The 144,179-nt window shown below is 37.9% G+C and overlaps 1 protein-coding gene across 1 annotated transcript; it reads right to left on the bottom strand.

Moving 5' to 3' along the window:
- Nucleotides 1–24,633: 24,633 nt before the first annotated feature.
- Nucleotides 24,634–114,111, bottom strand: VWDE (von Willebrand factor D and EGF domains). The gene is made up of 29 exons (XM_055119792.1): nt 114,054–114,111; nt 106,669–106,853; nt 105,124–105,355; nt 92,225–92,287; nt 89,072–89,319; nt 88,426–88,515; nt 86,660–86,804; nt 85,246–85,463; nt 84,916–84,989; nt 77,177–77,447; nt 76,325–76,533; nt 75,208–76,169; nt 72,904–73,040; nt 66,269–66,424; nt 65,906–66,010; nt 62,663–62,777; nt 51,625–51,875; nt 50,011–50,230; nt 44,494–44,631; nt 39,167–39,262; nt 38,984–39,079; nt 37,949–38,044; nt 36,992–37,087; nt 35,326–35,421; nt 31,603–31,698; nt 31,417–31,512; nt 30,572–30,667; nt 26,270–26,373; nt 24,634–24,818 (listed from the first exon to the last, which is right to left on the bottom strand). The coding sequence occupies exons 1-29, from the start codon at nt 114,109–114,111 to the stop codon at nt 24,804–24,806; spliced, it is 4,764 nt and encodes a 1,587-aa protein (XP_054975767.1). The 3' UTR covers nt 24,634–24,803.
- Nucleotides 114,112–144,179: the final 30,068 nt, after the last annotated feature.

The following is a 144,179-nucleotide window of genomic DNA, read 5'->3' as shown; positions in this document are numbered from 1 at the left end:
GATTAGCTCTGTTATCTTTAATAAGTTTATTTAACATTTAAAGAAATAAGTTTTCTTATCTGAGAAGCTGGTATAGTTCTCCCACATAGAATTATAATAATCTTATGGTTAATAACATGATTTTTAGATGAAATTACAATCTGCAGACATTAAGAATACAAACCAGAGGCCAAAGAGATAACATAAAATCAAAGGTTATTGCTTGGATGGAGCTGGGAATCAGACCCAGTTGACTCTCGTCTAATCTCCAGCACTGCCTGGTCCACCAAGCAGTGTGAGCAGGCCCTCCTGACCACAAACGTGGGAGTAGTCCTAACCCAGTAGCGGTAGATATAGTACAGAGGTTAAGGCACTTGTAATCCCCAACTGTAGTTTAAAGCTCCTTGGCATCAGATGGTTCCCTGGTGATTTTCAGGTAGTCCTGGAGGCCCTTGAAGCACATCAGCTGTGGACCTGGAAGCCTTTGAGCATCACTTGGTAGCACTGTAACACTATCGTCCAGTTGTTTATGGATTTGCTCAAGCAGGCACCAGTAACGTCTCCATTGTGAGACTTGTTGTTACTGTTTTGGGCATATCAATACGCCACAGGTAGCTTGCCAGGCTCTGGCGTGTGGTTGAGATACTCTCAGTAGCTTGCTGGGCTCTCCAAGAGGGATGGAGGAATCGAACCCGGGTTGGCCGCATGCAAGGCAAATGCCCTACCCACTGTGCTATCGCTCCGGTCCTTGGAAAAAGGTGAAAAAGATTTGTGCTATCTGAAAAGAAACCAGAGTATGAGCATCACTTGGATGGCCCATGTAGTCTCTAGGAGTGGGGATTGGCAGGGAGTGGGGGTGGGGACAGTTCGGAGGGGAGGGTGGGGGTGGGGGAGGGAGAAGAATGCAAACCAAGAACCTGAAATGAGGTTCCTTGCTAAAGCAAATACTTCACATGTATAAGTCTATGGACTAATCAACACCACAAAAACATACACACAACAACCAGCACAACAAACATAATGCGTACCAAACCTTTAGAACACAATTGGAAAGAGAAGTTTCCCAGGCCATCACTGGAGGTATATAGAATGGCCAAACTAAACTCCTAGAATTATTATGCAAAAGGAAAATCCTCATGTATTAAATATCAATGACTATATTTGCTGTTGTCTTTAGCTGACATAAGAATAATGGCTTTAATATATACATATATTTTAATTTTGTTTGGGGGTCACACCCAGCTGAGCTCAGGACTACTCTCGGCTCTGTTCTTGGGGCATCATGCATTGCTGAAGATTCAACTGGCGGTGCCCATATGTAAAGCAAAAAACTCAGCCCCCTGAGCTTTCTCTCTGGCTCCATATATTTACACACAATTAAAATAAAAACTCCACTCTTTCCTTGATTCATTGAGTACACACAGAAAACATAGAGATCTTGTAAAAATGCAGATTCTGATGAATAGGACTTTGGTAAGTGCTTAAAGTGTGTGTTTATAATAAGCTCCAAGGTATAGGTGAGCATCACATTTGCTTTTATAATGTTGCTATTCAAAGAGTTTTCTTTCTCTACCACCTTTGTTAGAAATTTTGGAATTGGGAAAATATTTTATTCTGTTCTTCTAATGCAGATAGAAACCTATGGATGCTGGAATTCTCATTTTTAGTGGGAATTCCAAGAAGATATAGATATAACACCAATAGAATTTTATACAATGCACTATTCGCCACATGTAAAATTCACTTGTGTTAAAGATGCTTCCAGATGATGACATCACAATTAAAACAAATAGCAAGATGTTATGGTAGTTAGTGCATTTTCTATCGTTCTCCTACTCTAATATCTTTACTCTAGACCAGTTCTTAGCCAGCTCTAGGGTGAGTTGATGGCTTGCATTATTAAATAAACCAAAGGTCATTTCTCAAGTTCTGAGTTACAGTAATGTCATCAGCAATGGTTGACACCACCATACAATCGTGGTTATGATGGGAATATCTCAAAAGAGTCATTTAAAGTTTGGTCATACTCTTCCCTGTCCCTAATACTGGCAGCAATTTTCTCTCTTCATAATCAAAACCTCGTTCTTGTCTCAGTAACTTTTTTATCTGCTGGTCTTTGGTAACAGGAATAGAAAATGTCCAGATGGCAACAGTAAGTTTAGAAGCAACCCCTTCTGTGTCTCTGGAGAAAAAGTATCCCACATCTCTTACAAAACAGGTCTTTTCATCAAGCACTTATGGAAGAATTAAGTATTAATTCCCTCAACTGGTAAGTAGGAGTGATAATGAGAGAGTCTACCCTACTCACTCACTTCTTTGTCACAGCCCCATGAATTCTCTTTTGAGAAAATGACAGTATATAATGTATTTTGATTTATAAAATAGCTAAGAAATCATGGAATTCAAATAGATAAAGGAAACATTTAAAGTGAAGTTGGGAGGCTATTATGGGCTGGAACTCATTTATGTGTATCATGCTTGACCACTTGGTAACTTAGATTTACAGACATGTACATACCTCCCTCCTCCCCCGACACACAAACATTAAATCAGCATCCTGACACCTGCAATTTGGGGGGACTGAAACAAGGGCCCAGAATTCCCAGAGGAGTTAGACTCCTAAATAAGACATTTTATCAGTAAATTGACATGCAGACTTCCCCTTTCCTTTTTATATCTTTTTTGTATCCTATGAGGAATTTTATTACTTTACTAGTAAAAGGCACCTCTGTTTTATGCAAGCTACCTGTAAGCTATATTATTTTCTCATTTGTACAATTGCATAACTTGTCTAGGTATACAATTCTCAAATTGCAATCCTCCTAAGGTTTGCCAATAAATTCTTGCATTCACTTGCTGATGAAACTATGGCTTAGTGTTGGATTGCTTTTAAAAGGTTTAAAATATTTACTTCATCTTTAGGACCACATACTTAAACTGAAGCCTTAGCTAAATACTTAAATTTCATAAGCCTGAAACCACTGCAAATTTCATAAGCCTGAAGCTTTTTGGTGATGAATTAGTAGAAAGATGTTGGATGGGATGCAGGGGAATATTCAGTCCCATAGGTACATACACTTTGTTATATCCCCTATGGTATAAAATGGGTAGAATATTAGTCACAGGTCAATCTTATATCCAAGAGTCCTTGAAAAGTCTCAGTATAGCTTCTCCCTCCTGTGTGTGTGTTATTATACAGATACATGTCATAGGTTCCTCTATGGGCAGAGGGGGCTAATGCAAACTATACCTGTTGTGTTGAAGCAAGGTAGTTCCTATTAATGCAAGTGAACAAACAGTAGAAAACTATCTTGTTCTCTACATATATTTCTTCTACCAGCTCACTTCCTTTAGGCTTTTGCCTTTTCCCTAATACTATGTAATGTCTTCAAGCAGTTTGTGTTTAATGTTAAAATTAGATTCAAGAAATATCAAATATGTCCTCCAAGAAGATCCCTAAAATTGCCAGGTAGACTCAGAGACAAACCTCAGTGATATCTCAGAGCTTCACAGAGAACAGATCACTATCCCCTAAGGATTCATTAAATTTCTGATACTAACTGATGATCACAAGACCAGACTCCTCTCTTTCTGTGATCCACTTCCCATTTTTAAATTTTTATTTACTTTCCCAACCAGTGCTAATCAACTAGCCACAACCTTGAAAAAGTGTGATGAGTTTAAGACAAGTCTCACATCTTCTCTGATTGCTACTGACTGAATTAACCTCATTTACCTGGCACCAGTTGCATCTTGGTTTTGAGTATTGTGTGATGGATCCTGGGATTTGATAACAATAGCACTCAGCATCCTTTCAGTTGGGAATGAGAAGTGACTTTGCTCGAAAAACTAATTACTAGGGCAAGAGAAATATATCAGGTAGGGTGCTTTGCCTCACACAAAGACAACCCATGTTTGATGCACAGCACCGTATATGGTCCCCCAAGCACCATAATCCCCGAGTACAAAGCCAGGAGTGATCCCTGAGTGCAGAGCCGGGAGTAAGTCCTGAACACCCAAAACAAAATAATACAAAAATATTTTTTTCTTTTTTGATTTTTGGACCACGCTTGGCAATACTCAGGGGTAAACCTGACTCAGCATTCAGAAATTACTCCTGGTGGTGCTCAGGGGACCATATGGGATGCTAATCCAGAGCAGCCAGGTGTAAAACAAGCACCCTGCCTGATGTACTATCTCTTCATCCCACAATACAAAAAGTCAAAAGGATTAAAGCTAGTTACTAAATGATTATTCCATTGATATGGCAGCAGGGAAACATAACTTGCCAAGTATGAAACATACCACTTGGGCATAAAGATCATTTGATACTGGTTATTTTGGAAAAGAGCAGATATAGAAGGCACCCAGACACTTCTTTAAAACTGCCCTTCAGTAAGTCATTTATACATACACGAGAAATTTTTCATTAGCAAGATGACTCTCATACTGAAGTAAGCTTCTTTTCTACATCTTTTTTCTTTAACATCTTCTTTAATTGGTGAGTTAGGCTATTTCAGCAAATTGCTTTGTTGTGCTATTCTCTCCCACATATACACATGATATTAGATTTTAATTTTTCTCTAATCTAAAAATGGATTTTCCTGCCTTGCATAGTTGACATAGCGTAGCTTAACATTTTTGTTTAGAAAAGAAGAGCTCTTCTTAGTAGTGCTCTTACCATCCTATCTTGCTCCTAAAACCAATAAGTTATATTGTTCCTATTTTTAATAGCCAACATATCCATTTCTTTTCTATAAGAACCTTTTTGGGACCTCTAATTTGCCCAGGAAAATTGGAATGCCTAGAAATCAATGAGAGAGAGATCATTCAGTATTTGCCCTTTTCCCTCTGACTTATTTTGCTTCACTCGATACCCTTCAGTTCCATACATGTTGCAGCAAACTGCAAGATTTCACCTATTCTTACAGATGCATAGTATTCCACTGTGTATTAATACTACAACTATTTTTTGAAATTTTATTTTTATTAAATAACTGAATTGCAAAGTTACAAAGTCATTCACAATTGAGTTTCAGGCATACAGTGTTCCAGCACCAATCCCTTCACTAGAGTCCACTTCCCTCCACCAATGTCACTCGTTTCCCTGACACTCTCTCTCCCTTCCATGCTTCCATGGAAGGCATTTTTTTCTTTTCTCTTTTTCTTCCCTTTTAGGCATGGTAGTTTACAAAGTCAGTGACTCATTTAAATTTTACAGGTAGAAGGAATATTTGGATTATTTTATTACTGAGTTTTGGATATTTTTGTTTTGTCACAAAATTTACTGTGCTCTCCCCTGTCTTATATTTACTCATTAAATACCACCCAACGGCCATTAAAAAAATCTGTGTGTGCTGATGATACATGTCTCCTATAGAAAAATCTTGCTCTTAATTTGCATGTTTGAATACCACAACTTCTTTATCCATTCATTTGTCTTTGGATATTTAGGTTACTTTCATATTCTAGCTCACACTAAGCTGCAATAAACATAGTTATGTATTTATCTTTTCAAATTAATGATTTCATGTTTAGGGAAAAGCAACAAGAAGTAGAATCCTAAATCACACAGAAGGTTTGTTCTTATTTTTTTGAGAAATCTCTATACTGCTTTCCAGAGAGGCAAAAATCAGGTAATAACCCGACCAACAGTGAATGGGGGTTACATTTTCACCACATTTCCGCCAGCTCTGGTTGCTTCCACTCATTTTGATATACGCCATTCCCACTAATGTGAGGTGACATCTCATTGTCATTTTGATTTGACCATGAGATATAATGAACATTTTTTCATATGCCTATTTAGGTATATTGTTTATATTTTATCTCATATGAATGCTTTAATATATATACATTAAATTCTCTAACAAGATTTAACTTGAAGTATTTAATAACATTAGTTTAAATAATGCTGAAAAATTAGATTGTTTTCTCCTTGTCTTTTGTGCATTATCACAAATCTGCATTCATCATTTCCTCAGTTCACTGATGTTTAATTTATATTTACATATGGATTTTCTGGGCAGGAGTGATAGCACAGAGGGTAGAGCATTTGCCTTGCACTCAGCCGACCCAGTTTTATTCCTCTGGCCCTCTCAGAGAGAGCCCAACAAGCTACGGAGAGTATCCCACCCACACAGCAGAGCCTGGCAAGCTACCCATGGCATATTTGATATGCCAAAAAAAAAAAGAAAAAAACAGAAACAACAAGTCTCACAATGGAGACATTACTGGTGCCCGCTCGAGCAAATTGATGAGAAATGGGATGACAGTGATACATAAGATATGGATTTTGTATTTGTTAATCCAGTGTACATATAAAGAAACTAAATACTAAAACTTCAATCCATAGTAAGGAGAAATGTAAAGAAAAATAAAGCAATTATTCTGGCTTGAGATGTAAATGAAATTATGGGTAGAATAGAACACACAAAATAATTTTAAAAAGTCAAGAAAATTCTGTTTAGCTAGAAAACAATATTCAAAGAAAATAAGTCATAACTTTCAGAAACTTTAGTAGGACTTTGAAATTTAATTCATCATATGGGACTTAAAAATACAGAACTTTGTAAGTAAAGTAGAAATTTTTCCTGTCAATGAGAGGAACATCTGGGCAGAATCAGATGAAATGCCACAATCAGCTTATAATACAAGCCAATTCAAATGGAAAGAGATGATTCTCAAAAAGGAAAACCCATTTTGAGAATAAAGGAACATAGCCCAAACCTACAATTTATTTTTAATGATGCTTCATTTTTCATTTGCTTTATTGCAGCCTCTAGCCAAGGGGTAAAAGCTGACAGCGTATTCCTTGGCCCCTTAATTTTAGCTGTCCCCTAACTACAACTCTGGGGCTGGAATGCACAAATAGAACAATAAATCAGAAAAAAATGAAAAACCTTTAAAACTATATGGCAGAGGGACAAGGAGTGAAAGCTGAAGAATTCCCTTAATGTATCCTTAATAATTGATAAAAAATATCCAGTTTGCAGAGTTCAATTATATATTTTATATGACAGGTACATGTATTCATAGTTTAAACAACACAGAGAGCAATATTCACATTTTCTTGTTAATGCTTTACTCTATTTATTTAAAATTAGAATAAATTTGGTTTGGTTTTAGAAATATGCATACTTGTCATATCCCAGCACTTCCAAAACCTAGAAAGTACATCTTTGCTAGTTTTAGGCAAACCTACAAATAGACAGTATCTTTTATAAAGAAATATACAGCTGATTTAGTCAATAAGACTAAAATTTAGTGGTTTTCTTTAGATAAATATGAAAACTGTGAAACCAGCTCAATTTACCAATTCCAAAATATGAATATCAGTAATTCTTAACCTTTTAGTTATCAGTTGATCAGATGTTGTTACAAGTTTTCACTTTTTTATTGTGTTTTATAATTTAACCATTGAACTAGTTTCTATTTGTCAGTAACACGACATCTTAGACCTAACCAGAAACCTGTATATCAGGGAAAAACGTCAAAAAAGCATTCATTACTCTTTTATTTTGGTCACTATAGGATGATTAAGATAAAAATAGGTCAGAAAGAAGGTCAAGAATAAGAAGGTGTTAAGAAGTGCTTTGGAATGGACAAATTGATGCAGTTACTTCTTTCCTCAGAATACTGAAGGAACCACTGTGACAGGTTAGGATTGATGAAAATGATTGATGAGAAGAAAGGAGGAGTTAGTTAAGCCTTCCTGTTACTCAAAGTAGAGATGTTGAGTGAGCTGCTTTGCAACTGATATGGAATTCTGTTGCAATCTGCAGAAAAACTAAAAATCAGCCTGGATGATTCCATTTCCCTGCTCTGCTCTTATTAATGGAGGTGCAGAACCAGTCGATCGTATTCTTCATCGATGTTGCCACAATAGTGCCAAAGAGTTCCCAGTTGGTGGTCAATCTGGGAGTTCTCTTCTTAAACTTAAACTTTGCAGTCCTTTCTCCCCGCTCTGTGAAGTAGAATTTTGCACGAAGGAGACCATGGTCTGATCCCGTTTGGAATTTTGGGACAACAGTGACATCAGTCAGGCAAAACCTCTGATTGAATATGATGTGGTCAATTTCGTTGTGGAACTATCCACCGGGAGACTCCCATGTCCAAAGTTTAGATTCAGTCTTCTGGAACTGTGAGTAACCATGGATGGTCTTGGTCAACATGTTGAATTCAGACATTCTCTCACCCTGTTCATTCCATTCTAGGCCATGGGACCCAATGTGGAGTTCTTTGGGCGACCTTCTCAGTCCTATCTTGGCATTAAAATCACCAATAATGACTTGCAGAAGGTGTGGTCTTCTTTATAGAACTTCTCCAGCTCCATGTAGAACTTCTCAATTTCTTCTTCATTGTAGTTGGATGTTGGTGTGTAGACAATGAAGATAGAAACTGCCAGCAGTGAGCCACATCTGTTCAAGTGTAATCATCCAATTTGGGTTGTTAGGCCTGAATGAATCAGTGCTCATGGCCAAGTTCGTGTTGACAAGGACACCAACGCCACCAACGCTTATGTTGTCGCATGTTCCAAGGAACAGTTCTTCTCCAGTGTCGAAAATGCAGTGATGTGATTGATGTCTTCTCGTTTCAGTCAGACCAATGATGTCATACTTGATCTTCTGTGCCTGCACCATCAGGTCCTTGATGGATGCTTCCGATGCCAGTGTACGTGCGTTGAAAGTACAGAGAGTCATTTTAGTCTTTGTTCATTTGGGCAGTCTAGTTCGTTCCTGAGATTTTATCAGCCTCTCCTTGCTCATTCTTCTTAACGCTGCCGTATTGGAGGATCTTTCTTTGCCAGGCAAATGAGGCCCATTATTGTTGCTGTTTTGGGCATATCAAATACGTCACAGGTAGCTTGCCAGGCTCTGCTGTGCAGGTGGGGTACTCTCAGTAGCTTGCTGGGCTCTCTGAGAGGGAGGGAGACTTTTAGACCAGCCTCCAGTCGCCCTTACAGGTATTCCCATGTTCATACCATATTTTAAGCCCATCAAATATGGTGTTAAAGTTATGGAAAATGGGTATTAAGTGTCTTATGCAAAGCAGCCGCGCAGTCCGGACAGTGGCCTGGAGTTTGGCAGTGGCTGGGTTGTGGAGGAATACAATCGACTGGTTCAGCACCTCCATGATTGTGCGAAGAATGCTGAGAGTGGGAAAGCCACAAACAGACCCCTATTTTCAGAAATTCTCGAGTTAATTTACCGTGGTTTGGCATGCGCCTCAGGCAACCACAATCTAATGTCCGAGCTCGCAAAGCTGTGCAGAGAAGCGATAAAGAAAAACCTCAAAGAGAGAAGAGCAGCAGTGTTGGCTGATGTGGCAGAAGCCAGGAAAAGTATTCACAACGCTCACCTGTCCTTTGCCAACTACAAGACTAAAATGACTGCCCTCTGACGTCCTGATGGATCTATCACATCTTCCAAAAGGGCAGTAGAGAGGATTATTCACAACTTCTATTCGGATCTCCTTGACAGCCACGTCCACTTGCCCACATACCAAATTTTGCAGGATGGATATGTCATTCCCAACGTCCTCCCTTCCGAAATCCAACACGCCATTTCATCAGTAAAGACGCATACAGCACCCAGTCCAGACAAGGTCAGACCTGACCACCTGAAGAATCTGCTGCCAGTACTCATCAATACTCTGGCTCGGCTCTTCACACGCTACCTGTCTGTATGCAAGGTTTCGTCCCAATGGAAAATCAGCAGGACCGTTCTGTTGTACAAGAAGGGAGACATCCATGACATTGGCAACTATCACCCAATCTGCCTGTTGTCCATCATCTACAAGTTGTTCGCTCGAGTCATCTGGAATAGAATAGGCAGAACACTAGACGAAGTCAACCATGTGAGCAAGCCGGGTTCTGAAAAGGATTCAGCACGATCGACCATATCCACAAAGTGACCAAGCTCATTGAAGTTTCTCAAGAGTTCAAGATGCCGCTCTGTCTAGTGTTCACCAATTTAAAGAAAGCCTTCGATTTTGTTGAGATTGAAGCAATCATCAAAGTCCTAGCCAAACAGGGCATTCAAACTCAGTACATCAATACACCTCTGTGAGCTGTATTATGGATTCACCACCAGGATCTCACCTTTCTACAAGGAAGTGATCATTGATGTAAAGAGAGGGGATTGGCAGGATGATACCATTTCACTGAAACTTTTCAGTGCTACCCTCGAAAACATCATGTGACAAATGCAATGAGAAGGAATGGGAGTGAAGATAGACGGTCAGCAACTACACCACCTCCGCTTCATTGATGACATCTTTCTCATAATGCCAAACATTAGCCAAGTGACACAAATGCTGGCCGACTTCAACCAGGAGAGTGTGTGGAAAGGTCAGACTGCAGCTGAATCTCAGCAAAACGATGTTCACGAAAAACTAACTACTCCCTGATGTTCCATTTTCTCTCAATGGAACGAACACCTCCAAATGCAGCAGCTATGTGTACCTGGGTCAAGAACTCAACATGAGGAATGACTTGGCACCAGAACTGTGCAGGAGGAAGAGAACATTGTGGTACACCTTTTAGAGCGTCGAAGAAGTGGTTAAGAGGATGAAGAACCTCTGGCTCTGGGCACATCTTTTCGACTCCACCATTCTTCCTGCACTAACATACCCCTCAGAGATCTGGGCCCTACGCAAACAGGATGAGAACCCTATTAGGGTATCCCAAAGAAGAGTCGAAAGAACTATGCTAGGAGTATCATGTCTCACTCAAGTGAGAGAAGGAATCAGGAGTTCTGACCTCTGTCAACTGTCAAGAACCAGGGATGCTGTCTCGTTTGCCAAGGCATCAAAAATCATATGGGCCGGACACATAATGTGTGTCAGAGACAACTGCTAGACTAGAACTATTACCGACTGGATTCCACCAGACTTCAAAAGACCGCGTGGCTGCCCACCAACAAGATGGTCAGACTCCTTTGTCAAGACCCTGAATGAACGATTTGAGGCTCTTCCTATTCCTGGACTGAGCAGATATCATTGGGTTACACTAGCATGCGACAGGGACATATGGAGATGTTACCGGCACCCACTCGAGCAAATTGAAGATCAACATGATGACAAGTGATACAAGTGATACTCTTATTAAGCTTGGTCAGGTAAAGTTTGGAACATATAGAGGTAAAGAAGTTTTGTGCCAGTGCAGCAGTTTGTACTAATTACAGCATGTAGTTATTTCCTAATGTTAAAAAGAATTTCTTGTTGAGAAATAAACTGGTAGTCCTTCTATACCTCATGTATATCAATATTACAGTAATTACATAAAATAAGCAATAAAACTGTGCAGAAAAAGGTACAAAGCATTTTTGATTAGCATCTATCTTCTATGATAACAGAAAAAAATAACATGCTAGCTGATAAATTCAGTTTTCAGCTGTCTTTCTGTTTTGAAAGCTTTTGATCGCATTATACAAACCTCTAAACCTTTTCTTCTTTCTTTAAAAAATCAGATTCCCCATCTCATTCAACAATTCCCATTCTGTTACCAGATGTGCCACATCTAAAGGGAAATTCTCTGCCTCTTCCTTAGAGTGTAAGAAGATTTGCTTATTTATCTTCAACATTCTTGAAGCAATTTTACGCAAAATACTCAGCAATGATGGGCAAAATATTCAGGTGAAGCAAAAATAGTTTGTTTTTTCTGGCTTATCTGGGAATTGATCATGAGTCTAAAAAAGTCCAGTTCTCTGAGAAAAACACCCTGTATGTTTGCATCTTTCATATATCAAATAACAAATCGCAGCTTCACACAAAAGAGTAAAATGTTAAGTTAATTAGTGTATAGATGTTATCATGACAAAGGAAAAGTGAGGGCAATAAGAACTCTGACATCTCCCTCCTCACCAGGTTCATTGTTGATGATCTCTGTTGTCCTGGCCCCACAAGAAGCAGCAAGCCCAGGAAGTGTGTCAAGGCAACAATCAGGCAGGGAAAGGTAACCAGGTGGGATGAATAAAACCATAGATTGAACAAAGCAAATGTGATTTGTGAGTCAGGAGCTAGATCTGAAGAAATTACTCCGTAGCACAGACTTGGAATGGAAAGATTAGTTAACTGACATGAAGCTTGAAATGGACAAGCATTCTATAATTTAAGTGAGCATCTTAGAGAAAGGACTACATGGAGAATAGAGGTAGGAAAATAGTAAAGGTGTGATAAAAATGATCATTATTCAATTTCTGAAAAACATACGTGATGTAAACTATGTACATGAGGTGCTAGTCAGTGTTTGCAACTTACTAAGTTTACTCTTTTTTTTTTCTTTTTGGGTCACACCCAGCGATGCTCAGGGGTTACTCCTGGCTTTGCACTCAGGAATTACTCCTGGCGGTGCTTGGAGGACCGTATGGGATGCCGAGGATCGAACCCAGGTCGGCCGCGTGCAAGGCAAACGCCCTACCCGCCGTGCTATCTCTCCGGCCCCCTAAGTTTACTCTTGAAGCAATCATATGAGCTGGCAGTGCATGAATTCAGAGAGAGGGGAAACACAGTGAGCAGCGTAGATAGGAACATGAGGAACAGAGATGACAGAGGGGGAAAAGAGATGGAGGAGACAGAAGCTAGTTATTTCTTAACCTAATTTTGGAAGTGACAGCTATTAGTTCTGTCATATTTGATTTGTTAGATGTAAATCACAACCCCTAGCCTATGTTAAAGGAAGAGAATCAAGCAACTGTAAGCAAGAGTATGAAAACCAGTGATGGTCACTAGGGACCATTTTAGAGGAAACTGTAGACTGTGTAATAAACACAGAACACAGGACAGTAATTTGGGATCAAATATGCTTGACTACAAGGGGACAAGTAGTAAGTATAATCAAATTAGCACCAGCATATTTCTAAACTGGATGACTGAACTGTGGATATCCACTCTGATATGGTTTACATCATTAGAAATGGACTATTATTTTTTTATGCCAAAAAATAATCACATGTACAAAAGGGTTGGGAGATAGTGCAGCAGGTAAGGCACTTGCCTAGTACCTAGCTGACTGGGATTAAATCCCTGGAAGTCCCTCTGGGTCCCCAGAAAACTGCATTTGGTCCCAGGAGCACTGACAGGAGTGAGTACAGAGCACAGGTCTCTGAACACATAGCCAGGAGTAAGCTCAGAGCACTGCTGGGTGGGACCCAAAAAACAAAATCCAAAGAAATAAACATAAAAAAGGATAGTGGCTATCTTCTAAAACAAATCTCTACCCAAGACTGACCCTTAAACCTTTAATAATTTGTTTCCACTAACAATTCACCATTTATATGTGAGTTCTTAGGAATGTCATTTTAATCCTTCCTAATTCAGATTACATATAAAGTAAATAGTGCATTTCAACTCTATCTTTAAAGTAAAATCTTTATTAATTGATTTAAAATTATCATCAACTAATTCTTTAATGTTCCAAAATGTTCTTATAAGAGGCACTCTAAAATGTCAATGTAAAAAATATTATTTTGTGTCATATGGCTCTCATAAATTTATGCAAACATGAGTTGCTGCTTGAAATATTTACATAATAAGCTCAACTCTTTGTTTCAAACCTGACCTCTCTAAGTATTAGAACTAAGGCAAATAAAAGAACTTGAGCTCATAATTTTGATAATAGTATTCTTTCTTCCCTTCACCTCTTTGCCTGGAAATATCAGAAATATAGTTTGATAACATGAATCAAGCTAATAACATTAGCTTATGACTGATTACCTGTCCAACTTGGCCTCATATGAAATTCTGTGCAATTAATTTTAATCATATGATAACACTCATGGGACTGTAAACCATTCTCTTTAATTTAAACACAACAGTTTCCAACTTAAATATATATGCAGTAATAAACTAGCTAAAGTTTTAGTCTAAAAAGAGTACAAGTAATCAATTAATTATTTGTTCAAATAACATGAAGATTTTAATCATTTTTATCGCTCCTTTTCATTTAAGAAAACTGCAGCGTTTCTATAATTTTTCAGCTTATTATACTGAATGTCTTGACTGATACTTTAAGAAAGATATATGGAGGCTAATGGAGATTCTGCAAAAATATATCATATAAAATAATTTATGATATTATAAAAAGCTTATCAGCATAAATATAAATTAACTAGCAATTAAAATTCACCTAAATCATCTCATAGCTATTAACTACAATTCTTTGAAATAATGTAAAATTTTGTGTTTTTATACAAATATTCTGATATTACAAAAACATGCACAACCATACATATAAAACACATACACATTTTAAAATAAAAATTATCTGCTGTAGCCTTTTCAACCATTTTATTTAATATGGCATATGCAGTTTTACAAGATACAAGAAGTGATCATTCATTGATGACTGTTACTGGCTGAGTAGAAATTCAATAGCTAGTTATAAGATATTAGTTGTCCTATTGTAATTTAAAATATATCATCTGTCAATTTTTATTTTTTACCATGTTAAGTATGCCCGAAGAGGCATCTTTCAGTGGAATTATTATTCTAATACATGAAACAACATATTACAAGAGTATACTAGAAGAAATTAACAGTTTTTTGTATTTTCATATGTGGTCATCTCTCAAAATTCTGACTGACAGTGCCCATTTAATAGCCCAGCCTTTAACAGTTGATATGAAAATTCTTTAAATTTAGATATCAAAAAAGTTTACAGATCTTTATTTTAATTTTTATTTGTTAACTGTTTCATCATTACATATAAGCAAAAATATTCTTAATACCAATTTCAACTCAAATAAACAGTTTAAAAACAGTTCATCTTAAATATTTATCAATTTCCATATAAAACTATAATGTAGTAATCTAAGTGTTTTTTCTGGAAATTTTGCAGATATTCTAAAGAATTTGCTTTCTAAAAAACTGAGGAGCAATCACTATAATTAATTGCAATGTAACTTTTATAAAGAAGTTGGGGCCTAATTAGTTAAGATTTCACATGTGTATTTTCAGAATGAGTGGTCTGATTAATCATTTTGGTTTCAAGCTTGCTTGTCATTTTAGTTTTTCTGGGAGTGGGAACCTACCAACTTTCTCTTTCTAGCAAGCTGTCTCATGAATGCTTCGTTATCGGGACTGACAGAGCCTATAATCTGCTTGACTACACAGATTGGTAAAGGATTTTGTCTTTAGTGGAAACTCAATATTTGCTCACTTTGAAGACTATAATGGTGCTCAAAACAATTAGAAATGGGGAGTTTCTCTTAATTGTTTGGTTTAACATTGCTGGAAAATTAGTTGAAGTAAGCGAGATGATATGGGCTGTTTGCTCTGTCTGGGAACTTGTTCTCTCAATTCAGGAGGAAAGTTACTTGGTTACAAGCATCCTCCTCTTAACATGAATTTAAGATTTGAAACTTTTTAGAACATATCAGGCATCAGGTCTTTATCAGAAACTGTAAACTGCAATCTGCCCGCTCTAGCCCACTGCCCTTCTTGATTCAACCATATGGCTCTAGAAAAACCCTACTCTGCTTTGCAAAGACAGGCATGCAGCCAATTGCTCAGAATGAGCAATTGGGGTTTTATGTTCTGGTAACACAAATTTTCATTTTCTATAGCTATTTCTCTTTTTTTATCATAGAGAGAACACAAAATCCCAAATAATTTTCCAAAATATTTGTAATTCATGTGAAATATGACTTAGTATGAAGGGGTATTTTTTTCCCAATTTCATCATTTTTTGAATCATTCTTTATGCAGTCCACTGTATTGCTCAGACAACACATATCACACACAAACTGACCCCTGGGATGCAGCAGCAGGTATTGCTCCTGGCAATACACTGAAAGAACTTGGTTCTTTCACTTTGGAGAAAAGGTTGCAGGTCAAGTCTAAAGAAAGAATCAACAATAATTGCAAGAAGGAAATTGAAAAACAAAATCCTACTCTCTCTACAGTCTTAAGATTGCCAGTCAACAGTCTGAATACACTGGCAAAGACTGCTGGTGCAGCCTAGAACAATCAGTCCAGGGGATTAGCCATCCTGCACCCAACAGCCCATAAATATGGGGAATCACTGACAAGACTTGATTCCATAAGACAGAGTTGGGTCATGGATTAAGAAAACCCTAAGAATGTCTTTTGTCTTGCTTGGGGCTGACTCTGGTTCCTGGTAGCATACCTGTGCACCACCAGCAGAGATCCTTGAGCATCAACTCAGGAGTAATTCCTGAGAACAACCAATGTGTGGTTCCAACCTCTCACAAAAGAATTTTTTTGATCAGTAATCAGAGTCCCCATCTAAGGCAGGAGTAACTTTTATTATAAGAGACACTAAAGGAAATGCAGATAATAATCCTAAAGACTAGAATGAGAGCCATAACTGTAGCTCTTGGCCAAATTAACAAGGATTTCTTTGATGGGGAAAATTAGGACATCAAAATTGAATCTATAATACATTTTATCTCTATCTTATTTGAGAAATTTATCTCAGAAGTTATTGATCTAGTTTGAACTCAAGTTCTAGGGTTTCAGAATCATCAGAGAGAATTTTCTACAATTCATGGAAATCCTTATCCTTTGCAAAGACTTCTCTGTCTAGAGAGCTATATGTTGATTGCTTTTCAATGACAGGAAAGAATGTTTTGAAATATCTGAAACTTCTGGCTATTTTAATCACCTGAATTTTCCAAGTGCAAGATACACCAGGGTGTGGCCTGGGGGGAGAATTCTGCTAATCCTGATAACACTCTCAACAATTTAAATGCCATAAAATTTACCAAGTCACCAAATCTTCAAATGAAATATCCTTTACTAGCACAATGGGGAATTGTTAACTGCACCCAGCCAAGTGGCTATAATTACCGAGTAATCACATGAAACAAGGATTTTAATACTCAAAGGAAAAACTGATGCTGAGTTAATGTAGAATTTACTTTTCAAAATGTCATGTATGTATTAAATATTTAATATGTTTTCTTACCAAGTGGTTTTTACATTTTTGATGTTACCAGGGGACTGAGGAGCTAGCACCATCTGCAGGTTGAGCCTGCTAATTTCATCTGGTAAACAGGATTTTACAAAGCTTTCGCAACTCAAGTTAAATTATTCCATGGAAAAGAAAAAAATTATTCTTAAATTTTTTAATTAGAATGTCATAATTTGACTTTTCTGTCTAGATTATCTGAGCACATTTACAGAGGATATTTAAAAAGCGGCCGCGCGATCTCTTATTGTCTAACTCTCCCTCTCAGAGAAACCGGCAAGCTACCGAGAGTATCCTGCCCACACAGCAAAGCCTGGCAACCTCCCTGTGATGTATTTGATATGCCAAAAACAGTAACAATGATGGGTCTCGTTCCCCTGACCCTGAAAGAGCCTCCGATGAGGCTCCGTTGGGAAGGACGAGTAAAGAGAGGTTGCTAAAATCTCAGGGCTAGGATCAATGGAGATGTTACTGGCACCCGCTAGGGTGAATCAATGAACAGGATGACAGTGCTACAGTGCTTCAGTGCAGTATAGTGCTGAATACATTTTGGTTTCTTTCCTCTAATTAAGTGATAATTTTGTGACCTCATAGCTAATCTTCCAATCAAGAAAACACATAATTCAAACCTGAATTTACAACAGCTTCCTAGAATTATAATTTCTTAAAATGAGAAAAACATTCTGACACAATTAATTACCCCAATTAATTTCACAAAAGTTCTGTAAACCATGGCATACCAGGCCTTCCATTATTCAGATATAGTAAATGCTTTACTAAGAACATACCCTTCCTCATACTGTAATACACAAATCACCCCACTGACCACATGCTCCATAGGTCCTGATCATGGCTGTTTGTCTAGTGGCAGACACTGAAGTCCACCCAACCCACTGACAGTTACCCTCTGAGATTTTTCTCACAGGATATTTGAATTAAACTTGTTTTCTAACCAATGTGTGTGGCAATTACATGACCTTGACATTTACATCAGATTCTGAAGAAGATCAATGAAAGATGGTATTGGCAGAGAGAACAAAAGCCCTCGAGAAACTAGGAAGAACCTAAGGAGCTCCATAAATAGAAAAAAAGGAACTCTCTCTTGTTGGTTTCTGGGTTTTCAGAAAGTCCAGCTTCACACCACCTCTCCCTTGGAGCTATGGGAGAATTCTCTGGATCCTTTTAATAAACTACCAGTCTCACTGAGTTGAATCAAACTTCAATTTCAACTGATGGCTTTCATCTGAGAAATGGTCTTCACTGAAGTGAGAATTAGGATAGAAAACACAGTCCTCTGAAAGCAGTTATACATAACATCAGAGAGAGTTTTCACTAGGACAAGACAAACTCCAGATCAAGTCAGGCCATTGTAAACAAGAGGATTCAGGAATGGAGAACAGGGATGGGGAACTATTTGATTCTGCCAAGGACTAAGGATATTTAGAATGTCATTCGAGGCCTTGTAATAGTCAGACAGGCCATAGGCAGCAAGCAAAATCATACCTGTCTGGCCCAGCCTCTAGCAGGACAAATTACATAATTTCTCAGGCTTCTGAGCATTCCCCACCCCTGATGTAGAGTGTTAAGGATTCTGCCCACTGTTTCCCACACTGAGAAAGTTATATGAGGAGGGATTTGTAAGGAAAACTGAAGATCAACAAAGGATGGCACTGGCAGAAATAATAAAAGAATCTAGGTAGCTCCATACAGAGAAAAAAGTAACTCTCTTCTTGGTTTCAGAAATCCCAGGAAAAGAAAAACTGAAAAAAGTATTTGAAGGTAAAACAGACCTCATAACAGTTGCAACCCGTTTTTAGAGGTTAAGGTCTTAATTCTACAAAATAGGGAAAGTATCTAAGAATAAGCTTTAAAAATATTATTCAGCATTAAACTCAACTTTTTTGTTTTTCTTTTTAAAAATGTGGGTCTCCCCAGTCGTGTGCTAGTTCAGCGTTGAGTGCGTGCATGGAAATGCTGCCAGGTGTTGTAAACTTAATGGTTTAGTGGGTCAGTGGGTCAGTCAAAGAACTCCAGGATGTGCTGGGGTGCCAGACCATGTCAGTAATCAAGCTCAAGGCCACAGGTGTTAGGCATATGCTCTACTATTTGCCTATCTCCATGTCCTTCACAACTTGTTTAACCACTGTCTACATGTCTACTATTTGAGCCACATTATCAGAAAAGAAAAATATGGGCATAAGACTTGTGCAATTTTAAGACTGTATTTTTCCCCTGCTTTGAAATGACTTGATATTTTGAGTATCTGCTGTAGTGATTGAAAACGTCAGCTACACACTTTTCAATGCCCATTGAAAAACTTGGATAAATTTTTTCCACTTAGATTAGACTCACTTTACTTTCTATGAACAAGTGACTGTGTTTCTTTTTTTAAAGGCACTGTTGAAATGAGTCAGAAGGAGATGGACGGACATAGAATTACTGCACTCATTTATGGAATATAAAATAATATACTATGAGACTAACATCCAAGGACAGTAGAGACAAGGTCCAGGAGGATTGGTCCACAGTTCGAATCCTGGTTTAAGTGATGGGGTAAAAGGCAGTTGGGATAGAGAAGGAACCACTATGTCGATGATGGTTGGAGGGATCACTCAGAATGCGATATGTGTGCTGAAAGTAGACATAAGACCAAACACAATGATTTCTCAGTATCTGTGTTGCAAAACATAATGCCCACAAGTAAGGAGAGTAAGAAGGAAAGTGCCTGTCATAAAGGCAGTGGGTGGATTATTGTGGTGTGGGTGGTGGGAGGGATACTGGGGACATTAGTGGTGAGAAATGTACACTGGTGGAGGGAGGGTTTTTGATCATTGTATGACTGAAACTGAACCATGAAAGCTTTGTAATTATAGCTCATGGTGATACAATAAAAAAAATTTTAAGGCAGTATCTTAAAAATTCTGATTATTTACTTAATTAAACTTCATAATATTATAGATGTTATCTGGTCTTTCTTCATTTAGATTTTCTGTATTTCTTGTGCTAGTCCCTCTATCATGCTTATAGTTCACTAGGTCTCATTTCAGAAGTAACTAGCATGCATATATCAAAGAATAAATTATTAAGGGCCCTAAATACAATAATATATTGTATCACTGTCATCCTGTTATTCATCAATTTACTCGAGCAGGTACCAGTAATGTATCCATTTGTCCCAGCCCTGAGATTTTATCAGCCTCTCTTTCCTGGTCTTTCCCAATGATTGGAGGCTCTTTCAGGGTCAGGAGAATGAGACCTGTTATTGTTACTGTTTTTGGCATATCGAAGCCATAGGGAGCTTGCCAGGCTCTGCTGTGCAGGCGGGATACTCTCGTAGCTTGTCGGTCTCTCCGAGAGACATGTATATATATATATATATATATATATATATATTATATATATATATATATGTGTGTGTGTGTGTGTGTGTATACATATACACATATATATTTTCCTCTATGATTTTATGGAGAAGGGTAGGAAGTGTCTACTGATGTTCAAGAATATGTTCACTCATGCGTGAGGCTCGGCCTGAGTGTGTGGAAAGAGGCTGGAGCATGGCGGCAGTTGGGTAGTGGAGATCGGCTGTCAGGGCTGGGTCCTCACCCGACCCCTCTGGGGTGCCTCAAGTGGAAACAGCCTCTAGTGTGGAGTCCAGTGGAATAGTTATGGAAGTCTAAATTTATGCTTCCTTCTGGGATAAGCAGCCATGAGTTCTGGAGGGTAGCCAATGAGGAGATTATCTGGCGCTGGCAGGAGGTGGCTTATGGGTGTGACTCCTAGGTGGCCGGAGACTGGAGAAACAGGCAGAGGATCTCTGCTCCCGAGTCCCATTGAGCCCAGAGTCCAAGATCACAAAGTTCCACGTTACCTGGGTTCCATGGGACTTTGCTCATATATGAGGCTCAGTCTGAGCATGTGGAAAGCGGCCTTATATTAGATTAATATATTAATTAATATATTAATTTAAATTCTTGGCTCATGCTTATTATATAGCTATAATCACTGTATTATTGTCATCCCGTTGCTCATCAATTTGCTCAAACGGGCACCAGTAACGTCTCCATATGAAACTTGTTACTGTTTTTGGCATATTGAATACGCCACGGATAGCTATCCAGGCTCTACTGTGCGGGCGGGATACTCTCAGTAGCTTGCTGGGCTCTCCGAGAGGGGCAAAGGAATGGAACCTGGGTCATCCACATGCAAGGCAAACGCCCTACCCATCATGCTATTGCAGAAAACATACTAAACAAAATCTAAAATCTGAACTGATGTTTGGAAAATGGTTCATAAGGTAATCATAAGTTATGATTCATAATGTCTCATAAGGTTCATAAGGTAATCATAAGTTAAACCTTTTAAAGAATCTTTGATTAAATTCTTCCTGGGGGCCCCAAGCCTTCTCTACAGCACCAATTGATTAAATTCTTGAACTTAATTTCTTTTGTGGGGTAGGGGGCTGGTGGGGATCTTCAGCTGATGCTCAGAAGCAAATTCTTGTTTTCTGCCTGCGAATTACTACCATTAGTGCTCAGGGGAGCATGTGGTGCCAGGGATTGAATCCAGGTATTTTGCTTGCAAATCATATAGTCCAGCACAAATTGCTATCTCTCTGGCACCTCAAATTAATTTTCTCCAAAGTGTTTTTCAAGTAGAAGTTGGATATAACTTTTTGAATTTAATGGATATGAAAGTATCACCAAGAAATAAGGAAAAATTAAGTTTCTTCTCCATAAATTTATCAAATTACTTGCTTTTCTAAACACATATTATATTTCTAAAACATTAGTCTCATTTGCATGAGTCATTAGCTTTTATAAGAAGTGCTTATATATAAAATCTATAAACCATAACATTTCTTCATTAGTAGCATATACAGGTCCATTAAATCTATTATAAATGGATAGTCTACTGATTAATATTTTAATTGTTGCTTGGGATTCTTGCTGTGAATCTAGGAAATGTTTATGAAAAAATGTAATGTACTATTTAGATCTTTCAGAATAAATCCTTGAGCAGTTATAACCTTTTAACTATGCAAAGTATACATTGAGTGCAAATTTAATAAGGATGCTAATAAAATTGCTTTGCTGCATACAAAGCAAAGGTGATAAAGAGGCATGTAAAATTGTATCTACTTCAGAAGTGGGAATTTCAGCCAAACCCTCTCTCTTGAGACATGCTCTCTAGACACTCTCTCTCTGCACCTGCTTACTTCAGATTCATTCCTGTTGCACCTGCCCAGCAGACTGCAGCATAAGACATAGTCAAGAAGTGGGAATTTCACATCTTATTATTAACTTTAACAGGCGTTAATTTTCATTTAATTTTTTTTCTTTCTAGCATTCAGATTTTCACAGAAATTTAAAATTTTAAGCACACACACAAATTATCAGAGGTTTATTCTTCACTTAAATATCTGCATTTTTGATAATAAAATAAAATGCCTTGAAATATGCTTTCTTGGACAACTGAATATTTCTTTTCTTTTTAGTTTGAAGTGAAATTGTTTCATTGAGGGAGAATAGTAATTCCAAGGAGAATATGGGAGTTCCTAGGGAGAGAGAGAAATAAAGAATAAAGAAAATCCACCTGTGAAAGGAATTGGTGCTGTAGAGAAGGCTTGGGGCCCCCAGGAAGAAGCACTGTAAGGAGAGGTGGAGGGGACATGCAGAGAGCTGAAAGTGGCAGTCCCACAGTGGAGTGCTTCAAATAATTCTCGATGACTACTTCTTAATAATATCTCTATCACTGTCACTATCATCCCGTTGCTCATTGATTTACTTGAGTGGGCACCAGTATTGTCTCCATTCTGAGATTTGTTGTTACTGTTTTCGGCATATTGAATACACCACGGGTAGCTTGCCAGGCTCTGCCTTACAGGCGGGATACTCTCGGTAGCTTGCTAGGCTCTCCAAGAGGAATGGAGGAATCAAACTTGGGTTGGCCCTGTGCAAAGCAAACACCCTACCCACTGTGCTATTGCTCCAGCCCTACTTAATAATATAAAATGACAAAATCTCTTTTACTCTGATAGTGAATTCTTATTAAATTTAGCGATAACTATTTTATTTGTCTTTATCATTCATACACACACACAAACACATAATTTGTTTGTTTGTTTTTTGGGGGGGTCACATCTAGCAGTACTCAAGAGCTTACTCCTGACTCTGTGGTCAGGAGTCACTCTTGGCAGTCTTGGCAGATGCTAGGGATGGAACCTGGGTTGGCCACATGCAAAGCGAATGCCTTTTCTGCTATTGTTTCACTCCAGTCCATTATCTTGTATTTCACAGATGCCTTTAGAATGCTTGTGCTTTTACAAAATGAGTTTTGTGTACTCAATGTCTCAAATAAATCCGCTAAAATCAATTAATTTTCTATCTGAAAACATAAATGGAAACTTTAAGGTCAAATATCTGAAAGTAGAAAAAAGAAAGATTTGTTGCTCAGGTAAACCTACGGTTATTTGCATCCCTCAGGATATTTACTCAACGGTGTGTATATTTCCTGTTTACATACACCCCCAATTTGTCATTTATTTTTTCTCTTATTAACATTTAGTCTTTTAGAAGAATCTTATTGTATTATAATTTCTCTCTTGCTTCTCTACCAAAATAGATCTTAATACATAAAATAACAGGAAAGATAAAGCTGACATTTTCCGTTTCTTTTTATACATAAACACAAAGACCATGTATGCCTATTACAGTTTTTTAATATCACTATCTCTTCCTCCTTGTCCAGAAATAGCACAGGTCAGGGTAGTTGGAAGGCTGCAAGTGAAAAAAAACTGAAAAAATTAAATATGTTTTTAGCAACAGAAAGTGATGGTTTGTCTCTGGAATGCATCCCAATACAGTTAGATGCAAACATGTTAGGTGTTGAGTTTGCTCACTACAGATTGTCCCCTCGGCCCCACAGTCACTTCATTTTAAGGCTGGGAACTATGTTTTCCAAAACCCCCTTTCATTGTATTTCAAGATTATAGTTTGTCACAAGAAAGACTTTCAGATAGTTAGATAGAAATCAATATGAAACTATGGCTTGTTCAGAGGCATTTGTAGTTAAGTGTTTGGATAGATTAAATATTCCCAGTGGGGTTCCAGAAAATTTTTGACCATGTCCCATGATGTCTGTGTTGGCTGGTGATCGTTTTTGAAGATTTTTAAGTACTGCGACAATCATGGGAAGGCAGCTTCGGTATCGACCTTTCTGATAGTCACAGCAATTTTCCCCACTTTCATGCCTTCCCACCCCCTTAAGCCCATTTACTCTCTCAATATCCAACTTGGCTCTTCCAATATTCTGACAATTCCAAACTCTGCATTAAATAGACTTTCCCTTTTTTTTTTAAATTTGAGGGGTGGAAGTTAAATTCAAGGTTTCACACAAAGAAGCATGCACTTTGCCACTGAGTTCCATCCCTGGCCCTAAACTCTTTATGTCAGAAAAAATAAGGGATATGGCTTAGTGGAAGAAGGCAACTTTCACACATATGAGGTCTTGGGTATGATTTCTAGCAGTGCAAAAATGAACAAACAAAAACATCAGGGCCTTCTGTTAGGCTATTCTTGTTGATATATATACTGCTACATAAGGATTGGAAAATGATTTTATTTAATATTGTGATCATTTTGCATATCAGATACATTATCTCAATACATAAACACAAAATCATATTCCAAAATTAAAGTATTTAGGTTACCTGGATTTCTTCTAAGCTTTTCTCTAACAATGACAACAAAAACCATTCATATTTTGTTAGTCTTCAGTTGTTTTTAAGTTGTTTTTAAATAATGTCCAAATAAACGTTGTGCAGTTATCTTTGCCTTTTAAAAAAAATTGTTCTTCAGCACAAACTTATAATTTATATACAAGATGTTATTCAAAGGTGTCTTATCTGTAGTAGAAGAGAATCAAGTATCAGTGAATATCAGAAAACCATTTATTATTTACTCATTATTTACTTCTTCCTTCCCTCTGACATTATGCATGAAGCTTTTCTGGTTCTATTTGCTGTGGAGACCAAGTACTTCTTTTAAAACATTAAAAATCTAGGGGCTGGAGCAATAGTACAGTGGGTAGGGTGTTTGCCTTGCACATGGCCGACCCGGGTTCAATTCCCAGATTCCCAGCATCCCAAATAGTCCTCTGAGCACCACCAGGGGTGATTCCTGAGTGCAGAGCCAAGAGTAACCCCTATGCATTGCCAAGTGTGACCCAAAAAGAAAAAAAAATAAAATCTAATCAAGATCCTTTTTGTAAAGACCAAAGCAGGTGTTACTGAACAAAACTTGGATATTTATTGCATCTTGGCAAAAAAAAAAATCATTTGTAGGAATATCCATCCTCAACAAAATGATATTAATTTTCCTGCTATGTGTAAGGAAAACCACAGTTTCTATTCATAATGCACTGCTACATTTTTCTTTTCTCTTTCCCAATCCACTTTCATCCACATTTCCTTCTAATCTTTTATTAAATATACAATATTTAATTAATTTATTAATCAAAATAATTAATATTTTAATCAATCAAAGATTATAAAATCTAATTAGAATAATGGCACTTAAAGCAAGAGCAGTAAGCTAGAGTGAGTTAACTAAATTCTTAAGTTAAGAATTTAAGAAAGCAGGTCCTATAGAAAAAGGCATGCATTCCTGTGGCTAGTCTTTTTGACTTTTGCTTTCTTTTTCCTTTCCTATGACTTTATTCAATATGGTTCCAGATGCAATTCCAGTAGCGACATTCATGGAAGAAGGATTTAGATGATTTAAAAATATGGAAACAGAAAAACAATTTTAGTAGGGTCTAAAGAGTTTGAGACCATAAGACTTCCCATCTCATGAAAATCTCAAATAGAATAAAACAATGTGTATTTACATTATCTTCAAAACTAGAGCACTTAAGATTTTATTTTTATTGTTTTTAAACAATACTTAATTAAGTGTAGGTGATCAATATATTTTGATTTCTAATTTTCAAGCCTTATTACTTCTGTAGAGGACGGGGGAACCTTATGGGGTAGTGGGGATCGAACTTGGGTTCTCTACATACTAGGTAAGTCCCCAGCCTATGTACTATCTCTCCAGACTTCATACTTTTGGGGGAAAGGAGTATGGATGGTTTCTTAAGATAAAGTTTACAAAATATAAAATAGGTATGACTTAAGTCCATATTGGAATAACTTGCCATCTTTTAATTCCAGTGACATGAACTTACATTGCATTTGATTATTATAGCCTATAAAACTCCTTAAATGTATATTAAAAACATGCATGAGTTGAACATCTAAGTAGATACCAGATTTCAGTATCTAATATTCATTTTCTCTTTGAAGTTTAAAAATACCTGTATTTTCTTCTCACATCGGACTCCGGAATATCCAGTGCGGCAGGAACAGATATTGGGAGAAACACATCTGCCTCCATAAAGACACTTTTGATTGCATATTGCTGCAATACACAATTTTTCAAAATTATCATCTTTCCATATGAAAGCTTGTGACATATACTATGTGTTAGTGGCCTGAAGCTTATAGTAACTTCACCAAAAGAAAAAATAATAATCACAACATTCTAGAATGACACACTGAATTCCTAACTTGCTGCTCCCAAAGCATCCTCAAAAAACCAACAGCAAATCAAAACACTTAAAACTCTTAACACTTAACTTAAAAATTTAAGAGTTAATTTAGTACTAAACACTACAGGGACGAGTAGACTTTTTTTTATGGGGGGGTTTCTACTAATACAAATTTAATGTTGAAAAGTTCTCTCGAAAAGTTTTTAAAGATTTTTGTACTGTACTAGAAATCTCTACCTTAAAATCTCTTCCAATGAAATTTTAAAATACCTAACCATATCTTCTTGACTATTTATCTATTGATAAGAGCTGGAAAATATTCAACAAAGGGGCCTGGAGCAATAGTACAGCATGTAGGGCATTTGCCTTGCATGCAGGTGACCTGAGTTCAATCCCTGACATCCCATATGGTTCCCCCAGCACCTTCAGGAGTAATTCCTGAGTGCAGAGCCAGAAGTACCCCCTGAGTATCACTGGGTGTGATCCAAAAAGCAACATATATATGTATATATATGTTATACACGCATATCATATATATTCAAAAAGAATATATTTGTCAGATAAATATCAGTAAATGATAATACTTAATTATAAAACTTAATGAATTTAATTTCACTTTTGAGGACCCCAAAATACTTTTACTTAATGTTGAGCAAAATTAGGTATTATATAAGATTATATAAAAGTACTTTTCATGGATGAACTACTGGCTTCAATAGCATAATGTAAAAAATATTCCCCTTACTATAATGAAATACTGCATTTATTGAATGCAATATTGAAGAATTACATTTTTTCTGTTGTTTTGCAGGCATATCCAGTGACGCTCAGTGGTTACTCCTGTCTCTGCACTCAGGAATTGCTCCTGGCAGTGCTTGGGAGATCATATGAGGTGCCAGGAATCCAACCTAGGTCAGTTGCGTGCAAGGCAAATTACCCTGAACATGTATTATGGCTCTGGCCCTGCAGGATTACATTTTTATCTGAGTTGGTGTACATGGCTGGGTAATTGTGTCGTAAACAAAACTCCACAGTAAGGCTTCTATATACACAGTATGGACTCAACTCAGATACATTTATTTGAGTATTATAACAATTTCCAGCAGATGGCACTACCACATCTGCTCAACTAACATCAGTACTAATTTTCAAGACTACAGGAAACAAAGCATAAAAAGGACGAGCATAATGTGAACTTCTTTAAAATTGCTTTAATGTTCACATTAAAATTGCTGCAAGGTACAAACTCATAGTACCTATCTTTAGGCTGCTCAGAGGATACTCCACAATTACTGGAGCATAATTCTCTACTTTGACTTATTTTGATGATTTTTAACTGTTGAGAAATAGTCAATTTTTAAATGTTTCAATATTTTATATGAAGCTACTTATTAGGGAAACAATGATTCTGCAAAGAAGCTCGAGTGAAAAGAGATTTTGTGATTTCAGTTCAGCATAATGTGCTTTGAATATTTCATCTTTCTTTCTCATGGTCCACACAGTCTGTCTAGAATGAATATTCCAACTTGAGGTTGAATATCTATCTAAATTTCAACCTGAATTTTTTTTTTGCTTTTTGGGTCACACCCGGCGATGCATAGGGGTCACTCCTGGCTCTGCACTCAGGAATTACCCCTGGCGGTACTCCGGGGACCATATAGGATGCTGGGATTCGAACCCAGGTTGGCCGCGTGCAAGGTAAATGCCCTACCAGCTGTGCTATCGCTCCAGCCCCCTTAATCTGAATATTTTTGAAGTACTTTCTTTGTGTCTGTGTGTATTGTTAGAAATTGAATACACCATCTCATATAAGATATGAAGTATGCACCCTGTCACTCAGACATATCCATGCTTTTACATTTTTTTGTGAGATTTTTTGGTTTTGGGGTCATACGTGACTGTGCTCAGGGCTTACTTACGACCTTGTGCTCAGGGATCATTTCTAGTAGGGACTGGGGGACAATATGCATTTCAGGAGGTGAAACCTAGTTTGGCTGCATGCAAGGCAACTGCCTAACCCACCATAATATCACTCCCTACTAAAGTTTTTAAAACTTCTTTAAAAAATGGGCATTCTACCCAGCAATGCTGGATGGGGCATGTGGTACCAGGAATTGGACTAAAGACCTCATGCATACAAGACATGTGCTCCACACCTAGCTCTCTCTCTCCCTCCCCCCCTCTCTCTGACCACTACCTAGCTCTCTTATAGAAGCATAGCCTTTAATAAATTTTTAATATTTTTTTTGTAGACTAAGAAATGTAGATAGCAATTCCTAAGAAAATTGCATCTAAGGGGCTGGAGAGATAGCACAGCAGGTAGGGCGTTTGCCTTGCACGCGGCCGACCTGGGTTCAAATCCCAGCATCCCATATGGTCCCCTGAGCATGGCCAGGGGTAATTCCTGAGTGCAGAGCCAGGAGTAACCCCTGTGCATCGCCAGGTGTGACCCAAAAAGCAAAAAAAAAAAAATTGCATCTAAGAGTAGTGAAAATTATATGTAGAATTTGATACATGGAAACGTGGTTCATAAAACACTAAAAAGCAGTATAGATATTTCTAGTGAAATGATGTGGTCATTTCACAACTGTACCTTCAGTTTATAATAAACCTGGATGACCAATTTTAAAATGATGTAGTGATCAGTTGAAAATATGTTGGGAACATTCCCAGTTTTTTTCCTTAAGTTAATCTTTGTTAGTTTCTTGACATGTTATTTCAAATTTAAATATATTTCAAATTGCAACAACTTTTATTTGTGCCTAGAGATCCTATCCATGTAAATATTTATGATTAAACACATTTTTTTTTTTTTTTTTGCTTTTTGGGTCACACCTGGCGACGCACAGGGGTTACTCCTGGCTCTGTTCTCAGGAATTACCCCTGGCGGCGCTCAAGGGACCATATGGGATGCTGGGATTTGAACCCGGGTCGGCCGCGTGCAAGGCAAACGCCCTACCCACTGTGCTATCTCTCCAGCCCCATGATTAAACACATTTTAAAACTAAAAATCATCATGTTCCAAGTGGGGGAATATGGAATGACTGAATGTTTCCTATTTCTTACAATTTCCATTAGATGCATGTATTTATTTTAGGATACGATAATATTTAGGTGCTCTGGAGAGAGATTCATGGTTAGAGTGCATGCTTTGCATGCTCCAGGACTGAGTTTGAACCCCAATACTTCATGGCTTCCCTGAGAGCCACTATGTGTAGCCTTGGAGGTCACAGCACCATACAGTATCCACGGTAGGACCCAACAGAGCTGAGTCAGCGCAACTCCACATCCTCCGACCCTGGCATTATACTGGCGAGCCCAGTCAGCCCACTATGAAGGAATGAAGGAAGTCACTACAGAGCCCCCTGAACACTACTTAGGAGGCTCCTCCAAGAATATCTAGCTGTATGTTCAAATCTTCTTTAGTTCAGTTTCTTAACTGACAAACGACACTGACGAATTACAACTAAAATTTGGAACTGTCCATGTCTCTCACACACACACACACACACACACACACAAATTACTTTATACTGTCTTTTTTTTTCTTTCTGAGTCACACCCAACGATGCTCAGGGGTTACTCCTGGCTCTGCACTCAGGAATTACTCCTGAAGGTGCTCGGGGGACCATATGGGATGCTGGGAATCGTACCCGGGTTGGCCGCTCATAAGGCAAATGCCCTACCCACTGTGCTATCGCTCTAGCCCCTATACTGTCTTTTTTTTAAATGAGTGAAAAATATAGATGGTTTCCCTTTTACTCCTAAAACCATTCTAAATTGGGTCAGTGTGCTGGAATTTTTTCCTTATTGGTTTCTTTTAAAACTATATGCTTTAGGGACCAGAGCAATAGGACACTGGGTAGGGCACTTGCCTTGCATACAGCAGACCTGGGTTCCATTCCTGGTACCCAGAGCCTTGCCAGGGTTGATTCCTGAGCCCAGATCCAGTCCTAAGCACAGACATACATGGGCGCAGAACAAACAAACAAATAAAATCTATATGCTTTATCAACTATAATAGATTAGGTTCAGGATATTCAGTAGTAAACAAGTCATGTTGCTTACGTCTTTGACACTGCACTCCTTCCCACGTGGAAGGACAGTGACATATGCTGGGAGCAATACATTCACCACCGTTTTTACATTTGTGAAAGCAGATCGCTGCAAATAGAAATATAAAAAGTACTAAACAAGTTTTACCATAAACCACAAAGTTTTCATTAGAGAAAGATAAACAGTTCAAAGCCAATGACTGAAGTAACTTTCCTCTTAATATTTTGTCCAAAACATTGGCTGGTATCGCCATGTATTTTGGGGAACCTTGATTTGGATGGTTTTACAAGGTTTCTACTGATAGGATGCACTGCAATTTAACTTGCCCCCAATTGTTGTTGGATATATCTCCATTTTCCAATTTTATCAATGCATTGCAGCTAATTTTAGATGGCAATTATGTGAAAAGATAAAGATGTGACATTTGAATGAGAGCTGTCATGACCTTGAAAACTATCCGATTGGAGAGCACTGACTCCCCAACCTGAGAACCACTGAGCAGGCTGACAGAAGATGGGACCAAGGAATCAGGAATCTTTCTACTAAAACTTACTAAAATCTTCCTTGACCTCGACTGAAGATTCAGAGATATTGGGAATTAAGACTTGCCAGTTACTTTGGCAAGGGTAGAGGACACAGGAAAATAGAATGTATTCTTTTTTTCTCTTCTAACAACAACAAAAAGTTTAGCCGATTTGATGTTTTTCTCCTCCTAGTAAAAAGGTATCTCCTAAAGTAAAAACAAATAGGTAGGAAGTATAACAACAACAGAATTATAACAACAACTCTTTGTCTTAAGTTCTGCTTTTCGTTCCATTATGTATGTCAATTTTTGTATTTCAAGGGTTTTCTCTTACGCATGTTGCACCGTTTTCCTCTCCAGCCAGAAGGACAGGAGCAAATGTTTGGTCCCACACATTTTCCTCCATTCATGCACAGTGGGTCACAGATACCTTTGAGTAAAGAAGGAAATGGCTCTTAAGTAGCAGTTCTTTGGTGTTGGCCTTCCCGGTACGTGGAAAGTCCATTTACAGGTGACTCACTTTTTTGGCATCTCCTCCCAGTGTACCCTTCACGACAGGCACAAACATTATTTCTCATGCAGTGGCCACCATTCTTACAGGGAGGATGACAGAGAGCTGAAAAAACACATAGGGCAGCAACCCACAAATATTACATAGTCAATCATTGTATATTACATATTGCATCATCAAGTTATTATCTATGGGGCCATAAGGTAGAGAAATGTGCTATTAAAATAAAAGATCACAACTGAAAGTCATTAAAACTGTCCTTTCTAAATCATAAACTGTAGTGCTTATGGCTATAAGCTGCTAGTGAGTTAGCACAATTTGAAATGTATTGGTGAAATCTTTATAACAAATGGCTTATTCTGCACAATAATGCAGTTACTATAAACCTTATCTTATGCTTCACTATAATTTAAAGTAAGGAGAAAATTATCTTGAAAAAACTAGGTAAACAAGCCAAATCTAACTCAAATTAAGAATGTGTCTGTTTCAGTGTTGAGTGGAAATTACTAAAAATCTCAACAATCTATGACATGAGACTTAGAAATGTTCTTTATCATGAAGACAACGTTTTATTTGTGACTTATTTCTGAAAGTCCTTCTCGGAGAGCCTGGCAAGCTACGGAGAGTATTCCACCCGCATGGCAGAGCCTGGCAAGCTACCCATTTGATATGCCAAAAACAGTAATGACAAGTCTCGCAATGGAGACATTACTGGTGCCTGCTCAAGCAAATTGATAAAGGGATGACAGTGCTACAGACAGTGCTATTTCTGAACGTGACTGGTAAAAATATTCTTAATAATAAACCCTTAGTTTTATGAGGAATATGTACTGGATAATTCTGAATGTGATGCACTAGAATTTTCAGATAAATGATGGAATTTAGAGATTAGTAGTTTTTATCTATTATGAAAGCACCTTATTGTTTTGTGTTTCTTTCAGATAATGATTGATAAGTGCAGTCATTAAAAATAATATATAGGAAAACTTGCTTGGAAAGATTTTATTTACTTTCTCCACGATGATAATTAAATAATTTTAGTTTGTACTTAAAACAAATCCAAATTAACTGACTGTGCTATTGGCATTTTTTTAGACCTACTCCCAGTATGACATGGATCCATTTGTGATAACTGCTTTATTTCCAAACATAGTAAAGAAAATTCAACTGATCAGAAATTCTTTTCTTTCTTTTCTTTTGTTATCCCATTGCTCATCGATTTGTTTGAGCGGGCACCAGTAACATCTCTCATTGTGAGACTTTTTGTTACTGTTTTTGGCATATTGAATACATCACAGGTAGCTTGCCAGGCTCTGCCTTGGGGGGCGCGATACTCTCGGTAGCTTGCTAGGCTCTCTGACAGGGTGGAGGAATCAAATATGGGTTGGCCGCATGAAAGGCGAACGCCCTACCACTGTGCTATCACTCCAGCCCAATGAATGGTCTCAAGGTCAACCTAAATATTAATCACTGTAAAAAACTAAGGTACGCCGAAGGGCGTGTTCACTCGCAGGCTCTCCGGGTGGCTCTGTCTCACCGCCCGTGTTCGGTGCTCTGGAACCGTTGTGTTTGGCTGTTGGTCAAGGACAGGCGACAGTAGGAAGAAGGCCAAACTAGGTGCTCGATCAGTTTATTTCATTCTCTCTTTGTGCTTCTCTCCCGGTTCTGGATCTCTCCCTGGATCTGTGGATCTGGCCCTTCTCTGTTCTCCTGTGTCCTCTCATGTGTCTTTTTCTCTGTCTCTTCTGTCTTCTTCTTCTGTCTCCCCTGTCTTCTGTCTCCCCTCAGTGCCTCTACTGTCTTAGTTTATATAGAAAATTACATAGGGCAGTAGCAAAAAGGTGGGTTTAACATTAACAAATCAACAAAGAAGGGTGAGACTATTTCTTGAGGAGATTAACAAAATCTCATCTAAGGAGATCCACTCAAGGGTGGGGTCCAAACAAGAGTGTGTCAGGGTGTGAGCTAGCAATCTGCTTAAATGGTTATAGTAAATTTACTTCTAATATTTCTAGCAATGTTATTCGTTATGAGCACAGCAAGAGATATATTAGACTTAAAGTTTGGTTCTTCCTGAGGGCATCTCACTATATATTCCAGACTATAGTCCTCAGGCCAGGTTAGTCTTCCTAACGCCAGCAGGGTCCTAGTCTCGTCGTTACTTTTGGATCATGACAGCATTTGTCTATGACCATGCTGTCAACTTATAGTTGAGTATTGTGGCACTTTGGCCTGGCCCATTTCGATGCCAGGGTAGCTCACAGCTTGCCCTGGGTCCATTCCGTCCCTCGTCGGGACCTTGCTTTTGGGGTGTTAGGAACTAAGGACAACTGAGTTGAGAAAGCAGATGCCCGGGAGCAAATATTATTGGAGTCAATCAGCTCCCAAGTTACAAAGCATATTATTAACTGTCTTCCTGTGTCCATACAGAAAGGCCATTGCTCTAAGGAAAACTAAGTTCCCTAAGGCAAGGCTAAAAGGACAAACCCCATGTTATCCTACGTCACTGTCACTATCATCCTGTTGCTCATCGATTTGCTCGAGCGGGCACCAGTAATGTCTCTCATTGTGAGACTTATTGTTATTGTTTTTGGCATATTGAATGCATCATGGGGAGCTTTCCAGGCTCTGCCGTGGGGGGCGCGATACTCTCGGTAGCTTGCTGGGTTCTCTGAGAGGGGTGGAGAATTGAACACGGGTCAGCTTCGTGAAAGGAGAACACCCTACCGCTGTGTTATCACTCCAGCCCAAATAATAGTTATATTTAAAAAATTAGAGGTTTGTTCCTTTCCCAATTATTTGGCAGATCATTTTAAGAAATACCATTTCTTACTATAATTCACTACAAATGTCATGTAAAGTATAAGCTTTATTTCTCTAGTATTTCTACATAAACTCATACCAAAATTTTACTTAAGTATAAAATGTAAAGATAAGGAAAGTATAATTTAAATTTCATTTGTTGTTGTTGTTGTTGTTGTTTCACTTTTTGGGGGGGAGGGTCACACCCAGCAATGCACAGGGATTACTCCTGGCTCATGCACTCAGGAATTAACTCTTGGTGGTGCTGGGGGACCATATGGTATGCTGGGAATCGAACCAGTGTCGGCCACGTGCAAGGCAAACACCCTACCTGCTGTGCTGTTGCTCCAGCCCCAAATTTCATTTGTTGACATCAATTAATACCTACACTGTCAGTCTCAAGTCACACCTATCAATCTGAAAACAACTGCAGCATTAAGTATATGAAGGAAACTGTATAAATGAAACAACCAAGAAGGGAGAAAAAACAATGCATGCTTATATGCTTGTATTACATTACATAATGCCATGTGTAGCTAACTCTTAAATGCTTAATGAAGCAAAAGTCAAAAGAGATTGAAAGATAAAATGGTAGGTAGAAAGACTTACCATAAGTCAAACATTTTAATTGTGAGCAACAAAAATATCACCACTCATACAACAAGTTATAAAAAAACTTTGCTTATTTATTTCACATCTTAATCTGACAGAACTGCATCACCAAGATTTTGAGCCCAGTGTGTATTGAAAAAATCAAAATCACTTTTCATAATTATTCTGAAGTGTTTCTATAAACTGGCAATTTGGTGGGAAAAAGCTGTAGCAACACAAATAACAAAATAAAAAGAACATCTTCTCTTTTGAAACATTTTTTTCATTCAGAGCTCAGTGCTTAACTTTTCTTTGTATTTGTAAAGAAAGAATAATTACCATTCTGACATTGTGCACCAAAGAATCCATTTGGACAGAAGCAAGCATTTGGCTTATTACAGGAACCGCCATTGAGGCAAACAGGGTCACACAAAGCTAATGAACAGCAGGAGGGAGAGAGACCATAAACGTTTTTATTATTTTAAAAATGAAAGCTGCACCAAAGTCTAAAACTCAACATAATAAAATATTTTCTTTTTACTGCAAGTAAAACCCATAACCCATAATTAATTAGACTTTTCCAAACATAAGGGAATGAAATAACTGGATAATAGCTTTGAAAGTATGTTCATTAAGTTTACAAATAATACCAAGCTAAGAATGTGGAGGCTGTGATTAGAATTCAGAAAGTCATTAGTAAGTGGAGAAAAATTAAAGACAAAGAAGATGGAAAAAATGATTGGAAGCTAGAAGACATTACCACAGTGGTAACAGAATTACCCAGTTGAGCTGAATTATATGTGGCATTGAGTATATTGGCATATACTCTTTCAGTATCCTTCCTGATCCATACAGGAACACTGACTAGAACATTCAAAAAAATCTCTGTGTTTGGTCTACTTTTGCTCTGCATGAAAGACAGCCCAATTCTATTTTTAACCAGATTTTACCAACTCTACAGGGCTATCTTAAATATAATTTTCTTCCAAACATCATTACCAGAATCAATTTCTTTCTCCTCTGAACTGTGCACTTACTACTACATTACTTGTTATAATCTAACTTGTATCATAGACTTTTTAAATAATTGTTTCCCTAATGATATGCTACTTGAAATTGTTAAAAACTGAAATTAATTCTTTTTTTTTCTTCTTGAATTATGTTTTACACACAGTTGGCAAGCTATAAATGTTGAATTAAATTTATATTGGGAAAAAGTCATTATATTATAATGGGTTAAATTAAACATACATAATTGCAAACACTGTTACTGAAAGCAAGTCTGGTACTGTGATAAATAAATGGATAAAGTCATGTATCTGCTTAACTCAGAACTGCATGAATGCTTTATGAAATGGAATGCTAGTGTTCTGATTTAAAAAAATGGAAAGAAATGCAGTAGGTGTAACATAGACATGTTTTTCACTGAAGTCTGGGTGACAAAATAGGAAGGGGAAAAAATAGTTGGATACTCTAACAGTACAGCTGAAATACACTCTCACATGAAAAAGAATAAATATGAAATACAGAGTTTTAAAAAATACTCTTTAAATATTATTCATTTTGAACGTGATGCCTACTTAATACCTCTGTAGCAAACCACAAATCAAAAAGAGAGAGAGAGCAAAAGGGAGTGCCCTGCCACAGAGGCGGGGTGGGATGAAGGGGACAAGGTGCGGGTGGTGGGAGGGATACTGAGACCATTGGTGGTGAAAAATGGGCACTGGTGGAGGGATGGGTACTCGATCATTGTATGACTGAAATGTAAGCATGAAAATTTGTAAGTCTGTAACTTTACCCCACGGTGATTCACTAATAAAAATAAATAAATAAAAATGTATTCCTTTAAAAAAATTTAAAAAAAATAAATATTATTCATTTTACAGGGGTCCCACTTTGTGGTGCTCAGGGGCTGTCAGTGCTGCACTCAACAGTGCTTGGAGACTAGGGCATGAGTTTAACATTACTCTAATTGATGCATTCATTGAAGATATTCTGGTTTTACCTGTATTGCAGGTAGGTCCATACCAGCCAGGTTTGCACTGGCAGATATCTGGTGTAAGACATTCTCCTCCATTCTCACAGTGTCTGTTACAAACCACTGAGAGCACAGAATAGAAAAACAAAGGTAAACTGCACTTAGGATTGGTCATATAATTTGCTTGTTGCCTAGTTAATGTATAATTGTCAATCACAATGATATCACAGATACAATTAATTTATACTTTAGCTTTAAGAAGTCTAATTAATTCAGTTACTTTGTTGCTAAAAGAGATGGGGAAAGTAGAAAACCATGAAGCTCAATGTTAATTCAGAGTTGATTACTTGGGAACATTCTTTGTTCGTAATGCAAGTAAATAGATATGATAGATATGAGTTCAATTAGAAATTTATATATGAAGTAATAAATTAGAATTATTTATTACAAAAAAAGTGGTCATAGATAGGATCAAGAAGAGGATTGTTTTTACTAGTATCCAAAACAGATGAAAACACACACACACACACACACACACAATGAATCACTATGCAGCCGCAAGAAAACACAAAGTCACACAGTTCGTGACAACTTAAAAGGCATCAGAGAGTATCTTGCTATGTTAAATAAGCCAGAAGCAGAAGAAAAATATAGGAGTAGTAATAATAATTTTAAAAATAAGAAGAGGGTTGCTTCTTAAAACAAACCTCTTGATTTTAGTACTGGCACCCACTATTTCCAGTAATTGAGAAGTGTTGCTTTAAATAATGAATGCCTTTTAAAAATATTTTTTAAATTTTAGGCACTGTGATTTACAGTATTGTCAACATTAGCTTTTCATACATAAAACTATCCAGCACCCCAAATTATCTTTAAATACATGTTTTTTAAAATAGTGTTTGGGTTTACTGCAGTTAGCATTGAGGCATCAACTATCCAAAAGGTTAATTTAGCTATATTAGGTTACAAGAAAGTATTGCTTACTTGTTTCACATCTTGGTCCTACAAAACCATACGGACAAGTGCATAGATTTCCAGCCAGACATGTGCCGCCGTGTTGACAAGGTGGATGACAATGTTCTGTAGACATATATTATGTGATTAGGTCATGCCTTAATTTCAAAAAGCATCTTGTTTATGAAGTACAGATATAATAAAACATTTTTATAAAAGCAATTGATAATAATCTCTGTTCAATTAATACTGAACCATTACTATGGAATTCAACTTTGTGGGACTAACTATATTGGTTTATACTCTAAAAAAATATAGAAGTTATCATCAGGAAATATAGAAAATGATTTCTTCTTGGGCATCTTCTGAAAAGCGATATTTGTATCTAATTGTTCTTGTTCTACAAATAGAGCACCTCAATATTTCCTCAGGTTTTTTCACATACCAATGATATAAAAACATTTTGTTACTCCTCTCCAAATTCATTGTTAAACTGCATCTAGCCTTCTCATAAAAGTACTGTATTGTGGCTTTCTGTTCATTAAATATTTCATGTACTATTTAAAAATATATATGTGTAATTTAAAAAAAATAAATGTGTTCTTGAATATATTATCTGTATTAGGAATGCTATATAATAAATTTCTCTCTTTAGATTTTAATTAAAGTCATATAATGATATGGCAATAGATATATTTTAAAAATCACTTTTTACTTCTTTTAATTGGCAATTAATGCTCCCTTAGAACCATATTTAATAAGTCATTCAATAGTTAGATGTTTCTACTTGAAGCTAAACTACATGTAGGAATATGGAATCATCAAACTAAATCTTAAAAAATTACTGCCAGGTATTTCACAATGATGAATAGTTATTGGTATTTGCAGTTGATTTTAGATACTACATTTAAAAATTTTCCAATAAAAATGTTAAACATTAAAAACCTTGGACTTCCTCACAAATATTAATGGAGGTATATTAGCATATATAGAGAGAAATTAAATTATCTCTGAAAATACTATTCTTTAAAAATTTTTATATTGATTTTCAATTTGTATTATCACCTTCACTACATGTTGCTCCTCCATATCCCGGGGGGCATTCACAAGTATTTGGCTTAATACATTTGCCATGGTTTCTGCAATCAGGATGACATACAGCTGTGTAAAATAAAATTCATAACATATAAATGTCAATTATCAATTAAAGTGCATAAAGCAAACTAGAGGATGTTGTACCTTACCTACCTGTTTGGCAGTTAGAACCAGTATAACCAGGTTTACATTTACATATGTTAGGGGCAACACACTCCCTGCTTTTTCCACATGGGTGTCTACAAATGGCTGAAAAATTAAAAATAAAAAAGTAGCATTTTAATATAATATATAAAATATAATAAATGATAAAATATATTATTTTAATATATTTTAAATAATATATTTAAAATATAATAATATAATAAAATATGATATATATATTTTGCTCAGAAACTTAGTTAACTGTAGAAATGTCTCAGAAATTTTAAAATGTTGACAACGATTTAACAACAACCACTTCATTTATTTACCCAAAGTCTTTTTTCTCCTAGTTTTTGTATTGAGGGAGGGAAATGACTAGTTGCATAAAAAAGAAGTACCATATGTGCTAATTCTTTGTAGCAAAAACTGATGTTGGGATGATTGCCAACCATAAATGTGTTTATAGTCCTTTCAGAAGGCAATGCATTTTCAAATACTAAGATACAAGTAGCAAAATGACAGGGATTTACAGAATTTCAAAGAGCAAGATGCCAGGAAAACATCATGAATTTACAAGCGTATAAACCCCGAGTTTCTCTAATATATTCTATTTAGCATTTAACATTGATATACATGAAGAGTTTTTGTTATTTGTAAATAACAGATTATAAATACATTTGTGTTACAAATATACATATTAAAAGTTATGATTATTTCTCCAAAAGGGAGAAAAAGAAGTTTCTTGCAGGTAAAACTGAAAACAAAGAAATATTCCAAAGTTCAACTCAAATTCAAGTAAAACATGACAATAACAAAATAAAACAAAAACAGCTTCTATATTGTCAAAGCCAAAACTTTTCATTGCATCAGAGAAAACAAGTGGTAATAATTGCTAGAGAAGTAAACACACTTTTCAAAATTAAAATGATACTCAAATTGTTTTTTTTTCTTTTTTGGGGGGCACACACCCAACAGCGCTCAGGGATTACTCTCTTCTCTGTGCTCAGAGATCACTCATGGTAGGTTCAGGGGATCACATGGGCACTGGGAATCAAACCTGGATTGGCCAGGTGCAAGGCAAACGCCTTATCCTGTATACTATGGTTCCAGCCCCACAACTTGTTTTATTTTCAGGAGTTGTAAGACTTAAAGAGAAACCTAGCTTATGCAGATAAGCATATATAGCACAATGAGTAATTTAAAGAGCAAACCAAAAAGAATCCAGCCCATTCTGATTTTCATACTCTTATATTATCTTCATGGCTGTTAAACACCAGTGAAGTATGTGTTTTAGTCTCTGCTTTCTCATATATAAAATGGGGAAAATAACACCCACATGTCGGGGTCTTTGAGGATCCTATGACACAATTAATAGAGAATGCTTTCATATATAATACTCACTAATGAGACAAATGATACTAATTTAAATTGCTTATAATGCTGAATGTCATTTATATCATATTGTTATGGTACTTTTAAACTAACATTAAAAAATTTGAACACAACTATGTTTTTTTTAAATGTGAAAAAAATGTATGCAAGTAGTATAAATAAAATAGATATAATGAGGAAACTAAATGGAATAGAAATTAGTTAATAGAAAAACTTATCTTCTTAATTCCTTAAACTAGACTAGTTTACTTTGTTTCATCCGAAGAGTTTTCATATTACCTCTGCAATTAATCCCATCTCCATAATATCCAAAGGGACAGCGCCCACACTGGAAGTGACCATCTGCAGTTGGCACACAGGTAACGCCAAGGAAACAAGGGGAGGTATCACAAGTCCTTAAGACAGTAGGTGAGGGAGTTTCTGGCAAAGCAGCAGTTACTCTCGTGACTGATGATGCAAACTCATCCTCAGACAGTGTGTAAGCTTGACCAGATCCGTTAACTGGATAATTATAACTTCCTGTCTCTGTTTGAATGGTGCTCTGGATAACATCTTTTATTTCATGGTGGGAACTGTTTCGGTGAATGAGTAAAGAACTAATGTTGTGCACTGGAACTTCTAACTTCTTTAGACTGTGATTTGTATCAACAGTGTAATCTGCCTGTTCATAACCTGATATTTGATGGGAAGGAGGCTTCTCTGAATAATTTATTTCAGTCGAAATTGATTGTAGTGAGAAGTGTGAGTTGTTGCTTATGTCCAAGAACTTCTTGTTATTAACAGGGATGTGTGTAACACTTGTGTCAATTAGTGAATGTTCTGTTGACAGCAGCTGAAATTTGATATCTAAACAGCCAAAAAAGAAAAAGAAACAATAACATTAATTAATGTTTTGCTGTCTGCTGAAGTTGATATCACATAATCACATAATTTCCTCCTTCATTTAAGGTCTTAATACTTTTCTAGAATGAACATAATATTAGTAGGTAATACTATACCAGGAGCTATGTGCTAGTCAGAAGTTATCACATGGTCCATGCTTTCTAGGAACTTATCTCATCTGCTTAGATACAAAAGGTAGAACAGAATTTTAAATATTATAAAAGCTAAATAATGGCAGGTAATAATCTAATTAAAGTGTTAGACAAATAATCAACAATCGTTATTTGCCAATGCACACTGGGATCAAAGAAAAGTTCTATCCTCTACAAGCTCAATATTGTCAGGATATATACATATGAGAAACTCATAACAATCTGTCATCACTATAATAATCATGACAGTCATGAAACTTATAGGAACACAGAAAAGTGAACAACTGTTTTGCTCATTTGTGAAATTTTTCTTCGAGGGAGGAAGACAGAAACTGAACTCAGGAATGAAAATTGAGTGCTAAACTATATAAATTCTATTTTTCCTGAAAAGCAAAGAAGTAACACTCTAATTATTTTATCAGTGTTACAAACTGGGATTTTATATCCTTCAATGATTGCTAAGAATTAAAATATTTTTGTCTTCTTCTAAAAGGGATGCTATCAATTCTCCTCTTTCCTGGTGTATGTACTCAGCATTCCTTTTAGCTTTTATATCCTTTGGTATGAAAAAATTTAATTTATTATTTTTCTATTAGTGAATCACCGTGAGGGTACAGTTACAGATTTTACATATTTATGTGCTTGTGTTTCAGTCATACAATGCTTGAGTACCCATCCCTCCACCAGTGCCCATTCTCCACCACTGATGATCCCGTTATCCCTCCCCGCCCACCACATCCCTCCTCTCCCCACCCTGCCTCTGTGGCAGGGCATTTCCTTTTGTTCTCTCTCTCCTTTTGGGTGTTATAGTTTGCAGTACAGGCATTGAGTGGCCATCCTGTTCAATCTATAGTCTACTATGCAGCTGTTAGAAAAGATGAAGTCATGAACTTTGCACATAAGTGGATCAACATGGAAAGTATCATGCTAAGTGAAATGAGTCAGAAAAAGAGAGACAGACATAGAAAGATTGCATTCATCTGTGGAATATAAAATGAGAGAATGGGAGACTAACACCCAGCTATGAAAAAAAATTAATTCATTTAGGGTATAGACAAATTTTAAACAGTAATTAGACATGTTTTCCTTTGAAATGTTATATTGCATTATCTTCATTTATAACTCTTCTAGAATCCTTAAATATGATAAAAGAGAAAACAAAACCAACAGAAACAGAAAAAGAAGAAAATTTAAAAGCACAATTAAAAAATTTAACATTGTTGATAATAAAAACAAAGACAATTTTTTTTGTAAATTTTGAGAATTTCAGAAGACAGCAATTGAGTGATTTAGGATGATAAAGAATGAGTGTTTCAAATATAGCCAAAACATAAGTAATAGCAAAGCAGTACATGCAAGCGAGTGCCAACAAATACAAAGAATAAGAGCCTGGCCCCATGGCTGTTGGATGAGCAAGTAAGAGCCTTCCTTTAGTAAGTCAAGGCAAGTCAGCATCTCCTTCTCCAAGTCACTGAAGTCCCTCTTACCCCAAATCACTTAATCTATCTATGTGCTCATTTAACTCTAAAATAACAGTTACTGTGTATAGCTCTCATGGCAATACAGTAAGATAATACATAAAAGAATTCTGTCCTGTGCATGCACTTTATAAACATAGACAAAATCTCAGTTGCTATATGATAAGAATGCAAATTAGAGTAAGAAATAAACTATTTGCAAAATCTATTACTGTCTACTTATAGAATAAAAAAGAATTATGTAAAAATACTGTGAATAATGGTGTTTAGTGAGGCAAGTGGAAATGCATCAATAGAGCTAAAATTAAGATTGCTTTCCTATAACGCAATAATCAATAATGATATTTGCAGGATGAACAAGTGCAGTGATACCTTGCAAAGTAAATACCTAATATTACAGAACTCAAAGACATAAAGAAACCTGAAGTAAAATGTACTAGATCCATCTGAGGACAATCGCAGAATGGTAATGAATAAACCTATTATTTTAGAAAACGCATTACTGAAGGGAAAGTACTTGGGAAATAATTAACTTCTGGTTTTTATTTTTTTAATTTTTTTGGGGGGGGTCACACCTGGCGATGCACAGGGGTTACTCCTGGCTCTGCACTTAGGAATCACGCCTGTCAGTGTTCAAGGAACCATATGGGATGCTGGGAATCAAACCCGGGTCGGCCGCGTGCAAGGCAAATGCCCTATCCGCTGTGCTATCGCTCCAGCCCCTAACTTCTGGTTTTTAGAATTGAGTAGGTGTTGGATAACCAGGGACTTATTGAAAGTCACTTGAATCCATAAACATCTCTGAAACTTCACCATAAACAATAAAATTTATTCATTATATGACAGAAATAATTTCTCTTTGTCAGAAAATTCAAGAGAATAACAAGAACAAGAAAAGGATTAAGTTTTAAACTGCATTAGAGAGACAGAAAAAGAGAGGAATAAAAGTGCCTTCCATAGAGGCAGGCAGGGAATGGGGGGACAGGAGGGAAACTGGGGACAAAGGAGGTAAGAAATGAACAAGGATGAAGGGAAGGGTAATGGAACATTATATGATGAAATACAATCAAGAAAAACTTTGTAACTGTGTATTTCATTGCGATCCAATAAAAAATAAAATAAACTGCATTATAGAATTTTAAACGATTTTTCTAAAAATAAAAATGAATAAAGAAATTGGGGCTGGAGCAATAGCACAGCGGATAGGTCGTTTGCCTTGCACTCGGTCGACCCGGTTTCGATTCCCAGCATCCCATATGGTCCCCTGAGCACCGCCAGGAGTAATTCCTGAGTGCAGAACCAGGAGTAACCCCTGTGCATCGCCAGGTGTGACCCAAAAAGCAAAAAAAAGAAATAAACATCTCCATTTTTTTAAAAAAACAAATGATAATGTAGTACTTATTATTAGGTTCTAGAGAAGAGCATTACTTACTAGATTCATCTCCATTTGTTGATTTAATGTGCTCCTCACTCTGCATGGCGTTTTTATTATCTTTTTCCTTAGCTGTGCTGTTGTCAGATGCGAGAGCCAACACTGGTGTAGTAAATTCATTAAGAAACTCATTTTCAACTGTAAGTGTGTAAAATGTGTACAGTGAAAACAAAACACAGTTAAACTGTAATCAAAACCAATTTCTGGGATTAAGAATATACCAAAAAATGTTCCCTGGATCAAAACCTTTGCAAATCATATTAGAGAATAAGTTTAAAAGTCAAGTCTTAAATCCTTCTTCTTCTTCCTTTTTTTTTTTTTTGGACTGAATCATATTCTTCTAAAATCATATGTTGAAATTCTGTAGATACTGGATACAAGACAGCATTTGGACAGAGTACCTGAACAGAAGTAATTACTTTACCTCTATTTTAAAAGGTCCTAAGCAGGGCTTTTAGTGATAGTACAGCGAGTAGGGCGTTTGCCTCGCACGCTGGATTTGATTCCCACCATCCCACATGGTCTCCTGAGCACCGCAAAAAGTAATTCCTGAGTGCAGAGCCAGGAGTAACCCCTGAGCATCGCCAGGTATGACCCAAAAAGCAAAAAATAAATAAAAGGTCCTAAGCATGGAGCTAATCCCATAGCATTGATGTCCTTACAAGAAGAGTCACAGGGAAAGTGTGTGCATGTGAGAACAAAGAGACAGGGGGACCATGTGCAGGTTAAGGGGAAAAGCCAGAAATCCATCCTGCCGACATATTGCTCCTGAATTCCCATCTCCACAACTGTGACAAACCACATTTTTTGCTTGAGTCACTACTTAGCGGCAGCCTGTGCTGACTAATATATCTTCCTATGGTTCCTTTCACTATTCACCCACCCAATTTTATGTGCTCTCATAAACTTTGTCCTTCATGATATTAACTATTATGTATCTCTTGCCTCCACCCATTATCAACCCTCAAGAAGAAGAATTGCAGCTGGAGAGATAGCTCAGAGGGCTGAGGGCAAGCAGGAGGCTCCTTTTGCCCCTGCACAGTACGGTCCTAAACAGCCCAGGAACCTGCCAGGTGTGGCCAAACCTCCTCATCCCCCAAATAAGAATGAAGGCTGCACTGTATGATCTTTCACTCATCAGTTTTGCTCAGACACAGGTAGGCCTTAATCCCTGTATTCATTCTCTCTCTCCTCTCTCCTCCCCCCCCCCTCTCTTTCTCTCTCTGGCCCCAGGTTCTCTTTTTCATAGGAGCTGGGAGTGGAAAATAGGATGGAGAAAGAAGAAGGAAAGAGAGGAGAAGACACAGGAGGGAGACAGAGAGCCTAAAACAGAATGGAGAATGATAAGAGAATGTGTGTGTGTGTGTGTGTGTGTGTGTATGTGTGTGTGTGTGTGTGTGAGAGAGAGAGAGTACTAGTACTTACCATTATTATGACCTCATTTAACCTTAATTTCTTTTCCAAATACACACTTAGTGTTAGAGCTTCAACATATGAACTGTGGTAGTGAGAGACACACTCACACTTCAATTCATACACAGTGAATGCCAATTCTACTCCAATTCACCTCAACCAGGCCCCTGAAAAACTCTCACTCACCTCACTTAGCTCAGTCACTGACCAACTAGTCATTACCTCTGAGTATCTTAATAATTTTCTTACATGTTTGCAATATTGTATTAGCTCTTCTTTCTACCTTCAAACCTATACAGCTCTATACAGTTTCTCATCCACAACTGATACACATTTTCTTTATCTTTTTGGGGCGGTTTTGGGCTGGTGGTGCTCATGGATCACTATGAGCAATCCTAACTCTGTGCTCAGGGGTCTCTCCTGAGTGGTCCTTGTGGGAGCATGTGCAGTGCCAGGGATTGAATCTCGGTTGGCACATGCATGTGTAAGTGCCTTATCTACTATATGCTATTTCTACCTCCAAACTATTTCTTCAGTAGACTTTCTCAGAAATAAGCCTGTGTTTTTCAGTGATCTGGCCATTAGCTACTACTCTGGCTTTGATCTTGTAACAGCCTCCGTCATGGCAAGCATACAGGATCATTTACAGAATCTAAGGTGTGCTGTGATATTAAATGCAGCTACATCTTTGCTCATGCACTTTCCTCTGCTCCAAATGCATGCCCTTCTCCCCAAGCCCCTTAGTGGAATTAACATTTTAAAGCTTCTTATTATTCCTCTAGAGAGGCCCTGTGCAGTCTGCCTATAATTCTCTCTTGATACCGCTATCAAAATACAGAAAACATTTCATTGTTATGTATGATTACATGCCGTATTCCCTGCTATTATACCTAAAATGATGAAGTCAGAGAAAATACATTTTCATACCCTCTGCATCTAGCACAGTATATGATACCTCAACTGTACATATACAATTGCAAGTAAAAGATATAATCAATTAGTTTAAAACAACAAAGATATTCATCACCAAAAAAAAAAAAGACTTTTACCATGACATATTTTTCCATCACCATAAGACCCTTTTGGACATGATCCACAGTGATAGGAACCAAAAGTATTGAGACATTCCACCTCTGGAAAGCAAGGCTTGGATTCACACTCATCAATATCTTCCTGGCAGGTTTTGCCTAAAGAAAATATAGATGCAATTGTCAAATTCTCTAATCTGATAAACATTGTATGTCTAATTAAGATTGATTTATTTCTACGTTTTTGTATATTTTTCAAATATTCTCAAAGTTGTCATAATTAAAATACATGTACTTGGCTTAATATTTACTGCACAAATGGGGACCAGAGAGATGGTACTATGGATATGGCGCTTCATCCCCAATATCCCAGATGGTCTCCCAAGATAGTGAAGAGTAATTCCTAAGTGCAGAACTAGGAATAACCCCTGAGCTTCGCCAGGTTGACCAAAACAAACTGCATAACTAAATATAAATTCATTAATTTAATTATGTTTAACACCAAACCAGATTACTCACTCACTTAAATAAGATTTTTCCTTAAAATTAAGAATTAATAAGTCCATACTTTTTTTTTTTTTGGTTTTTGGGTCACACCCGGCGATGCACAGGGGTTACTCCTGTCTCTTCATTCAGGAATTACCCCTGGCGGTGCTCAGGGGACCATATGGGATGCTGGGATTAGAACCCGGGTCGGCCACATGCAAGGCAAATGCCCTACCCGCTGTGCTATTGCTCCAGCCCCCATACATATTTTAAAACAAGTGATCATATAAGAAGCAGTCACTTATACTTTGTTTGAAAATTTGGTGATTTAAAAAAAAAAAACTATTAAAGAGGCCGGAGCAATAGTACAGGGGGTAGGATTTTCTCTTGCACATGGCTGGCGTAAGTTTGATCCCCAGACTGCAAAATGGTTCCCCAAACCTACCAGGAATGATTCTTGAACAGAGCCTGTAGTGCTCCCTGAGCACTTCTGGGTCTGCCCTCCTTCACAAAGTTGTTAGAGTGGTTACCTATTTCGCTGAAGAACAACTTATTTGATTCAATTATTGAAGTGGCTGTGAAAATCTATGAAAATATTGCAGTGTGCTAGCAAAGTTGGCTTTGACATTTTATTGGTTTGGTTTTTGTCTTGTTGAGTTTCCCAATCAGTGCTCAGAGGTCCCAGGGATCACACCAAGGCTAGTTGGCCACTGTGTCAGGCAGTTCGATTACAAAGACCTGAGGGGGAAGAGCTGCTCAAGCCCTGAGGTACCAGGGAACCATGAAGGACACACCCAGTAATGCCCAGTTATGTCATCGGACAGCAAGCATGTGGTGCCAGGGTTCAAACTTGGGCACTTGCCTCTGACTGCTGGGCTGTATCTAGGCTCCCTTTAAAAAGTTTTTTAAGATGAAAAGTTTATTTTTTAAATATTTTAACACTTGAATAAATACATTAGGTCATTAGCAGATGGTAACTCCAATTAAAGATCCATGAGGCAATCAATATCTGAATTCTTTCTAAAGCAGTCTTTTATGCCTGAAACAACTATATTATGAGCAAATTTGTAAACCAAGGATGTTTTAATGAAAATAAATTCTTATAAAAGCAGCCTCCAGTACAACTAATAATAGCCTCCAAAGATAACATTTTTGTTTTAAATGCTGCAAAAAAATTAAGACACCCAAATATCCTGGTTAGTTCTATTATAATGTTAAAATATATGCTGTCAAAGAAATCATCAGTACTAAACTTACATATTTACTTATATCTAAAAATATTGTTGCGAACTTTTTAAAAATACCTTGGAAATAAAAGTTGTCAGTCATGCACTTATTTGAGATCTCAGAATCAGATATTTTGGGACAATATTTTTGTTAAAGAATATATGATGGCTTATTTAGACCGAACATGATGGCCACTCAATACCTCTATTGCAAACTACAACACCCAAAAGGAGAGAGAACAAAAGGGAATGTCCTGCCACAGAGGCAGGTAGGGTGGTGGGGAATGGGGTGAGGGTGGTAGGAGGGATACTGGGAACATTGGTGGAGGAGAATGGGCACTGGTGGAGGGAAGGGTAATCGATCACTGTGTGACTGAAATGCAAACTCTAAAGTTCATACATTTGTAACTGTACCTCACTAATATTTTTTTTAAAAAAAGATGACGTAAACGCTAACTTTATATCACAATGTTTTTAAAGTAAAAAATGATCAATGAGGGACCTGAGGTACAATGAGGTACAGTAGTTAAGTTATTGATTGAACATAGATGGCCCCAGTTAAATCTCTGGCATCACTTCTGATTCCCCCAAGAAGCTCTAGGTGTGATCCCTGAGCAGAGAACAAGAAGCACTGCTAAGTGTGGCCCTGAGCACTGTTAAGCGTGGCCCCAAAACAAACATCAAACAACAAACTATGTAATAGGCCAGGGATCCAGGAATGTATTCAGCAGCAGAGCATTTGCCTTGGTGTGTAAAGCCTTGGGTTTGATTATCAGCACCAAAAACAAAATTATAAATGAAATACTCAAATATTTCCCATGGCACATTTATTTGCTTTCCTGTATTTCAATAGTAACATATCAAACATATTTCTACCTATAATATACAGACTAACACTGTTAAAAATCTGCAGAATAGGGGCTGGAGTGGTGGCACACAGCGGGTAGGGCTTGCACTTGGCCAAACTGGGTTCGATTCTCAGAATCCCATATGGTCCCCTGAGCACCACCAGGAGTAATTCCTGAGTGCAGAGCCAGGAGTAACCCCTGTACAGTGCCAAGTGTGACCCAAAAAGAAAAAAAAAATCTGCAGAATATCGCTATAGAATATTGATACTAAAATTACAAACCTGGGAAAACTTAGAAGGCACTATGTAAGAAATTTTAAAAGGATATGGATTACATGTATCTTTGAAGACTTTTGCTAGGGTTTTTATTAGGATTTTTCAAGGTGTACTAAAATCTCTAGGACCAAAATTTGCTTGAGCCTCTTAGCTTAATGTTCTAAGTCTTCCTTATGACTCACATATTCATTCACATACATACGATCCACCGTTCAAGGAATCCTGAGAAACCAAAACTCACCTTTGAGTCCAGGTGGACAAACACAAGAAAAATTGTGAATATCAGCAACACATTTACCAAGGCCACAAGGGTTTGAATGGCATTCAGTGACATTCATTTCGCAAAGAATACCCTGAAAACCAGGCGAGCAGGCACACAGGTACGCTCCACTTCCTGGGAAGAATTCAGTGTCAGACACACATGACCCACCATTCAAGCAATCACAAGACTTCACAAACACCTGCAAGGAAGGAAAAAAGCAAATGCCTTATTTTGCAATACCACCATCTTTACATTATACCCTAGACATCATAATAGGCATTAATGTTAGTGTTTAAGAAGAATCAAATCACATATTCTTTTACAAAAAAAATATGGCTGTATGTTTAAAAGTTCTCTTGTCATTGTTAGGTGCATAATACGTTGGTCTGGGAATAGTAACACAGATCTATGCGTTCTAAATTTGAAATTACATTTTAAAATTCTTACAAGAATTGGTCAAAATTTTGGAAACTTAATTTCCATGAAATATCTAGTAATTTATCCCTATTTAAAAGCTTAGAACATAAATGATATGCACTTATGAAATAATGCTATTAAACAGTTCATTGAACAACATCTATGTAATAAAAATGACTTCAACTGTACTGTGTTACTTGAATTACTTCAGAAGGCAATTCTGTTTATTTTCAAGAGCATACCAAGAATATAAGTGTCAGATATAATGATTTAATTATCAATTTCTGCAATGTAAGAAAAACTGAAAAAAACTTGTCATCGTTAGGTGCATAAGAAATGCAAGAATAAGCAAGTTAGTCACACATCCTACCCGAAAATCTATAGACTGAAAGAAACAAAATCACTTGAAGTACTAGTTAACATGACACAGTACATAAGTGTTTTTCATAAATTACTATTGATGATGGACTAGAGCGATAGCACAGCAGGTAGGGCGTTTGCCTTGCATGTGGCTGACCCAGGTTCGATTCCTCTGTCCCTCTCGGAGAGCCTGGCAAGCTACTGAGAGTATCCTGTCTGCAGAGCAGAGCCTAGCAAGCTACCCGTGGCATATTTGATATGCCAAAAATAATAACAAGTCTCACAATGGAGACGTTACTGGTACCCGACCTAGCAAATCGATGAACAACAGGACGACAGTGCTATGACAGTACTACTTTTGATGAAAATGTATCCAAGTGAATATACAACACAAAAACAGTTTTAAGAGCTCAATGAATGAGTGAGCAAAAAAGCACAATTCATAATTATTTAAAATCATACTATTTACAATTCTGATTTCTAATTCAGTATCTATGATTTCTCCACTTCAAGAAAATTATCCATCTTAGATTAATCACATATGTTTCAAAGTTAGACATCAATGAATTCTGATGTCTTTCATCATTAGGTGCATAAGAAATTGGTCTGGGAACAGAAACATAGATCTATGTGTTTTAGATTTGAAGTTACGTTTTTAAATTCTTACAAGAATTAATCAAAATTTTGGAAGCTTAATTTCCATGAAATGTTTAGTAGTTTAACTCCTATTTAAAAACTTAGGACATGAATGATATGCACTTCTGAAATAAAGCTATTAAGTTGCTCATTGAACAACATCTATGTAATAAAAATTACTTCAATTGTAAATGTAGTTTCAGCATCACAGTTGTCGCTAAGGTGCAGAATGAATTGCTGTGGCGTCTGTGTCTCTGCTTTCCACATAAGAAGTCCTGAAGAAGAAACATCTGCTCCTTTAGGACCAGAGTCCAAGGTAAAATGGATCTCGGAGCCCTCTGGATCAAAAGCGGTAAACTGGTACATAAAGTTTTCCCCAAAGTATGCATGTAATTTGCTTTGTGGTATTTGAATTACTGGTGGTTGGTTGTCTGAAACAGAGAAAACATTACTTTTACACCTCATAGCAAAGGAAAAAATATACTACATAAAGGTCCAATTGATATATGTAATTTTTAATGCCTGAGCTCTGTTAATCATTATACTTTTAATTATATTTTATTCTTGAACAACACAGGAGTTCTGGGGATACCCCAGAAAACTGAAAATCTGGTATAACTTTTGACTCACCAAAATTTAACCATTAATAGTCCACTATTGATCAGAAGTCCACTATTTACATGTTAATAGAGATGTTAACATATTAACATGTTAGTAAACATGTTAATGTTACCCTATTAACATATTTGAGATATTGCCTGTATTAATACTACATTTACATTTACAAAGTTACATATCTGTTTTCCAGATGAATTCTAATACCTGCACCCAAATTATCTCATATAATACAAAATAATGTATGTGTTTCTACATCACTAGCAATAAATATCAAAAATGAAAGAATAAAGTGAAAAATTATTTTTATAGGTGTAAGGACTCATGGACAAGCAATACAGAAGCAGAAATAAAATTCCTTTTTTAAAAATTTTTTAAAACTTTTATTGAATCGGCCCTCCCGCGCCCCGCTTCCCGCCGCCTGGACTCCCCGAGACCTTCCAGCCGCCCCAGCCCGTGTCCTCTGCGCCCCGGCTCCTCCCCGGGCCCCCTAACTGCGGCCCGCCCTCTCAGGTACCTTCCCGGACCCTCAGCCACGCCCTCCCGCGCCCCGCTTCCCGCCGCCTGGACTCCCCGAGACCTTCCAGCCGCCCCAGCCTGTGTCCTCTGCGCCCCGGCTCCTCCCCGGGCCCCCTAACTGCGGCACGCCCTCGCAGGAAGACACTGGGGGCGTGTCCTGTATGTTAGTGGGCGTGGTCTAAAAGTGGGCGTGGCCTCCTCTCAGAGCGGCCAACGCTAACGCGGCCGCAGTTATTCTTTGTTACCTCAGCTCAATCAGTACTTGTATGTTTTTGAAAATTCACTTTTGCAATCTCTAACACACAAAATAGCCATTAGCTTAGTCTGACACTATAAAAGCTCTCAGTTAATAAGGGAAGTTTAGCACGATCAGAAAACCTTCTTTCCACAAGAAGGAAAAAGGAACAAATAACTACAGAGCTCCAGCTCTATACTTCCGTAACAATATGAAGAAGCAGCGAAAATCCCCTCCACCAAGAGAGGGAGAAGAAAAAATCCCAGAAACATCAATGGGGGCTACTCACATCTATGACCTCTCAGATAAACAATTTAGAGAGGAGATCTGGAGGAGAGTCGACCTACTCCAAGCAACCATGGAACAGACATCCAATAAACTAAGGGAGGAGATGAATCAAGCGCTGGAACGGTCTACCAAGAAAATTCAGGAAGAAATGAGAGCAGAAATGAGAGCAGAAATTTCAAATCTTCGAACGGAAATCTCACAAATAAAGGAATCGGTAGATGAAATAAAAATCTCACTAGATGCCCTCAACAGTAGAATGACTACAGCTGAAGAAAGAATCAGCGACCTGGAAGATGAGCTGCAGAAAGCTTATAGACAACAACAAATCATGGCCAAAGACCTCAAAATGGCTATAGAGCGAATCAGAGCCCTGGGGGATGACTTCAAGAGAAACAACATAAGAATCATTGGAGTACCAGAACCACAGGGAAGTAACCCCAATGAAAAAAACACAGTCAAAGACATCATTGCTAAGAAATTCCCAGAGCTCGAGAAGGCAGGCATCCAGATATAAGGAGTCCGAAGAGTACCAGCAAAAAGAGACCCGAATAAAAAGACTCCAAGGCATATCATAGTCAGAATGACGGATGCTATGGATAGAGACACAATTCTGCAAGCAGCAAGGTCAAAGAAGGAAATTACATACAAAGGAGCACCCCTCAGATTTACAGCAGACCTGTCAGAGGAAACACTCCGAGCCCGAAGACAATGGTGGAACATAGTGAAAAGACTCAACGAAATGAATGCCTCACCAAGAATACTTTATCCGGCTAAACTCTCACTCAAACTCGAAGGAACCATACACTACTTCTCGGATAAACAACAGCTCAGGTCCTTCATAGACTCAAAACCAAACTTGAAAGAAGGTCTCAAGGGGCTACTGTAAGACAAGGTGGACCCACATAAAAACAACAAATACCACAGAAATATGACACAAAATCCTATCACAATAATCTCTCTCAACGTCAACGGCCTAAATGCACCCATCAAGAGACACAGAGTGGCAAAATGGATCCAGAAATTAAACCCATCATTCTGCTGCCTGCAAGAAACACACCTGAACAAACAGAGTAAACATAGACTCAAAGTCAAAGGATGGAAAACAATCCTGCAAGCAAACAACCCCCGTAAAAAAGCTGGAGTGGCCATCCTAATATCCGACAACATAGATTTCAGGTTGAAAAAGATTAAAAGGGACAGCGAAGGTCATTTTCTGTTTATCAAGGGATATGTTCAACAGGAAGAAATCACACTCTTAAACATATATGCACCTAATGAGCGACCAGCTAAATATTTAAAACAACTCCTAGCAGACTTCAAAGAGGACATCACTAACAGCACAATAGTAGTCGGAGACTTCAATATGGCCTTATCGCCTCTAGATAGATCGACAAGAACAAAACTCAACAAGGAAACACTGACTCTGAAAGAAGAAATTGAAGAGAGAGGCCTAATAGACCTATACAGGGCCTTACACCCCCAAAAGAAAGAATACACATTCTTTTCCAGTGCACACGGAACATTTTCTAAAATAGACCATGTACTGGGCCCCAGAACATACCTCAATAGAATCGGAAAAATAGAAATTGTATCAACCATCTTTTCAGACCACGATGCGCTGAAGATAGAAGCTAACCACTCACTGACACGGAGAATCAAGTCAAACACTTGGAAATTAAACAATTCAATGTTGAACAATGAGTGGGTCAGGAAGGAAATCAAGGAAGAAATCAAAAAATACTTAGAAACAAATGAGAATGAAGACACGAGCTGCCAAAACCTATGGGACGCAGCTAAAGCCGTGTTAAGGGGAAAATTTATAGCTCTCCAAGCATTCCTCAGGAAGGAAGAAAGGGCCCACATAGACAGCTTGACTTCACGACTCAAGACCTTAGAAAAGGACCAGAAAAGGGAACCCAAACCAGATCGAAGGAAAGAAATAATAAAAATTAGAGCAGAAATTAATGACATGGAAACCAAAAAGACAATCCGAAAGATCAATGAAACAAAGAGCTGGTTCTTCGAGAAAATAAACAAGATTGATAAACCGCTAGCAAGACTCACAAAGAAAGAAAGAGAAAGAACCCTAATAAATCGAATCAGAAATGAAAAGGGGGACATCATAACAGAAACCAGTGAGATTCAAAAGATCATTAGAGACTACTTCGAAAGTCTATATGCCACAAAACAGGAGAACCTAAAAGAAATAGATGGATTCCTCGATTCTTACAATCTCCCAAGACTGAACAAAGAAGACTTGGAATACCTGAATAGACCCATCAATGTTAAGGAAATTGAAGCTGTGATCAAAAACCTCCCCAAAAACAAAAGCCCAGGCCCAGATGGCTTCACTGGCGAATTCTTCCAAACATTTAAAGAAGACCTGCTGCCTGTTTTCCTCAAACTTTTCCAGGAAATTGAAAAAACAGGAAATCTCCCAAACAGTTTCTATGAAGCACACATCTCCCTAATACCAAAAGCAAACAAAGACATCACTAAGAAAGAAAATTACAGACCAATATCCCTGATGAACACCGATGCGAAGATCCTCACAAAATACTGGCAAATAGGATCCAACAACTCATCAAAAAGATTATACATCACGACCAAGTGGGATTCATCCCAGGGATGCAAGGATGGTTTAACATTCGGAAATCAATCAACATAATCCAGCATATCAACAAAAGTAAAGATAAAAACCATATGATCATATCAATAGATGCAGAGAAAGCATTTGACAAGATCCAACATCCTTTCATGATGAAAACCCTCGCCAAAATGGGGTTTGGAGGAACTTTCCTCAAGATAGTCGAAGCCATCTATCACAAGCCTACGGCAAGCATTATCCTCAACGGGGAAAAACTAAGGGCCTTTCCTCTGAGATCAGGCACAAGACAAGGATGCCCACTCTCACCACTCCTCTTCAATATAGTACTGGAAGTACTTGCGATAGCTATTAGACAAGAAAAAGAGATTAAGGGCATCCAGATAGGAAGGGAAGAAATCAAACTCTCACTATTTGCAGACGACAGGATACTATATCTAGAGAAGCCTAAAACCTCTACTAAGAAACTCTTAGAAACAATAGACTTATACAGTAAAGTTGCAGGCTACAAAATCAATACCCAAAAATCCATGGCCTTCATATATGCAAACAATGAGGCAGAGGAAAGGGACATGAAAAAAGCAATCCCATTCACAATCGTGCCCCAGAAAATCAGGTACCTCGGAATCAGCTTAACCAAGGAAGTAAAAGACCTTTACAAAGAAAACTACATAACGCTACTCCATGAAATCAAAGAGGACATGAGGAAATGGAAACATATACCCTGCTCGTGGATAGGGAGAATCAATGTTGTCAAAATGGCAATACTCCCTAAAGCATTATACAGATTCAATGCGATCCCTATAAATATACCCATGACACTCTTCAAAGAAATGGATCAAGAAATCCTAAAATTCATATGGAATAACAAACGTCCAAGGATAGCTAAAACAATTCTTGGGAAAAAGATGATGGGAGGCATCACCATCCCCAACCTCAAACTTTACTACAAAGCAGTAACAATTAAAACAGCATGGTACTGGAACAAAGGCAGAGCCGTAGACCAATGGAACAGGGTGGAATATCCCTACACACAACCCCAAATGTATGACCATCTAATCTTTGATAAGGGAGCAAGAGATGTGAAGTGGAGCAAGGAAAGCCTCTTTAACAAATGGTGCTGGCACAACTGGACAACCACATGCAAAAAAATGGGTTTAGACCTTGACCTGACACCATGCACAAAAGTCAGATCAAAATGGATTAAAGACCTCAACATTAGACCACAAACCATAAGGTACATTGAAGACAAGGTCGGCGAAACCCTCCACGATATTGAAGATAAAGGTATCTTCAAAGGTGGCACGGAACTAAGCAATCTAGTAAAAACAGAGATCAACAAATGGGACTACATTAAACTAAAAAGCTTCTGCACCGCAAGAGATACATTGACCAGAATCCAAAGACTATCCACAGAATGGGAAAGGATATTTACACAATACCCATCAGATAAGGGGTTGATATCAATGGTATATAAAGCACTGGTTGAACTCTACAAGAAGAAAACATCCAACCCCATCAAAAAATGGGGCGAAGAAATGAACAGAAACTTTACCAAGGAAGAAATACGAATGGCCAAAAGGCACATGAAAAAGTGCTCTGCATCACTAATCATCAGAGAGATGCAGATCAAAACAACTTTGAGATACCACCTCACACCACAGAGACTAGCACACATCCAAAAGAACAAAAGCAACCGCTGTTGGAGAGGATGTGGGGAGAAAGGGACCCTTCTTCACTGCTGGTGGGAATGCCGACTGGTTCAGCCCTTCTGGAAAACAATTTGGACGATTCTCAAAAAATTAGATATTGAATTCCCATTTGACCCAGCAATACCACTGCTGGGAATATATCCCAGAGAGGCAAAAAAGTACAATCGAAACAATATCTGCACATGTATGTTTATCGCAGCACTGTTTACAATAGCCAGAATCTGGAAAAAACCCGAATGCCCCAGAACGGATGACTGGTTGAGGAAACTTTGGTACATCTATACAATGGAATACTATGCAGCTGTTAGAAAAAAGGAGGTCAAGAATTTTGTAGTTAAGTGGATGGGCATGAAAAGTTTCATGCTGAGTGAAATGAGTCAGGAAGAGAGAGACAGACATAGAAAGATTGCACTCATCTATGGTATATAGAATAACAGAGTGGGAGACTATCACCCAAGAACTGTAGAAATAAGTACCAGGAGGTTGACTCCATGGCTTCGAGGCTGGCCTCACGTTCCGGGGAAAGGTCAACTCAGAGAAGCGATCACCAACTACATTGTAGTCGAAGGCCATGTGGGGGAAGGGAGTTGCGGGCTGAATGAGGGCTAGAGACTGAGCACAGCGGCCACTCAACACCTTTATTGCAAACCACAACAGCTAATTAGAGAGAGAGAACAGAAGGGAATGCCTTGCCACAGTGGCAGGGTGGGGGGGGGGGAGATGGGATTGGGGAGGGTGGGAGGGACGCTGGGTTTACGGGTGGTGGAGAATGGGCACTGGTGAAGGGATGGGTTCCCGAACTTTGTATGAGGGAAGTATAAGCACAAAAGTGTATAAATCTGTAACTGTACCCTCACGGTGATTCTCTAATTAAAAATAAATAAAATTAAAAAAAAAACTTTTATTGAATCACCATGAGATAGTTACAAGCTTTCAAGTTTGGGTTACAATCTCACAATGATCAAACACCCATCCCTCCACCAGTGCACATTCACCACCACCAATATCCCGGCTATAGCCCTCTTTACCACCCTCCCCCTGCCTCTATGGCAGACAATATTTCCCCTACTCTTTCTCAATTTGGGGGTATTATAGCTTGCAAAACAGACACTGAGAGGTCATCATGTTTGGTCCATTATCTACTTTTGGCACGCATCTCCCATCCCAACTGGTTCCTCCAGCCATCATTTTCTTAGTGATCCGGTCTCTATTCTTTCTGCTTTCTCCCCTCCGCTCATAAAGCAGTCTTCCAGCAATGGGGCAATCCCCCTGGCTCTTGTATCTACTGTCCTTGAGTGTCAGCCTTATGTGATGTTATTTTATACTCCACCAATGAGTGCAGTCCCTCTATGTCTGTGCCTCTCTTTCTGACTCATTTCACTTAGCATGATACTTTCCATGTTTATCCATTTATAAGCAAATTTCATGACTTCATCTCTCCTAACAGCTGCATAGTATTCCATTGTGTAAATGTACCAAAGTTTCTCTAGCCAGTCATCTGTTTTAGGGAGCTCGGGTTGTTTCCATATTTTGGCTATTGTGAACAGTGCTGCAATGAATACATAGGTACAGATGTCATTTCTACTGTGCTTTTTTGCCTCCTCAGGATATATTCCCAGAAGTGAGATTGCAGAGTCATAAGAAATGGAGACACATCTCCTGCTCATGGATAGGGAGAATTAACATTATCAAAATGGCAATACTGCCCAAAGCACTATACAAATTTAATGCAGTCCCTATCTGGATACCCATGACATTTTTTAAAGAAATAGACAAAACACTCCTGAAATTTATATGGAACAACAAATCCCCATGAATAGCTAAAGCAATCCTTGTGAAAAAGGAGATGGGTGGTGTCACCTTCCCCAACTTCAAACTCTACTACAAAGCAGTAGTAATTAAAATAGCATGGTATTGCGATAAAAACAGACCTGCAGACAAATGAAACAGAGTTGAATATCCTGTCACAGACCCCCAAATATATATGGCCACTTAATCCTTGACAAAGGAGCAAGAAATGTGAGGTGGAACAAGGAAATCCTCTTCAACAAGTGGTGCTGGGAAAACTGGATAGCTACCTGCAAAAAAAATGAACTCTGACCTCTGTCTAATGCCAGGCACAAGAGTGAGATCAAAGTGGATTAAAGACCTCAATATCAATCATGAATCTATAAGGTTCATAGAAGAAAATGTAGGCAGAACTCTCCATGACATTGAAACTAAAAGCATCTTTAAGGATGAAACAGCACTGACAAATGCAAGTGAAAGCAAACATAAACAAATGGGACTACATCAAACTAAGAAGCTTCTGCACTTCAAAAGAAACAGTGACCAAAATACAAAAAGAGCCCACAGAATGGGAAAGAATATTTACCCAATACCCATCTGATAAGGGATTAATATCCAGGATATACAAGACTCTAGTAGAATTGTATAAGGAAAAAACCTCCAACCCCATCAAAAAATGGGGAGAAGAAATGAACAGAAGTTTCCTCAAGTGAAAAATACAAATAGCCAGAAGGCACATGAAAAAATGCCCCACATAGCTAATTATCAGGGAGATGCAAATCAAAACAACAATGAGATATCTTGTCACACTACAGAGACTGGCACACATTCAAAAGAACAAAAGCAACCAGTGCTGGCGTGGATGTGGGGGAAAAGGGCCGCTCCTTCATTGTTTGTGGGAATGCTGACTGGTCCAGCCTTTCTTGAAAACAATTCCTTTTTAGTAGTCTAGTGTAATCCACATGATTACTTCACAGTAGTATAGCTATGTACTGATATTTTTGTGGCATATGGCTTTACAGCCATAAGATTTGTGCCTCTCTTACATCAGTAAATGCTAAAATAGATTACTATCAACATATTTATTATGAATTAAAATCATGCCTTTTCTTTATTCTGTTTCTAGGCCATGCAAGCCCCTATATTAGCTTCTTCAACAGCTGCAAATCTACAAAAATATTTTAGTATATCTAATGAAACAAAACCATATTTAAATATACCCACACAGTTCAAACCTTTGTTTTCCAAAGATCAATTGCATTTGTTTTACTTTCATTAAACAATCCAAATAAGTTAAATGTCAATCTTTGAAAATGAGACTAACAGATGTAAGACTTAAAATTTGGCTATGAGAATGTGAAAGCACTTTGAAAATAACACAAAATATACCAAACATTTGCCTCATGCATATGGGATGCACCTCTTCATACTGAAATTACTTCTCAGTGTGAATTGTCTTAAAGCATGTCCACTCAAGTTTTCTTTCTTTCTCTATTTCTTCTTTACTCTTTGTCAATGGGTTGTTCAGAGGATTGCCCTGAATTTTCTCTCTGAGATGCTTGCCTCCTTAGATACAATAATCAGAACTCACTTAGTCAAACCAAGCTTCAGATCCTCAGAAGTCTTTCTAGGGAAGTGAATTCACACTCTGGAATTGTGGTTACTTCAGAGGACAAAGTCTCACAGTCCTCATGAAACTGTTAAAAATATCTCTTTAGAATGTTGGGAGGACCCACTTGGGTTGAAAACTGCATACCAAAAGTAGACTATAGACAGAGCATGATGGCCACTCAATACCTCTATTGCAAACTACAACACCCAACAGGAGAGAGAACAAAAGTGAATGCCCTGCAGAAGAGGCAGGGTGGGGTGGTGGGGTTTGGGTGGGGATGGTGGGAGGGACACTTGGAACATTGGTGGAGGAGAATGGGCACTGGTGGAGGGATGTAAACCAAATCCAAACATGAAAGTTCATAAGTTTGTAGCTGTACCTCATGGTGATTCACTAATAAAAAATTAAATAAATAAATAAATAAAATTTTAAAAAAACAGAGTAATAAGTAACTTTTCTATTCTAGAAAAGTTATTTGTATCTGAAAAGGGTGGAATAAAATGAAAATTACTCATGTTTCCTCTAAAGTACAAAAACAAAACATTTCTGTGGAAAATTTAAAAAAATCTCTTTATATTAATTTTAAAATGATCCCTTCTCCACTTCCCAGTTAATTTTTTTTAAAAGTACCCTACTTTCAGTGCCCAGGACACAAACACCCTAATTATATGGACAAAGCAATGATGTCAAGAGACTGCAGTCTATGCTTGTCTGCCATGTGCCATTAGAAAATGCACCAATATTAGTTTCCTCACCTTGTATATTAGAGGCTGGGAGAGATAATATTTCAAGACCATATTTTTTAAACAATGTGAATCTATAATGACTAAATCATATCAAATAATTTAGAATATTTTATTTTGCAGAAGTTATAGTATTTTTCCCTTGTAGAGTACACAAAATTCTTTCCCAAATGTCTATATGACATTCCCTGAATCTTACATCTGAGTAATAAATTATTTGATATATAGTCTAAAAGAGTAATGAAACTTGCACATATAATAACATGTACAGATACAGTAAAAAGCACTACTGGGGCTGGGGCGATAGCACAGCGGATAGGGCATTTGCACGCGGGACCTGGGTTGATTCCTCCATCCGTCTCAGGTAGCTCGGCAAGCTACCAAGAGTATCCTGCCTACACAGCAGAGCCTGGCAAGCTATCTGTGGCGTATTCAATATGCCAAAAACTGTAACAAGTTCTCATAATGGAGACGTTACTGGTGCCCGCTCGAGCAAATCAACTGAAAGAGAAAAGGCTAGAAACAGGATTTAGATCTTTGGCATTAAAGCAATATTTTCATGAAACCCACTGATTTTTACTAGAGAGGTTTGTATACTTCTGTAGTACACAGGAGACCATTTTGTTAGCTGCCATTTGACTTACACAGAGTATGTAGCTGAATTTACCATTCCCATTTTTTCCATTAATAATTCATACATTTTTTCCTTTTTAATTATTAAAGTTAAAATCCCATTTCTTGTGCCAGAAGGGTAGAAGTAGGTGCTTGCTTTGTATTTGACTGACTCAGGATAAATCCCCAGCACCACATTTGGTTCCCCAAGTACTGCAATATATGATCCCTGAGCACAGAGGCAGGAGTAAGCCCAAGCACTTCAGGGTTTGACCTCAAAACAAAAATAAACCCCGTTGTTTCAGGTAGTATAATCACAGAAGCATATAAAACAAAACATGCCATCTTAATCTCCTTAGAGCAAAGTAAATCATGAAGTTGGTAAAAATATGATATACAACATTTATCAAAACATATTTCTAAACTGCAGCAAAAATTCTTTTAAACAACCTCACATTAAAAATGCTGAATTAATAAAGAATAACTTACTTTCTAAAATTGACCAAGAAAATTTTGAAATTTTGGGTCTGCAAATAAAACAAGAGTTCGCAGGTGCTTTATCCCCTTCAGCGTAGCAAAGTCCATCAATAATGCAAACATTTTCCTAATGCAAAAATTTTTAAAAAGGAAAACAATAGTCAAAATATATCTACAGTTTGTGTGTAGAGGGAAAAATAAAACTGTATAGAAGGATATTAGTATACATATGTATATATATATTTGTGTGCATGTATATCACAATAAATATTAATGTGATTTCAATAAATGTATAATAGGAAATGTTTTGGTTAGAAAATAATTTTCATATTTCTTAATCATAAATTCACTTTAGAAAACAAACCACTCTGTTTAAATGTAAATACCTTTGGAACAGAGAAATACAGAGGAAAAAAGAAAATACATAGACTTATAGTTATTTACAAAATATATAATTTTTTGGTAGAACAAAGATTTTTTTATTGACAAGATGTTATAAAGATCTATTAAAGACACACATACACACAATCACACTCATAGACCTTACTTTGACCATATAGAATTATATATTTGGTAAATAATATTCTGTTTTCTTTTTACTACCAAACTCATACTGGATATACTCTATAGAAATAAAAATACAAACAAAGAAAGAAGCAAAGACAGAAACAAAGAAGCAGAGAAAGGAAGATTTTCCATCCTGCCCATCTAATAGAATAATACTTGTTAAGTATTATTCTATATAATACTTGTTAAGTACTGTTAAGAGATTCCCATCCTCTAAAGCAGACAATGTCCTGTGAACACAACAAAACTAGACCATATCCATGGTGTAATTTTCTATATTTGACAATAAATACCTTTATACAATATTTTAGAAAGATAAATTAGCATACACAGAAATAATTTTAAATGTAGCAAACATTTTAACCTGAAATGATCTTTTTCTTGGGTACATAATCTATGCTTACTTTACAAAGCCTCTTTTTTTTTAATTCTTTTATTGATTTACCATGTGGAAAGTTGCAAAGCTTTCAGGTTTAAGTCTCAGTTATACAATGCTCAAACACCCATCCCTTCACCAGTGCACATATTCCACCACCAAGAATCACGATATACCTCCCCCCTCCCCCCCACCTCCCCAGCCCCCCAGCCCACATGTGTAACTGGTAAATTTCATTTTACTTTCACTTTACTTTGATTACATTCAATATTTAAACAAAAAAAATCACTATTATTGATTTGGAGTTTCTCCCCCCTAAAGTCGATCTGCTGAAAAGAAAGCATTTGGTAATTTGTTTTCCATTGCTGAGAATGAAGAGACACGAGGTCAGGAGGCCGCACTAGCAGCAGCATAGTTTTGGATTTCTGTATTTTAGTATTTTAGTAACTAAGTCCAGAGAAATGTCTGCCAGGAATCGCAACATTGTAAGCTTGTACCTCTCAGCTACTTTATATTCCACATATGAGTGCGATCTTTCTATGTCTGTCTCTTTCTTTCTGACTCATTTCACTCAGCATACTTTCCATGTTGATCCACTTATATGCAAATTTCATGACTTCTTGTTTTCTGACAGCTACATAGTATTCCATTGTGTAAATATACCAGAGTTTCTTTAGCCAATCATCTGTTTTCTGGCACTCTGGTTTTTTCCATATTATAGCTATTGTAAACAGAATGGCAATGAACATGGAAATGCAGATGTCATCTCTACTATACTACAAAGCCTCTTTTGACAGCCTTGGAACACTGCACAAAAATGAGATAAAATAACTCCAAGAGGATAAAACAAACCTTGAATAACAAATTTCTCAAGTAATCCTTGTTGGATATATGCAAATGCAGTATTTTGAGGAAAATAATCAAACTATTTCTAATAACAGAAACTTATTATTGATATGATGCAGGAAGTATTTAATAATGAAACATAACTTTTGGTTTTCATATGCATAAATATTGTCACTGTCACTGTCATCCCGTTGCTCGAGCAGGCACCAGTAACGTCTCCATTGTGAGACTTGTTACTGTTTTTGGCATATCAAATACACCACGGGTAGCTTGCCAAACTCTGCCCTGTGGGCAAGATACTCTCGGTAGCTTGCCAGGATCTCTAGAGAGGCAGAGGAATCAAACCTGGGTCGTCCGCATGCAAGGCAAATGCCCTACCACTGTGCTATCACTCCAGCCAATGCATAAATATTACCTAATATATCTTGAAGATCCAAAGGATATCTGAGCAATAATAGCTAAAAATCAGAAATTGATAAATGAGAGAGCTTCCAGTTGAGTAGATAGAATTGAGAAGGGTGCTGTTGTGAGGAATTAGACTGTGTTGTTCCACAATTCCTCAAATGGCTAAATTCATTCGGCACAGAAAACTTCATTACCCACAGAAAATAGCCTTACCCATTTCACAAATTCTACGCAAATGAATGTTACTTGCTACAATGAGGATTGGGTAACTAACCATGAATAGATAATGAAAAATCATTATTACTATTATTGTTATTAATGGTTTTTAACAATGTATGTATGAATGAGGACTGGAGCAATAGCATAGCATTTGCCTTGCATGCAGCTGACCCAGGTTCGATTCTTCCATCCCTCTCGGAAAGCCCGGCAAACTACCAAGAGTATCCTGCCCACACGGCAGCAGAGCCTGGCAAGGTGTATTCGATATGACAAAAACAGTAACAACAAGTCTCACAATGACAATTACTGATGCCTGCTCGAGCAAATCAATGAACAATGGGACGAGACGACAACGCAGTGCTATGTATGAATGAAATTCAATCTAAACCTCTTTCATCCTTTAATAACTAATCATCTACCTCTTCAAAATGTTAATGGTAGAGGGGCTGGAGTGATAGCACAGGGGGTAGGGCGTTTGCCTTGCACGCGGCCGACCCGGGTTCGATTCCCAGCATCCCATATGGTCTCCCTCCCAAGCACCGCCAGGAGTGATTCCTGAGTGCAAAGCCAGGAGTAACCCCTGAGCATCGCCGGGTGTGACTCAAAAAGCAAAAAAACAAATACAAAACAAAAAAAATGTTCATGGTAGAGACCTTTCCCTTATGAATCCAACAAGAGTTATGGAGATCATAACAATTTCAATTTACCTTGAATAAACTCAAGGAATGTTGTTCTTTATGAATATTACTAATAAAGGTGTAAAAATCTATCTTAATGTGCCAATGTCATGGAAATGTAAACACATATGAGACAAATGTAAAAATAAGTGAAAGGAGACATACCTTTATAATACAAGAGTCATTTTCATAGCGTCCACAAATTTGACAAGCACCATCATACACAATCATTGTCTTGGGATTACTAAATTTATAGCCATCATTAGATACCTGTAAGAAGATTAGCTTCAAGTTTATCACAAATTATCATGCATACTTACATTATTTATAAATGTGAAGATATGTTTATCTTTTACCTTTTTCTTTGGCTTTTTAGGTTTACTCCTGGCTCAGAACTCAGGAATTAGTCCTGGCAGTTCTCAGGGGATCATATGGGATGCTGAGAATCGAACCCAGGTTGGCCTCATGCAAGGCAAAACCCCTACCCCCTACCCGCTGTGCTATCGCTTTCAGCCCCCTATCTTTTACCTTTAATTGCCATTTTCCAATTGGTTTCTCCCCCATGAAGTCCAGAGTTCCAGAATGCTGAACATCAGTAGGCAGCTGACAATCAATGGTTCTGCTATTTTGAAAACTAGTACGGGCATTGATAGCTTCTCCAAGGACCCATTTACTGTTATTGTACTGAGAGAGAAAGCAATTAGCGCCTGTTAAATTTTGAGAATATTCTGCTAGTGAATTACATAAAATAAATATAAATTTATAAATAATATAAACTTGGAAATCCATGCCAAATAGAATACAAATGTATAAACAAAAATGACTAAGTAGTGAGTTTCACTCAGAATTGAAAATAGTCCACACATCTTAATTGGATGTAAACTGCTTATAATGATTTAAGTATTTCTTGAAGGTCAAATCTGAGAAGTTACCTTTATTAGCCACATATATCACTATATAGCAACTTTTGTTCCAAAAGAAAACAGATTAGACATATATCAGTGATATATTAGATACGTTTTTTTTCTACAAATTTTCTCATTTTTCCTGAAAAACATCTCCTACTTTTACTTGTACTTGAAACTACCCTTCCTAAGTGTCATAGGGTTGTCAAGGGCTCTCTCAGGCTCTTGCATGACCTATCTCCCTAATTGCATTTGATTGTTCAAGGCTGGACCTTAACTGAACCATTGTTTTGATTACTTGGAATATTGAAACTTCATACTGGAGATAAAGTTAAGCCAGTCTGCCTCTGGAGGTTGAGTGGCAATATTCAAAGATATAAAGCTGTAGGTGGCCATATTTTTTTTATTATGAAGGGAAAATGTCTAGTGTCTGGTGAAATAGAAAAATGAAGTCCACGAACAGAAAAGCAGAATGAACACAGACAGATACACGAGTACATACAAATGAGCTCTCACTGTTCACATCTCAAATTCAAGTATTTTTCCCTACAAATTTAGCTACATTCTTCTCTTTGGTTCATGGTGTAAAACATGCAATTCTCATAATAAACGTTATTTTTATATAAGCTAAATAGTATTGGTGTCTAGAAATGTATTAGTGTCAAAAGTGGAAAATCAAGAAAAACACTAGGAATCATATACAAAATTAATAGGATATAGTACATTACTAACATTTAGATTGTGCGTATATTTTTTTAATGTGGGGGGTGTTAAGTGCTCAAAAATGATCCTGAAGCATGTTAATATTTCAATATGAGTATGAGAGAAGGAATATAAATGAAAGGAATGCAACATTAAAGTTTTTAATTAGTAAAAACATAATGCTGAAGACTTTATGGCTGGAAGATAGGGAACACAGTATACACTTCTTCCCAATTAAGCAGAGAGGGTGTAGTCTGTTACCAAACATATCAGGGTTCTCAAGCAGCGGGTGCTGACAAGAAACATCACACACAGTCTAGGTAGCAACACTCAGATGAATATTATCTCTTGCTTTTTTTTTTTGTCAATAACAAAATGCCAGCCAATATAGGAATTTTCTCTCCCCTCCCACTCTTGGAATAAGAATTCAAGTTCATTATCAAATTCACCAATATTTTGCAGATGTCTGTTATGTACTAAAGATATTCTGATTAAAAGGCTAACAGAGGAAAATATAAGCACAATAAAATTTTGTTATTTATAGAAATATTACTCTAAGTAACACTGTCAAGAAATTTTTTTCCCTTGGGGGATTGCTCCCTAACAGTGCTCTAGAGGGGACTGGGTTTCACAAGATTCTTAGCCAACATGGCTGATGGTTCAGTGCTGGGGTAATAGACATGCAACTGCTCAAGCTCTGCCATCCTAGGTAAAACCAGGCCACCACGGTGGTGCTTAGAGGTTGCCAGGACACTTCGAGGTGCTGTCACTGCCTCCAGGGTTAAACATTGACAGGGTTAAACATAAACATTTGTCATCAGGATTGAAATTAATCCCAGTCACTACTAATCACCAGTCCCCCAGCAGTCCCCCAAAAAAGTCTTCTAAAAAAAGATTATTTTTCTCTTCTCAAAAGTTAAAGAAAGGAGTGCCATTTGGACACTGCAAACAGAAATTGTGAAAATATAGTTTAGTTTGCCTGGAGAACTATGAAAGACAGAAATTCACAAACCAGCATGAAGAGTCTCAGATATCAGTTGCAAGTGTTCACATTTACAAAAAAAATATGCAAAGGATGGACCATGAAGGCCATTCATTTCTAGGCCAATAACTTGGTTGTCAATCTGGATTTAATCCTTAAGTATTTAAAAACTGGATTCCAACAGCTGCATAGTATTCCATTGTGTAGATGTACCAAAGTTTCTTGGGCACTCCGGTTTTGAAATTTTCATATAAGTGGATCAACATGGAAAGTATCATGTTGAGTGAAATGAGTCAGAAAGAAAGAGACAGACATACAAAGATCGCATTCTTATTTGGAATATAAAGTAGCATAATGGGACACTAACACCCAGGAGTAGTAGAGATAAGAACCAGGAGATCTGTCCCACAGCTTGGAAACTGGCCTCACATGCTGGGAGAAAAGGCATCAGAGATAGAAAAGGGAATAGCTAGTAGAGAATTTTGGGAGGACCCACTCAGGTTGAAAGCTGCATACCAAAAGTAGACAATAGAGCTAACATAATGACCACTCAAAACCTCTGTTGCAAACTACAACAACCAACAGGAGAGAGAACAAAAGGGAATGCCCTGCCAAAGAGGCAGGTCAGGGTGGTGGGGTTGGGGTGGGGGTGGTAGGAGGGGTACTGGGAACATTGGTGGGGGAGAATGGGCACTGGTGAAGGGATGTAAACCAAATGCAAACTGAAAGTTCATAAGTTTGTAATTGTACCTCACGGTGATTCATAAAAAAAAAAGAAAATATTTTAAAAAAAACTGGATACCATAAGGTCCTGGTTGTTTTGTAGGGAGTGAATGAAGGAAATTATCTGGTGGCTGGTTCGCAAGCTTAAATTCTGTTTAAAAGTACAGAGTGCAGAGGTTAGGGTTCATTTTTTTTTGCAGGTACCTATCCAGTTTTCACAGCACCACTTGTTGAAGAGGCTTTCCTTGTTCCACTTTGCATTTCTTGCTCCTTTGTCTAAGATTAAGTGGCCATGTATTTGGGGGTCTGTGACAGGATATTCAACTCTGTTCCATTTGTCTGTAGGTCTGTTTGTATCCCAATACCATGCTGTTTTAATTACTACTGCTTTGTAGTATAGTTTGAAGTTGGGGAAGGTGACTCCACCAATCTTCTTTTTTTCCGGGGATTTTTTTAGCTATTCGTGGGGGTTTATTGTTCCATATAAATTTCAGGAGGGTTTTGTCTATTTCTTTGAAAAATGTCATGGGTATCCTGATAGGGACTGCATTAAATCTGTATAATGCTTTGGGATGTCTGTCTAATGCCAGGCACAAGAGTGAGATCAAAGTGGATTAAAGACCTCAATATCAAACATGAATCTATAAGGTTCATAGAAGAAAATGTAGGCAGAACTCTCCATGACATTGAAACTAAAAGCATCTTTAAGGACGAAACAGCACTGACCATGCAAGTGAAAGCAAACATAAACAAATGGGACTACATCAAACTAAGAAGCTTCTGCACATCAAAAGAAACAGTGACCAAAATACAAAAAGAGCCCACAGAATGGGAAAGAATATTTACCCAATACCCATCTGATAAGGGATTAATATCCAGTATATACAAGACACTAGTAGAATTGTATAAGAAAAAAAAACCTCCAACCCCATCAAAAAATGGGGAAAAGAAATGAACAGAAGTTTCCTCAAGTGAGAAATACAAATGGCCAGAAGGCACATGAAAAAATGCTCCACATCGCTAGTCATCAGGGAGATGCAAATCAAAACAACAATGAGATATCATCTCACACTACAGAGACTGGCATGCATTCAAAAGAACAAAAGCAACCAGTGCTGGCGTGGATATGGGGGAAAAGGGACGCTCCTTCACTGTTTGTGTGAATGCCGACTGGCCCAGCCTTTCTGCAAAACAATATGAACAGTCCTTCAAAAAGTAGAAATTGAGCTTCCATATGACCCCGCAATCCCACTTCTGGGAATATATCCTGAGGATGAAAAAAGCACAGTAGAAATGACATCTGTACCTATATATTCGCTGCAGCACTGTTCACAATAGCCAAAACATGGAAACAACCTGAGTGCCCTAAAACAGATGACTGGCTAAAGAAACTTTGGTACATCTACACAATGGAATACTTCGCAGCTGTTAGGAGAGATGAAGTAATGAAATTTGCTTATAAATGTATAAACATGGAAAGTATCATGCTAAGTGAAATGAGTCAGAAAGAGAAGGACAGACATAGAGGGACTGCACTCATTGGTGGAGTATAAAATAACATCACATGAGGCTGACACCCAAGGACGGTAGATACAAGGGCCAGGGGGACTGCCCCATAGCTGGAAGACTGCTTCATGAGCGGAGGGGAGAAGGCAGAAAGAATAGAGAACGGATCACTAAGAAAATGATGGCTGGAGGAACCAGTTGGGATGGGAGATGCGTGCCAAAAGTAGATAATGGACCAAACATGATGACCTATCAGTGTCTGTTTTGTAAGCTATAATACCCCAAAGTAGAGAGAGAGTAGGGGGAATATTGTCTGCCATAGAGGCAGGGGGAGGGTGGGAAAGGGAGGGTATAGCCGGGATATTGGTGGTGAGGAATGTACACTGGTGGAGGGATGGGTGTTTGATCACTGTAAGATTGTAACCCAAACATGAAAGCTTGTAACTATCTCACTGTGATACAATAAAATTTAAAAAATTTTTTAAAAAACAATATAATTAAAAAAAATAAGTACTCGTGCAGACTGGGATCAAAGTGTAGGGATTAGGGGGTCATATGTTTGCCTGTCTGATCCCAAGCACCACACGGACCCCCAAGCACTGTGGATACACACCTGGAGGCCTCCAAGAACTGCTGGCTTAGCAGTGGCTTCTAAGCAATACAGGACTGGCCCTGATGGACTCAGCACTGTAGGGAAGAAGCAGTACTGAGCTTTCCTGCCATGTTGGCTGAGTGGCTCCCCAGATCCCATAAGCACTGTTTGAGAGCTACCTGACCTCGTGTACACACACACACACACACACACACACACACACACACACACACACACACACTGCAAAATAGTACTGCAATTGTAGAAAAGACCATCTATTGAATGAAGACTATTTATGTGGGGGCAGTGGAGAGGGGATGCATCTGCTTCTTCATGCAAAAGTAACTGAATAAGAACAAATTAAAAAATAGAGTGAAAATAATCTTTGGTGATATATGTGAATCGAGTGGAACTAAGGGATAAAGGGTGGTTGAAACAAGAAGAAAGTGATATATCTCTGTATACATCTGAATGGTGCCAACTCTTAAAACTATGATACATCTTGCATAACTTACAAATAATTCAATAGCTAAAATCAGTTGAGTGTGGAGGAAATTCAAAGTGGTATACAATATTTTAGAATAAACCCTATTTTATTGCAAATGGAATACATAAAACGTTAACAAAGATAGAAACAAAACAATTAATCTAAGTACATAGGGTCATGGCTGAGAACACACTTGTTTTTTCTAGCATTTTCTGTATAGTGTGAGATATTTGGGAAAGAAAGATTATATGAGAATAAATACCAAACCAAATAACAAATCAAAACTAAAAAAGCACATAATGCACTTTCCAAGAAAATATGAACCTATAAAATTACTTTGGGCAAGTTACTTTGTTATAAAATGATACCATATGACTTATTCTGTAAAAAAATAGTACAAATAACAATATCTGCTCTAAAGTGATATTTACTAGAATAAAATTACACATATTTTCTACCGGTCATTTTATTGTTTCACTGGGATTAAAATATTTTGTGGTTCATCTAGAAAGGTTCTACATAAAGTATCTTGAAAGTCACAGACATCATTTATGTAATTATTTGATAAAACATGCACAAAGGTGATTGCATCCTTGAATTTTCAATCTCAATATCTATTTGCTTTATTAATTAAAAAATTTTACGTGCTATTTTTATTTCTGTTTTAATATTAAGCTTACTCATATATGAGCTTACTCATACATATCTAAATATTTTTTGGGTTTGGTTTGGTTTTGGGACCACAGATAGCTATGCTCTGCATTTACTCTTGGCTCTGTTCTCAGGGGTCTCTCCTGGGGCTGCTCGGGGGACCATGTGTGGTGCCAGGGTTCAAACCTGGATTGGTTGTATACAAGAAAAGTCTCTGACCCACTTTATTATCACTTCAGGCCCAAGTATTTTCTAAATTTTAAGATTTTTTTCCTAAAATCATGGTTAAATAAGGAAAAAATTTTATAAGTAAATCACCAAAATAATCTCCATGCTTTGTATTTTTTAATTTTAATACAAAATCTAATATATCAAGCATAATAACTTCCTATTATGACCAAAATAGTGAACTAATACATATGTAAAATTTCATAAAAGAAGAGCTAACAAATATGAAATCTTCAAGGTTAAGCAACTTAATTATATTTTTGTTTAGGTCTCTATGGTTTTCTTATCCTTTTGGAATACAGTATTAATCAATACACCAATTATCCAAAGTGAATTAATATAAAAAACCTACAGACTTATAGTTTTTCAATATCACAATTAAAATACCTGTAGTTGAGTAAATTCACATTTAATTGAAGGTAATTCTTTGAAGCCTTGACCAAAAACTTTCACCGTCATACAATTATGTTTTCGAATATTACAAAATCCAGCATTCTCGAGCTCTATAATTTCAGGAGCTTTGTCTTTGATAAAAATTTAAAAAGGACACATTTTCATTAGTTCCAGAAAATAGATTATTTTCAAGATCTCAATTAAAAGCATTTATTTGAAGAGTCAAATTTACCCCAATACTATTTATATAATTAAATGTTAAAGTCAATCTATTAAATATTATCTGCCAAATGACAAATATAAACAACACTGTAGAAGCTTCCAGTGCCTGAATATGCAGGTTCAAAACTATTGAAACATTAGTATTAACTGAGGACAGGTACTATCAAATTACAACTGTAGGGTCTATGTTTGCATTTTGCAACTTTTGTTTGTTCTACATGAATAGGTTTACAAAAATATCTTTGCATTACAATAGTGTAACTAGTTAGCAATGTAATATATTAATTTTTAGTTTTTAATGTAATCTTTCAAAAGAAGTTATGAAAATTTATGTACACTGATTTGATGGTATTCCTATTTTTATGTTATTATCACTATCCTACACGCTACCGTAGTCTTAGATGTACTTTGTAGTGGTGAAATAATTTCTTAAAGCAGTCAATTAACTGACCTCAATATGGTTGATCTTTTGATCTGGATTTGTGATCTTGGTGAGACCATATGTAATTTATGTCAGCAAGGTCTATAGCACTGTAGCACTACAGTTCCTCTGTTCATCAATTTGCTCAAGCGGGGCACCAGTAACGTCTCCATTGTGAAACTTGTTACTGTTTTTGGCATATCAAATATACCACGGCTAGCTTGTCAGGCTCTGCCGTGAGGGTGGGATACTCTCGGTAGCTTGCTGGGCTCTCCGAGAAGGACAGAGGAATCAAACCCAGGTCAGCCGCATGCAAGGCAAATGCCCTACCCACTATGCTATCGTTCCAGTCCGTCAGCAAGGTCTAGTTATCAAAATAAGTACATGCAGTATGTAAAAGTAATTGAGGGGCCAGAGCAATAGCATAGCAGGTAGGGTGTTTGCCTTGCACGAGGCTGACTCGGGTTCGATTCCTAGCATCCAACCATGGTCCCCTGAGCCCCACCAGGAGTAATTCCTGAGTTCAAAGCCAGGAGTAACCCCTGTGCTTCGCCAAGTGTGACCGCCCCCCCCAAAAAAAAGTACTTGAGTTCTTTGTCTAAGCACTGGCAAAATTCTAAATGAATAAAACTTAATAGCACTAGGGAAAAAAATAAACTATTTGTACTATTAACCTTAAATATTAAAAAATTAAAACATGTTAGTTTAATTTTTTATATATTCAACAAATGCCAAATTACTAAGTTATAATGTTCTCATGGGATTTTGGATACCCAGATAATAGTAGTGAATAAAACAAAGTTCCTGCCTTAATGTAATTTATAATCTAACATGGGAGGACAAAAATTAAAATATAAACTATTAATGCTACACATGAAGTATATCATCTGTTCTAAGACTATAAACATTATATCAATTATATTAAAACAAAAATATTAAGAGGTTTTGTGAGAAAAACTGTTTAAATAAGCACAGATGTGTTCTATGTTCTATAACATGATGTTTGAACAGAAGAAAATTAGTCCTAAAGCTAAGTAGTAGAAGAATGCTTCAATGAGAGGGTACACTAAGGCAAAGCTTACAGTTGAGAACACTGGAGAAGCAGTGAGTGAACTAAGGGAAGAATGGGAGGAAGATTCAGTGAGAAGTGAAAAAGGCTCCTAGAATACTTAAATAATGAAGTTCTCATTTACTGGGAGAGGAAAAACAGTGTAGAAGCATATGGGTGAGAGAAAACACTGCAGCAAACTCACATAACTAGCCAAATATGAATACACTTTAAAAACACTAAGGGTGAATTCTGAAAAGGATTTTCTTCAAGTAGAAGAACCAGCTATAGGCAAAGCTGAGGTCAGGAGAGTCAGGTCTTTTAAAGAAACAACACAGAGACGCAAGTGGGTGGAGTGGAACAAGGGTGGTAGTGCTGGATAATGAGTTTCATGGTTTATAGACCTCCGGATCACATGGTGCCCATAGGTTATTGTAAGAATTTCAGCTTTTACTCTAAAAAAAGAAATTTCTCTCAAACTATTCAACAATTAACTGGCTTTTACTCTGATACAGTCTGAATAAACTCCCTGAAGACACTAAAGGTAAGAACAAAAATGTTCTCTGATCAAATAACATCCAAAATATTAAATCCAGAGAGGACTTACCATGTGAATCACTGCAATCATAAGAACTAAACCCTGGGGAACACGTGCACCCCCATTCCATACACTGCCCATTGCCACTGCATGAATTGGGGCACTTTAATTCCAAGAGAATGTCTTCAATAGACTCTCCATATTCTTCTGTGTGATGTAGCCCCTCCTCCACAATTCTCTTTTCACATTCATTTTCTAAAAGGGCCACACCTGCTTCTGCCCAGCTAAGATCATCTTTGAGCAGAATATCTTTAACACACATATCTATAGCACTGTCTAGTCTCTTGCCCAGAAAAGCAAGGCAGTGCCTTCCTATGCTGGAGTTGGTAAGAGTCCGCCGACACAGTGCCAAGCTGCTGTTTTCAGTGTGGCCAGAGGGTGTGGGCCATGTGGGGACAAATTCTTGGTAGACATCCTCAGTATGGTCCTCAGGGAAAAAATAACTAAACTCTTCCAGGCCACTCTGACTGACACTTTGGAAAGCAAACAAAGGAAAATATTCATAGTCATCTCGCTTTCTCCTTTGGTTTCGTTGATCCAATCTCAGTTCTTGGCTATGGTTCCCCTCCCACGAGCGTCTCCCATTATCCAAAGTTTGAAGTGTATCTTGGTTTTTATTTGTAATAAGTTTTTGTAAACTTAAGTTCATTTTGGTTAGGTTCACATGGCTTTTTTCTTGAGAAAAATTCAAATTACTTTCTTCTTGAGATGTGAGCTTATTTTGACCTCTGATAAGGGCTTCTGTATTAATATACTCCGAAGTGACGTCCAGCTCAGGTATCAAAGAAGAAAATTTGAGTTGTCTGAGGTCTTTACAACCTGAGACCACTTCTGACTGAGAAACACTGTCTAGAAAATTAGAGGACGGGTGCAATGATGTAGTATTCAAGGAACAGCTACAATAGGACCATTTCCCAGGTGATGGCTGCAAAGTTGGCATTGTGTCAAACATGCTTTTTCCTGGTAAAATCCTTCCAGATGGAAAACAGTAAAGAACAGTCATTTGAACAGATCATTTTACCCCAGTCACATCTTGCAAAGAAAAAAACCACACAATTATTGAGTCACCACTAATTTTAAATCTAACATTAATATAAACACTAATGAATACTAAGTATATTCTTACCTCCATTCATTAATAAAGGCAACATGATTATTAAAAGTTTTATCAATTTTCATTCCACTTTTATCATGGAAATCATTTTCTGGGTTTTCATCAAATGTGCCACAAAGTCCCAAAGTATTTCTGTAATCTAAAGTAGGTGCTCTGATGGTTAAACTCATGCCCCATTCACTCAGATCAGCACGGATAAAAGTTCCAGATGAAAACCAGATCTGAAATAGAGAAAGAAAATATGTTGAAACAATATACAATGTGGCTAGGAAAAAAGGCCGTTACTTTTAAAATGAGAAAACCTCGTGTATTCTTTTAATATAAAAAAGAGAATTAAGTATTGATTTTCTCAAGGCTACAACTTTCTTTTAATGCTATATGTAAAAAATTGGTGTTTGCATTTTGCTGACTTGAAATCTGGTATTGAGATATGTTGCTCTAATTCCCTTCCCTAAATAATCCAAAGTGGTATGTTTTATACAATAAAACAACTGTAAATTTTAAGACTAGTGGCTACTAAGCAACATCTCTGATAATAATTATATAATGTAGAAGCAGACTGCTGTGTAATTAATTTCCATGGATGTCATTTCAGAGGACCACATATTCCTGTACTCAGGGATAAGAGATTAATTAGCAGTCCCTTGCTTCCTTGACTGGGATATAAGAGTCAAGAACTCTCCTCTAAAATCACTGAAGATACACCACCTGTGTTTATTTTGATTATCTGTTCCCCTTTTAAACTTTTATGTCAATTTAAATGTTGTTTCCTAGAAAATTATAATAGATATTTAAAAATAAAAGAAGTTGACATTTTCAGACAAAAGCTGTAGAGAAATGCATCTCCAGCAATATTTTACGTACTGTGACTTTTCTTCCAAGGTAAGATTCACTTATCTTGATATTGCTGGTTACATCTTGGCTCTTTACAAATAAATATGGCTGTGACTCATGTAGCTGACCACTGCACATATCCAAAGTAATTACATCACTGTCTTCTCTGGCAACAAAACCACAATTACATGACACAGGATAATGAAGGCTTCCACAGTCCCATTGGCGCACATGAATTTCAAAATCACGTGACGTGCTCTTATAGAGTACAAATGTTCCAGTCTTGAAATTATCATATTCCCTATGATTAACAAAAATAGTTATACCAAGAATTATTATCATATTATAATGTTTTAGAGAAAAAAATTGTCTTGCATTTATTTGTACACATTCATTGTAATTTTATGTAAGAATTTAAAAATATACATATATAGCCCCTCCCCGCCCCCTGCCCGCCGCGGCTCGGGGCTTCTCCTGAAGCCCCTGCCTGGCACCTTTCCGCCGCCGCCATCGGATCCTGACCAATCTCCATCCTGCAGGTAAACAGGCAATCCCTTGGAGAGCCTGCCTCAGCGCGGAGAAGCCCCCTCCCCGCCCCCTGCCCGCCGCGGCTCGGGGCTTCTCCTGAAGCCCCTGCCTGGCACCTTTCCGCCGCCGCCGTTGGATCCTGACCAATCCCCACTCTGCTGCTTAGGGGCGTGTCCTCATCTCAGGGGGCGTGGCCTAAAAAGTGGGAGTGGCCTCTTTCCAGAGTGGCCAACGCTAACGCGGCCGCAGTTATTTTTTTTATTTTTATTTTTTTTACCATTCCATGCCTTCTCCTTTGGCCACAATTGATAGAATTCATTCCTTCAAAGAACTCCCTGAGGTCCTCCCTTTCCCCCACTTCCCGCTGCCGTCTGCGTCTCCCGAGTTTCTGAAGTCACTCCCTGCTCGCCCGGCGCACCCGGTCTCCCGAACCGGCTTGTAACTGCGCACGTCCCCCCCATCAACAGGAAGACACTGGGGGCGTGGCCTGTGTCTTAGTGGGCGTGGCCTAAAGTGGGCGTGGCCTCCTCTCAGAGCGGCCAACGCTAACGCGGCCGCAGTTATTCTTTGCTACCTCAGCTCAATCCGTACTGTGTATTCCTTTGAAAACTCACTTTTGCGATCTCAAACATTTACGCAAATATAGCCATTAGCTTAGGCTGACAGTATAAAAGCTATCAGTGAATAAGGGAAGTTTAGCACAATCGGAACCCCTTCTTCCCACAAAAAGGAAGAGGAATAAATAACTACAAGGTTCCAACTCTGCACTTCCGTGACAATATGAAGAAACAGCGAAAATCCCCTCCACGAAGAGAGGGAGAAGAAAAGATACTAGAAACCTCAAAAGAGTCTCCCAACATCTACGACCTCTCAGATAAACAATTCAGAGAGGAAATATGGAGGAGAGTCGACCTACTCCAAGCAACTATGGAACAGACATCCAATAAATTAAGGGAGGAGATGAATCAAGCGCTGGAACGGTCTACCAAGAAAATACAGGAAGAAATGAGAGCAGAAATGAGAGCAGAAATTTCAAACCTTCGAACGGAAGTCTCACAAATAAAGCAATCGGTAGATGAAATAAAAATCTCACTAGATGCCCTCAACAGCAGAATGACTACAGCCGAAGACAGAATCAGCGAGCTTGAGGATGAGCTGCAGAAAGCTTACAGACAGCAACAAATAATGGCCAAAGACCTCAAAATGGCTATAGAGCGAATCAGAGCCCTGGGGGATGACTTCAAGAGGAACAACATAAGAATCATTGGAGTACCAGAACCACAGGGAAGTAACCCCAATGAAAAAAACATAGTCAAAGACATCATCACTAAGAAATTCCCAGAGCTGGAGAAGGCAGGCGTCCAGATACAAGAAGTCCGAAGAGTGCCAGCAAAAACAGACCCAAATAAAAAGACTCCAAGGCATATCATAGTCAGAATGGCGGATGCTGTAGATAGAGACACAATTCTACAAGTAGCAAGGTCAAAGAGAGAAATCACATACAAAGGAGCACCCCTCAGATTTACGGCCGATCTGTCAGAAGAAACCCTCCGAGCCCGAAGACAATGGTGGGACATAGTGAAAAAACTCAACGAAATGAATGCCTCACCAAGAATACTTTATCCGGCTAAACTCTCACTCAAACTCGAAGGAACCATACACTACTTCTCGGATAAACAACAGCTCAGGTCCTTCATAGACTCAAAACCAATCTTGAAAGAAGGTCTAAAGGGGCTACTGTAAGACAAGGAGGAGCCCCATAAGAACAACAAATCCCACAGAAAGATGACACAAAACCACATCACAATAATCTCTCTCAATGTCAATGGCCTAAATGCACCTATCAAGAGACACAGAGTGGCTAAATGGATCCGGAAATTAAACCCAACATTCTGTTGCCTGCAAGAAACACACCTGAACAAACAGAGTAAACATAGACTCAAAGTCAAAGGATGGAAAACAATCCTCCAAGCAAACAACCCCCTTAAAAAAGCTGGAGTGGCCATCCTGGTATCGGACAACATAGATTTCAGGATGAAAAAGATCAAAAGGAACAGCGAAGGTCATTTTCTGTTTATCAAGGGATATGTACAACAGGAAGAAATCACACTCTTAAACGTATATGCTCCTAACAAACGACCGGCTAAATATTTAAAATGACTCCTAACAGACTTCAAAGAGGACATCACTAACAGCACAATTGTAGTCGGAGACTTCAATACGGCCTTATCACCTCTAGATAGATCCACAAGAACAAAACTCAACAAGGAAACACTGACCCTGAATGAAGAAATTGAAGAGAGAGGCCTAATAGACCTATACAGGGCCTTACACCCCAAAAAGAAAGAATACACATTCTTTTCCAGTGCACATGGAACATTTTCAAAAATAGACCATGTACTGGGCCCCAGAACATACCTCAATCGAATCGGAAAAATAGAAATTGTATCAACCATCTTTTCAGACCACGATGCGCTGAAGATAGAAGCTAACCACCCACAAATACGGAAAATCAAATCTAACACCTGGAAATTAAACAATTCCATGTTGAACAATGAGTGGGTCAAGAAGGAAATCAAGGAAGAAATCAAAAGATACTTAGAAACAAATGAGAATGAAGACACGAGCTACCAAAACCTATGGGACGCAGCTAAAGCCGTGTTAAGGGGAAAATTTATAGCTCTCCAAGCATTCCTCAGGAAGGAAGAAAGGACCCACATAGATAGCTTGACTTCACGACTCAAGACCCTAGAAAAGGAAGGACCAGAAAAAGGACCCCAAACCAGACTGAAGGAAAGAAATAATAAAAATTAGAGCAGAAATTAATGACATCGAAACCAAAAAAACAATCCGAAAGATCAATGAAACAAAGAGTTGGTTCTTTGAGAAAATAAATAAGATTGATAAACCGCTAGCAAGTCTCACAAAGAAAGAAAGAGAGAAAACTCTAATAAATCGAATCAGAAATGAAAAGGGGGACATCATAACAGAAACCAGTGAGATTCAAAAGATCATTAGAGACTACTTTGAAAGTCTTTACGCCACAAAAAAGGAGAACCTAAAAGAAATGGATGGATTCCTTGATTCCTACAATCTCCCAAGACTGAAGAAAGAAGACCTGGAATACCTGAATAGACCCATCAATGTTAAGGAAATTGAAACGGTAATCAAAAACCTCCCCAAAAACAAAAGCCCAGGCCCAGATGGTTTCACTGGCGAATTCTTCCAAACATTTAAAGAAGACCTATTGCCTGTTTTCCTCAAACTTTTCCAGGAAATTGAAGAAATAGGAACTCTCCCAAACAGTTTCTATGAAGCACATATCTCCCTAATACCAAAAGCAAACAAAGACACCACTAAGAAAGAAAATTACAGACCAATTTCCCTGATGAACACCGATGCGAAGATCCTCAACAAAATACTAGCAAATAGGATCCAACAACTCATCAAAAAGATCATACATCACGACCAAGTGGGATTCATCCCAGGGATGCAAGGATGGTTTAACATTCGGAAATCAATCAACATAATCCAGCATATCAACAAAAGTAAAGATAAAAACCATATGATCATATCAATAGATGCAGAGAAAGCATTTGACAAGATCCAACATCCTTTCATGATGAAAACCCTCGCCAAAATGGGGTTTGGAGGAACTTTCCTCAAGATAGTCGAAGCCATCTATCACAAGCCTACGGCAAGCATTATCCTCAACGGGGAAAAACTAAGGGCCTTTCCTCTGAGATCAGGCACAAGACAAGGATGCCCACTCTCACCACTCCTCTTCAATATAGTACTGGAAGTACTTGCGATAGCTATTAGACAAGAAAAAGAGATTAAGGGCATCCAGATAGGAAGGGAAGAAATCAAACTCTCACTATTTGCAGACGACAGGATACTATATCTAGAGAAGCCTAAAACCTCTACTAAGAAACTCTTAGAAACAATAGACTTATACAGTAAAGTTGCAGGCTACAAAATCAATACCCAAAAATCCATGGCCTTCATATATGCAAACAATGAGGCAGAGGAAAGGGACATGAAAAAAGCAATCCCATTCACAATCGTGCCCCAGAAAATCAGGTACCTCGGAATCAGCTTAACCAAGGAAGTAAAAGACCTTTACAAAGAAAACTACATAACGCTACTCCATGAAATCAAAGAGGACATGAGGAAATGGAAACATATACCCTGCTCGTGGATAGGGAGAATCAATGTTGTCAAAATGGCAATACTCCCTAAAGCATTATACAGATTCAATGCGATCCCTATAAATATACCCATGACATTCTTCAAAGAAATGGATCGAGCAATCCTAAAATTCATATGGAATAACAAACGTCCAAGGATAGCTAAAACAATTCTTGGGAAAAAGATGATGGGAGGCATCACCATCCCCAACCTCAAACTTTACTACAAAGCAGTAACAATTAAAACAGCATGGTACTGGAACAAAGGCAGAGCCGTAGACCAATGGAACAGGGTGGAATATCCCTACACACAACCCCAAATGTATGACCATCTAATCTTTGATAAGGGAGCAAGAGATGTGAAGTGGAGCAAGGAAAGCCTCTTTAACAAATGGTGCTGGCACAACTGGACAACCACATGCAAAAAAATGGGTTTAGACCTTGACCTGACACCATGCACAAAAGTCAGATCAAAATGGATTAAAGACCTCAACATTAGACCACAAACCATAAGGTACATTGAAGACAAGGTCGGCGAAACCCTCCACGATATTGAAGATAAAGGTATCTTCAAAGGTGACACGGAACTAAGCAATCTAGTAAAAACAGAGATCAACAAATGGGACTACATTAAACTAAAAAGCTTCTGCACCGCAAGAGATACAGTGACCAGAATACAAAGACTATCCACAGAATGGGAAAGGATATTTACACAATACCCATCAGATAAGGGGTTGATATCAATGGTATATAAAGCACTGGTTGAGCTCTACAAGAAGAAAACATCCAACCCCATCAAAAAATGGGGCAAAGAAATGAACAGAAACTTTACCAAGGAAGAAATACGAATGGCCAAAAGGCACATGAAAAAGTGCTCTACATCACTAATCATCAGAGAGATGCAGATCAAAACAACCATGAGATACCACCTCACACCACAGAGACTAGCACACATCCAAAAGAACAAAAGCAACCGCTGTTGGAGAGGATGTGGGGAGAAAGGGACCCTTCTTCACTGCTGGTGGGAATGCCGACTGGTTCAGCCCTTCTGGAAAACAATTTGGACGACTCTCAAAAAATTAGATATTGAATTCCCATTTGACCCAGCAATACCACTGCTGGGAATATATCCCAGAGAATCAAAAAAGTACAATCAAAACAACATCTGCACATGTATGTTCATCGCAGCACTGTTTACAATAGCCAGAATCTGGAAAAAACCCGAATGCCCCAGAACGGATGACTGGTTGAGGAAACTTTGGTACATCTATACAATGGAATACTATGCAGCTGTTAGAAAAAAGGAGGTCAAGAATTTTGTAGTTAAGTGGATGGGCATGAAAAGCTTCATGCTGAGTGAAATGAGTCAGAAAGAGAGAGACAGACATAGAAAGATTGCACTCATCTATGGTATATAGAATAACAGAGTGGGAGACTAACACCCAAGAACTGTAGAAATAAGTACCAGGAGGTTGACTCCATGGCTTCGAGGCTGGCCTCACGTTCCGGGGAAAGGTCAACTCAGAGAAGCGATCACCAACTACATTGTAGTCGAAGGCCATGTGGGGGAAGGGAGTTGCGGGCTGAATGAGGGCTAGAGACTGAGCACAGCGGCCACTCAACACCTTTATTGCAAACCACAACAGCTAATTAGAGAGAGAGAACAGAAGGGAATGCCTTGCCACAGTGGCAGGGTGGGGTGGGGGGGAGATGGGATTGGGGAGGGTGGGAGGGACACTGGGTTTACGGGTGGTGGAGAATGGGCACTGGTGAAGGGATGGGTTCCCAAACTTTGTATGAGGGAAGTATAAGCACAAAAGTGTATAAATCTGTAACTGTACCCTCACGGTGATTCTCTAATTAAAAATAAATAAATTAAAAAATATATATATGTACATATATAAATCTAAGCTTTGTGCATTTTGAACATTTATTTGTAAGACATTAAATGAAGCAAACAGTGATACATGCCTAAATCTCAATTTTTTCCTATTGTAAAACTAAAAAAACCTTTGTTTCCAGTATATATTATAATTCCATACGTCAGCTTCCTTTATAGCATGTATTTTCCTAAGATATTCTGAATAATTTATTTATTTTGCATATATTCCTTTATTTAGTCAAAGGTAAATGCCATAAGAGCAAGGTGTTTTCTGTTTTGTTCATTGGCATCTCTACAACACTCTAAACATGGTTTGTCACTCAGTTGTTGCACAATTAAACTTGTTGGATTTTAATGGATTACACTCCAAGTTGTTTTGGAAGTTTTTCACTAAAACCTTGTGTTCAATTATACCAATAAAGGATTTTTGTTCCTGGGATCTGTTTCTATACCTGTTCTATACTTGTTCAAAACCTCTAGAGTATCATTTGTTATTATTAGTGGGTTAGGTAAGCAAAATAATACAGTAACTATACTATTGACAATGATGATTTTTCATTTTTTTTGTCATTGTTGTTTTTGGCAGGATATTCCTAGTTCAGTGCTCAGGACACCACCCTGTCCCAGGGATTGAACCTGGAGCTGCTACATGCAAAGCATGCACTTCAGTTCTTTGAGCTATCTCTATTGTCACACATTTCAATTTTTAAAGAATGGGACCAGAAAGAAAGAACAATCGCTAAGATGCTTGCCTTGCAAGCCACTGACTATCATAGTTTTTACTTTGGGTATCCTTATCACAAATTAAAATTGACAAATTTTGTAGATAATTCAAATTTGATGTTAAATCACTTCTTTGAATCTCAAAGATTGTTTCAGTATCATATATAAATTCAATGCAGTGAATATTACTTTAGACTGAAATTACTTTAAAATTATTTAAAATAGTCAAAGAAAAATTATCTGCTATAAACTTATTAGGCAAAAATATTCCACACAAATAAATTAGCATTTTGATGCAAGTCAGTGGTGATGACACAAGTCTTGTTTTCTAATTTCCTGGTAAACAAGACCAAGTAACAGTAAAAGAATAAGATCCTTAAAACAAAACAATAAACCGCCCCATCCCATAAGAAATAAAAAAAAAGGAAAAATTTTAAAGAAATTACCTGCCATCAAATGTAATTATATGTGGGTCAGTAAATAAGTAGCAGTATGCTGTTGGGACATCCTTTACTCTTATCTTCAAAGCAAAGATATTTTTAGTAAATATTTCCATGAATTGGCAATGATATAGAATAAGTTACTCATAAATATCAATACATTTTAAATTGATTATTGTTTCTAATCAGAGTTTCTGAAGATTGAATTATTTGAGAGTGCAATCACTTAAATTATTTTAAAATTATTTAGAAGGTGTAATTAATTAGAAGGTGTAATGAAAAAAACACGTCTGTCTTAGAATTTCACTTATAAAGAAATTTTTGTAAATTCTCAACCTGGATGCTGTTTGGAACATAGCTGTTCCACAAGAAATCCTCATTAACAATAGGTTCCACCATGATATTCGTAACTCTTTCTCCATCTTGAGCAAAATCAGTTACAGCAGAATAATACACAAAAGCATGGCTACAGGTTTTGTTAGCACAAGATGATGTCTGGAGAAGGTCCACATGACAGGAAGACAGTGCCAAGTTAAAACCTAGGTGTTCTTTCCCTATTTTATGAAAAAGCACATCGAGAATTTTAGTGATGGAATATACCACATAAGATATACAATAATAATTAAGATGCGACATTGAATTATTTTAAAATAATGAGAAATTATTTTAAATTATTTTCTCTTACATAAAATTATAGATGCTACTTTTGTCTAAATAAAACCAAAGATGATACCAAACTCTATATGATCTTTTAAAATGTCTAATCTCAGGGCTGGGACAATAGTACAGCGGGTAAGGCATTTGCCTTGCAAGCAGCCGACCCGGGTTCGATTCCCAGCATCCCATCTGGTCCCCAACTGCCAAGAGTAACCCCTCTGCATCGCCAGGTGTAACCCAAAAAGCAAATAAATAAATTAATTAAATAAATAAATAAATAAAATTTAAAATGGCTTGTTAACTTTAACAGATATATATAAATATATCAATAGTATTATGTCAATAAGGTTGCACACACCTGAAAAAGATTGAAAACAGTATAAAACTTCTATTTCTATACAAATTATAAATCTACTAACAAAAAATAATTTCACTTTTCTGCCTAAGCTTGAATTAAAAGTATATATGTATATATACATATATGTGTTACATACACACATATATTACATATATATATATACTTGGTGCCTTGAGTATATAAATATATGAGGTCTCTAATCCTTGCTGTTATTGTGACATAACATAATCTATACAATTACTAATTTAAATGGAAGAATTTTAATACAAAATATTTCAAACATAAGCTAACATTAGCTTAATAAGTCCATGTTGCATAGCCATGAATTTCTAGCAAAATGTATAAGACCTCCCTCAAAAGGAATAATTTGGAAAGTCTTAAAGAGCACTTTGTTTCACAATTTCTGAAAATAAGCCAAAGAAAATAAGTAAACAGGAAGATGAGGAGGAGAAAAAAATTTTAAATAGGAAGACAAACGTTATAATGAAGAGTTATTGCTCTATTTTTTTCTTAAATGTTGCCTTTTGTTCAGGAGAGAAATGGGGATTGCCAATGTTAACTTTTGGCAATTACAAACTTGAACTAATATTACAAATATGCTTGGTTATAACTTGGCATTAACTTGGAACTTAACAAAGTGCATGAATACACTCCAGTAACTCTTCATAGGAATTTAAAAGCCATTAGTTATTACTTGAAATCTAATAATAAAATTAGATGGATTTACTCTGTTACCTTGATCCACAGTTTTCAATTTTAATGAAATTTTGCATTCCTGATCAAGCTCATTTAATTGAGAGCAAATGATAGGAACTGTGCTCTCAATCCTCAATTGGTATTCTTTTCCATCTTCTGATATTGTACTAACTTCGGGTTGCAACTGGTGAAAGAATATATGGAAAGAAGTCAGATTTTTTAAAAAAAGAATTTGTAAGATAAAACTGTTTAAAGGGATATTTTCTGAATAGCTCATACTCTGCTAAGTAGTTATAATGGTGAAATTTTCAAAGTAAATAAGATCAATTAAAACCAAAACCTTTCAAAAAAAAAACCATCTGCATCATGCAGAAAAGTACAAAGAGCAACCAGATGCTTGAGTGCATTTTGGTTTTCAAGGCATGGTCAGCAGACTGCTTGGAGCCTGCCTATATGAATTTGGAAAATGGAGGTAATGAAGATTCCAATAGTCTTCCATTTTACTTGCTAGAATTAAACTGATACACCAATAGAAGAGATAGTTTATTCTTTGTTTGTTTGTTTAGGAGCTACACCCAGGGTGCTCAGGGCTTACTCCTGGCTCTGCACCCAAGAATTATTCCTGGGAGTGTTCAGGGGACCATATGAGGATTGAATCCAGGTTGGCTTCGTGCAACATAAACACTCTTTCCGCTATAATATCACTCTGGCCCGAAGTCTGCTTATTCTTATAAATTTATATCAATAAAATACCTGTACATCTTTAATCAAAAATGTTGCCTTCTGAAATAGCACCTTCAGTTTATTTCTCAGTCTATGCTCTTCATAGTTAGAATTGCTAAAATAATAAATCTTAGGGCTGGTCCTATCCCATTTTATAAGCCAACCCTTTTTTTTGAAGTAGAAAGTTTTTATGCAATTTCAGTTCTTGGCTGGCTCTCAAAACAGATGTTTCTGAGCACTGTTATTTAGCCTGGAGCGTAATGAAAAACAGTAATAGGCTGACCACTGTCCCAATTTTTGTCTGCTGAGATCTTACCAATGTAGAGCCAAAAGTTCTGTGTTGTCGATACTTGAGCTCTGCTTCTTTCTCCACTAAGCTTCTGTGATTCTAGTAACATATTCACTCCTTTTGCTCTTTCCTTTGATTCTAATTATATGAAACTTAAGTTTCACCACTGAATCCTATCACACAATTTATCAGTTATCCCATCTTAACCTTGAATTAGAGATAATTCCAGTCTGAGCTCCAGTCCTAAGACTGAAATCTCAGAAAGAGAACAGCACTTATTTGTCCAAACCCATTGATAATATCCACATTTTTCCCACCACCTTTTAATTCATGTCTCCTATCTCATCTGCTGTAAATAGTTAATTTTTGGATTCTAATGTTACCATCAGTAATCATAAATACTGCCTTTTTAAATTCACCCCAATATATGCATTCCATGTTTCTAAGTTAATTCTATACTTGTCCTGGCACTGTCTTCCAAATGTGTTAGAAATGAGTAACACTCTAATTTTTAGTTATACAGGGTTAAATGTTGAAATGGAACTTTTTGCCTTATTTACAATCTGCACTGTTTCTGGGGAAAAAATGGTAAGTATATTCCAACTTTAGTTCATTACTTTACGCCTTCAAACCAAATTATACATTAGAATTGCTAGAATTATTTTTCAAAACTACAGATTCCTGGTCTCAAAATTAGTCTATGATAAGGTCCTGAAACAGCATTTACAGATCACAGTACAGAAAACACATTTTTAGAAGAATAATCTTACTGATCTACCGAACTGCTACATACCTTAATGCCTGCAAAAAATTCTTGACTTTCAATGGCTAAACTTTGTACGTGTGGTAGATCCAAGAAAAATATGGAAGCACTGCAGAATATCTATTAGGACAATCAATCAATAAGCATTTAAAACTTGGGTTATGACTAAAACATGTGCATTATATTTATGTGCTTAATTAAAAATTTTGATAGGCAATGCTTAAGAGACATTTTAAAACTAAAACCTGCCTTGATATTTGGCAAAAATTACATTACAAAGATTAAATATTTAAACTTCAGCATAAGTTAAATAATTTCAGTTTTATATAGTTCACATATATTTGAAAGTAGATATTAAGTGACATCATTCATTTAAAAATGATGTTATTTTTAAATGTACCTTTCTTTTAGAATAAATGAATATCATTTTAAATCCAGAAAGAGACCTAAGTTAAGCATTTACTGATAATAATCACTAAATTGCAGAATCTCACAGTTACTTAAGCTTACTGACTCATCCTTATTAGAAAGCTGGACTAAATGCCAAGAAGAAAAAGAGAAAAAAAAACAGTGTTTCACACTGCAAAACAAATGCTATTTTTAGCATATGATAAAAATAAATCAATTTTTGAAAACGAACACATTCATGAAAAAAAAGATACGTTTTCAAACATACTCTGTCTCCAAGTCTGAGATTGATGCCATCCAGTTCCAAAAGAGAGAATGCCTGAACTGTGGTCTCTTGCTTGAGCTCCTCTTTGATTTCTTGAGAAGAAAGCCTGTGCCAAGCTATGAGAAATCCCACTGAGTTGTTTGTAGGGGGAACATCAAAAGCACACCTACAGAAAAGCCTGGATTCAATCAGCTCCACCACAACCTCGGGCCTTCCTGGAGGTGGTGGGGGCAACAAGGCGGACAGCTGAGCTGGAGAGAGAAAATACAGAATTTGTAATTGGGCATCTTAAAGGACTGAGAAAGCTCACACTTAAAGCAAAAGTTGATGCAGTCTGGAGCTTTGGATTTATATGAAGAAAAATAAAGTGCATTTAGAAAATAGATATTCTCTAAAATTAGCAAAAGGCACATTCTTATTTTAGCCAATAAATACTGGTAGCAAAAAGTTTATCACCCATCAGGCTAATATTAATGCATGGTGAGTATACCCTTGAGAAGTCTAGATGATGAACATAAAAGTAATTTCCCATTTTTAAAGCAATAACCTTTTCAAAAAGGTCAAACAAATACAAGGTTTTGCACATTATATTTTTTGTCATACAGGATACTAGTCATAATGTAAAATCAAATGGCATATGATTTTACTCTTAAATTTACACTTACAATTCAACTCACCAATACCCTGGGATGTAAGAGCCAGTAATTATAGAAGTTATTATCTGTCTAAATTAAATTTACTAAATGTTAGACAATAGTCTTATTCTTTTTTATTAAAAAATGTTTGAAGATGAACTAGTGGTTATGAAAAGAGAAAGGAGAGAGCATTAGATAAACGGGATAAATGGTATCATTTTCATGGTGAAGGATAAAAATGAATGCCTAATAGTGAACTGGTGTCATGTGGGAAGTTAATCCACTACTAACAGTAACCCAGAGGTGGGCATAAACCCCTGGGCAAAACAGTTTTGTCTTTTTAGAATAAAATCAAGGCAAGAAAAATGTTCCCAGGAAAGAACAGAATAGATTACAGGACAAGCAAAAATGCTTCTGGAAATGAATTAAATAAAAATAGTTTAGGGTCTTCCAGATATATGGGACAGATAGACAAAAATAGGATTGGAAGCTGTCATGACTTTTTTAACGGTACCTGATGACTGGTAACGTGAAATACCCCAGCCTCTGCTTTCCATGTACTTATTGAATGCTCATGTGCTTACTAACTGCCCTTAATGTCTCTGTCAACTTAAATAATGGCTCATGTGTTGGGAACCCGGATAAGAAAGCAATACTGTAATTGTAATGAATAATGGTCAGCCTGTGAGCTCACTTATAAGTGCCCAGATGACCCTAAAGCTTAGACAGTCCTTGTGTGTTTATTTGTCTCCTATATGTTTGTTTGTCTCATTCTCTGGGACTGACCCACCACTAGCTGGACATCAAAGGTGCCAATCTGACTGGCATTAGACAGTACAGTGTACTAAGTTGCTAATTTTAATGATGTATGCAACCCTATCTAACACTATATCATACCTGATATGTGATACAGTGTTATACTGTGATATTATTTTTATTTTAATTTTTTTAAAGACAGGTTAAGAAGCCTGATTAATAGTACAGTCATGTTCTCCTTGTAAGTGGCCAACACACTTGAGCTCCAGCACCCCTGATGGTCCCCTGAGCACCACCAAGAGTGATTCCTGAGCACACAGACTGGAGTAAGCCCTGAGTACTGCCAGGTGTGACCCCCAAACCAATGAATAAATAAATAACTAAGTCTATTTCCCAACAGTGAAAAACTATCTGTGGAAATGATTACTAGGAACAAGAGGTAATAACTGAAAATAAGCTCGTGAAAATTAAAATTTTTGGTCTATCTAAAGATGTTAGTTATAGGGAAGGTGATTATTAATCTCTATTATGTAGATAAGAGAAAATTTGTTAAGATATACTTGAAGATTTAAAAATTAACAACTTCTTCTTGAGGCAATTGTTTTTGTCAGTTCCACTGTTTGCATAACATGGTCAATGTTTTCAATCAATTGCCTAAGTATTATGAATTGCATAACAAGTAGTTTGAAATTTTTGCTTATTCAAGGGAGAAGTGGTTTCATTACATGTATGATAGATAAAATCCAATCCTACAATGCAGAATAATCAAGCAATAATATACTAATATAAAATATATTTCTCAGTGCTAATATTGTTAGGTACAGTATTTTATTCTCTTAGAAATTTAAATAACATGACCTAATTCAACTGAGACTTAGATTATAAAAACATCCTGTTGGACCAGAGATAAAGTACAGAAGCAGCACTTAGTACAAGGCACTTGTCTTGTTAGTGTTTAACCTAGGTTCTATCCCAATCATCCTATATGAACCCCCGAGCCTCCAGCAGTGAGCTGAGTTACAGAGCCAGGAGTAAGCCCTGAGCAAATCCAGATGTGACCCCAAAACCAGAAAAAAAATCTAAAATCAAAGCTAAAAACAAAGCTTAAGAGTATTAGAAAAGGGAGCTGAAAAGTGTATATACAACCGAATAGGTAATAGATAAGCAATTCAGAGTAAATCTTTGATGATCATAACAGTCACTGTCACTGTCATCGCATTGTTCTTCGATTTGCTCAAGCGGGCACCAGTAGCGTCTCCATTGTGAGACTTGTTACTGTTTTTTTGGCATACTAAATATGCCACGGGTAGCTTGCCAGGCTCTGCCATGAATTATAACAGTAGTACCTTTTAATAACAAAGCATTAAATTTTTATGCCTGGTATCTGAATGTATGTGTTCTAAGCTGATCTTCTATGTCTTTAACATTTAACTTATCTTTTATCATCATGTAGATCACCATATAAAACACTGCTAGGTTAATTATAAATCAATAGCCACTATTTCATTAAGAATTTGAAATCACATTTGCTCAACAGGCCCCGTATAAACACTAATGCTTCAAAACTAATTTTTATTTCTGTTCATTCTTTTAACTATATATCAGAAGTTTCATAAGAATCTCTTATAATAATTTCTTTTGAGAGATATTATAATAGGAGGTACTAAATATCAATACAATTAACAGGTAGATCATGTCTAAGAACTAAAAAATTACTGAAATACTTAGTCCTTTAAATACATTAAAAACAAAATGTGGTACTTACGAACACAATTACCTCCAACTTCAGTTTCATCAGGACCACACTGTAATTCTGAATCAGAAATAGCTGCAAAAGGTTAAGACACATATATTTATTCAGCTCTACAAACAGTTTTATATTATATGTGTTCATGTACATAATATATAAAATGAAAGATGATAATCCTCAGAAGAAGTATACTTTACATTAAAACATTTTTTTCAGGACAAATGATTCCCTTTTCAGAATATGATCAAAGGCAGATGTTTGGAGCATATTATGAAACACTTATAGCTTTCATATCATATTTAATGTATTTTATTTTATAGCACTTAGTAATGAAGTATTAAACCCTCCAGAAATGTAGACAACATTTAGTTTTACATTGATTCCTTGGAACTTCCTCCCCCACATTCTGCACAGGATAACAGAAGTCAACAGATATCATGGAATAACCATAATAGACTCAAAGGCAAACTCAACTCAGTTCATTGGAACAAAATAGGCCCATGAGATTACTTCTTAGAATTTAAAATTTAATCTTTGAAATGAGTTAAAAACAGGAGCAAGTTTGAAGGAGTTCTATAGGAATGTGTTTAAATTCCTATTATCAAGATTATAAAAGCTGCTTTATTGCTCCTATAGAGCAATAGTTGGGGCTTCTGAGTCCCTTCTATTTTTCTTCCTAAGAATCAATAAAGTCTTTTTAAAAAAAACCTCACTTTATCATTTTTAACTTCATTTGTAGTTGTTTTCTGTTAGATGCTCCCAAACTAATAATCAATTGTGAAGTTTATTTCTTTTGCATTTTGATAAGAATTTTTTTTCTGGGGGTGGCAAGGAAACAGTACAGTGATTGGACATATGCATTTTATTTGGTTAACCTGTGAATGGACTGTTTTCAAATAAATCTAAATAATAAATATACTACCAAAGATTTTAAACATTAGGAAAATAATAATATTCATACTTGAAGTAAATAATAGTGGACATATTTAGCGAATAGATGTCCAATTTGCTCAACTACTCTTTTCTATAAAATTGACTATATTTGGTATTGAAAATCAGTTATATATGTGTTGGTTGATTTCTGAACTGTGTGTTTTACTCTATTTTATACTGATCTATTTCTCCATCTTGATGCTTAAATAACACTCTATGGATCTTCTATAGATTATCACTTCTCAACAGGAAATGGGGGAGAAGGGGGTACAGGAAAGAAACAACATTGAAAGACCACAATCAAAAAAAGATTGAGAAACACTGCTCAAAATTACTGTAACTGGGGCCAGAGTTATAGTACAATGGGTAGGGTGTTTTCCTTGCATGCAGCAAACCTGGGTTCGATTCCAGCATTCCATACAGCCCTCTGAGCACCAAGAGGAGAAATTCCTGATTGCACAGAGCCAGGAGTAACCCCTGAATGTCACTAGGTGTGACCCAAAAACAAAAAACAACAAAAAATACCATAACTTCAGGATGGGTTTGAAAGCCAAAGATTGATTTGATTTGTATATTTTCCCCCTGTCTAGCACAAGTAATTGTGCTCTAATAGTAATGTTAGACACATATGAAATTTGAATTGTTATAGCCTATTGCCAAAATTAACTTTTTATCATTAAGGAATAACCCATATTTTCTAGCTAATATTCCTTATTTTTCAATATACTTTGATGTGAATAATTCATTTTAGATTTCTTATGATTCATTTGATTCATCTATCTATACATTTTTATCCCTGTAGTTAAAAGTACCTGAGGTTGCAGCATCATTTTCTTTATGTTTAAGATTGTTTTTTTAGGGATGACCTGGAGCCGAGGCACGAGAAACAGACCCTCCGCGCCTAAAGATGGTGATCTTGAGGTCTCCTAACCCATTTTGGCACCAGAGCGGATTCTTGCAGCCATGCATTTTGACTGTGAACTGAGCTACAACCTTGTGCAGCCCGGGGAGGGATTTTTCCCTCTCCACCCCATTTTTCTGAGCGAAAATGGCGGCAGCGGCAGTGCCCACATGGTGAGAGCCACCCTGTAAGACTCCCCAACCCGGAGGTAGGACTTTCCTTAGTGACGTAGCCTGTAGGTGGTCCTGGGAGGGGAGGCATTCCCGGCGCGCTTTCCACCCAGAGATGATCCGGAGCCGCGGCACGAGAAGCAAACCCTCCGCACCTAAAGACTGTGATCCTGAGGTCTCCTAACCCATTTTGGCACCAGAGCGGATTCTTGCAGCCATCCATTTTGACTGTGAACTGAGCTAAAATATTAGAAACCCAAAACCGCGCGGACTCAAAGTCTTCACTCTCAGCAATGAAGAGAAATTATTAGATGATGCCTATTCAGCAGGCCTGATTGTTGGGGAAAATTTCCAATCAATAATAGTGAGTTCTGTATGGAAATATGGAATGTACTCAAAGTATATAGAGAATAAAGGGAATATCATTAGCTACTTAGATGGGGGTGGGGTTGGAGGGGGGTGTATTGGGGTTCTTGGTGGTGGAACATGTGCACTGGTGAAGGGATGGGGGTTTAATCAGTATTTGACTGTGACTTAAACCTGAAAGCTTTGTAATTTTTTTTTCTTTCTTTTTTTCACAGTGATTCAATAAAATATTTCTTTAAAAAAATAAAATAAAATAAAATAAAATAAAATTCTTTTTTAGGGTTGGAGCTATAGTACATTGAATGTAAGACACTTGCCTTGTACACAGCTGATCAGGTTCAATCCCTGGAACCCCACATGGTTCCCGCATTTATTATGTGCTCAGAATTATTCTTGAGCACATATACAGGAGTAATCCAGGTGTGGCTCAAAAGCCAAAAAAGAAATAAATACAAAAAAATTTGTTTAACTTTTTTGGGTTTGTTTTGATTTTTTTTGTTTTGAGGCCACACCCAGCAGTGTTCAAGGTTACCCCTGACTCTGAACTCCAGAATTATTCCTGGAGGTATTGGGCCACCCTATGGGATGCCAGGGATCGAATTTGGGTTGGCTGTGTGCAAGACAAGGCAAGCACACTCCCCACTGGACTATCATTATGGACCCCCAAAATTGGTTATCTTGGAAGCCTTTAGTAGTATCCGGCTTTTCTTTCACTTAGAATGTTTATAGCATAAATAGTTTACTACCGATATTGCAAGACTTAATTGTACTTTTGTTTTTGTTTTCTATTTGACCTAGTGCCACTTTAGAACTTTTGTTGTAGCATTTAAAAAAAAATGAGTATACTTCATTTTGGCACCCAGAGACTTGTTATAGAAATGCATCTAGACTGTGAACTGAGCTACAACCCCATGCCGCCCGGGGAGGGGGAAGGATTTTCTCTCCCAACGCTTTCTTTCTACAGGGAGACAGCAATGGCAGCAGCAGCGCCCATGTGGCTTCCGCCACCTTCTAGAACTCACAACCCAGAGTATGAGCTTGCAGTGACGTGGCTTGCAAGAGATCATGGGATGGGGGTGTTACTGGTACACTCTCCGCCCAGGTGAGACCCGGAGCAGCTGCGCACGACACGGCCCCTCTGCTCCTTAAAGACTATGATCCGGGAGTTCTACAAACCCATATTGGCACCCAGAGACTTCTTACAGAAATGAATCTAGACTGTGAACTGAGCTAAAATATCAGAAATCCAAAACCGCGTGGCCACAAGCTCATATAATCTTCATTCTCAGCAATGGAAAACAAATTATCAAATGATGCCTTTTCAGCAGGTTTGATTGTTGGGGGAAAATTCCAAGTAATAATAGAGTTCTCTGTTGAAATACTGAATGTATTCAAAGTATAGAGAGAATAAAGTGAAGATCATTAGCCACTCAGGTTGGGGGGAGGGTGGGCGTGGGAGGGGAGTATACTGGGGTTCTTGGTGGGGGAACAGGTGCACTGGTAAAGGGATGGGGGTTTGATCATTATATGACTGAGACTTAAACCTGAAAGCTTTGTAACTTTTGTCACGGTGATTCAATAAAATAAAATTTTTTAAAAAATGAGTATACTTTATGATCCTATTCTTCTTTGCTGATTTGCTATAATAATGGGTTTTGTTAATGATTGCTATAGAGTTTATGACAACTTAATTTCTCATAACCACCTTTCAATTGAAATAATGCCTCTTTGCATCATAATGATCTAACCAGTTTGTTAAGTAGAAATATAAAAAAATGTGAAAACAGAATTTCCAATGAACTATTTCTAATTAAACAGCATATGCAAATATTTTTTATTTGGATGGCTTCAATTAACAGTATAATCTTGAACTTAATTTGTTTTATTTTTTCTTATTTGTTGCCTAGAAATCTCTAGATGAAGTGTATAGAGACAATATTTACATATATATCATAAAATTTTTAAATGGTTAAAAAAATGAATTATTAAAGTAAAAACTTTTTCTTGATTTTTGCTGATCACATGTAACTAAGTATGATAGATTCCTATCTACACAATAGCCACAAAGGTGTGATTGGCTGAGGGTAACAAAATTGCTTAAGTTAAACAGCACTTAGTAAGTATATCTTATGATCTTTGAAGATAAAGATCAGCCAGAGGACTCTTCTGAAGTAGTTATAATAAGGAACCAAAGCAACAGTACAGCAGGTAGGGTGCTTGCCTTGCATGCAGCCAACATGGGGTTTGATCCCTCACACCACATATAGTCCCTTGAGCTCCACCAAGAGTGATCCCTGAGCAAAGAGCCAGGAGAAAGTCCTGGATATTACTGGGTGTGGCAAAAAAAAAAACTGCCAACACAAATGAAGTACTTATAATGAGGCTTTTTCCAAAGTAAATTTCTTTTAAAGCAATAAGTGTCAATCACCACAGCATCAGCATCATCATCATCATCATCATCATCATCATCATCCCGTTGATTGTCGATTTTCTCGAGTGGTCTGAGTAACATCTCCATTCGTCCTAGCCCTGAGATTTTAGAGGCCTCTCTTTACTCGTCCTTCCCAACAGTGCCGCATTGGAGGCTCTTTCAGGGTCAGGGAATAAGACCCATCATTGTCACTGGTTTTGGCATATGAATATGCCACAGGGAGCTTGCCAGGCTCTCCCATGCAGGCAAAATCACCACAGCATACTTTTGTACTCTGCCTTTTCCCTTTTCCTATCTAAAATACAAATTATGAAAAGCTAAAACAGGACCTTCATCTTGGAAAATAAAAAAGCTAGACTCAAGGAGACCACAGCTTAATATTGCAAAGTGGCCCAATTACCAACAATATCAAATGTCTACCACAGAGCCTTAGGAAGTAAGTAAAAGAAACCCCTGTAGATTAAGTGAATAGCATTCTTATTTGTGGTCCATACAACATAATTCATGTTCTAAATACTATTTCAAGGCACTTTACATTGAAAAATCAAAGACAATTGCCCTCCCGCGCCCCTCTTCCCGCCGCCTGGACTCCCAGAGACCTTCCAGCCGCCCCAGCCCGTGTCCTCTGCGCCCCGGCTCCTCCCCGGGCCCCCTAACTGCGGCCCGCCCTCGCAGGAAGACAATGGGGGCGTGTCCCGTATGTTAGTGGGCGTGGTCTAAAAGTGGGCGTGGCCTCCTGTCAGAGCGGCCAACGCTAACGCGGCCGCAGTTATTCATTGTTACCTCAGCTCACTCGGTACTTGTATTTTTTTGAAAATTCACTTTTGCCATCTCAAACACGCAAAATAGCCATTAGCTTAGTCTGACACTCTAAAAGCTGTCAGTTAATAAGGGAAGTTTAGCACGATCAGAAAACCTTCTTTCCACAAGAAGAAAAAGGAATAAATAACTACAAAGCTCCAACTCTATACTTCCATAACGATATGAAGAAGCAGCGAAAATCCCCTCCGAGAAGAGAGGGGGAAGAAAAGATACCAGAAACCTCAACAGGGACTTCTCACATCTACGACCTCTCAGATAAACAATTCAGAGAGGAAATCTGGAGGAGAGTCGACCTACTCCAAGCAAATATGGAACAGACATCCAATAAATTAAGAGAGGAGATGAATGAAGCGCTGGAACGGTCTACCAAGAAAATACAGGAAGAAATGAGAGCAGAAATGAGAGCAGAAATTTCAAACCTTCGAACGGAAGTCTCACAAATAAAGCAATCGGTAGATGAAATAAAAATATCACTAGATGCCTTCAACAGTAGAATGACTACAGCCGAAGACAGAATCAGTGATCTGGAAGATGAGCTTCAGAAAGCTTATAGACAACAACAAATCATGGCCAAAGACCTCAAAATGGCTATAGAGCGAATCAGAGCCCTGGGAGATGACTTCAAGAGGAACAACATAAGAATCATTGGAGTACCAGAACCGCAGGGAAGCAACCCCAATGAAAAAAACACAGTCAAAGATATCATTGCTAAGAAATTCCCAGAGCTGGACAAGGCAGGCATCCAGATACAAGGAGTCCGAAGAGTACCAGCAAAAAGAGATCCGAATAAAAAGACCCCAAGGCATATCATAGTCAGAATGACGGATACCATGGATAGAGACACAGTTCTGCAAGCAGCAAGGTCAAGGAAGGAAATCACATACAAAGGAGCACCCCTCAGATTTACGGCCGATCTGTCAGAAGAAACCCTCCGAGCCCGAAGACAATGGTGGGACACAGTGAAAAAACTCAACGAAATGAATGCCTCACCAAGAATACTTTATCCGGCTAAACTCTCACTCAAACTCGAAGGAACCATACACTACTTCTCGGATAAACAACAGCTCAGGTCCTTCATAGACTCAAAACCAATCTTGAAAGAAGGTCTAAAGGGGCTACTGTAAGACAAGGAGGAGCCCCATAAGAACAACAAATCCCACAGAAAGATGACACAAAACCACATCACAATAATCTCTCTCAATGTCAATGGCCTAAATGCACCTATCAAGAGACACAGAGTGGCTAAATGGATCCGGAAATTAAACCCAACATTCTGTTGCCTGCAAGAAACACACCTGAACAAACAGAGTAAACATAGACTCAAAGTCAAAGGATGGAAAACAATCCTCCAAGCAAACAACCCCCTTAAAAAAGCTGGAGTGGCCATCCTGGTATCCGACAACATAGATTTCAGGATGAAAAAGATCAAAAGGGACAGCGAAGGTCATTTTCTGTTTATCAAGGGATATGTACAACAGGAAGAAATCACACTCTTAAACGTATATGCTCCTAACGAACGACCGGCTAAATATTTAAAACAACTCCTAACAGATTTCAAAGAGGACATCACTAACAGTACAATTGTAGTCGGAGACTTCAATACGGCCTTATCACCTCTAGATAGATCCACAAGAACAAAACTCAACAAGGAAACACTGACTCTGAAAGAAGAAATTGAAGAGAGAGGCCTAATAGACCTATACAGGGCCTTACACCCCAAAAAGAAAGAATACACATTCTTTTCCAGTGCACATGGAACATTTTCTAAAATAGACAATGTACTGGGCCCCAGAACATACCTCAATAGAATCGGAAAAATAGAAATTGTATCAACCATCTTTTCAGACCACGATGCGCTGAAGATAGAAGCTAACCACTCACCGACACGGAGAACCAAATCAAACACCTGGAAATTAAACAATTCAATGTTTAACAATGAGTGGGTCAGGAAGGAAATCAAGGAAGAAATCAAAAGATACTTAGAAACAAATGAGAATGAAGACACGAGCTACCAAAACCTATGGGACGCAGCTAAAGCCGTGTTAAGGGGAAAATTTATAGCTCTCCAAGCATTCCTCAGGAAGGAAGAAAGGACCCACATAGATAGCTTGACTTCACGACTCAAGACCTTAGAAAAGGACCAGAAAAAGGACCCCAAACCAGACCGAAGGAAAGAAATAATAAAAATTAGAGCAGAAATTAATGACATCGAAACCAAAAAAACAATCCGAAAGATCAATGAAACAAAGAGTTGGTTCTTTGAGAAAATAAATAAGATTGATAAACTGCTAGCAAGACTCACAAAGAAAGAAAGAGAGAAAACTCTAATAAATCGAATCAGAAATGAAAAGGGGGACATCATAACAGAAACCAGTGAGATTCAAAAGATCATTAGAGACTACTTTGAAGGTCTCTACGCCACAAAAAAGGAGAACCTAAAAGAAATGGATGGATTCCTTGATTCCTACAATCTCCCAAGACTGAAGAAAGAAGACCTGGAATACCTGAATAGACCCATCAATGTTAAGGAAATTGAAACGGTAATCAAAAACCTCCCCAAAAACAAAAGCCCAGGCCCAGATGGTTTCACTGGCGAATTCTTCCAAACATTTAAAGAAGACCTATTGCCTGTTTTCCTCAAACTTTTCCAGGAAATTGAAAAAACAGGAACTCTCCCAAACAGTTTCTATGAAGCACATATCTCCCTAATACCAAAAGCAAACAAAGACACCACCAAGAAAGAAAATTACAGACCAATTTCCCTGATGAACACCGATGCGAAGATCCTCAACAAAATACTAGCAAATAGGATCCAACAACTCATCAAAAAGATCATATATCACGACCAAGTGGGATTCATCCCAGGGATGCAAGGATGGTTTAACATTCGGAAATCAATCAACATAATCCAGCATATCAACAAAAGTAAAGACAAAAACCATATGATCATATCAATAGATGCAGAGAAAGCATTTGACAAGATCCAACATCCTTTCATGATGAAAACCCTCGCCAAAATGGGGTTTGGAGGAACTTTCCTTAAGATAGTCGAAGCCATCTATCACAAGCCTACGGCAAGCATTATCCTCAACGGGGAAAAACTAAGGGCCTTTCCTCTGAGATCAGGCACAAGACAAGGATGCCCACTCTCACCACTCCTCTTCAATATAGTACTGGAAGTACTTGCGATAGCTATTAGACAAGAAAAAGAGATTAAGGGCATCCAGATAGGAAGGGAAGAAATCAAACTCTCACTATTTGCAGACGACAGGATACTATATCTAGAGAAGCCTAAAACCTCTACTAAGAAACTCTTAGAAACAATAGACTTATACAGTAAAGTTGCAGGCTACAAAATCAATACCCAAAAATCCATGGCCTTCATATATGCAAACAATGAGGCAGAGGAAAGGGACATGAAAAAAGCAATCCCATTCACAATCGTGCCCCAGAAAATCAGGTACCTCGGAATCAGCTTAACCAAGGAAGTAAAAGACCTTTACAAAGAAAACTACATAACGCTACTCCATGAAATCAAAGAGGACATGAGGAAATGGAAACATATACCCTGCTCGTGGATAGGGAGAATCAATGTTGTCAAAATGGCAATACTCCCTAAAGCATTATACAGATTCAATGCGATCCCTATAAATATACCCATGACATTCTTCAAAGAAATGGATCAAGCAATCCTAAAATTCATATGGAATAACAAACATCCAAGGATAGCTAAAACAATTCTTGGGAAAAAGATGATGGGAGGCATCACCATCCCCAACCTCAAACTTTACTACAAAGCAGTAACAATTAAAACAGCATGGTACTGGAACAAAGGCAGAGCCGTAGACCAATGGAACAGGGTGGAATATCCCTACACACAACCCCAAATGTATGACCATCTAATCTTTGATAAGGGAGCAAGAGATGTGAAGTGGAGCAAGGAAAGCCTCTTTAACAAATGGTGCTGGCACAACTGGACAACCACATGCAAAAAAATGGGTTTAGACCTTGACCTGACACCATGCACAAAAGTCAGATCAAAATGGATTAAAGACCTCAACATTAGACCACAAACCATAAGGTACATTGAAGACAAGGTCGGCGAAACCCTCCACGATATTGAAAATAAACGTATCTTCAAAGGTGACACGGAACTAAGCAATCTAGTAAAAACAGAGATCAACAAATGGGACTACATTAAACTAAAAAGCTTCTGCACCGCAAGAGATACAGTGACCAGAATACAAAGACTATCCACAGAATGGGAAAGGATATTTACACAATACCCATCAGATAAGGGGTTGATATCAATGGTATATAAAGCACTGGTTGAACTCTACAAGAAGAAAACATCCAACCCCATCAAAAAATGGGGCGAAGAAATGAACAGAAACTTTACCAAGGAAGAAATACGAATGGCCAAAAGGCACATGAAAAAGTGCTCTGCATCACTAATCATCAGAGAGATGCAGATCAAAACAACCATGAGATACCACCTCACACCACAGAGATTAGCACACATCCAAAAGAACATAAGCAACCGCTGTTGGAGAGGATGTGGGGAGAAAGGGACCCTTCTTCACTGCTGGTGGGAATGCCGACTGGTTCAGCCCTTCTGGAAAACAATTTGGACTATTCTCAAAAAATTAGATATTGAATTCCCATTTGACCCAGCAATACCACTGCTGGGAATATATCCCAGAGAGGCAAAAAAGTACAATTGAAACAACATCTGCACATGTATTTTCATTGCAGCACTGTTTACAATAGCCAGAATCTGGAAAAAACCCGAATGCCCCAAAACGGATGACTGGTTGAGGAAACTTTGGTACATCTATACAATGGAATACTATGCAGCTGTTAGAAAAAAGGAAGTCAAGAATTTTGTAGTTAAGTGGATGGGCATGAAAAGTTTCATGCTGAGTGAAATGAGTCAGAAAGAGAGAGACAGACATAGAAAGACTGCACTCATCTATGGTATATAGAATATCAGAGTGGGAGACTAATACCCAAGAACTGTAGAAATAAGTACCAGGAGGTTGACCCCATGGCTTCGAGGCTGGCCTCACGTTCCGGGGAAAGGGCAACTCAGAGAAGCGATCACCAACTACATTGTAGTCGAAGGCCATGTGGGGGAAGGGAGTTGCGGGCTGAATGAGGGCTAGAGACTGAGCACAGCGGTCACTCAACACCTTTATTGCAAACCACAACAGCTAATTAGAGAGAGAGAACAGAAGGGAATGCCCTGTCACAGTGGCAGGGTGGGTTGGGGGGGAGATGGGATTGGGGAGGGTGGGAGGGACGCCGGGTTTACGGGTGGTGGAGAATGGGCACTGGTGAAGGAATGGGTTCCCGAACTTTGTATGAGGGAAGTATAAGCACAATAGTGTATAAATCTGTAACTGTACCCTCACGGTGATTCTCTAATTAAAAATAAATAAATTATTAAAAAAAAAAGAAAAATCAAAGACAATTAAGATGTTTATCTAATGTATACTTTATACATTAAAAAAATTCCTGGTGGTAGGGCATTTGCCTTGCACATGGCCGACCCAGGTTCAATTCCAGCATCCCATATGGTCCTCTGAGCACCGCCAGGAGTAATTCCTGAGTGCAGAGACATGAATAACCCCTGTGCATTACCAGGTGTGACCCAAAAAGCAAAGAAAAAAAAATTCCTGTGTAAAACTAAGAGAATCTGAATACAGAGAATAAGAAAAATAATTTTTGAATATTTCAGCTTAACTGTATGAGTGGTAAATACAAAACAGAAGTACTTCTTTTTAAGGCATGACATTAGATAAACAAAACAGGGAATAGAAAGTACCAAACAATGACAAACACTTGACCTTTGATTACAAACTCAGATTATGGGGTAGGTGGGTGACTAATAACATAAACATTAATGCTATTTTAACTATATGAATATGTAAATTAAAAATAAATTTTATAATAGGATAGAGTAATAGTGGGATGGAGCAATAGTATAGCAGGTAGGGCACTTACCTTGCACGCAACCCATTTGGGTTTGATCCCCCGTATTCCACATTGTTCCCTGATCCTGCCAGGAGTGACCCCTGATTGCAAAGCCAGGATTAAGCCCTGAGCAAGTCAATTATAGCCCTAATTTTTTAAAATTATTTTAAATTAAAAATTTTTAAACAATATTTAAAATCATATTTTAAAATTTACTGTAACAATAATATTTCTGCTGAAATTGGTTTTTTGTATTTAAGATATTCTGATATGAAAGTTTCATTTTCTTTTTAAAGTAGTGTAGATAAGTTTTAAATATGTGCCCATCAAAACATCCACAGAATTTTCCATACATATTTGGTACTATTATTTGAAATTCTGTAGAAATTAACCAAATTTTTTATGCCAAAAAATGATGAGCAATACCAAAAAGACATGTTTGATGATACTTCATTTGGCAGCCTAATGAAGCTGAGCATCATTCTGGCTTTCTCCCTGCTCTAGTAGCCGAGCAGATGCCGATGTTCCTTACAGAGCACAGTGCTTCAGCCAGGTTTAGCATCCCAGCAGCTGTTTAAGCAATGTGAAGATTTACTGGATTACTCTCCCAGGGTAATTCTCTAAAGAAGAACTGAAAACAAAGCACTGAAAAGAAAACACAAATTTCTCTAGACATTAAGCGCTGCTACTCTTCCAAGTTCACATCTTGTTAGGCCCTCTCATTTCTTGAGACCCAATACTTCTGTCCTGAGCCCACCACAACCATTGCCTCGATGGCTTTCACCTATTGTTCTTGTCTGTGATGCTCTTTCCTTCACCTTTTTTTGTTCTGCCCTTTAATTGAAAAAGATGATTAAAAAAGAGGAGAAGGTAGACATGCAAAATACTTTGAATCAATATAATCAGTGGGAAAATGCCAAGAAATCTGATACTGTAAGCATACAAGAAGGGAATGAGAAAGGGGACAGAGAATACTTCTTCACAGGCTACCTTCAAGACAAGAACCAGCAAATCCATTTGTATTTGTGTAAGATTCTAGGATTAACAATAACAATAGTTAATTCAACCAAAGGAAAAAACATTAACAAATATTTTTGAGGATTTTAAGATGTTGGGGAAAAATGCTAAACAAATCTGGCCAATAGAAACCAGAAATCTAGCTTGACTCCAGCAGTAATGGTTCACCAAGTCTCTTCTGGGGATCTGCTATGCTGTGCTGAACACAACCAAGAAAATTGTCCTGAGAATGGTGCAGGCACACCAATGCATAGAGTTCCATGATTAACTTTTCGATATATTACTCGTGTTTTCTTACCTTGCGCACAATATCCCATACATCCTTGCGTGGGTTGTAGGAAGTACACAAAAAAGTTCCCACAGTTTCTTACAGACACTGGGATTTGAAAGAGACAGCAGTCTTTTGTAGAGCTAAACAGAAATTGCCACGTGGCACAAGCTGTCAGATTCCTGATTTCCCCGGGCAAAGGCAGAGTTTCTGAGTCTCTCAGGGACAGCCAGATAGGAGCCTGGGTTCCGCAGTGATTCATCTTTTGACATTAGAGAAAACAAAAGTCTAAGTTCACTTTATTTTTATGAAACTCTAATAACTTGCATCTGCACTATCAAGGAAAAGGCAACTTTACAAAGTAGCAAATTTAAAGTTAGATCCCATTTAAGTTAAATAACTATATTCCATGTGTTACATTTGTTTTCTAAACAACAGAAATTTTGCATTAGATTACTTCCTAAAATAGTTCATGCATTCTGAGACAAGTCTCTCTAAAGCCGAATAAACTGATCTTGGAGATTACTTGAAAAAAGCTGCAAGCAGTTCATATACAAAACTAATGCATAATTCAGGATGTGTCAATAATCAAGGGAGAAAAAAAACTGCTGAAAAATTGAGTAAAATTTGGGATAAAATTGAAGTTAAAAATCTCACTTGAAGGCAATAATCAAAATCATTTCCAGACAGAAAATTGCATGAAACAGAAAATAGGAAAATATTATAGGTTATATATGATGTGGGAAGGACTGAGGAAGTTATTAACTTGGGCAAACTATTATGCATACACCCTGTTTTTATATTAGGTATATAATAGTGCCTACTTCACAGTGCTATATCAATATATAAATAATGTTCATAATGCACTTTCTGCAGACCAATGGCTAAACAAGGGCACCCCCAGCACTTCGAGGTATAGCCCTGCAGACCCACAAGTGCCCCAGGGCGTGATCCCAGTGGCCCCCAGCACTTCTGGGCAAAAGGTGGGCCCAACCTTTAAACCACCCAGTTGGCCAAGTATCAGTGAGAGTGAGCCTTGGTGGTCCCTTGGGGAGGACCCTCCCTACCAAAGAAAAAAATTCTCTGTATAATTGAAGTACGTGTAACAGTAAGAAAAATGAGGCTTCTTTTAAACTGAAAAAATGGAATGCTTAAAATACATACATTAAAATACATACATTTTACTGTTTACAGGTTATTGTTCTCAAGTGCTGTCAGGGATCACAACTTGGCTAGAGGACTAAGACATAGCCGCTAGCTGGAGGATTTTAGGAACGTTTCATGTGAAAATCAGTTTTCTTTAAGAATGGTGGAAATCTGATAATAAACTGACTATATTCTAGAATTCTGAAAATAACCTGAGATCAGCTAGGTTAAAAACACTTGATGGAGTTCATGATATAACATTAACTATTAATATGAGAATTGGGACCAGGGGGATACCCCTTTTGGATTAATTCAACCTTGAAATGAGACTACTTCAGCTCAAACATAAATTGGTTGTAACACATCTTACTTCTCATCCTGAAAAATACTGAAGCAAAAGCACAGGCAGTTCTCCGAGAGCTGTCATACCTCAACACATTTGGTCGGCATAGCAGCAGGTCTGTCAAAGATGAGAAATCGGTACCACCCCGGAGCAAGCGAGTGGTCACATATCAGGTCTTGAATGGCTGACTGCTGGAGGTGCAGTGAGTCAAATCGAACATTTCGGTAAGGACTCTGCAGTAGCTGGTGTCCCCCAGGAGAGCATTCTTGAGCTGGGATGGAAAGAGGGAGGAAGGCTGTATATCTTTTCTTTAATACCACTGCTCAGCCCTCATTTAAAACATCGTCGCTGTCACTGTATCACTGTCATCCCGTAGATAATTGATTTGTTTGAGCGGGCACCAGTAATATCTCCATTTTTAGACTTGCTGTTGCTGTTTTTGGCATATCGAATACATCACGGGGAGCTTGCCAGGCTCCACCCTGCGGGCGAGATATTCTCGGTAGCTTGCTGGGCTCTCTGAGAGGGAAGGAGGAATCGAACCAGGGGGTCGGCCACGAGCAAGGCAAATGCCCTAACCACTGGGCTATAGCTCCATAAAAACCACCTGAAAAGTAAAGGACCAAACATGCTGGCCTCCCAGTAACCGTTTTCCAAACCATGATGCCCAAAGTAGAGAGAGAGTAAGAAGGAAATTGTCTGCCATAGAAGCAGGGGGTGAGTTGGGGAAGGGGTGGTGGGAGGGATACAGGGGACATTGGTGGTGGGAAATGTACACTGGTAGAAGGACAGGTGTTCGATCATTGTATGACTGAAACTCAATCATGAAAGCTTTGTAACTTTATCCCATGGTGATTCAGTAATAACAATAATAATAAAACATCTGAAATGACAGGCTTTTCCTGTAAGTCAAGGGTGACTTAACTTGCAATTTCCATGTATACAATAACAAACCAACACACAATTATGAAAACGTATCTTTTCAGTTACTGGAGCTTTAATGACTTTCTTCTCATTTAATTGGATTATGCACTATTGCTGATTCTTATTGGATTAGGATTTGTTCCTGTCATCTGCAGTCACAGGCTTTATGAAGGATCCTCCTGCCCCTGATCTCAAAGTGCCATTATTCTCCCTCCTTCACCTGCTTTCTTTGAGAGTAACCAAATCTCCCTCAAACCTTCTCTCTACTGGGTCCAGAAATTCAGTAAAATGAAGCAACCTTTTTTTTGGTTGGTAGATTGACTTGGGGCCACACCTGGCTGTGCTGAGGCTTTATTCCTGATTTTGCATTCAGGGATCATTCCTGGCAGGCTGGGGTGTGTGGGGGGTGGGGATGGGGGTGGGGATGATATGGGATGCCTACAACCAATCCTGGTCATCTGTGTACAAGACAAGTGCCCTACCTGCTATACTATCTCTCTAGCCCACTCCCCAATAACTTTTAATGCTAATCTCATTATTGTAAAATGCCTCTCTTACTGAGGGAACATGTATTCTTTAAGGCAGGGAACAGGGGAAAATTTTCAGAATAGTCTGTGGAATTTTTTATTGGAAGTCCTTAAAAAAAAAAAAAAAAGGAGAAAAGGAATGGGGTGGGTGAAAGTGTTTTAGCAGGAGACACTAGAAAAGGCAATGGAATAGGGAAATTTGGGGAATCCTGTTTAGGGAAGATATTTTCTGAGCCTCTCAAACAGAATTTAGTTCAGTGATATTAAGCATTCCTTGCATGTTTAAGAGGCTAGATTAAATCATAAAATCCAGAAAAAAGAGTTTAACAAAACCACTTATTTTTGAAATCTTGCCATTTATGATAACATGGAGGGAGTAGAGGGGATTAGGCTAAGTGAAGTATGTCAGAGAGATACACATACCAGATGATCACACTCAGACATGAGATATAACAACATAAACCAAGATAACACACAATGCCAACCCTTTGATTCTAGTGATGCGGTTTCCCTCCAAAAGCCAGGGATCTAACCCAGGTCTCAAGCAAGTGATGCGTGCTCTTTAGCACTGTGTCACACCCACAGTTCTCTACTTCACAACTTATGCGGGTAGTAAATTGGGGGATGAGAGGGTAGGTTAGAGTCCAACAGAGTGTTCTGTTGGCATTTTAAAACTAGGTATGGTGTGACAAGGTATTTTTGAAGAGGTATAAAAAAGCATTCCAGAAATTAGAAGATGATGAAAACCAATACCACTTTAATGAAGTAGAAGAAAGAAATTAAAGAGATAAGTAAACAGAAATATAGTTGTATACATAGCTCTGAAGACAATATTGATTGGTTACACTCCTCAAACTGAAATAGAGATCACAACTATCAGACACAATTGAGTCCTTAAAAATTGAAAACCTGGGGCCAGAGCAATGGCACAGCAGGTAGGTCAGTGTCACTGTCACTGTCATCCCGTTGCTCATCGATTTGTTCGAGTGGGCACCAGTAACGTCTCTCATTGTGAGACTTGTATGCAGTTGATCCAGGTTCAATTTCTGGCATCCCATATAGTTACCTGAGCTCCACCAGGAGTAATTCCTGATTGCAGAGCCAGGAGTAACCCCTGAGCATTCATTGCTAGGTGTAACTCAAAAAGCAAAAAAAAAAAAAAAAAGTTAAAAACCTAATTATAAAATGTACATGGAGTCTCAAGGGCTCCAGAAAAGCTAAACAAATCTTTAAAAAACAAAAAAACAACAACAACCAAAAAAAAAAAAAACGGGGGTGTGTGGAAAAAAAACAGGGCTATGTATGTGGTTTAGGGGAATAGCCCTTCCCTCTAATGGGTAAGGCTCTGGTTTTGTTCCCCAGAATCACCAAAACAAATTTTAAAAACAAGAAAAAACTAAAGAACAGTACAACTCATATTTCTCCAAGTCAAAATTCACTACAAGTAACAGTAACCAAGAGAGTGTGGAGCTGGCATAAGCAGAGACACACTGGCAACTAAATTTGAGTGTTGAGATATAAACCCATAAATGTATGGTTATCACTGACTTTCATGTCTATGAAGACCTTCAATGAAAGAAAAGACAGTTCTAAAAAAGTGGTTTTGGAAAAACTGGACATCCACATGGAAAAGAATGAATGTACCCTAATGTTATACCGATGAAAAATTTAACTCAACATTCTGGGAATGTAGCACAGGGATTAGATATGGGTTTCATATCCAGCAGCTAAAGACCTTCCAAGTACCAAAAAGTGTAGCCCAGGTGGCTCCCAAGCACAATTTGGGAGGCCAGGAATTCCCCAATATGTTAAAGCCCAAACCACACCAACCACACCGAATCTTTGGACTTTAGCACTGAATCACAGGCCTAATTAGCCAATTATTGCCAGGAGTATCCCCTGGGTCCCCAGAGCTCTGCATGGGAAGTGTTCTAAAAATTAATTCAAAACATATTAAAATAAAAATATAAAAATAATCTCAAAAGTATTATAAACTCTTAAGAAAAAATGGATAAATAGTTGTGACATTAGATTTTTCAATGGTTCCAAGATATGACAGGAAAATACAAACAACAAAAGAAAAGTTATAAAATTGAAAACTTTAGTGTTCCAAATGACATTATTAAGAAAGTGGGAGGAAAACTTCTAAAGAACATGAGAAAATAATTGCAAATCATGTATCTGATAAAAGAACTATAGCATATGAAAAAATGCATGTAACTCAACAAAAGAATGCTATACAGTCCAATCTGGAAACTGGCAGAAGATCTGAATAGATATTTTCCCAAAGAAAGATACATGAATGCCCAATAAACACATGGAACAAATAGTTTCATCAGCCACAAAAGAAATGATTGCTGTTTTTTGTGTGCTTGAGTTTTTCTTTTTCTTTTGTTTTGTTTGTTTTAGAGCCATAACAGGCAATGCTTAGGGCTTATCCCTGTTTCTGCACTCAGGAATTGCTCCTGGCAATGCTTGGAGAACCATGTGAGATGCCTGAGATTGAACCAGGGTCAGCTGTGTGCAAGGCACGTGCCCTACCAGCTATACAATCTCTCCAGCCCCATAGCTACAAAGGAAATGAAAAACTGCAGTGAGATGTAACTTCAAACGTACTAGAACACATAGAGTATATGTCTTAAATAATAACAAGTTATAACAGTAAATGAGGATGTTGACAAATAGGAATCTTCATAAATGGACTGCTGTGGGAATATAAAATTGCATAGCCCCTTTGTAAAACATCTGTAGCACTGTCGTCCCATTGTTCATCGATTTGCTCGAGAGGGCACCAGTAACGTCTCCATTGTAAGACTTGTTGGACTGGAGCAATAGCACAGTGGGTAGGGCGTTTGCCTTGCATGCAGCCGACACAGGTTCGATTCCTCTGTCCCTCTTGGAGAGCCTGGCAAGCTACCGAGAGTATCCCGCCCACAAGGCAGAGCCTGGTAAGCTACCCGAGGCATATTCGATATAAACAGTAGCAACAAGTCTGTAAAACACCATGTTTTTGAAATGATCAAACATATCATCCAATAACTACTCTTAGGTGTATGTCCACGAGAAATAAAATTGGGTCTGTCCAAAATATAAATAGTATTATTTGTAGTATCCAAAAGGTAGCAGCAACCAAATGGTTACTGGCTGATGAAAGTATATGTATAACATACCTTTTTAAATACATATGTTACATGTATAACATAGTTTCTACTTTTATAGTCAGGGAATGTTAAAAATATTTTCATCTGTCCAAACTACAACAATCAAAACTAAAAATGTTCCTGTCAAGGAGGCAGGCTTAGGGAGTGGGGGATGGGAATTTAATGACATAGGTGGAGAGAAATTGTCACTGATGATGGGATTGGTGTTAGAACACTGTATGCCTGAAACTCAACTATGAATAACTTTGTGAATTATGGTGATTTAATACAAATATAGCACTGTTGTCCCATTGTTCATCGATTTGCTCAAGTGGGCACCAGTAACGTCTCCATTGTGAGACTTGTTGTTACTGTAGTAAAAATATATATTTCAAAATTAATAACAATTGCTTCTTCACTTTGCATTTTGGCTTCATGAAGACTTCAGAGGATCTTTTGAAATGATCAAATATCTCATTCAATATCTACTCCTAGGTATATATGCCCAAGAGAAATAAAATTGGGTCCGTCCAAAATACACAAAGAGGTGTGGTGTACATTAATTATATTAAAACTCTAAACAGTAACAAGAAGTCTCACAATGGAGACATTACTGGTGCCCGCTCAAGCAAATTGATGAACAATGGGATGACAGTGCTACAGTGCTATTATACACTATAAATAAGTTATTTGTATGTTATCTTACAAAAGATATTTAGGAGCTGAAGAGATAGAAGAGCAGGTAAGCACTTGCCTCGCACACTGCCAACCCAGGTCCAATCCTCAGCATCTCATATGGTTCCCAGAGCCCCCGGGGAAAGATTCCTGAATGCAGAGCTGGGAGTAACCCCTATGCAATGCTGCATATGGCCCAAAAGATGAACAAACAACAACCAAAAAAATCCAAAACAAAAGAAATGCTATTTGGAAAAATAAGAACTAATTTTTCCATTCATGTCCCCTTCCCTCTCTATTCTACATTCATAAAGAAATTATTGATTTAACCATGATTGAGTTTAGAACCTGGGAAGGGTTTATAATTGTCTTCAGTACAGAAATTTCAAGGTACTATATAGAGGAAATAGGGTGTGTGTGATCACAGTAAACACTTTAAAAAGTTATAAGCATTGGATTAAGTGCATATACATGCATTTTAAAAAGTTGTTCATAAATGTAGCATTGTAGCACTGTCGTCCCATTGTAGAAAATATGTAAGCAAACCGGGCTGGAGTGATAGCACAGTGGGAGGGCGTTCGCCTTTCACGCGGCCAACCCGTGTTCGATTCCTCTGCCCCTTTCAGAGAGCCCAGCAAGCTACCGAGAGTATCGCGCCCACAGAGCAGAGCCTGGCAAGCTACCCATGGCGTATTGGATATGCCAAAAACAATAACAATAAGTCTCTCAATGAGAGACGTTACTGATGCCCACTCGAACAAATCAATGAGCAACGGGATGACAGAGACAGAGATGTAAGCAAACCAAATTTGACACAGACTACACAAACAAGATCGCTTGTTGAGGTGTACTTCTTCAGGAAATAACATGATTAGATTAGAACCCTACTTTTCTAACTTTTAGGTGGACAGGGGCTTTCTTTCCTCCTTCCTTCCCTTTTTTTATAACAGACTAGACTAATCTTTGTAAATAAGCTTAAAGTGATAAAACAAAATCACAAACAGTTACAAAAGTTGAACATATCTCTTTTCTACCTATAATCAGTTTTACAGGGATGAGAAGCATATGAAAATTTACCATGTAAGAAGAAATCGCCCTTCCTTTAATGCTCTGATCTTATTAACACAAAACCAGAAGAGGTAATGGATATATAGTGATGTTATCTTCACATTATTTTAAACATTTTAAAAATTGAGGGTTGGAGGACCACATCCGGTGGTGCTCAGGGCTTACTCCTGGCTCTGTGCTCTTAAGGATCACACCTGGCAGTGCTCAGGAGACTACATGTGGTGCCAGATGAGCCCGGTCCGGCACGTGCAAGACCCACTGCACTAAGATTCCAGACCCTTAAAAACGTTTTAAGGAGCGATAGCACAGCGGGTAGGGCATTTGCCTTGCACGTGGCCAACCGTGGTTCCATTCCCAGCATCCTATATGGTCCCCTGAGCACCGCCAGGAGTAATTCCTGAGTGCAGAGCCAGGAGTAACCCCTGTGCATCGCCGGGTGTGACCCAAAAAGAAAAAAAAAGTTTTTAAAAGTTTTCTTTGACGTGGATTAAAAACCTGATTCAAACAGAAACACGGTGAATATGCACGAAAACTAACATTCATCCAAGACAGAAATAAGTGTTTCTCTCTATATTTCCCGAGTGGGATGGGATTCAAATAGAAACCATGCAGTTTGGAATCAAACTCTTCTCGAATAATTCGAACCCACTTTCTCCCAAGTCACCTGGCAGATCTTGCAAAAGTTTCTGAGTTGAATTCAAGGAACCTGAAGGAGAGTATTAGACTCATAGGAAGCTAAAGAAGACTAGAACTCTACTTTTCTAACTTTTACGTGGGCAAGCGCTTTCTCTTCCTCCCCCCCCCCTTTTTTTTAATAGCCTAGACTAACCTTTGTAAATAAGATTAAGGTGATAAAACAAAATCACACTTTAAAAGTTACAAAAGTTGCACATATATCTGTTCAACCTATGATCAGTTTTACAGGGATGAGATAAAAACTCAACAGAGGGTCACAGAGCAGAAGAGAGATGAAAAAAACGCCTGCGGAGAACCGAGGTAGGAAAGACACCCTTTGCCTAGAAGGCCCTGGACCACAGCTAAGAAGCGGAGGAGGATTTCCTTAAAGATGCGCGGGGGCGAACCCTCCCCCGAAGGCACTGAGTTCCCGCCCGCCAGCCCACGCCCTACCTCGGTGACCTTGCCCGGGGGCCAGGAGCAGCAATGCCAGCGCGAGCGCCCAGACTCCGCCCCGCATCGCCTGGTCTGGACCGTGGCGCGGAGCACGCGGGTGGGTGCGCAGAGGAAGTCCCCCAGTTCTGCGAACTCTGAACTTTTTTCTCTGCGCTGCTCAGCCTTTGAAGCAGCTAAAATCCTGTCTGTCCGGCGCAGCCTCGTTTCCGCTGGCGTCGCTGAAGCCTCTGCTCGACCCCCAGCGCCTCTGCTGCCTCGCACCCCGCCCGCCTGCCCCAAGCCACGCCCATCCGTCCCGGGGGACCCACCGCGAGCGTGGGGGGTCCCCGAGTATCCCCGGCAGCCTTCGCTTCCAGAGCGCCAGCTTCCGGAGAATCGCGTGGCCCCGCTCTAAGAAAAGTTTGAAGAAATTGGTATTAGCCTAGAAAATTGCTCAAAGGGGTCTCAATAAAAGAAACTTTGCAAAGTTCTTTTGGAAAGGGTACTGCTAATTGTGCTTGCAGATGGAGTCTTAACCGGCTTGTCAGGAAGCCTGGATTTTCTGAAAAGGCCGCCCTAGCTTTTATTTTAGAAAAGTGCTGGCGTCTGCCACATTGTTTCTGTGATGAAAAAGAGAGGAGGGAGCAGAGATTAAAGCTGCAACCTGAGAATCCCTTTAAGGGAGGTGCTCAGACATGCTTCAGTCCCTGGGGTCAGCCATCACAAATTTACTGGTGATGAAGAGCTCTCTGAGTTGTCCCCAGGGTCCCGGGCCACAGGGTCCACCAGCATAGTAGTGGACCAGACTCCCCCAGGTTGCCCCGCAGTGGTCTTCAATCTTATGCTTCCTGTAGCTCTGTCTCTGCAGAGGGAGCTGGGCTCCTCTTGAACTTCATCCTTTTAACTTGCTACATGAAAATTCACTCTCACGTTTTCTCTGACATCTCTGACATCTCACCGTTCTCCAAATCCTGGGACGTTGTCCTGCAATCTCTGCAGGAAAGAAGACATAAGTCAGCAGAGGACAGGGTCCAGGTGCATGTCAGGGTTCAGACTGCAAGCCCCCTAGACCTCCAGAACACTGAGGCTTTGACAAGAATGGTGATAGCTACAGTAAATGCCCAAATTCATAAACGCTCTCCAAAAATATTTTTTTTAATTGGAAACAAAACTGCCATTTTAAAGCTTAAAACCAGTCTACAAAAAGATGACTAACCTCTCTTTAAAAACAAAAAAGGTTAATGGTGCATAAAACATATATAGCCTCCTGTTGTACACAGCAAAAGTACTTATTGCCTAAAAGAAAAAAACAGAATGGCCGGGGCTGAGCCATTACATACAGTAGGTTTGACGTTTGCCTTGTGCAATCAACCAGAGTTCCATCCCAGGCACCCCATATAGTCTCCCTAGCCTGCCAGGAGTGATCCCTGAGAGTAGCGAGCGTGGAGAAAGCGCTGACCAAGAAAATCAAGTAAAGAATTTGTTTGTTCTAAAAAATAGAATGTAGGGGACACCTGGGCAGGCTCGGGCCAGGGCCGGAGCTCGGGCTCCGGCCGAGATTCGACCCGGGTGCCCATGCCTCTGCAAAGCCGCGTGAATGCCGAACGAGCAGGAACCAGAGGCAGCTATAAGACTTGGGGTTCCGGCGAGTGCTTGCAACCATGTATGCGGACTGTGAACTAAGCTTTTGCCCCACACCGGCTAACGGAGGAAATATCCTTCTCCCTTGGTCTCTCCTCCCTCCCGGGGGAGAAGGCGTGGTGTCTGACATTTTATAGGTCCTTTGAGCAGGTATGAACTTTGTGGCTCGGAAAAAAAAAATTGTGTGCTTTGAAGTTGAAACCGGAACACCTGGGCAGGCTCGGGCCCGGGCCGGAGCTCGGGCTCCAGCCGAGATTCAACCCAGGTGGCCATGCCTCTGCACAGCCGCAGGAATGCCGAACGAGCAGGAACTAGAGGCAGCTATAAGACTTGGGGTTCCAGAGAGTGCTTGCAACCATGTATCCAGACTGTGAACTAAGCTTTTGCTCCATGCTGCTCCAGGAAGGGAAATGATTCAATTTCCAACTTTAATCTCCCTGGATTCAATTACTAAAATACAGAAATTGTAAAGAGACTTTTTATCTCTTCATTCTCATCAGTGGAAAACTCAATATCAAATATTTCCTTGTTAATAGGGCTGTATTCTTGGGGGATAAATTCCAACAAAAATAGTGAGTCTGTGTTGAAACTCCAACAACAATAGTGAGTTTTGTGTTGAAATATGGAATGTAATCAAGGTAAAGAGAAGAGTGAAATTTATCAGTTACCCAGGCGGGGGTAGGGGGTGGGGATGGGAAGCATACTGGGGTTTTTGGTGGTGGAATATAAGCACTGGTGAAGGGACGGGTGTTTGAACATTGTATAACTGAGACATAAGCCTGAGAACTTTGTAACTTTTCACATGGTGATTCAATTAAATAAATAAATAAATAAATAAGCAAAAGAGTGGGAAAAAATAAAATAAAATAAATAAATAATAGAATGTAACTGAAGTCAGTATGGGCAGAAAATTTTTCATCTTAAACTGACTTAGGGAAAAAATTCATGTCAGCAGTGTGAAATTGCTATTTTAGTGTATCATACATTTTTGTTATTTTAAGTTTCCAAGCCTTAATAAAACTGGAACAGGAAAATAAACATCAAGATCCCCAACTTTCTGATATCACCAGAATAGAGTAAAGGTTATAATCAAGATCAAATCATACTAGCTTTTTTTAATATTAAAAAAAAAACTCAGTACCTGTACAATTGCAAATCACTTTTATACTTTTGGGGACGGGACAGGGTGGGGAGGTGTATGAGGAGAGGCACAGCTGGTGGTGCTCAGAGGTTACTCCTGGCTCTGCGCTGCACTCCTGGCAGGCCATGGGGACCATGTGGGGTGCCGGGGATCAAGCCCTGTTGGCAGCGTTCAAGTCAAATGCTCAATACAAACAAGATCCCTATCTGCTATACTATTTCTATCCCCTTACTTAAATATTTTATCAAAGGGCATTACTTACTTAACTTTCTCCAACCCCTGCACATATAAAGCATATGGGTTTTATTCATTTACTTCAGTTTTTGATTGTTGAATACCATTTAATAAGCTTACAATATATTTAGTGACTGTCACTGTCACTGTTATCCTGTTCTTCATAGGTTTGTTGGAGTGGACAGCAGTAATGTGGACTGGAGAGATAACACAGCAGGTAGGGCATTTGCCTTGCACGCGGCTGACCTGGGTTCAATTCCTCCGCCCCTCTCGGAAAGCCCAGCAAGCTACTGAGAGTATCTTGCCTGGCAAGCTACCTGTGGCGTATTTGATATGCCAAAAACAGTAACAACAAGTCTCTGAGATTTGATAACAAAGAACCAAATTTTCTATGCATATATCATGAGTTAGGATGCAAAACATTAATATCTTGAGGACTAGGCAGATGATAGTACAAGTTAAAGAGCTTGCTTGGTGACCCAATTTCTGTCTTTAATAATAAAGTCCCTAAGTATGTAGTAATCTATATAGTCCCCAAATGCCACCAAGAATGATCCTTAACCAGGAGGTCTGCCTCACAGCTTGGAAACTGGCCTCACATGTTGGGGGGAAAGGCAGCAGAGACAGAGAAGGGAACACCTAGTAGAGAATGTTGGGAGGACCCACTCGGGTTAAAAGCTGCGTACCAAAAGTAGACTATAGACCGAACATAATTGCCACTCAAAACCTCTATTGCAAACTACAATATCCAACAGGAGAGAGAACAAAAGGGAATGCCCTGCCAAAGAGGCAGGTCGGGGTGGTGGGGGTTGGGGTGGGGGTGGTGGGAGGGATACTGGAAACATTGGTTGGGGGAGAATGGGCACTGGTGGAAGGATGTAAACTAAATACAAACATGAAAGTTCATAAGTTTGTAACTGTACCCCACGGTGATTCACTAATAAAAAAAATTTAAAATAAATAAATAAATAAATAAAAAAATTTTTTAAAAAAATGATCCTGTGCAGACACAGGAGTTAGTCCTGAGCACTACCAAATCTAGTCAAACCTCTTCCCCTAAACAAATAATAAAAACTAAAAACAATGTAAGAAATTGTTTCACGTCCAATGAAAATTTTATCCAGATACTAGATTATGCTGAGTAAAAAAATACTTTTTCTGGGAAACAAAAAGTAATCAAAATAATGTTGTAACACATATCTGGTGAGATCCATCAAAAGTTTGGTTTGGGGTTATACCTGACTGTGGTCAAGATTTAGTCATGACTCTGTACTCAGAAGGCCATTGGATGTCCTGGGAATGGAACCTAATTTAGTCATGTGCAAAGCAAGCACCTTATCTAAAGTACTATCTCTAAACTACAATTATTTTTCATTTTAAAAAGAGAAAAAAACAATAGATGCACGATGCCCTATAAATAATGGTGGTACTTGTAAATATCACTGGTCTAGAACTCATACAAATATTTGACGAAAGAAGAAATGAAGTCAAGTCAATAGATAGAATATAGCTTAAGTGAAAAAATAATGATCAAGGAGAACATGCCTAATTATTTTCTTGCAAAAAGAAATAACTCAATTTTTTTCATAGTTATTAAAAAATTACTAACAAAATTTCTGTCCCTCAAAATTGGGAGTTTTGTTCATACAAGTTTGTACCTATTATAGAAAACTCTCAATTTCAAGAGACAAGCTTGTACAGAAAACACTCCCATGTCAAGAGAAAATAGTATATTTGATGCACAGAAATGGAGACAGATATGAAAAATAAAATAGAGAGGCTAGAGAGATAGTACAGCAGATAGGAAGCTTGCCTTGCACACTGCCTACCTGAGTTCTATCCTCAGCATCCCACATGGTCCCTCAGCACTGATAGGAGTGATTGCTGAAGATAGAGTCTAGATAAGCACTGAATAGTGTGCTACCCCCCTGCCTAACACACACACACACACAATGAACATAAGAAATAAAAGGAAATAGATATGTGTATATGGGGAATGGGAATATGTTTATTCCTAGTTGTCTTCTACTTTATGGCCCCATACTGTCCATATTTCCTTCTTAGAACTTCATGAAATAATACAATACGGAGTTTATAAGTTCACTTTGAGTTTCACTGTATCACTATCATTCTGTTGTTCTTCAATTTACTAGAGTGGGTGCCAGTAACGTCTCCATTCGCCCTAGCCCTGAGATTTTAGCAGCCTCTCCTTACTCATTTTTCCCAATGATTGTAGGTTCTTTTCAGGGTCAGGGGAATGAGACCTGTCTCATTCTGAGTTTAAACAAGCTTTAATTTATTTTTGTTTTCTGTTGTTTCTAATTTAAGAATGTTTCACAAAATCCTTACAGAATATAAGCACCTAAGTGATTAAATAATGAGCAAAAATTATGCATTTTTGAGATAAAGAATAGAAAAATATAATCACAATTTGTAATTAAATATTAGGGGGGAATTGTTTGGTCATTCAGACATGTGGAACTTATCAGATCAAAAAGTTTTAGGGAAAAGTATTATTTGTTCAATTTCAAAGAAAACAAAAATGACTATAAAGTTTCAATATCTTTCATATGAAGATAATTTAGAGTTAGGAAGGGGTGAAATACCACAGCTGTCTTCAAATAGTTTCAATTTTTTTCAAATAGTTTATAGTATCACTGTATCACTGTTATCTCATTCCTCAATTTACTTGAGTGGGCACCAGTAATGTCTCTTTTCCTACCAGCCCTTAGATTTTAGCAGCCTCTCCTTACTCTTTCCCAACAATTGGAGGTTCTTTCAGGGTCAGGGGAATGAGACCTATTGTTACTGTTTTTGGTATATTGAATATGCCACGAGTATTTTGCCAGGTTTTGCCATGCGAGCGAGATACTCTTGATCCCTTGCTGGGCTCTCCGAGAGGGGAGGAGGAATCAAACCTGGGTCAGCTGTGTGCAAGGCAAATGCTCTACCACTGTGCTATCACTCCAGCCCAATATTTGAAGTAGTTAGAGGAAATCAGAAATAATGGTTCATAAATCAACAATAACTCTTGTTATTGTTGACAAAGTAAAATTAGCCAAAATGTTCTTTTTTTTTTTTTTATTCCCACTAACTGGCTAAACTTTCTTGTTTCTTGTTTCTGTTATTTTTATGGGGAATGAATGGGGAGGGTATTGTCATATTTAATGCTTTTTGCTATTTTTGGCTCTGTGCTAAGGGGTTGTTCCTGAAAATAGAACAAGGGCCAAGGACAGGCAGCTCTTACCAGGCCCCCACCCAGTCCCCACCCCACTCCTCATACTGTCTCTCTAGCCTCTTCTTCTCTGATTTGCTTACCATGTTTAAATCCACAAATACTTGGCTTTAAATTCTCTTACCACTCTCTTTAAAAGATACTTAGAATTATATTGTCTCATCATAATAATTCCATCTCAGGGTCCTTAGCAATTTCCCTTTGAAAAGTTATTTGACCTGGTAAAATAACATTCTGAAATTCTATGGATTAGAAATGGATTAGAATCCTGACATGCTGGAAGGTGGAAAGGGTCATTTTTCAGTTTACTGAACTTGAGGTTTCAAGAGCCTGTATCTACCACAAACACAGTAGCATGCTTTCAAATCTTCAGTCTCACAAAGTAGAAATGTAACCTACCTTCCTTCCTTCCTTCCTTCCTTCCTTCCTTCCTTCCTTCCTTCCTTCCTTCCTTCCTTCCTTCCTTCCTTCCTTCCTTCCTTCCTTCCTTCCTTCCTTTCTTCCTTTCATGTTTGTGGGCCACACCCTGCTGTGTTCATGACATACTCCTGGCTCTGTCCTCAGGGATCACTGGTGGCAGGGTGTGGGGTGATATGGGGTGATAGATGGTGATGAAAATCAAATCTGAGATGCCTGTGTGAAGGGCAAGTGCTTCGCCCACTGTATCATATCTCTGGCCCCAAAACGTAAGTTTTCTTTAATAGGAAAAATAAACCATAAAAGTCTTAGAGCAAAATGAGTCAGATGAAATGATTGTAATGAATTTTTTTAAAGTTCAAGCATTTGGACAAATTCAAAACTATAGAATACAATGATTGGTCGATTATTTATCCAAGATTCTGTTTCTATCACTGTATATGATAAGAGCAATTTTTAAAATAACTTATTATATAAAATATTAACTTAATTTCAATTAGTTTTTTTCCAAAGTATGATTTAAATATTAGATTGGAATGCAAAAGTTCTTTGAAATGAGTTGGAAAGTATATATTTTTATCTTTTACCAGTCATTTATACACATTAACAATACTGTTTTAACCTGAAGTATACATTATAAAATACCTTTATAACTGAAGTGTCTGACATGGTTATATATGTATATCATTTAGATTTTTTTAGAAGCCTTAAATAAAGCAGTAAAGCAGGTGGTAAAGCCACATGACATTTTTGTCTGTATATATGATTTAGGTTATCCTTTTCTAAATCACAAAGCACTTTGAACTTCACAATTATACCCTGCAATCTATAATTACATTCTACAATTACATAAAGAATGTTTTATAATATTACAGCAGTTATTATTTAGGAAGTAGATATATATACAATTTAATGTCAATAAATTTAGTTTTATGCTTACATGTCCTAACTACCCATCCTAAATCAATTTGAAAAATTTCAAAACTTTGCAAAATAAAAATTCAACTTTTATAATAGCCTTATTAAGAGGTCATGCACGCAATCTTAAAATTAACCTCAGACAGCGAGTAACCCCACAAATGTTATCATATTTATATACTGTCTAACAATCTATTTTTTAATACTTTCATCACGTTTTTGTGATTTTTATACATTTTATTTTCATAAAGTAGTTCACAATAGTTCATTACAGATAATATTCAGACACCCACCCCACCAGCGAGCATCTTCCCACCACAGTAAGAGGGAAGTTCGTGAAGGTTGTTGTATTTTATTCCGGAGCATCTAAGCCTGTATATGAGAATACAAGCAAGTATGTTAAAACCAAACAGATGTGTGCTACTTTAGGTACATCACTGGGCTAAAGTATAAGGGGTCACACTGCTGCAAATGCAGTCACGAACTCCAGGAAATACTGTATCGCTCTTTTCTGGCAGTTTTATTTTATAGTCTCTGGATCTTGGCCGTTGATGAGATTACAGGGCACCAGGGGCAGATTATGGGTGTGGCAGCCAAGCTACTGAAAAACTAGGGATCTGGGTGGAGGAGGCCCAGTCCCGAACTGAGCAGGCTTGGAGATCTCAGTCACGGGGCCCAAATGCCTGGATTCCACTGCCTGTTTCTTCATGGGCAAGGCTTGTCTGAGCATGTGGAGAGCGGCCTTGAGCATGGCTGCGGCTGGGATCTGGGCGTTTTCAGCTGCCAGGGATCTGTTTGGGGCAGGGAGGGAAACTCAACCTGCACCCATACAAGATGCCCCGGTGAAGACAGCCTGATGCGGGGTTAGCAGATTCTCACTTTCATCACTTTTAAGAGAAAGTGCATATTAATGTGTTCAAACTTCCAACCATAGATGAAAACTAATCTCTTTTCTGTTTGTGTGTTTGTGTGTGTTTGTATAGATATATTTGACTTTCTTGAATATTCCATGTAAATGGAATCATGCATGTTCCTTAGTGACTCATTTTTGAGATCATTCAAGTTACAATTATCAGAAATGTATTCAATTTTTGGTCAAATAACATTCCATCATGTGTATATTCTATAATTTTTTATTCAATAATCAATTTATGAACACTTGTGCTGCTTACACTTTTTTGGCTATTAAACATAATGCTACTGTGAACATTTGAAATTACATGTCTGCATGAACATGTGTGTTCATTACTTTGGATAGAGTTCTAGGTCAGAGCTACTGAATCATGTGATTAGGCTACATATTATTTTGTGCAGAGATAAGTCGAAATACATTTATCAGTTTTCAGGGATATATAATTTTGTTTTGTGGGGCCACACCTGGTGGTGCTCCAGGCTTCTTTCTGACTCTGTGCTCAGGGATCACTCTAAAACATTGCAGGCAAAGCTCAACCATGAGTTGAAGCTTTTAGATTCTTCACAAATTACTAAAAGATGATTATAAGCAACATGTTTTCAAAGTAATGGATTTAATTCTTCTTTAATTTTTAAACATATAATCTTACTTTTAAATCTTATTAAAGAATTACTTACCTTAGAACTCCGTGTTTTCGAACCTGCATGATAATAATAGTTTAAAAAGTGGTATTTTATCAATATCTTAGCTGACTAAAAATCAATTATTTGAGAAGCCGGGGAGATAACTCAATGGACTGAGTATATTTTCATATGTGATAACCTGGTTTCTATCATCCAGGACTGCCAAGTATGAACCCCAATCGCAGAACTGGGAGTAGTGACCACTGCTGATGTGACCCAACCCCCCAAAAAAAACCCAAAAACCCAGATTCTTAAAAAATTATGTTTCAAAACTTCTAAAGTATATTTTAAGATGACTTTTTTCCTTTAAAATGTAGAGTGTGGAGGGATGTTAACAGCGGGGACAGAGACATGGGGGCAGCGACATGGGGGTTGTAGCACAGCAAGTAGGCTGCTTACCTTGCACTATGCAGACCAGAGGTCGAGCCCCCACACCATATATGGACCCCTGAGCCCACAAGGCCTTGAGGGCAGTGTAAAGAGAAAGCCCAGAGCACAGCCAGGTGTGGCACAAAAACAAAACAACGGATTCTATTTCAGGGGTATAGAGCTAGAGCTAGAAGCAGCAGGCAGTGAGCTTGCTCTGCACGTGGCCAACCAGTGTTCTCTCCCCCACAGCCTGAGCACCCCCAGGGGAGCAGGTATTCCTGGATTCAGAAGCAAGAGTAAGCCCTGAGCGTAGCTGGGCATGACCCAGAAACAAACAACAAAGGAGTGTGTACTGAGGTTTCCTCTCAAAGGCGGAAAGATGATAAGGCACCAGTTCTGGATAATTTCATAAGCAGGATTTGAAGGGCAGAGTACAAATTTATCCTGCTCCACAGAGACAGAGCAGGATATATAAATATATGGTAATGGTTTAGTGCATAAAAGACTGAAAGAAGTGGGAGCTAGCAGATGAGAAGATAGTACTGCCCACATAGAAGGAACAGAATTACCATTTTTAGAATTAGCAGAATTTGGGTCTTTCTTGAAAGATGGCTTCATTTTAATGAAAAATCAAGCATGTTTTTTATCATTAATTTTATATTTATTAAATATTTCAATTTAAATAATTGGAAACTCACTGAGAACAAAAAAAAAGAGAAACATTGCTCTGATCAAAGAAACAACTTTAGGGAGCAGCTGCTAAAAAGCTTCTACTTAGGATTAATATACATTTCACAAGAGAGAGGAGATGAGATATAATGATGAGGACAACATTAGTATGTGCTGTGAATTTAATATATAATTAAAGTTTTACTAATACATCTTCTTTGATTTGGTAAGAAAATTGGACTACTTATGTAGCAGGTAAAGGGTCAGAAGGGTCAGATATTGTGATAGGACAGACCTGTTCTAGAAATGTAAACCCTATTATGTTTATGTTGGGCTGGAGTGATAGCACAGCGGGTACGGCATTTGCCTTGCACAAGGCCAACCTAGATTCAATTCCTCTGTCCCTCTCAGAGAACCCGTCAAGCTACCAAGAGTATCCCGCCTACACAGCAGAGCCTGTCAAGCTACCCGTGGCGTATTGGATATGCCAAAAACAGTAACAACAAGTCTCACAATGGAGACGTTACTGGTGCCTGCTCAAACAAATCCATGAGCAAGGGGATGACAGTGATACAGTGATATGTTTATGTCTCAGTTTCCCCCATTTGCAACATTAGGAATAAATCTCACAGGGCTGTGGTAAGGATTAAGTGGGCTAGTGAATGAAAAGCTCTCTGCAATGTACTTTGCATACACTAATCACTTAATGTAGTTATTAAATTTTAGAAGGTAACAAAAAAATTGATAAGTGATAGAAAGGAAGGATTGGGTAAGCACAATGTATGTATTTATAAATTTCTTGCTGCACAAACTAAATATCTTCAAAAATTGATATATGAATAATTGTTTACTTAATCTACATAAGTGATTAAAAATGACAACAATATGATTTATATGGAAGTTTCCAGAGAAGAGCGACATGACTGTAGACTTATTTTCACGTATGTGAAAATGAATTTTCACTGACAGTTTCAGTGCAAGAAAATTCATTTAAGTTATTTCCTTCCATTGCAACATTATGTATCTCTTTTCCCCTCTGATATCCTGACACTTACTCTGGATAAAAAGTGAACAACACCTCAAACTAAATAAACAACCTGATATTCACTAAAAGAGAAAACAAAAAATCATGTTGAATAGTACAGCTTCTTATAAATTATGTCATGCTGAAAAATGCTTTTAATTTGAGGTTTCAAACATAATGAAACCTTTGAAAAGACGCCCTTCTTTTCCTTTAAATAACAAAGAAAAACCCAGTCTTGCTTCAGGGAACTGAATATCCAGTCTGCTATTTCATAGAGCCACAACTCTTTTCTATTGAGTGGCAATTTCAACTTCAGGCAGTAATGAAAAAGGCATAAACCACTAAAGGACTATAATAAAAGGATTTTGCAGATGATAGAGGATATTGCATGAGTTAAATGAAAAAAGGTCTTAAAAAAACTATGTTCAAGTTTCATTTCTTAAAATTGCATGTATGTCTCACCATTTAAAATGGGCATAAAACAATAAAGTTCTTGAGAGTCCTTGGCAGAAAAGTACTTCTATGACTCTCTTTAAACATGATTGAAAAGGGATCAGGCTGCTTTAATAAATCAACATTGCCAATTCATGACTGCAATCACCAAAAAAATGGAATAGAGTAAGTATTATATTGGTAATATGGTTGTATTAATTGTGCTAAATACTTTTAAAAGCAAACTGAATTAGCATTTGTTCCAATTTTAATTTAAATAAATATTGATATGAAACATAATTTGTGAGTACTATTTCTGAAGGCCAAATAAATGATGCATAGTTCGCTTAAAAATATAGAGAAACTTGTGCCAGCTGATTGCAGTACAGGAAGCAAACAGAATTTTAACATTGCAAGGAGTTTTAAGGAAGCCTTGAATACTCTGGGAATTATTGCAAAGGTTGAAAAAGACTCTGGGTCCTGGAAATCTCACATAACAAAGGAACTTAACTGCAGAATTCAGCAAGTGAGATGAAGGCGCCAATGATGTGGCATTGCTGCTCTTAAGAGCCACAACATTGATAAATGGAAAGTAGGTCATAGTATTAGCAGATTTATAGCACGAAAGCAGATTTTCCTTGAAAATTGTATGAAAGATTTGCATACAAAACTTGGTGGGTGGATAGTTAGAGTTTATTGTACGAAGGTACATGGTCCAGATCCCTCCCAAAATGTGAAGGCCTCTCTTTTTTTTTTTTTAATTAATAGTTTATTTTTAATTAGTGAATCAACGTGAGGGTACAGATACAGATTTATACATTTTTGTGCTCATATTTCTCCCTTACAAAGTTTGATAACCCATCCCTTCACCAGTGCCCATTCTCCCCCACCAGTAAACCCAACATCCCTCCCCCCATCCCCAGTCCCGTCTCCCCCACCCCACACTGCCACTATGGCAGGGTATTCCCTTTTGTTCTCTCTCTCTGATTAGGTGTTGTGGTTTGCAATAAAGGTGTTGAGTGGCCATTGTGTTCAGTCTCTAGTCTATATTGGGCCCGCATCATCTTTCCCCCACATGACCTCTAACCACATTTTACTTGGTGTTCCTGAAGGCCTCTCTTTCACCCATGAATGACTTCCCTGTCCTGTCCCATGCAATCCACTCACCTCCCGTGAACGAAGTCACTGGTCCTGTCCCACGCTGCACTGTCCCGTGATTGACTTCCCTATTTTGTCCTGCTCAGCTCTCTCCATCCTGTGTATGCTTCGCTTATCTCTGACCACAGCCTCATGCGGGTGGGTATGACTTTTGTACTCAGTACCCTGTCACTAGCTGGGCATTCAAGACCCACTTGAACCTGAGCTTTCCTGAGTATCTTTCCTGGGCCTGTATTCTGCCCCTGCCTGGTCCTTAGTAGTTCACCGATAGTGTGCCCTGTGTCTGGGAGTGCCACCCCCTTGATACTGGGAGAGATGAGAGTCCAGAGAGTATAGACAATCGAGAGAGAGACAGAGACAGAGAGAGACAGAGACAGAGAGAGACAGAGACAGGGAGATGGGGCTTGGAGGGGTGGGCTCCTTTTATCTGCTGACAAATCCCACCCCCAGCAATCTCACCATCTATTTGGATTAGCTACCTGTTCCATGGGCAGAGATTTAAAATGACAGAGATCTCCACATCTCAGCTCCTGTTTTATCAATTGGATGGCCATTACCCTCACTGGATGCTCATAAAACTGAAGACAGGAGAGCAGAATAAAGCACTGTTGGAAAAAAAGAAAGAGCAAAAATCTGTGCTCTCACATTTTTTTCCTACCTGAATAAAAGATATAAAAGATGCAGCATGCCGGACACTACCTTGCTCGTAACTCCCTAATCACATGCAAATGCAAGGGCAGTAATTTCGTTTGCATCTAAAAAACTACCTGAGTAAAAATTGAAAGCTTTTCATTCAGCTGATGTGATAAAGGAAAGCAGACTAGAAGGTAGCAATAATGAAAGATGAATGCAATTGATAATATATATTGCAAAGGTAAGAAGTCAGCTAATTTCATAAGCAAAGTATTATTCAGACCCAGTATGTATTTACCACTATCAACCTTACTCAGTTCATTATTCTTCCTTTTATTCTATTATCCTACATCCCAACAATTTGCGTGGGTGTGTTCTGGAGTTTAATATAAGAATTGACTGCATGCAATTTCAAAATATTCATTGATCACTCCCTCCACTTCTTATCACCTTACGGTTATCCTTTAGAAAGAAATGTTACCAGTTTCAGTTTGAAATTTGGTCATCAGATCACTCTTGAAGAATTGGTGTTAACATAGCCCTGAATCCTCAAATTTTTTCATCACTTTATCTCCCCCAAAAATAATTCTCCAATTTTGGTGGTTATGAGATTTAAATAGATTTCTTATTCCTACTAATCCCTGACCTTCTGCCCATATAGAGTTGGACTGTACCATCGGAGTATGGCTGTCTCTGTCCTTGGTTCTGAAATTCCCATGGGTTATTTTATAGATTTTTATTAACATTTCTCAATTTGCTAAATTTATTATCTTTTCGTTATTTTTATTCACTAATATCATTATCATTTTATTTATTTTCACACACTATAATATCGTGCTTCTCTTTATTAATATGTAATATTTCCCTTTATCTCATTACTTGATATTAGGAATGGAACTCAAGAACTCATGTACACGTGATTGGTTTTAAGATGTATTTTGTCATCTACTAATATAGTTGCAACAAAAATTTTAATGTTTTGTTATTTATTTGGAATACTTTCTCCTTTTTTTCATTTTGAATCAATTATTTTTGGACCTAAAAGTTGATATATTTATGTCAATTTTTAAACCATTCTGCTAATCTCTACGTTTAACCATGTAATTTTACTTTTCATATTTAAAATATGATGAGTTTACTTCTAAAGTCAAGTTATTCGTTCATTTTGTATAGATTCACTATTATAATCATGACATATTATTCATATACTATATAATATATAATCCCCTCAATGCAGCTTTCTCTATTTTTAATTTCTTTTGAATGTAATTGATTTCATTTTCATGTTGAATTATTTTGTTTTCTTTTTGTAAAGTAGTTATTTTATTAGACTCATGACATCTTTATTTAAAATTCACTTCATTATTACTTAGATTATATAGAAAATAATATTAAAGTATATGGTGCTGGTCCATCAAGTTAAAATATTCACTCTAGCTCTAGCACCCTTGTTTAAAATTCCTGAAGTGCACAGTCATGCAATATCTCATACTTTATTCCACTGATGTACCAAGAGTAGCCACTTTTGATGGGGTGTAAAAAGTAGAAGACAACCAATCTTGATCAAAATACATATATATGTATATATATTAGAACGCAGACTCAAACTGTAACAGCATGTTAGTGATCTCTTATACCGGGACTTAATGGCTTCATGGTGAGATACAACAACTTTCACATACTCTTTTCTGAGGAAATCTTCTTGATCATTTTTAGTGGATTTTTCATAGCAATCAATACAAAGTAAATTACTTAGCAGTTGCCTTTGGGGCAGGCTTGGGTTGTGATGGGAAAATTCAAAATAATGATGTTGGGAAGGTGTAATGGTGGAAGGATTATTGGTGTTGAAATAGTGAATGCAATAAATTAATATGAACAACTTTATAAAAAATAAAATTTATCTTAAAAAACTATATGGTTCTGGTGGCATATTTGATAAGCCAAAAACAGTAACAATAAGTCTCACAAAGGAGACATTACTGGTGCCCGCTTGAGCAAATCGATGAGCAAGGGAATAACAGTGATACAGTGATAGTCATATGGTGCTGGTATACAAATTTATTGCCCCCACCAACCACAAAGAGCCTATCACCCTCCACCACTGTCTCTTTCATCTTAGTCCAGATTTCATCACGCTCTCGCTCCTGTCACTCTTAGTAATTGATTTTGCAATCCAAGATCAAATGTTTATCATTATTCAGTATTGTCGATTCCCTTGTTTTGTCCTTCTGTATTCCAAAAATAGTGAGATCATTTGATATTTCTCTCTCTGACTTACTTTGTTTAACATGATGCCCTTCAGTTTCACTCAAGTTGCAACAAATCACATTTCATTATATGTACACAATCTATTATATATGTGTGCTACACCTTCTTCATCCATTTATCAGTTGTTGGACACGGGTTGTTTCTATATCCAGACTGTTATATTGAGCAATGAACATGCATGTTATTACATCTTTTTGAATTAATATTTTTGGTTTGGGTCATAGATGCCAAGAATGGAAACACTGGGTGATGTGGGAGTTCTATTTTTAATTGTTTGAAGACTGCCCATGCTCTTTTTCATAGAAGAGTCAGGAATAGCCCTTGAGTATTGCAGGATGTTGCTCACACTCCAACATGCGTGCATGCACACACACACACAAACACACACCAAATAGGGAAGAATTATGTAGATATGGAGGTGAGTCAAATGTCTATGTGGAAACAATAATCTAGTAAGTTCATGGGAGATTTCAGAAAATAATGCCTCATTACTGGTTTCAGGAGAGAGTTGCTTCTTCAACTACTGCTGAGAGAGTTAGCTGAAAACCAGACAACCAACTTAAAACTCTGTTGCTTTGTTTTGTAGATGATTAACTTTAAATATTTAAAACACATACAGTGAAGTTGATAGACAGTCATTGTCAATGGGCTCCAACTGCTTTTGGATTAACAAAATATTCAGTGATAAAATTCTCAAGACTGTCTGCCATTGTTCCTCAGGTCACAACATAAGTTATTGCAATTATACTTGCTAGAATGACACAGCTTCATGATTTTATTCTTCATATACAGAAAGGAAACAGTAAAGAGGTCTTGCATTTTATTAGTAAACAGATTGATGTATTTTTCTATAATTATGCTGTACTGCATGAGGACATCAACATGTATAGTTTTCTCTGACTAATGCTTATTCACAGTTTTCTCCGACTGAATAGCCTTTCTCACAATTTTTCATTGGCACAATCCTCTTGATGATTCAGCTGAAATCATCCAATGATAAAGGAGTTATGAATTTCATGCCAAGAAAGTAAGTCATCTCCAGAATGTCACTCTCTATGCCCTCTCATTGTTGCACCCATTAATCTTAATTCCTACTTGCACAGTAATTGTCAAGCTCTATTTTAATAAACTTTAGATGTCTCTCTCGAACACTAAAAAATGATTTATTTCTTATAGTCAAGTGACACTAGAGACTGTGTTTGGAAGAAATGTTGCTGAACAGGCAGCTTTACAGCTGTAAAGCAAATATGGCATTTTTATAAGCATTAATCTCAGTTACACTCTGCTCTGTGAAAGTAGAAAGGCTGAAATGGCTGCACATTGAGTCCATTTGTATGTCATTATTGCAATCGTAATACTGTCTGAGCAGATAGCAGTTAAGTATTTGCCAAGGATTAGAAGATGGAAATTTGTTGATTTCATATGGGCAGAAATCACAATTTAAAGTGAGACACCTGCTCTGTTTCTTTGAAGAAAATAATGACCAATTATATTTATTTGAACTCTCAAAACTATGCTCAAAGAGTGAACATTTAATTATATGGTGTTTATGTACTTAAAATGGAAAAAAGAAAAAGAAATTGGGCCATACACACGTTAGCAATTTATGCAAATAAATCTTACTGTGGTTAAACTTCCTGTTTGAGCAATACTGATGATATTCTTTCTTGACGAGGGTGCTCTACCAGGAATATTACTTTGCACTCATATCATCACTGCATATTTTTGGTTAATTCACCTTTATGTATGTGTGACATTTTAAAACTTATAAAACATTTAAAAACTCTGTCCCACAAATAGTCTTAGTCCAGTGTATCACTTTAGAAAGAAAAAACACATTCTGGATTCAAGAAGATACTAGATAAAATAGGAGAATTCTTAGGGAATGTGTACAACTAAATTCTGAGTAACTTGAAAATTAATGAAAGCTGAAAAAAGAACATGATCTGCCAACATATCATTGTTATTCATCTCAAATGACAAAAAGGAATTTAGCCCTATTTTTGAATGAGTTACACATTGAGAGTATTTTTTTCTACAATGAGTGGGAATGTTAGAGCAGCTTCTTTTTATTTTTTTACTTTTTTATTAAATCACTGTAAGATAGACCCTTATGAAGCTGTTCATGATTAGATTTCAGTCATCCCTCCACCAGTGTACCAGTGTACACTTCTTAGCACTAATGTCCCCAGGTTCCCTCCCCTCACCTCCCTCCGACCTCCCACCTCTATGGCAGACCCCTTTCCTTCCTCTTGGTCTCTGTCTCTCTCTCTCTCTCTCTGAAGCTGAAAACCTACAGAACCCAGCCACAGCCATGCTCAAGGCCACTTTCCACACACCCAAATGAGCCTCACCCATGAAGGAACCGACAGAGGAACCCAGGTATGTGGGACCTGTGGCTGAGATCTCCAAGCATGCTGGAATCGGACTGGGTCTCCTCAATCCAAATCCCCAGTTTTCCGGTAGCTTGGCAGTCACACCCACAAACTGTCACGTTCCCCCCCCCCCCACCACCACCACCATGGAATCTCATTAACGGCCAAGATCCAGAGACTATAAAACTATAAAATAAAGCTCTTGGATGTTACTTTATGAAAATGAAGTATATAAAAATCATTTAAAGGGGCTGGAGCAATAGCACAGCGGGTAGGGTGTTTGCCTTGCATGCGGTTGACCCTGGTTCGATTCCCAGCATCCCATATGGTCCCCTGAGCACCGCCAGGAGTGATTCCTGAGTGTAGAGCCAGGAGTAACCCCTGTGCATCGCCAGGTGTGACCCAAAAAGCAAAAAAAAAAAAATCATTTAAAAAAGAGAAAACTCAAATTATATTGGGTACACCTGTAAAATAAAACATATAAAAATGAGTTTCAGGGGGCTGGAACGATAGTACAGTGAGTAGGAAGTTTGCCTTGCGCACAGCCAATCCAGGTTTGATTTCCGGCATGCCATATGGTCCCCCGAGCACCACCAGGAGTAATTTATGAGTCCAGAGCCAGGAGTAAACCCCTGAACATTGCTGGGTATGACCTAAAAAGCAAAAAACTATAATAAAAAATGAGTTTTTTAAGATAATTAAGAATAAGAACACTCAATTTTTCTAAGAATTTTGTTCTTTTAGGGTTTTGGGCTCTGGCAAGCTACCTGTGGCATATTCGTATGCCAAAAACAGTAACAACAAGTCTCACAATGGAGACATTACTGGTGCCTACTCGAGCAAATTGATGGTGTTACAATGCTACAGGGTTTTGGCAGGGGCGGGGGGAGTGGAAGTTGGACTTCAGTTACTTTTAAATCAATTATTAAAGTAAATATTAGATTACTCTATATAGTTCTTAATACATTTAATTGCATATAGAAATAAAATTGAATTCTTCAAAATTTTTCTGCAAGTCATATAAACTTCCACTTTGGCTAAATGGCCATATTTCTAAGTGGCCACTTAAAAATACATTATTGCACAGTCTCACTCTTAGATATCCAACAGATTGCAAATAAAGCATTAGAATTATACATATAATAGAATAAAAAAGGAACCATCCACATTCTGGAATCAATAAGAGAAAATGCATCATAAGGTAAAGGAGGACAGTGGTAACACTAGAAAAAAAGATGGCCAAAATTATTTTAAAGGGAGAAAATTAAGTTCTATACCCTACTGTATATATAGATATCCTGGCTTCGGCTGTTCTATATTTGAATTGAGTCTGTAGATCACCTGCATCCTTATGCTCCATATCTTTTCTCCTTTTACTCTGTGGATTCAGACCTATGGAATCAGGCAACACCCTGACCTTCTCCTTTTGCTGTTGCTGCCTTGAATTGTATATGTAATCACAGATACCTTGACAAAGGCTGGATTGAGAACTCTGATATTCTAAGCCCACTTTACCTGCTTTGATAACTTTTCCCATTAGTTCATTGAGCTTTCTCTTAATCAATAGCCTTCTCAGGCAATTCTTTAGGTTATTTTCCCATCGGAGAAAATCTATTTGTGATGAGAAGTTCTTTTTTCTAATTCTTTCAGAAAGGATCTTGGACCATATTACTTTAGATGTCAAACATTCTATGTATACTGAATATGATATTTTTATATATGTTGGGAAGTTTCTACTCCAGTGCTTTTTTTAAATTGAATCACCATGAGAAAAGTTACAAAGCTTAGAGGTTTAAGTCTCAGTCATATAATGTACTATCCCTTCACCAGTGCACATGTTCCACCACCAAGAACCCCAGTATACCTCCCATCCCTCCCCCTCCCCTGCCTGTGTGGCTGATGATTTTCACTTTACTCTTTACTTTGATTACATTCAATACTTCAACAGAAAACACACTATTATTATTTGGAATTTTTCCCCAACAACCAGTCCTGCCAAAAAGGCATCATTTGATAATTCGTTTTCCATTGCTGAGAATAAAGAGCATATGAGGTTTGGGATTTCTGGTGTTTTAGTAATTAAGTCCAGAGAAATTTCTGCCAGAAGTTGTGTCAGTGCAAGCTCATACCTCTGTTTAGTGGGCTATAAAAGATGGCGGTCTCCATGCCGCCACCACTGGTGAAAGGAAGGCCAAGAGAGAAAAACCTTTCACCTCCTTGGGCAGCATGGGGCCATAGCTTAGTTCACAGTCTAGAGGCATTTCTGCAGGAAGCTACTGGGTTCCGAAATTAGTTAGTGGGCCTCTGGAATCATGGTCGTTTGGGAGCAGAAGAGGCATTCATGTGGGGCCACTCGGGGTCTTGTCTGGGTGGAAAGTGGCGCTGGTACTGCCAGTCCTTTAAAAAAAAATAAATTTGTTGACTGGAATGATAGTACAGTGGGTAGAACATTTGCCTTGTACATGCCTGACCAAGGTTCGATCTTCAGGATCCCATATAATTCCCTGAGTACCACAAGGAGTCATTACTAAGCATAGAATCAGGTGTAACCCCTGAGCACCACTGGGTGTGGCCCTCAAACAAAACAAACAAAAAAAACAATAAACAATAAAGTTGTTCTCTCACAATTCTGGAGGTCAAAACTCTGAAGAATTGGGATGAAATAAAGGTTTAGGCAGGGTTCTCCCCTTCTAGAGACTCTGGGTGAGAATTTCTTCTTTGCCTCTTAATAAGCATCTGGTGTTTATTGATGTGGGCCTGTGGCCACATTGCTTCTATTCCTGCTTCCCCTTCTCTTCCACATGCTATATTGCATTATAAGGTGAAAATTCCCTCCTCAGTTGATTTGCTAAGATGCTGTCTTATGTATCGTTGATATAGTTTAGGCTATATTAGAAGTTTGTAGGTCTAATTTTAACTTGCACATTTTTGCATCATAAAGATACTTTGTCAGCTTGGAGGATCTTTATTTCAAATCTATTTTACTTATGTGATTGTGTTAATATTTATTACTTTAGATATCAAATGTTTGATGTATACTGAATATATTGTTTGTTTTGGAGCCACCATGTGGTGCTTAGAATTTCTCCTGGTTCTGTGCTCAAAGATCACTCCTGGCAGTGCTCAGGAGACAATACTTAGTGCTAGAAATTGAACCTGGGACTTTTTCATACCTTGTGCCTTGTCTCCTGGTAATGGGGCAACAAATGACCAAAAGCAACAGAACCAGAGAGATGACCTATACAACTGAGTTTACCTAGTTGTAGAGTTTAGGAAGGGAGGGCTCATTGAGCCATTGTGGAGGGAATCAGGCACTCTAATTTTGTAGGTTTGGTGTAAGAATTACGTATTCATGAAATCCTGTCATTGATAGTATTGTAAACAATGCTTACAATAAAAAAATGCAATACCCAAAAGCCTCACCTTGTTAAATATTCTGGATTTTCTGGAGCCACATCTCCAAACTCTACAACACTGACATCCCAGGAGGAGCACACCAGATTAGACTGGATGTAATGTAGAAGGTAAGCAATCTCAATGAACAAAAACATGAACACAGAGACTTAACTTGCAACAACAGCTTAGAAACCCTTGGACAACTTAATGTCGCATGGTGAGATACAACAGTTTTCACAAATTTTATTCTACAAAAATATTTTTTGATCATTCCGTTTGCCATTTAGTGGTAAAAGGCAATAAAAAAAACTATTGTGGGCCAGCTACAGAGGCAGGCATGAGGGGTTGTTGGGAAAATGGAGATAATGGTGGAGGGAAGGTAATCATGATGGTGGGATTGGTGTTAGAATATTGAAAGCCTATAACAAGTCATCATGAACAATATTGTAATCCATAGTGTTTAAATAAAGTGAGGACTTTTTAATTAAAAATAAGTAAAAATAAAAGAAAACATCAAAATTAAATAAATTAAATTAAATTTTACATTTAATAAATTTATAATTAAACAGGAAAAATAATTTTTTAAACAGTGTTTGGGGTCTGTAGAGCCAGTAAAATAGTCCATGGTTAAGTCACTTGTCTACAATGCAGCCAACCCTGATACAATCCTCAGTAACACAGATAGCACTGCCAGTAGGGACACATGAGTGTGGAGCCAGGAATAGCCATAGAGCATCACTAGGAGTGGCCGTAAGCACTCTAGTCCCAAAGTATTTGAGTTTCTACAAAACTAACTCTATTTATTCTGATCTGTAATATAACTCATTTTCTCTAATTTTAAGTTGTCATCACAAGTGAAATTTCATCATCGTAAGGAACATTTCAATAACACAACTGAAGTGCCTCTATCAATGACTAGTTCCATTGTGTGTTGAAGTTTCCAAGAATTTTTCTTTTCTCCCTTTAGCTTCCATGGTCCCTCCAGCCATTTAGCATCTTGTTGAGCAAGGAGTTCTAAGCTTTCCTGAAAACAAGTGTTTTCTTTTTTAGATAGTTACAAACTTACAAACATTTATGATTACATTTTAGTCATACAATAATTGAACACCATCCCTATACCAGTGCCCAATCTCCACCACCAATGTTCCCAGTATCCCTCCCGGCACCCCTACCCCCTCTGACCCCCTGCCTCTATAACAGGCACATTCCTTCTTACTTTCTCTCTCCTTTTGGGTATTACGGTTTGCAATACAGGTACTAAGAGGCCATCATGTTTGGTCCTTAGTCTATGTTCAGCACACATCTCCCATCCCAAGCAATCCCTTCAACCATCATTTACTTAGTGGTCCCTTCTCTATCCCAGCTGCCTTTTCCTACAGCATGTGAGATCAGTTTGCAAGACATGGTGCCATCCTCCTGGCCCTTATCTCTAATGTCCTTAGGTATTAGTCTCCTATTATGTTACTTTATATTTCACAAATGAATGCAGTCATTATATATTTGTCCCTCTCTTTCTGAAAATTTCACTTAGCATATTCTCCATGTCCATCCACTTATATGCAAATTTCATGATTTCATCTTTTCTAACAGCTGTATGGTATTCCATTGTGTAGATGTGCCAGAGTGTCTTTAACCAGTCATCTGTTCTTGGGCACTAGGGTTTTTTTCAGATTCTGGCTGTTATAAACAGTGCTGCAATAAATATATAAGTACATATGTCTTTTCCACTGTATTTTTTTGCATCTCCAGTGTATAATCCCAGAAATGGTATTGCTGGCTTATATGAGAGCTCAATTTCCAGTTTTTGGAGGAATATCCATACTGTTTTCCAAAAAGGCTGGACCAGTCGGCATTACCACCAACAATGAATGAGAGTACCTTTCTCCCCACATCAGTGCCAGCACTGGCTGCTCGTGTTCTTTTTGATGTATGCCAGTTTCTGTGGTGTAAGATGGTATCCCATTGTTATTTTGATCTGCATGATTTGCATCTGATGATTAGTGATGAAGAGCATTTTTTCTGTTCATTTCTTCTCCCCATTTTTAATGTTTTTTTTTTCTTGTAAAGTTCTACCAGTGATTTGTATATCCTGGATATTAAACCCCTCTCTGATGGATATTGGGTGAATAATTTTTTCCATTCTGTTTGTTCTTCCTGTATTTTGGTCACTGTTTCTTTTGAGGTGCAAAAGCTTCTTAGTTTAATATAATCCCATTTGAAAACAAGTGTTTTCATCAAAATCATTTGATATTCTCTTTTAATGTAATTCTCTATGATTCCAAGATGCCTTTATTTGTAGCCTCCATCACTGTAAACTTTATTTTGATACCTCTGAGTGATAATGACAACCTTCCCTTTGAAGAATCACGTCATTGCGTCATTGCATGGAGTTTCTAGTAATTCTCTTTGCTGTTATCTGTCTAGTAGATATTCTGAACCCTAGGGGAGAGTCTCAGTGCAGATTATTATAGGTTTGTTAATTTATTTATGTATTTATTTATGCATTTATTTATTGTAGTCAACCTCGAGAACATCATGCGACAGCTGGAATGGGAAGGAATGGGAGTGAAGATAGACAGTCGGCAACTACACCACCTCTGCTTCGCTGATGACATTGTTCTCATAACACCAAACATTAGCCAAGTGGCACAAATACTGGCCAACTTCGACCATGAGTGTGGAAAGGTCGGACTGCAGCTGAATCTCAGTCAAACAATGTTTATGAAAAATGAACTAGTCCCTGACGTTCCATTTGCTCTCAAAAGAATGAACATCTCTGAATGCAGCAGCTATGTGTACCTGGGTCGAAAACTCAACATGGGGAACAACTTGGCGCAATAACTGCACAGGAGGAAGAGAGCAGCGTGGAACGCCTTCAAGAGCATCAATGAACTTGTTAAGAGGACGAAGACGCTCCGGCTCCGGGCAAATCTTTTCGACTCCATTGTTCTTCCTGCACTAACATACACCTCAGAGACCTGGGCCCTATGAAAACAGGATGAGAATGCTATTCGGATATCCCAAAGAGGAATCAAAAGAGCTATGCTAGGGGTATCAAGTTTCACTCAAGTGAGAGAAGGAATCGGGAGTTCTGACCTCGTCGACAATCAACAATCAGGGATGCTGTCTCATTTGCCAAGGCATCGAAAATCAGTTGATTTTCGAAAAAACCATCGAAAACCCGGACACATAATGCAATTCAGAGACGACCGCTAGACTAAAGCTGTTACCGATTGGATTCCACGGGATGTCAAAAGACCTTGTGGCCACCCACCAATGAGATGGTCAGACTTCTTTATTAAAACCCTGAGTGAATAATTTAAGGCTCTTCCTGTTCCTGGAGCAAGCAGATATCATTGGGCTACACTAGCACGCGACAGGAACAAATGGAGACGTTACTGGCACAAACCGAGGATCAATAGGATGATAAATGATACAAGTGATTGTAGTCAACTTAATATAAGTCTCACTGACTTTTCAGTATTCTTTTTTAAACGTTTGAGCCACACCTAGCAGTGCCCAAAACTTCTTAGAGTACTATATAGGGTGCCAGGAATCGAACCTGAGTGGTCTGTGCAAGGCAAGTGCCCTACCTACCACACTATCACACTGGCCTCAACTTTCCTGTATTCTTAAGCTCAAGCTAAAAATCTTTCCCTTGGCACTTTCCTCTTCTTAAATAATCTTTCTATGGTAAACACAATCAAAGCTATTAATGGCAGAATTTCTTTTTTGGGGTGGGGGCCAAAGCAGATATCAAGGGAGTGTGGGTATCCAATTATCATGATGACAATTTAAATAAATAAAATCAATAAAACTGTAATATTTTGCTTTTATTATTTTTGCTTAAATAGCCACACCATAACATATTTTTCCTGTAGGAACATAGAGCTTAAAACATTTACTATAAAACAGGAAACCTCAGGGGGGGCTGAGGGTGGAGGGGCTAAGGGCGTGGGGGGGTTAGGGGTGTGAGGGTGCGGGGTGGAGCTATACTGGGATTCTTGGTGGTGGAATATGTGCACTGGTGAAGGGATGGGTATTCGAGCATTGTATAACTGAGATTTAAACCTGAAAACTTTGTAACTTTCCACATGGTGACTCAATAAAAAAAATTAAAAAAAAATAATAAAATAAAATACCAGTCTAGCAACCTTTTGAAAAAAAAAAAACAACAGGAAACCTCAGTTTTTCCCTTGCACATTGTTGCTTGCAGCGACAAGTTAGAACTTCCTTCAAATTTCTAAGCGCTGAGACTGGGTAGTTTAACTTTCCCAAGAGCAGAAGTTATGCCCCAGTTCTTGAGCTCAGAGTAAACCAGGAGGTAATGGACAGGGTAAGTAGATAGTCAAATAAATAACTTAAAAGGCCTTAAATTAATAGACAGTCTCAATATCCTAAATAGAAGTTTAAATGCATACAGGGTCTTGGTCTTATTTCAGCAATACAAATGGGTCCTCAATTAATAAGACATCTCGTTGAAACAAATGGGAATCCGCTGACTACTTTGCTTGATAAATAATACAAAGATCCAATTTTTCTAAAAAAAAAAACCATCATGTATCATACTTAACTGAGTCCTACACTAAGTTCTCCCCTGCTGGGCAGTTTTTTTCTCTTCTACTTACTTTCCAATAAACCTTTCTATTTTCTCACTCTGAATCTGAGCATCTTTATTGCTCAATACTTTCAAGAATGAGAATTCTTTGAAATATTACAGAGTCTTGGAACAAATCCAGAGGCCCACCATCACCGTTCTGCACCACTATCTCATATTTAAAAGCTTATCAGCCCCAATGACAGACCAAAAAAGCACACATAAGAATATAAATACATGGCACTTATAAAAAATTGTCCATTTTCATAATGATGAATCAAACCGCTGTAATTAAAACTGACAAAACCCTATAGAAACTGGTCAGATTTTCCTTGGGTTTGTGTAGAATCTAAACTTCATTGTGTTACAACTTAGAATACAATTAATAAAAATGATTACTCTAGTCAGTTGATATTCTACTTTTTCTGTCACTGTTCTCTTCCCATGGTCGTAAAATCCTCTTGATAGAAGAGCACATCTTAGTAGAATCGTGTCATTTACAAAAATATACAAACGAATGATTAAAGATTAATACTGCTTAACATACTTGAAAGTATCACTATTCTGAATTCTGTTTCTTTATGCATAGGAGAGGTTTTTTTTAACAGAAGAGCACAGATTTCTAGGAATACTAAATTATCCTCTTTCAAAGCTAACATCAATCATCAAATTATCAAATATTTATAGTCCTCGGCTCCATTGAGAATGTGCACTGACTGAGTGACATGTCTTGTCTTTGTGATTATCAACATGATCTATCACTCTAGAGGTTAACCTTGATCACCTGGCAGAGATAGTTTGTCAGGTTAACCCACTGTAAATTTATTTTTTCTCCCTTACTTTCATATGGCACTGTTAGAAGGAAAGTGACACTCTGCAGCCACACTCAAGAAGTGAAGAGTTATGCACTACCTTTGAGAACACAGGAGCTACCTGAATTATTTGTAATTCTGTATGGAAAATTTGTCTCATTTTTCACTTTAAATTCCCTGCTCACCTATATAATTATATATGCATACTTAAATCTGCATAACTACTTTGCATTTGGATTATCATTTAATGCCACTGTATGAGACTGGAGAGACCTGCTTTGCATCCTTGAAGCTTGAGCTTAATCCCTGGTGCCATGTGGTCCCTGAGTGACTTCTCAGGGCATATAGCTGGAAGTAACTCCCAAACACAAATAGATATACCCCTCAGAAAAGAAAAAACCAAGCAATGTTAAAATTAATTTTGTTGTATATATACAAACAAAATTTATATATTTTTGTATAAGTCACTGAAGCTTTGGTAAATGATTCAACTTTGTTCTAAAGTTGACTCCTATGTTCCTTTGAAATCTCTGTTATTATACTGCTCATGGTTTGTCTATGTTAGTATTTGCTGACTCATTAATATGACTCTCCGCTCCTAAACTTTTGTCAGGCTTTCAGGTCTTATAGAGTCAACACCTTCATTCAACATATCCTTACCTTAACTTGTTGGTCAACAACTATAACAAGTACACACATTTACCCACACACATGCATGCACATGTTTGTACACATGCACGTACATTTTTCATATTATATTTAATGGAATATATTTTCTACCTTAAAACACAGTTTTCCATAATCTGACTATGCTTCACTTATCAGCATCTAGTTCTCATACTTCTTCACTGCACTTATGTGTTATTACAACTGAACTGTGGTCTTGGACAATAGACAGCACTTGTCCATTAATCTTCTGTAGCACTGTCTGTAGCACTGTCCTCCCCTTGTTCATCGATTTGCTTGGGCAGGCACCAGTAACATCTCCATTGTGAGACTTGTTATTACTGTTTTTGTCATATCGAATACAACACAGGTAACTTGCCAGACTCTGCCATGCAGGCGGGATGCTTGCCGGGCTCTCTGAGAGGGATGGAGGAATCTAACCCGGATTGGCCGCATGCAAGGCAAATGCCCTACCTGCTGTGCTATTGCTCCAGCCCTATGGTTTTGAAATCATATATAGTACAGGTATATCTTACCTAGTAGACTACCATATACTAGAGGATCAAAGCCTGATTACTTTTTCTCTGAAACCTCAAGTGTTGAATTCGGTCCTTCGTGTTAATAATAAATATTATCTGGCTGAAATAAAATGCCCAAAACTCACGTGAGCATCTGCAATTCATATTGCTTATTGTTCACTGGCCATACCAGTCTTCATGAAAATTGTAATACTCTATTCTTTTCTATCGGTGGCAGCAAGCTCCCTGCCCTTTCACTGATGTGCTTGATTACAGAAGTTAAAACATATTCCAGTTTCTATTTTGATCCTTACATAAATAACAACTGCATAAACTTTGCTTTTTCAGAAATTCAAAGAGGACACATGACGTTAAGCAGGAAGCTTTTCAATCTTTCAGTTTATTTTTTGTTTGGGGGTTATACTCGGCGATGCTCAGGACTTACTCCTTGATCTGCACTCAAGGTCATGCCTGGTGTTCTGATCATTCCTGGGGGGGACCATGAGAGGTACGGGTAGAACCCGGGTGGGACGCATGCAAGGAACTCTATGTTATCACTTTGGCCTGATCTTTTCAATATTTTGCTAAAATTTTCTTTAAAAATCTTTTTTATTGAATCACCGTGATATACAGCTACAAAGTTGTTCATGATCAAGTCAGTCATATAGTGTTCCAACACCCATCCCTTCACCAGTGTACATTTCCCACCACCAGTGTCCCAAGTTTCCCTCCTGTCCCCCCCACAGCCTGAACTTTATGACAGATACATCTCTCTCTCTTTCTCCCTCTTTTTCACCCCCACCTCTCTTTCTCCTTCCTTCCCCCCTCTGCCCCTCTGAACTCAGTTCGTGTCAAGAGCGATAGTTTCCAACTATCATTGCCATAGTGGTACCTGTTAAGCCACATTGCTTCACCTTCAACTTATTCTATATAGAGATATGCAGATTTTTTATGCCAGTCTAAACGTTTATATTTATTAGTCACTGAACAAAAGTGTGAAGTTAGTAATTTCCATTCGTGGTGACATCATTTTCTTGTCAAAATGTTCCCTCTCTGACTTTTCCTTGAGTGTTCTTTACTCATTCTAAGTCAATTTTCTGGAGAGGTTCATTGATTTTTTAATAATGCATCAGTTACACCTTCTAAAGCACTTGTATAAAATATAGGATGATCTTTTTAAAGTAAATAATAACACAATCTATAATAACAGCTAAAAGAATGAAACCCCTAGTTAATATCAAGTGGGCAGGGGCTGTAGTGATAGCACAGTGGGTAGGGCATTTGCCTTGCATGCAGCCAACCTGGGTTCAAATCCCAGCATCCCATATCGTCCCCTGAGCACTGTCAGGAGTAATTCCTGAGTGCAGAGCCAGGAGTAACCCCTGTGCATCGCCGGGTGTGACCCAAAAAGCAAAAAAAAAAAAGTGGGCAGCCAAAAGTTTGAGTTGTGTCTTTATGCATAATTCGAATGAATGCCTTGTACACGGCCACCCTCTCAGCTGCAGATAATCAGTCTTCTCCCCGTACTCCTGACATCAGTCTCATAGTCAAAAACAGAAAGTTATCAAAAATTAGGTGCTGTTTCTAATGAATTCAACAACATTATGTCCAAGTTACTTCTTAGTAACTCATGGAATTAAATTTTATATAACCAAGAAAAAATATCTTTATAGTTGCTTCTATTGAGTCCAATCATTAAGGCAGTCTATAAAGAAACTTGATAATTATCCTTCCAATTATTCTTTTCTTTTAAGCCATCAAAGAAATCACAGACATTAAAAACTTCCTGTAACATATAATTGACCCAGACTAGGAAATGAAGCAGGCAGGTATAAGAAAAAAAGAGTTAATTAAGGCAATGTTCTAAGATAGTGATGGAATTTGTGAATAACAATCCACTTTTATATACAGTCATTAAACATTTACTGAGATGATGCTATTTTATGATTCTAGTTGAATATTAATATAGTGGACAAGTTAGAAAATTTTATTACTTACATTTATTTTTAAAGTTTCTTCAAGTCTCTTTTATATCATTTCTTTTATACATAAAA

The sequence above is a fragment of the Sorex araneus genome, chromosome 1, assembly GCF_027595985.1.
Source record: "Sorex araneus isolate mSorAra2 chromosome 1, mSorAra2.pri, whole genome shotgun sequence".
Taxonomy (NCBI): domain Eukaryota; kingdom Metazoa; phylum Chordata; class Mammalia; order Eulipotyphla; family Soricidae; genus Sorex; species Sorex araneus.
The sequence above is the reverse complement of the archived record's forward strand: the minus strand, read 5'-3'. Positions and strand labels throughout refer to the sequence as shown.

Excerpts from the sequence above, each read along its gene's own strand:
- VWDE (XM_055119792.1), bottom strand. The coding sequence starts at position 114,111 with ATGCGGGGCGGAGTCTGGGCGCTCGCGCTGGCATTGCTGCTCCTGGCC. Across the intron at positions 44,632-50,010 it reads TTGTCCACCTGGACTCAAAG|TTGAAAATGAGTTTCTTAAT; the intron begins GTGAGTTTTGGT and ends ACACACTTACAG. Across the intron at positions 31,699-35,325 it reads TGGTGCACAATGTCAGAATG|CTCTCTGTCATCCTCCCTGT; the intron begins GTAATTATTCTT and ends GTGTTTTTTCAG.